The 144,179-nt window shown below is 48.1% G+C and overlaps 1 protein-coding gene across 2 annotated transcripts; it reads left to right on the top strand.

Moving 5' to 3' along the window:
- The first annotated feature begins 50,093 nt into the window (after nt 1–50,093).
- Nucleotides 50,094–117,845, top strand: LOC137345970 (zinc-binding protein A33-like). Of its 2 annotated transcripts, XM_068009231.1 has the most exons (6): nt 50,094–50,518; nt 76,869–76,964; nt 98,398–98,631; nt 110,058–110,080; nt 114,499–114,611; nt 115,699–117,845. In XM_068009231.1, the coding sequence occupies exons 1-6, from the start codon at nt 50,120–50,122 to the stop codon at nt 116,241–116,243; spliced, it is 1,410 nt and encodes a 469-aa protein (XP_067865332.1). In that variant the 5' UTR covers nt 50,094–50,119; the 3' UTR covers nt 116,244–117,845. The 2 variants fall into 2 exon arrangements, with proteins under 2 accessions (XP_067865332.1, XP_067865333.1); XM_068009232.1 differs by lacking the exon at nt 98,398–98,631.
- The last annotated feature ends 26,334 nt before the right edge of the window (nt 117,846–144,179 follow it).

The following is a 144,179-nucleotide window of genomic DNA, read 5'->3' as shown; positions in this document are numbered from 1 at the left end:
CCACGTTAGTTGGTGCCTGTGCTTGAGCACAGGGTTACTGAATCGGTGAATTGGCCGATGTGTGTAGAAACATTGAGTCGTGAGTTACTCTGCTGTCTAAAGCACATTAGTCAGGATATTCCCGGCCTGGGCTGCGGGATGGGAGGTCGTGTGGGGTGGGGTATGTTGGTGGAGGGCAGGGAAATAATGGGAAATCGCGTTGGGATAGTTCCCTGATGCAGTCCCGCCGCCGGTGTAGTTTCCCAGGGGCAGGAGGGAATGTGAATCGGCTGCCGCAGAAAAGAGGCAGGTGGCCGCTTTAAATAATTAAAGGGCCTTAAGGAAGATTTTTCTGACATTTTGCTTCATGGAGGCAGCCTCCCTGCAGCCATCCGGTGGGGGTGGGGGGGGGGGCAATGAAGCTTGAGGCTCCGTGCCCCAAAAAGGAGGCCATGGGCAGGTAAGGCCGCCCCGCGAACCCAGTGGGCCATCCAGAGAGGCCTGCCTGCTTGACCCCTCTGATCTTAAAATTTTTACTTACCTCCCCGAGGGTGCCTCCATCTTGAGGTGCTCCAAGGTCTCTGAGCTGCCTCAGATTGAGACGGCAGCATCGACAACCTGACTGCCATACTTAATAGTACAGTGAGCCTGGAGATGGCCAATTAGTAGGCCGCCTCTGTAAAATCGCTGGCTCGGCCCCACTGCCGGCAAGTGCAGGCTCAAGATCCACATTTGGTCCCGATGTTGGGGATCTGAAGCCTGCGGTAAAGTCCTGGCCATCGTCTCTGAGCATCCACAGAACAGGGATAACCCTGGGAATTATAGACCAGTCAGTCTTACGTCAGTAGTGGGCAAATTATTGGAGAGGATTCTGAGAGACAGGATTTATGATTATTTGGAAAAGCATGGTTTGATTAGAGACAGTCAGCATGGCTTTGTAAGGGGCAGGTCATGCCTCGCAAGCCTTATTGAATTCTTTGAAGATGTGACAAAACACATTGATGAAGGAAGAGCAGTGGATGTGATGTATATGGATTTTAGCAAGGCGTTTGATAAGGTTCCCCGTGGTAGACTCATTCAGAAAGTAAGGAGGCATGGGATTCAGGGAAAGTTGGCTGTCTGGATACAAAATTGGCTGGCTCATCGAAGTCAGAGGGTGGTAGGAAATGAAAGTATTCAGCATGGAGCTCGGTGACCAGTGGGGTTCCGCAAGGATCTGTTCTGGGACCTCTGCTCTTTGTGATTTTTATAAATGACTTGGATGAGGAAGTGGAAGGCTGGGTTAGCAAGTTTGCCGATGACACGAAGGTTGCTGGAGTTGTGGATAGTGTGGAAGGCTGTTGTAGGTTGCAACGGGACATTGACAGGATGCAGAGATGGGCTGAGAAGTGGCAGATGGAGTTCAACCTGGAAAAGTGTGAAGTGATTCATTTTGGAAGGTCGAATTTGAATGCGGAATACAGGCTTAAAGACAGGATTCTTGGTAGTGTGGAGGAACAGAGGGATCTTGGGGTCCATGTCCATAGATCGCTCAAAGTTGCCACCCAAGTTGATAGGGTTGTTAAGAAGGCGTATGGTGTGTTGGCTTTCATTAACAGGGGGATTGAGTTTAAGAGCCGCGAGGTTATGCTGCAGCTCTATAAGGCCCTGGTTCGACCACACTTGGAATATTGTGTTCAGTTCTGGTCGCCTCATTATAGGAAGGATGTGAAAGCTTTAGAGAGGGTGCAAAGGAGATTTACCAGGATGCTGCCTGGACTGGAGGGCATGTCCTACGAAGAAAGATTGAGGGAGCTAGGGCTTTTCTCATTGGAGCGAAGAAGGATGAGAGGTGACTTGATAGAGGGGTACAAGATGATGAGAGGCATAGATAGAGTGGATAGCCAGAGACTTTTTCCCAGGGTGGAAAGGGCTATCACCAGGGGGCTTAATTTTAAGGTGATTGGAGGAAGGTTTCAGGGAGATGTCAGAGGTAGGTTCTTTACACAGAGAGTGGTGGGTGCGTGGAATGCGCTGCCAGAGGTGGTAGTAGAAGCAGATACATTAGGGGCATTTAAGCGACTCTTGGATAGGTACATGGATGATAGTAGAATGAAGGGTAGGTAGTTAGTTTGATTTTAGAGTAGGTTAAAGGTTCGGCACAACATCGTGGGCCGAAGGGCCTGTACTGTGCTGTACTGTTCTATGTACTATGTTCTAAAGCAAACAAAGTAAATGAGGAGGTGACAATACATTCAAGGACTTTGGAGAGGAATGGGAGATTGGAGATGGGGTGGTAGTTTGCAAGGGCGGAGGGGTCAAGAGTTGTTTTTTTTTGAGAAGAGCTTGAGGCCCAGGAACCTGAAGGCACAGCCACCAACAGCGGATGCTCAGTGGGGATGATCAAGAGGCCAGAATTAGAGAAGTGCAGATATCTCGGAAGGTTGTAGGACTGGAGGTGATTACAGAGATAGGGAGGGGCGAGAGCGTGGAGGGATTTGAAAAGAAAGATGAGAATTTTAAAGCGTTGCTTGACCGGGAGCTATTGTAGGTCAGCGAGCACAGTGGTAATAGGTGAACAGGACTTGCTGTGAGTTAAGACAAGGGGAGCAGAGTACTGGATGACCTCAAGTTTACAAGTTTACGGAGGGTAGAATGTGGGAGACCAGACTGGCGTGCATCGGAATAGTCAAGTCTTGAGGTAACAAAGGCATGAATGAGTGTTTCAGCAGCAGATGAACTGAGACAGGGGCGGTCGGGTGATGTCCAGAAGTAGAAATAGGTGGTCTTAGTGTTGGCATGAATATGAGGCCGGAAGCTCATCTCAGGGTCAAATGTGACACCAAGGTTATGAGCAGACTGGCTTAATCTCAGACTGTTGCCAGAGAGAGGGAATCTGAGAGAAATGAGGCTAAAAGAGGGAGGAAAATAATTAAGTGGAAATAGAAGTGATTGATGTTGGGTTATCGCTTTTATGTAGCAATAAGTTACCAAACAATCTTAAATTTCCTAAAATGGAAATACACAAAGATAAACTATGTATATTATAGAATGAAACGACTTTGAAAAATATCTAGACATGCATTGACTCTAATGTTCATTAGTCAAGTGTCCCTAAACCGAACAGGCGGTCTACTGACTCGACCTGGTCTTGTCACAGTGTCGCTCAATGAGAGCTAGATTTATCAGCTTTCTTTGCTTGACTTTTGTGTGTATTCTGGCAGTTATCCTGCGTTGGATTGTTACGCTGTTCATTTTGTCTTGCTTCGTTCTTCAGGTCTCAGTGTGACCCTGTTCTCGATCCAACAGGGTTGTCAGGCACAGTGTTGTTAGCTCGTTCTCTTCGCTGGCTTTGATTTATTCTTAGCACTGCTCCATTGAGGGTGATTACTTCCTGAGCTCTTGGTTTGTTGCAGACTTTGGACACTTCTGCAGGGAAGCACACTTTTTCTTGCTGTTGAACATGCCTGTTGATTTCTTGCCTCTCCATCGTAACCAGCTCTTGCTTTCAGCTTGTTCGTGACATAGACGCGACATTTCCTTGGTGGATCTATAGAAGGAACCATATCATCATTCACACGTAGGACAACTTCTCCTTTGAAACTTCCCCCTCTGTCAAAACGGTCTGAGTACATTCCTTGTAAATCTTGGATTGACTCGATAGGGTTGAAACAATTCTGCTCATGTGTCTTTGGCACGCTGCTGATCCCATGGATCGTTATGATTTGAAGCCCGCTGGCAAGCCTGAAACTGCTCGACCATCTGTGTCGACGATGCATAAAACCTGTTGTGACCAAACAGAGGTTCCATACCTGCACTTCAACCCTGGGGTACCTAGGCAGTTGATCAGTGTGCTATTGTACGCAGTGAGTCTTGTCTTCGGCGGTTGTATCATGGCTGTCCATCTCACCAAGTACATGTTCTTCAGTATGCGCAGCGCTAAAATGTTTGCACTTGCCCCTTTATCAACGTTGAGCTGCAATGTATGTTCACCACTTTTCTCTGGGCACACTATGTCAATGGCCATGAAGGCTTCTCTCTGTGTAACCGCATCCATTTGGTGTATAAGGATCACTGTGTGGGTGGCTTGCTCACCTTCAGTGTCCTGCGTGTTACTTACATCACTGTCAATCTCGTGGACATGCCTGTATTTGGTTTGGTTTTTGGCAAACGTGTCCCCATTTCTTCCACCAGGTGCTGTCTGATTCTTACCAGGTCGTGGTCTGCTGTGATTCCTGGCCAGTTTTCCATTATTGGAGCACCTGCACAGCCTTGCCCAGTGCCCTTTTATAGCCACACACTTTGCAGTTGTCCACGAAGGTGGGACAATTCCTTGGCTGGTCCAGCAGACCACACTTGCCACATAGGAACATAAGAGCAGGATAGGCCATTTAGCCCATTTAGCCCGCTCCGCCATTCAATATGATCATGGCAGATCATTCACTTCAATGCCGTTTTCCCACATTATCCTCATATCCCTTTAGGTCATTTGTATTTAGAAATACCACCTCTGAGAAGTTTGCCTTTCTCCCGGCATCTGCTTATAAATTGGTCAATAGTCTCTCTTGATTGCTGCCTATATGTCATCAGATCCAGGCGGTCAATTCTGAAATTAATCCTGACCTTGAGCTGGCCCTCTACTGTAGACCATAGTCTTGCCGGGTCCTTCCGCTCCACTTCAAAAAGTCCCGAGGTGTTAATCCAGTGTAGTCCATCACTACCGATTGCTATTTTTATCTTGACTGCTTGTTTTTCCAGCCATGTGACAGTCAGATCCAAAAAACACAACTCCACATGTTGTTTAAAAAGTTGAAACTTGTGGAGAAGGTCTTGGGATTTCCAATTCATGGAAGGCTACTGAGTGGATATGGTGCCAAATTCCCAGTGTCACAAATGCAGCTGGACCTTTCCCTTTAAATTGCAGCCTCTTTTTTTTTCTTGGGCCTTTTCTCTGGAGGGAAAAATAAACCTGCAGGTCCACTGTCGAGATCATGCACCTGCAGCGTGAGCTTTCTGCCTGCAGTCAGGCAGGCCCCGCCTACGAAGCACAATGACAAGAAAACACCCAACGCGTAATGGTGATGCCGATCCGCGGCCTCAACGAGAGGCTGTTTCCGAGCACGAGTCCACCATATTTCTGTTGTTTCTTTCTGGTTACCATCGGTCTGAACAACCCCCTTCTTGTACTCACTGTGGCTTGAGCACCTACTTTATTGAAGGCCGTCGAACTTGCCCGTGCCGAATCGCCGCCACCCCCGACAATGGGTTGCGCTGCCCTGTGCGTGTTGCAGAACAACGGGAGAGATTGTTGGTCTCGATGAGTACTGTTCCTTAACTGGTCTGCAGTAGTCTTACCTTGGAGCTATGATCTTCCTTGTGCATCACAATCACCACATTGCGAATGGTATGCCGCTTCAGAGACCAAACACTGCCACGATGCCATTGAGGGTGTGATTCCTCAGAGATCATATGCTGCTATCATGCCAAGGGTGGTGCTCTTGAAAGTCAAAAAATATTCAGAAACCATATGCTGCCACCATATTGTGTTATTGCTTTTATGTTGCAATAAGTTACCAAACAATCTTAGGTTGAGTAGTTCTAAAGCTGTGGGCTCTTTATTTGTAGACTAATACATTTACAAGAGAGCTCTGTCATACACATGTGACTAGAAGTCTTGCTCAACTCCAACCAACTGATCATCTGCTGAATGACATCACTTCCTGTAATGCTGTGCAGAGTACTTATATTGGTAAAGTGATATCACAACAATGAGCTCGGGTCCGGAGTGGCATTCAAAGTGCACATGCCAATGGACATGGGGAAAATTAAGTTACATAGGCTGGTTATGCAGTATTAATTAGGATCTATATATCCTAGTAATGAATGATGACTAGAGAGGAGACAATAGGAGAGAGTACAGAGTTAAAATCATAAGTCCTGTAGTGAGTTAAATTTGCCACAGGTAGGTGGAGTCACTGTGGTGCATTGATGAACTATTGCCCGAGTTCAGAGGCAGGTATGGTGGGCGATTGGAGTCCAGAAGCTATTTGAAGGGTCGAGTATTGGAGGACGCATTAATGGAGGAATTCCCATTGGAATGAAGGTCCAAGACATGTGCAGAATTAGTTGCAGGGCAAAAAGATGACGGCAAAGTTGGAGATCACCATATGATCCAGAGACGGCAGAGAGATGTTCTTCTGCCCTGGCCAGGAACCAGATTGTGGCTGATGCTGACCAATCAGAAGAACCAGTCCAATCGCAAGCTCAGCAGGGGACTGAATCCCACAGATCCTGCATCGCAGCAGCAGTGGGGAAAGGTCTGAAGCTGATCAAAGTTACTTTAAAATATAAGCAACAGATCAGCAGACCAGCGATACAGCAGCTGAGTCTTGCAGTGTAATCCTGTGTCGTCCAGTGCAGAAGCATAATCTTGATGTCCAGCGAAGTTCAGAAATTTGAAGCCAAAAATTCAAGAAAAGGCCCAGGGCGCATTGAGGAAGGCAGTGAGCAGATATGGATGAAGAATTGGGGAAAATCAGTCAGCCAGACAGAGACATGGTGGAAGGAAAGAAAGAGAAATATACCAACAGAGAATAGGAGATGCCAATAGAGGGAGAAATCAGGATAGGACTAGGGTGAGAACGAGAGAGAGGACTGGAGGGAAAGATCCATCCATAGGGAAAAGGACTTAGATAACCTGTGACAGGGAAATAATGGTTACCTGAAGAGAATAGAAGGAAGAAGTTCCACCCTTAGAACTTCAACACCCAGAAATTCCATTCTAAGAACGTCACCACTCGGAGGTTCTACCCTTAGAACTTCCACACTTGAAAATTCCACCCTTAGAACTTCACTGCTCGGAAGTTCCATTCTTCGAACTTTGCTGCTCAGAGGTACCATACTTGTTAGTACTTTGTAACTTGTACGTTTTACCCCTTGGAACTTTGCTGCTCAGAAACCCACAAGGTGAAATCAGCAGATTTCAGGGAGCTGCTTTTGGTAGCTGCAGACCTGGAGAAGTTAATGCAGACGATCGGGAGTAGTTCAGAAGAAATTCCGGCCTTGGAGAGAGAGGGAAAAGGGCAGTAACGGAAGCCTACAGACCCGCACATGCACTGCAGAGGCAAGGGAACTGACTGCAAGGCTTTAGACGTGTCAGGGAATGAATCACCGCAAGGTTGTGAGTGAATTAAAACATTCTACATTTCAAAGGCCAGTAGGTGGGTACAAAAAAAACAATCAAAAAAGTGAATGGAATGTTGGCCTTTAACTCAAGGGGTCTGGAACACAAAGGGAAGGAAGTTACGCGTCAGGTGTAGAGTGCCTCAGTCAGACCACATCAATTCTGTACACAGTACCTCAAGAAGGACATATACAGGGGAGGTGGTGGTATAGTGGTAATGTCACTAAACTAGTAATCTAGAACCCCAGGCTAATGTCCTGGAGACATGGGTTCAAATCCTGCCATGGCAGCTGGTGAAATTTAAATTCAATTAATTAATTAATCGTCATTTGGGAGTACAGAACTTGAGTATTGCTGAAAATAGAGACGTGTTGTTGAAGCTTTTCGTCTTGCACTCATCCGAACAATCCGCAAGCATTCAATTTCCCTTACGTTGGTATTCCCGAGGATTGTCCTGATGAGTGCAAGACGAAAAGCTTTGACAACATGTCTCAGCGATAATTAATAAACCTGGAATTGAAAGCTAGTCTCAGTAATGGCGTCATGAAACAATCATCGATTGTAAAAACCCATTGTGTTTACTAATAGCCTTTAGAGAAGAAAATCTGCTGTCCTTACCTGGCCTGCCCTACATGTGCCTCCAGACCCACAGCAATGTGGTTGACTCTTAACTGCCCTCTGCAATGGCCCAGCAAGCCACTCAGGTGTCAAGGGCAATTAGGGATGGGCAGCAAATGCAGGCCTTGCCAGTGATACCCACATCCGATGAAAGGGTAAAAAAAAATCGTTCTTGGAGGGGGTGCAGTGCAAATTCACCAGACTAATATCAGGGCTTAGAGGGTTTAATTCTGGAAACAGGTTGCATGAATGTTGATCATGAAGGCCCTTGCCCATGAAAGCTGAGGGCTAGTATTAACTGGCTGTAGTTAAAGAAAGACTTGCATTTATATAGCACCTTTCATGACCACTGGGTGTCTCAAAGCACTTTACAGTCAATGAAGTACTTTTGAAGTGTAATCACTGTTGTAATGTGGGAAACCCAGCAGCCAGTTCGCACACAGCAAGCTCCCGCAAACAGTCATGTGATAAGGACCAGATCATCTGTTTTTGTGACGTTGATTGAGGGTTAAATATTGACCAGGACACCAGCGATAACTCATTACTCTTCTTCAAAAATATCACCCTGGGATATTTTACACCCACCAGAGAGGGGAGACAGGGGTCTCAGTTCGACATCCCATCTGAAAGGCAGCAGTCCCTCAGTACTGCATTGGCATATCAGCCTAGGTTTTTTTGCGGTCCTAGACGGTTCGGATTCAGAGGCAAGAGTGCTGCCAACTGAGCCACAGCTGACACGTTCGACTGCATCCCCATTCTCACTCATGAATGCACAGGCAGGCGATGAAGCATGTAAACAGCAGTGACTTAGATCTTGACTTTGTGTGTTAGTGTGAAACGAGTGTTAACAACTTGGCAGCCTGTTTCACATCCCTCCAGTGGAAATAAAAATGGGGAGAGATGTTAAGTGGGCTGATGACTCATTGTCACCAGTTTTACATCATCCCACAAAGTCAAGATCTACTGCCGAGTGCCTTAAAATGTAATGAGTTCTAAGAAATGCTCCACTGTTATTGTAGGCCTGCTAGTGTTGTCGAGGAAGCTGCACCTCACGCCAACAACAGGTCACACTCACATACTGCGAAGTAGCGAACAGGAAGAGAATCCTTGGCACAGTGAGTGCAACAGATCCAGGAGGATCACCACATCAGGCCCATTGGGAAATGGGCCATAAAGCCAGCTTTGCAAACATTGCCCACACTCACAGAACAAATATCTTTGTTTTTATATTTCCTGTGTATAAGTCAGGAGGAACAAATGGTGATGCCAGAGAGAGAGAGAGAGAGAGAGACTCGCATTTATTTTGCCCCTTTCATAACCTCAGATGTCGTAAAGCACTTTCCAGCCGACTGAATACTTTTGAAGTGGAATCACTGTTGCAACGTAGGAAATGCGGCAGCCAGTTTGTGCACGGCAAGATCCCACGAACAGCGGGGTGATAACGACCAGATAATCGGCGGGATACTTTTTACGCCCACCTCAGAGAGCAGTTGGGAGCCTCGATTTAGCTTCTCCTCCAAATGATGGTGCCTCCGACACTGCAGCCCTCTCTCAGTACTGCACTGGAATATCAGTCAGATCTTGTGCCAAAGTCATCTGGAGTGGGACTTGAACCCACAACCATCTAGCTCAGAGGTTCTGCCGCTTAAGAGGGTTAATGGACGGGTGTGGGGAGGTGGGGGACAGGGGGTAAGGGTTTTTTCACTCCAGGTGCAGAGAGGGAGGGGAGAGGCCTCAAGATTCCTGACATCCAGGGCCCCAAGAATTCTTAATGAGGCTCCGTCCACTCATTAAAAATGTGCTTTGTTGAAATGCAGAGTCATCAGCGCATAGCAAGATCCCACAAATGGCAATGAGGAGCATGGGCTCACTTTCCTGATGGACTGAAGGACGACCTCCCCCACCCACTGTACTTTGAGGAAGGCCGCAGGATGGTCAAGCTGGGTCCTGCTCCTGTGGCCTCCGGTGGTCAACGGAAATGAAAGTGCTGACCCTGCTGACCTCTCGGTCACTCGCCTCATATATCTGTGGGCAGCATGTTGGATAATACTGCAGAAGTCTTCAGAGCAACAAGAAAAACAACCTGCATTTATATGGCACAGGGTTGTCTGACCTTTTCGTGTGAGGGGGGGGGGGGTGTTCACATTACAATTTTTGTCTTACATTGGGGGGGCCGGTGAGTCAATTTCGGAAAGATAAAGGCAAAACAGCAACAAATGTGTATTTTTGTGAAGAAGCTATAAATGAGAAAACTAATTTATTAACTTATTTTCTTGATTACTCTCTCTCGGTATTCCCCTCTCTCTCTCTCTCTGCCCCCTCCCTCTCCCTCTCTCTCTGTCCCTGTCTTCCCCTGTGTCTCTGTCTCCCCCTCCCTCTCTGTCCCCCCTCCCTCTCTGTTTGCCTCCCTCTCTCTGTTCCACCCCTCTCTCTGTCCCTCTCTCTCTGTCCCCTCCCTCTCCCTCGCTCTCTGTCCCTGTCTTCCCCTGTGTCTCTGTCTCCCCCTCCCTCTCTGTCCCCCCTCCCTCTCTGTTTGCCTCCCTCTCTCTGTTCCACCCCTCTCTCTGTCCCTCTCTCTCTCTGTCCCCTCCCTCTCCCCCTCTCTGGCCCTGACTCTGCCTCTCTCTCTCTCCCCCTCCCCCTCCCCCTCTGTCCCCTCTCCCTCTCTGTCTCCCCCTCCCTCTCTCTATTCCCTTCTCTCTCTCTGTCCCTCTCTCTCTTTGTCCCCCTTTCTCTCTCTCTTTCTGTCCCTCTCTCTCCCTGTGTCCCCCTTTCTCTCTCTCCCTCCCCCCCTTCTCTCTCTCTCCCCCCCACCCCCGCTTTCTCTCTCTCTCCCCCGCTTTCTCTCTCTCTGACAGTTGCCAACAGCAGGAACAGCCATTCCCCAAATTTGGACAGATTCGGGGTTTTCCAGTGGGCTTTAAAAAACCCCTGTAAAGCTGTGAAACTGACTTGCGATGTTTTCTCAAAAGGCCGGTCTGCAAGAAGCAGACAATCAGAAATTTCCCATCTCCAATCATGGAGCCCTGGCGAGGATGAGGAATGGCCCCAGGTACAGTTTACACCGGCAGGCTGGATGGAAGCCATTCTGGCCCGAGGGCTGTATGTTGGACAACCCTGATATAGTGCCTTAGCGCCTTTAATGTCATTAAACCAACCCAAGGGGCTTCACAGTTGAACAATTTCTGACACTGTGCCACATCTCGAGATATGAGGGCAGATGGCCAAAAGCTTGGTCAAAGGGATCGGTTTTAAAGTATGTCTTCAAGTAGGAGTGGGTGGTAGAGAGGGGGAGAGGTTTAGGGAGGGAATTCCAGAGCTTAGGGCCTTGGAGCTGAAGACACAAATGGTGGAGCGTTAGAAATCTGGGATGAGGCGAGAATTGGAGGAGCGCAGAGATCTCGGAGGGTTGTAGGGCTGGAGGATAGAGATAGGGAGGCAGAGAGGCCATGGAGGGATTTGTAAACAAGGATGAGAATTTGAATATATTCAAGGCATTGCTGGACATGAAGCTAACGCAGGTCAGAGAGCATCGGGGTGATGGTTGAACGGAACTTGGTGCATATTTTTGATGAGCTGAAATTGGCGGAGGGTGGAAGGTAGGAGTTTGGCCAGGAGCACATTAGAATAGGTGAGTCTAGAGGTGGCAAAGGCATGGATGAGGGTTTCAGCAGCAGACGTCCTGAGGCAGGGTGACTCCAGACCCACAGCCATGTGGTTGACTTTTGACCAGCGAGCCATTCAGTTGTATCAAACTACAGACGACTTCAGTGAGAATTGACGGGTGGACCACCAAGCATCAGAAACAACAAAGACACACCCTGACCACTTAACCCTGCAAACTCCTCCTCACTGACATCTGGGGACTTGTGCCAAAATTGGGAAAGCTGCCTCACAGACTACTCAAGCAACAGCCTGACATAGTCATCCTCACTGAATCATACCTTACAGACAATATCCTAGACTCCTTCATCACCATCCCTGGGTATGCCCTGTCCCACTGGCAGGACAGACCCACCAGAGGTGGCAGCACAGTCAGGAGGGAGTGGCCCTGGCGTCCTCAACATTGATGCAGCACCCCATGAAGTCTCAGCTAATTAATTAGCACTCCTCCATGTTGAACACCACTTGGAAGAAGCACTGAGGGTAGAAATTACACTGAAGGTACTCTGGGTGGGAGACTACAATGTCCATAACCAAGAGTTGCTCGGTAGTACCACTATTGACCGAGCTGGCCGAGTCTTGAAGGATATATCTGCCAGACTGGGCATGCAACAGATGGTGGAAGAACCAGCAAGAGGGAAAAACCTAACTGACCTCGGCCTCGCCAGTCTACCTGTTGTCAATGCATCTGTCCAAGATGTCATAAGCGCTTTTGTTTATTTTTAAAAACTAGGAGGTCTGTACGCCTTTAAGACTGAAAAAAACCCTCTGTGGACGATAACTGCAGAGGTTTAATGTGTGTAGAGTCCAGGCTGCAGAGCAATTTGTATCCAAGCGACCTGATGGTTTTATGGCAGTCTATGACTCCGATTGAGAAAGACTTTCAGTTCCAATTTGTCAGTGAAAGAAGAAACCAGGTGGCTGTGAGCAGCTGAAAGAGTTACTGCTGGATACTGGCCAGGAATACAGCCCAGAAAACACTCTCTCTTGAAAAATAATTCCTCAAAGCGGAAGAGACCCAGAGAAAGGAGGAGTCACTACACTCTGTGGAGAGACACTGTTTTGCAGAAAGAAAGCCTGTGTTTCGAGTAGGGCAGATTTCTGTGGCCTCCATTCAAGAATGTAGTGGCTGAGGAGTGAGTTCTGTAATTGCTGTGCTCTGTGGGAGAAGGCTCCATTGCTGAGAATAAGTCTTGTTGACTTTTGTGTTTTTGGAAGTTCCTGAACTCTCAAGAAGGTTTCTACTGTTAGGCTGCTACTTTAGACCTGTTGCTGAAAGATCTGTGTGATGCCTGCTGCAGACGAACTACCTTGAACACCTACTCATCATAGACTGTTCATTAATTTCATCTGGAGAGACATTGAATGGCAACTGACTATTCGGCTCTGGGACACCACACCGAACCAGGAAAATACTACCAAAAGTTACAATCCAGTTATTTATTTATTCCCAAGAAACTCTTGTAAAATAAATATTTCCGTTTTCCCTGGTTTAACCATTGGTGATTGAATGTATGTGTGTGCATGAGGGTTAGGCAGATTAAGGAGTTATAAAATCGCTTCATACATATAAATTCATCTCATTATAGTTTAAAACTTGGTTTATTAATAAATAGTTAATTTTATTGTTGTTTAAAGAAACCTGTTTTTGGCATGCTTTAATCTGGGAAACTTTACTAATAGGCTGTGACCTGTGGAGTAGTGGGACTGAATTAACAGTGCATTACTCCCGCCTTGGACATAACAATGACAGTATTGTAAGGAGTGACCACCGCGCAGTCCTTGTGTAGATGAAGTCCCGTCTTCACACAGAGGATACCATCCATCATGTTTTGTGGCATTACCACAAGGCATACCTAAAAATGAGGTGCCAACCTGGTGAAGCTACAACTCAGGATTACATTCATGCTAGACAGTGCAAGTATCATGTGATAGACAGGGCTAAGTGATCCCACAATAGACAGAGCTAAGCGATCCCACAACAAATGCACCGGATCAAAGCTCTGCGGTCCTGCCACATCCAGTCGTGAATGGTGGCGGACAATTAATAACTAACAGGCGAAGGATGAGGGTCCGGAAACATACCTCTCCTCGATGCAGAAGACAAGGCTAAGGCATTTGCAACCATCTTCAGCCAGAAATGCTGAGTGAATGATCTCCTGAGGTCCCATCCAAGACAGATGCCAGTCTTCAGCCAATTCGATTCACTCCAAGTGATATCAGGAAATGGCAGAAGGCACTGGATACTGCAAAGGCTATGGGCCCTGACAACATCTTGGCTGTAGTACTGAAGACTTATGCTCCAGAACTTGCCACGCTCCTAGCCAAGCTGTTCCAGTACAGCGAAAACACTGGCATCTACCCAACAATGTGGAAAATTGCCCAAGTATGTCCTGTACACAAATAGCAGGACAAATCCAGTCTGGTCAGTTGCCACCCTCAGTCTACTCTTGATCATGAGCAACGTGATAGAAGGTGTCGTCGACCGTGCTATCAAGCGGCTTTTACTCAGCAATAACCTGCTCATTTATGCTTAGTTTGGGTTCCGCCAGGGCCACTCAGCTCCTGACCTCAATACAGCCTTGGTCCAAACATGGACAAAAGAGCTGAACTCAACAGGTGAAGTGAAAGTGGCTGCCCTTGACATCAAGGCAGCATTTGACTGAGTGTGGCATCAAGGAGCCCTAGCAAAACTGGAGCTAATGGGAATCAGGGGGAAGACTCTCCGCTGGTTGGAGTCATACCTAGCACAAAGGAAGATGGTTGTGGTTGTTGGAGGTCAATCATCTCAGTCCCAGGGCATCACTGCAGGAGTTCCTCAGGGTAGTGTCCTAGACCCAACCATCTTCAGCTGCTTCATCAATGAACTTCCTTCAATCATAAGGTCAGAAATGGGGATGTTCGCTGATGATTGCACAATGTTCAGTACCATATGCGACTCCTCAGATATTGAAGCAGTCTGTGTAGAAATGCAGCAAGACCTGGACAATATCCAGGTTGGGCTCTTTAAGTGGCAAATGACATTCATGCCGCACAAGTGCCAGACAATGACCATCTCTAACAAGAGAGAATCTAACCATCTCCCCTTGACATTCAATGGCATTACCATTGCTGAATCCCCCACTATCAACATCCTGGGGTTTACAATCGACCAGAAACTAAACTGGAGTAGCCATATAAATACCATGACTACAAGAGCAGGTCAGAGGTTAGGAATCCTGCAGTGAGTAACTGTCTCCCCAAAGCCTGTCCACCATCTACAAGGCACAGGTCAGGAGTGTGATGGAATACTCTCCACTTGCCTGGATGGGTGCAGCTCCAACAACACTCAAGAAGCTTGACACCGTCCATGACAAAGCAACCAGCTTGATCGGTACCCCATCCACCACCCTAAACATTCACTCCGTCCACTACCGACGCACAGTGGCTACCATCTACAAGATGCACTGCAGCAACACACCAAGGCTCCTTCGATAGCACCTTCCAAACCCGCGACCTCTACCAACTAGGACAAGGACAGCAGATGCATGGGAACACCACCACCTGCAAATTCCCCTCCAAGTCACACACCATCCTGACTTTGAACTTTATCGCTGTTCCTTCACTGTCGCTAGGTTAAAATCCTGGAACTTCCTTCCTAACAGCACTGTGGGTGCACCTACCCAACATGGACTGCAGCCGTTCACGAAGGCAGCTCACCACCCTCTTCTCAAGGGCAATTAGGGAATGGGCAATAAATGCTGGCCTGGCCAGCGATGCCCACATCTGAAGAATGAATACTGAAAAGAAAATAGACCCCAGTCTTCCTTTAACTGGGCCCTTGCTAACAAATGTTTAATGTACATCACTCACTGGGCAGACCTGATGCTAAGTGGGAGTTTCACGGGACACATGGAAGAGCAAAAGTTGCCTCTTGAAGCTTCTGCATGCCTGGGGGCCAATAATGTTGACCTGATACCGTTACTATGTATATCGGATACTGGATGTATTAGAAGGCGAAAAGCTGTTTTCCAATAGTACATGGAATTGTACAGTGCAAAAACAGGCCATTCGGCCCATCTGGTCCATTGCATTGTTTATGCTCCACACGAGCCTCCCCCCACTTTACGTTCTCTCAGACATCTCCTGCTATTCCTTACTCCTTCATGTACTCATTCAGCTTCACCCTAAATGTCTCTATGCTATTTGCCTCAGCTACTCCTTTTGGTAGTGAGTTTCACATTCTAACCACTGGGTAAAGAAGTTTCTCTTGAATCCCCTATTGGATTTATTGGTGACTATCATATTTATGGCCCCTAGTTCTGGTCTCACACCTGCCCCCCACCCCCGCGTCCCCCCAACAAGTGGAAACATCTCGACATCTCCCCTATGAAACTCCTTCACAATTTTAAAAACCTCAATCAGGTCACCTCCTCGGCCTGGCTTTTCTAGGGAAAAGAGCCTCCGCTTCCTCTGGTCCTTCCTGATCGTGATGCCCTCTCTGTTCTGGTGTCATCCAGTGCTTCTATATTCTTATGTAATCGAGGTTACTTTATTTAAATATCTTCCCAATGCTTTAACACAGCATGCCCTCACCAAACAGATTGCATAGATTTGGCTTAACCTCCCTCCACTATCGAAGATTGAAAGGTAATTTAACTGAGGTTTTTTAAAATTATAAAGGGATTTGATAGGGTAGATATGGAGGATCTATTTCCTCTGGTGGAGGAAATCAAAAATGAGGGGACATAATCTTCAAATCGGAGCTGTGCCATTCAGGAGCAATATCAGGGAGCACTTCTTCCCCATAGGGTAGGAGAAAATCTGGAACTCTCTCCCCCAAAAGGCTATGGATGCTGAGGGCCAATTGGATCTTTCAAGGCTGAGATAGATGACCTCACACCCCTTCACGTTGAACCCCATCTGCCACAGTTTTGTCTAGTCACTTAATCGATCAGCATCCCTTTGCAACTTCCTGCTCCCATCTCCGCTAAGTACTGTGCCAGCCAACCCGATAACACCATCCCAACAACACACACACGTGCCAAAGCACCAATGCACCCTCCTCTGCACATTAACAAATGAGTAAATTGCTATTGCTTTTCATTGGGAAGCTGTCTTTAAAATGCAGCCAAGTAACAGAAACAACCCACCCCTTTACTAGAATTAACGCTGTTTCCCTTTTAAGATAAGGCGAGCACTCCTATTAGCTACCAGCCCTTTGATCAACACTATAACCTGTCAGTCTCTTTACTGTTAAATAAGAGTTGACTCGTCCTACCCACTTCACACTGTAAATGTCGACAAGTGGCTGATTAAAACCATTTAGATTTATGTATGGAGAATGACTGCTAGGGAGGCAGTGAGGATGCCCTGCTCTAATTTGACTCCTATGAATATGTAATTAATCTAATTTCCATCTCTATTATCATTTAAAATCCTATAATCACCACACTTTACTGGTGTAATTGCTTTTTAATTAGCTGCTTTAATTGTTGTAATTGCTCTAATTGTCAAGGCTCAGGGCTGCAGACGCTAAGTGGTGGGTAATTCATTTCAGCTTGTTTCTGTCTACTTGTGTTGCCTTGTTTTCTCCCTGCGATCTTCTGGCCCCTTCCTTTCCTTGCTGTTGATCGGATTGGGCTCCGCAGCTTCAGGTGCAGCCCTTGAGTGCCTCACCCCAGTTTGGGCTGTGAGTGTTAGCATGTTTGGCTAGGGTGGGCATCTGATTCTGGCCTCTATTGTTACACACAAAACAAGCATCAAAAACATACATGCACACACAAGCACACACAAGCACATAGACAAGCACACACAAAGCCATGCACATACGCATGCACAGACACACACACAGATACACACACATCGACACACACACACAGGCGCATGTGTAGACACACACACACAGACATGCACATACGCTCACACATATACACAAGGTGATACATGCAAACATGCACATAAATGAATAATCATAGGCATGCACATGCAGATGTAGACACACACACATAAAATAAACACACACAGGCACTCACACACAGAGACACACACATAAATAGACACACATAAAGACACACACAGTGTGATACATGCAAACATGCACAATTGAATAATCAGAGAAACACAGACAGACACACACAGACACGCACAAGCACACACACACAGACAGACACACAGACAGACACACACACACACACACAAACAGACACACAGACACAGACACACATAGACACACACACACACAGACACACACACACACAGACAGACACACACACAAACAGACAGACACACACACACAGACAGACACACACACACACACACACACACAGACACGCACAAGCACACACACACAGACAGACACACACACACGCACACAAACAGACACACAGACACAGACACACATAGACACACACACACAGACACACAGACACACAGACACACACACAGACACACACACAGACACGCACAAGCACACACACACACACACACATACACACAGACAGACACACACACACACAGACACAGACACACATAGACACACACACACAGACACACACACACAGACACGCACACGCACAGACAGACACACACACACAGACACACACACACAGACACGCACACGCACAGACAGACACACACACACACACACAGACACGCACACGCACAGACAGACACACACACACACACAAACAGATACACAGACACACAGACAGACAGACACACACACAGACACACACACAGACACACACACACAGACAGACAGACACACACACAGACACACATAGACACACAGACACAGACACACACACACACACACACATACAGACACGCACAAGCGCACACACACAGACATACACACAGACAGACACACACACACACAAACAGACACACAGACACAGACACAAACAGACACACACAGACACACATAGACACAGACACACACACACAGACAGACAGACACACACACACAAACAGACACACATAGACACACACACACACACACACACACACAGACACGCACAAGCACACACACAGACATACACACACACACACAGACACGCACAAGCACACACACACAGACATACACACAGACGGACACACACACACACACAAACAGACACAGACACACATAGACACAGACACACACACACAGACAGACAGACACACACACACAAACAGACACACATAGACACACACACACAGACACACACACACACACAGACACGCACAAGCACACACACACACAGACATACACACACACACACACACAAACAGACACACACAGACACACACACACAGACACACACACACAGACACACACACAGACACGCACAAGCACACACACACAGACATACACACAGACAGACACACACACACACACACAAACAGACACACAGACACAGACACACATAGACACACACACACACAGACATGCACACGCACAGACAGACACACACACACAAACAGATACACAGACACACACACACACAGACACACACACACAGACACACACACACAGACACGCACAAGCACACACACACAGACATACACACAGACACACAAACACACACACACAGACACACATATAGACACACACACACAGACACACACACACAGACACGCACAAGCACACACACACACACAGACATACACACAGACAGACACACACACACACAAACAGACGCACAGACACACACACACATAGACACACACACACAGACACACACACACAGACACGCACACGCACAGACACACACACAAACAGATACACAGACACAGACACAGACACACACACACACACACATAGACATATACACAAAGAGCAGAATTTTGAGGAGGTGACAGACGTCCTGCTGCCGGGGCCAATAGCAGGAGGTGACACTGCTTTGGCAGGCAGCGGGGCACGGGGCCTCATTCTGCCAATTAACTGACTGACGTCCCTCTAAGTGATGGTGACTCACCCCCAAGAGCTGCCGGCCCATCAGAGGGGGCCAGCACCCTTGAAAAGGGGTAAGTGGGGTTGGGGGTAGCTGGGGCCTGGCAGGCAGGTCCCCATAATCAGGAAGTGGGAGGGGGGGATGTCTTGGTAGTTAGGTGACACCTTGGCTGCGGAGCAGCCATTGCCACTGGGTGGGGGGGCAACGAATGCCCAAAAAGGAGGCCCTACCCCCCAACCCGGAAACCGATGGGAGACTGCCAGGTCAAGTAAAACTTGACGGCCTCCTTGCGGGCTGGTGGAGGGGGGGGGGCCCACCTGATTGGACACGCTCTGCCCCACAGAGGGCCCCTTCCATGGTCCAACTGCCCCCGCTACACAGCACTCCTCCACCCCCACAACCGACCCCGCCCCTTGTCTCACCGGGGCCTGGCCGGTCATCCCCGGCGAGGCCCCAGAAACGTACCGAATTTCCGGGGCCGGAGTCCCTCTTGCTGCTGAAGCTGGGTGCAGTACCAGCAGTGGCCACCGCTCCCGATGGCGCTGCTGGGACTGACAGCTGCCGGTCCGCTGATTGGCTGGCAGCTCTTGGAGGCGGGACTTCCTGCTTCAGAGGGGTGGAAGTCCCGCCCAAGGCCAATTAAGGGCCTGGGGGTGGTAAAATCCTGGCGTGGCTCCCAGGCCTGGCAGAGGCGCGCTCGCTGCCGACTTTTTGGCTGGTGGGCAGGGCCTCCCACCCAACGTAAAATTTTGGCCTCAGACACATTTATACAAAAAGATGCACAAAGACACACACACTCATTCTAACTGTAGGGTGGAGGAGGATCACTGGATAGGAAGCAGGGGTGGTAAACCTGACTTTTCTCCTCCCCACAAGCCTGAGCACGGCCGTGGCTGAGAGCTTTTTTTTTAAGAGAAACAGCACTGAAACAGGCCCTTCGGCCCACCGATTCTGTGCCGACCATCAACCACCCATTTATACTAATCTTACACTAATCCCATATTCCTACCACATCCCCACCTATCCCTATATTTCCCTACCAACTACCTATACTAGGGGCAATTTATAATGGCCAATTTGTCTACCAACCTGCAAGTCTTTTGGCTTGTGGGAGGAAACCGGAGCACCCGGAGAAAACCCACGCAGACACAGGGAGAACTTGCAAACTCCACACAGGCCGTACCCAGAATTGAACCCAGGTCGCTGGAGCTGTGAGGCTGCGGTGCTAACCACTGCGCCACTGTGCCGCATAAAGCAGAGGTGGAATCGTGACTATCCGGGCATCTGTGGCTCAATGACAGACTGCAGGGTGCAGGGCAGAGTGAGGGCTTCGTGGTTCAGGCTCTGAGCTGTGTCTTGCAGTTGATGAGAATTGGTTGTAGTACTTTGTAGCCAATGCCACCATGTCAGTACGTGGAATAAATGGGCATCATTTAATGGGAGAGACTGCTTGATCCTGATTTGGAAATGATGAAAATCCCATGCACAAAAAAAACTTTCGTAGCACCTTTCACAACCCCAGAACATTGCAAAATGCTTCACAGCTGATGGAGTATTTTTGAATGCAAGGAAACTGAGCAGCCAATTTGTGCACAGCAGGATTCCACAGGCAGCAATGACATAAATGACCAGACCATCTGATGTTGATGAAGGATAAATATTAACCAGGACACTGCTCTTCTTTGAAATAGCGCCATGAAATCTTTTATGTCTACCTATCGGGGGTAGAAGAGGTCTCAGTTTGAGCTATCATCTGAAAGATGGCACCTCTGACAATGCAGCACGCCCTGTGTACTGTCCCTTTGAGAGTGCCGTGCACCCTCAGTACTGCCCCTCTGACAGTGCAGCACTCCCTCAGCGATGCTCCTCCTACAATGCAATGCTCCCTCGGTATTGTCCTGGAAGTGCCTACCTAGATTAAGTCTCTGGGGTCGGACTTGTATTTACTGTTTGAGATAGAAATGCAATACTGTACCAATGTGCCTCCTGGCTTGCCGTAGTCATGTGACCTATATATGAGGCATCTCTGACTGGGGGCAGCCATCACAGTCAGTTTCAATAAAGACTCAATATACACCAAACTGGTGTCCTGTGAGTTTGTAACATGGTGTCAGAAATGGCACTGAGGTGAGTGTTGAAGAGCTGTTTAGAAGCACAGCCATGGAACAAAGTCCCCACGAATGGGCAGAGGTGTGAAAAACTGCTAAAAGCCCCATGAAGCCACAGAAAAAAGGAACAAAGAAACAGCTGAAAGCACAGAGCAAGACAATGGCTGCAAAATTTCCTCTGCCTGCACTGGTCCAAATGAAAGGGGATATGAAACTGAACTGGCAGTTTTTCCCACTTGCAATGGCAAGATTACGAAATTGCGACAGATTTAATTAACAAACCAGAGCAGCTGCGAGTAGCTACACTTTTATCACTGTTGGGGAGAGACTGTTACAAAGTAGATTCCATCCTAAATCTCTCGGAAGAACAAAAAAACAGACAGCAAAATTTTGAAAGCCCTGAAGGCACACTTTGAACCCCAAGCGACCGTAAGCTATGAATGGTGTGTGTTCAATATTAGGGCCCAAGATGAAAAAGAGTCCATTGATCAATATGTGACTGCATTATCATAGCTCACAGAATTCTGTGAATTTGCGCAACTAAGAGATGATCTAATTAAAGACAGGGATTGTATTAGGCATAAGAGATCCCGCAGTGAGAGCGCGCTTACTGAGAGAAGACAAGCTGACTCTCAGGAAAGTGATTGACGTGTGCAGAGGTGCAAAGGTTGTAAATCAGCAGCTATACCATATTCATGGCAGGACAGACCAGGCCTTGCATTACGCTGATCGACATTCCAGGCCGAAAAGGGCAGAAAGATCACAGACAAAGGGCAGGATGTAAATACTGCGGAGGACATCACGCACAGGAAAAGAAGACATGTCCAGCGTGGGGTGGGCAGTGTTCTCACGGCACGAAGCTGAATCATTTTGCACACAAGTGTTTGGCTAGAAGGAAGCACAACAAGCAGGTACAGATGGCCACTGGAGAGATGTCAGCTGAAGATTCTGACGAATCACGAGACACCATACAACAGGTTGGTTCAGTCAGGTCGATGGGTGATAAATGGATTGTGACTGTTGGAATGATGACTGCAGAAGGAGAATATCGAGTCAACATAAAGTGCCAGATAGACACCGGTGCGTAATGCAACATCGTGACCTTCACAGACCTCTGCAAAGTGGCTCAACATGGCGATCCAAAAATGAAGCCCTCGAAAGTAAGGTTGAGGTTATACGATGGCATCATACTAGTGCCAAGAGGACAAGTTACCCTGAGAGCCCAATGCAATGGCAAGAACGAAGATATGGAGTTCCAGATCATAGATGGCAAGCAAAAGCCACTCATCTCAGACGAAGCAAGTCTAAAGCTTGGACTGGTAACCCTCAACATGCAGAAAGAGATTTGCAACGTGTCGCAGCACAATAAACCATTGACTGTGGAACAGATCCTAGAGGAGTACAACGATATACAGGTTTAGGATGTCTTCCTAGGGATTATCATCTCGAAGTAGATGAGAGGGTAAGACTAATTCAGTATCTGCTGCGGAAAGTTCCAGATGCCCTCAAGACCAGCCTGAAAGACAAGATAGAAGAGCTGGAAAAGAAAGGAGTAATTAAGAAAGTGACAATCCCTACAGAATGGATTAGCAGCATGTAGCAGTGAAACAATCTGGAAAGCAGAGAGTATACATCGACTCAAAGGATCTAAATAAAGCTCTGAAGAGATCACACTACCCCCATGCCAAGCATTGAAGGAATTTTGCCACAACTTGCAAAGGCAAAAATCTTCACTACCCTAGGTGCGAAGGATGGTTACTGGCAAGTGAAGCTGGATGAAAGCAGCAGCTTTCTAACCACATTCCCGATGCCGTTCGGGAGATACAGATCATTGCACATTCCGTTTGGCATTTCCACTGTTCCAGGGGAGGATCAACGCAGACAGCATGAGATAGTTAGTGATCTTCCCAGAGTGGAAGCTATAGTGGATGGTCTGCTAGTTTATGGATGCGGAGACGCAATGGAAGAAGCCAATTGCTGACTGTGATCAAAATCTACTGCAACTGCTGGACAAAGCTCGCCAGATGAAACTGAAGCTGAAGAAGAAAAAATTGTCATTAAAGATGCCCGAAGTCAAATACCTCAGTCATGTACTGACAGCAAAAGATCTTCGCCCAGATCCCGAAAAGAGGAGAGCAGTCGTAGCGATGCGGCGACCAACAGATGTAAAAGCAGTGCAATGATTTGTTGGATTTGTCAAATATTTAGCAAAATTCTTGCCCAATTTGTTGTCGGGGTGTGAACCATTACGTCAACTCACCGCCAAGGACGCGCAGTGGTACTGCAGCACAGAACAAGAAGTAGCGTTCACTAAAATCAAACAACTAGTGACTGCAACGCCAGTGCTGAAATACTGTGACGTAAAAGATGACGTTACCCTGCAGTGTGGCGCCAGCGAGGTAGGACTTGGAGCAACCCTAATGCAGCAAGAACAACCGGTTGCATTTACATCCAGGGCGTTAACGCAAACGGAACAATGCAATGCTCAGATTGAGAAAGAGTGCCTGGCCATTGTCTTTGCTTGTGAACATTTTCATCAATACCTACTTGGAAGAGATAAAGTGGCAGTCGAGTCCGACCACAAGCCACTTGAAAGCATTTTCCTCGAGCTGCTACTATCTGCTCCAAAGTGTCTGCAAACTCCAGTTGCAGAGATATCATCTGGATGTGTCATACAAGCAAGGGAAACAGATGTACATTGCTGACATACTGTCGGGAGCTCCACTCCCTATAAAGAAATGCTACGACAGAGTGTGAAATCTTCCAGATCCAACGTGAAGCTGCAGCTCGACGTACTCTGGAAGTCATCAGCCCAGCAGAGACATTGAATATGACAGACAACGCCTTGGTCAAATCAAGCGAACTGCCCAACAAGATCCAACTCCACAAGTGTTGCAAGAAGTAATGATGAAAGGATGGCCTGACAGCATCAAGGACACTCCTGTGGCTATAAGAGCGTATTGGGCTTACAGAGATGAATTGGCAGCTCCAAGATGTCCTCTTGTACAAAGGAAATAGAGTCATTATCCTTAAAGAGTTGAGAGGAGAGATGCTAAAGCGCATCCATGCAAGCCACCAAGGAACTGAGTCGAGTCTGAAGAAGGCAAGAGAAGTGATCTACTGGCCAAACATGAGCAATGAAATCAATGACCACATCAGCCAGTGCCGTGTGTGCAACAAGTATCAAGCTAAGCAAGCTAAAGAGCCGCTGATGACACATGACATCCCAGACAGACCTTGGATGAAGCTGGGAGTAGAGCTCTTCACTCTCTCAGGAACTGAATATCTTGTACCGTAGACAACTACACTGACTACTGGGAGATGGACCAGCTGACCTCAATGACTAGCGGTGAGATTGTAGAATGCCTGAAAGCACACTTCAGTCATTATGGCATTCCAGACATTGTGATGACCGACAACGGCCCTCAGTTCACGAGTGAAGAATTCAGCCACTTCATAAAGGATTGGGAAATTCAACACCACACATCATCTCCACACTACCCCCAGTCCAATGGAAAAGCTGAGGCGTGTGTTAAAACTCGTCAAAGGAATCATTAAGAAATTGAGCAAATCTGACACAGATGTATACAAGGCAATCCTCGAGGGGAGAAACACACCTACTGAAGGTATGGAAAGTAGTCTGGTACAAAGACTAATATCATGCCGCATCCAAACTACTCTTTCAATGGAAAAAAAAGCTACTGAAGCCAGAAGTATTAATAGGTGCGAGTGACAAAATCAAGTTGAAACAGCAGAAGCCAAAATTTCACTTTGATAAAACTGTCAAACCATTGCCAGAACTGAGCATTGGAGAGCCAGTCAGGGTGCAAACTTTTAATGCTATCAACAAGAGTCAGCCCAAGTGCCAACTTGGGTCTTGTGTAGAGCAGTTGTTATCTCAATCGTATGCTGTGGAAGTGGTCAACCAGATATACCGTTGTAACAGCAGACACATATGCACAACTGGAGAAGCTGTTCCTTCACAGCAGGCGGCCAATCAGGAAGATGAGAACTCACCAATTGCACCGACCACAGAACAACCATCAGCCCAAGAGATCCACAGCTTCCCTACAACGGAAATGGAACAACAAGTTACCGCGGTAACAAGTGACAAGGGAACGACACTCGCCAGAGAAGGAAAATCAACCAGATGAACAACCAACGACAACGCGCACCATTAAGAGATTGGCACAATTTAATGACTATTTGTGCAATGAATGTGTAGAGACTGTCAAGAATGACGAACTGCTAATGTATGAAACCAGTTGTGTTCATAGTGGGTAACTTGGGCACCTCACAGTGTCAATGATGATGCATGCAAATTTTTTTTGTTTTTTTTGTATGAAAAGGGGGACGTCTGAGATAGAAATGCAATACTGTACCAATTGTGCCTCCTGGCTTGCCGTAGTCATGTGACCTCTACCATGAGGTACTCTGACTGGGGGCAGCCATTACAGTCAGTTTCAGTAAAGACTCAGTATACATCAGACTGGTGTCCTGTGAGCTCGTAACACTCACGGCCTTCTGACTCAGAGGCGAGAGTGCTGAGCCATAGTTGAATGCCTAACACAGCTAAGCTGGTCCCATCTGGATGACAACAGTCTGAGTGTGGACAGTTAGCAAGATGGTGTAAAGCCAGATTTTTGCCTGAAGTTGTATCAGCTCCCTCCCGCAACTTAAACAAATATGGTTGGAAAACCAATCTGGGAGCTGCTCCACCAGATTCCCACACTCCCCCACACTCGTTCCACAACCTCCCATCACTGCGTCTGAATTGTTCCACTGGGAATGATGCCCAGTTGCTGGTGGGCATGACCAAAGGGCATGGAAATGTTAGGAGTGGGCCACTTGCAGCCTAGCATGCTCCAGGCACTAGTGATGTGTGCTGACAAGCTGAGGGAAGTGCATAAAATCTCAAAGGAAGCCCATGTAAAAATCCTGCCCATTAAGTTTAAACCCATGTTGCTATTAACCAGCATTTCTCTCATTTTACTCAAGGGTTGCCAATCCTGGTTCGATGTATTCCTGCAGATTTCACAACATGACCTCCCACCTCTGCTTGCCCCTGCCCTGTCCTTCCTGCTTCTCCAATATATTTAAATGCAGTGGTAGTAGTGGACAGTATAGTAAGGGGGATAGACACAGTTCTCTGTAGCTGACAGAATGAATCTAGAAGGCTGTGTTGCCTGCCTGGTGCCAGGGATCGGGACATCTACTCGGGGCTGGAGAGGAACTTGCAGTGGGAGGGGAAGGATCCAGTTGTCGTGGTCCACGTGGGTACCAATGCCATACATAGGACTAGGAAAGAGGCTCTGCCTAGGGATTATGAGCAGCTAGGGGCTAAATTAAAAAGCAGAACCTCAAAGGTAATACTATCTGGATTACTACCTGGGCCACGAACAAATTGGGTAAATAAGATTAGAGAGTTAAATGTATGCCTCAAAGACTTGTGTGGGAGAAATGGGTTTTGATTCATGGGGCACTGGCACCAATACTGGGGAAAGTGGGAGCTATACTGTTGGGACAGTCTTCACCTGAAGTGTGCTGGCGTGTCGCATAACTAGAACGGTAGAGAGGGCCTTAAACTAAATACTAAAGGGAGGGATCAAGTGCGGGCCGATGTGGTAAATTAAAGGGAAAGGACAAGGCAATAGAACAGGGTAGTGACATGGGTAATGATAACCAGAGTGGGCAGGAAGGGACAGAGCGAAGAAACCTAAGACTGCACCAGCAGATAAGGCTAGAGTTTGCAGAAATGGTAAAAAGATAGAATTGAAGGCTCTGCATTTGAATGCGTGCAGCATTCATAACAAAACAGATGAATAGTTAGCACAAATAGGAATAAATATGTATGACCTGATAGTCATTTTAGAGATGTGGTTGTAAGGTAACCATGGCTGGGACCTGAATATTTGAGGGTATTTGTCATTTTGGAAGGATAGGAAGCTAGGAAAAGGTAGTGGGATAGCTCTGTTAATTAAGGGTGGCACTATTACATTAGTGAGAGATGTCCTTAGTTCAAAAGATCAAGATGTAGAATCAGTTTAGGTAGAGATAAGAAATAGCAAAGGAAAGAAGTCACTTGTGGGAGTGGTTTATAGGTCCCTAACAGTAGCTACACTGTTAGGACAGAGTATACAGGAAGAAATAATGGAGAATTGTAAGAAAGGTACTGCATTAATCATGGGTGATTTTAATCTACAAATAGATTGAACGAATCAGATTGGCAAAGGTAGCCTGGAAGATGAGGCCATCGAGAGTATTCGGGACCATTTCTTAGTGCAGTACATTCTAGTGCCAACCAAGGAGCAGGCCATTCTAGACCTACTAATAATAAAGGAGCTTCTAGGCAACAGTGATCATAACTTGATAGAATTTTACATTCAGATTGAGGGTGAGAAGCAAATATTTGTTCTTATTATTCTTTCACAGGATGTGATGCACCATCTGTGACTAACTAAGGAAGTTAAAGAAAGTATCAAATTGAAAGAAAAAGCATACAATTCTGCGGAGACGAGTGGTAGATCAGAAGATTGGAAAGATTTTAAAAACCAGCAAAGAATGGCTAAAAGAAATAAGAAGGACAAAAGTAGAGTATGAGAGAATGATAGGTGGTAATATAAAAACAGATGGTAAGAGTTTCTGCAAGTATTTAAAAAGGAAAAGAGTAACTCAAGTGAACGTTGGTCCTCTAGAGAGTGAGTCTGGGGAATTAATAATGGGTAACAAGGAAATGGCGGAAGCATTGAACAGGTATTTTGTGTCAGTCTTCACAATGAAGACATAAAAAACATTCCAAAAATACTTGAAAAACAAGAAGTAAAAGGGAGGGAAAAACTTAAAACAGTCAAAATCACCAAGGAAAAGGTACTGGGAAATCTATTGGAGCTAAAGGTAGACAAGTCCCCAAGACCTGATGAACTCATGCTAGGGTCTTAAAAGAAGTGGCGACATAGTAAATGCATTAGCTGTGATCCTGCAAAATTCCCTAGATCCTGGAAAGGTCTCAGAGGTTTGAAAAATAACTAATGTAACACCTCTATTCAAGAAAGGAGAGAGACAGAAAGCAAGAAACTATAGGCCAGTTACCCTACATCTGTCATAGGGAAAATGCTAGAATCCATTATTAAGGAGGTTATAGCAGGTCATTTAGAAAATATTAATGCAATCAGGCAGAGTTAACATGGTTTTGTGGAAGGGAAATTGTGTTTGACAAATTTGTTAGAGTTCGTTGAGAAAGTAGCAAGCCAGGTAATAAAGGGGAGCCTGTAGATGTGGTGTACTTGGATTTCCAAAAGGCATTTGATAAGGTGCCACATCATAGGTTACTACACAAAATAAGAGCTCATGGTGTACGGGGTAGCATATTAACATGGATAGAGGAGTGGTTAACAAACAGGAAGCAGACAGTAGGGATAAATGGGTCATTTTGGGGTTGACAGGATGTGAGTAGTGAAGTGGTACAGGGATCAATGCTGGGGCGTTAACTATTTACAATCTATATCAATGAAGGGATTGAATGTATGGTAGCTAAATTTGCAGATGACACAAAGTTAGGTAGGAAAGTAATTTGTCAAGAGGACATAAAGAGTCTACAAAAAGATATAGATAGGTTAATTGAGTGGGCAAAAATTTGGCAGATGAAGTATAATGTGGGAAAATATGAACATGTCCACTTTGGCAGGAAGAATTGAAAAGCAGAATACCATTTGAATGCAAAACTCAACAATACAGAGGGATCTTGGTGTCCTGGTACATGCATCACAAAAAGTTAGCTTTCAGGTACAGCAAGTGATTAGGAAGCAATCAAGACAGCATTTGACCGACTATGGCATCAAGGAGCCCTAACAAAACAATGGGAATCAGGGTGAAACTCTCCACTGGTTGGAGTCATACCTTGCACAAAGGAAGATGGTTGTGGTTGTTGGAGGTCAATCATCTCAGTCCCAGGACATCACTGCAGGAGTTCTTCAGGCTAGTGTCCTAGGCCCAACACTCTTCAGCTGCTTCATCAATGACCTTCCCTCCATCATAAGGTCAGAAGTGAGGATGTTCACTGATGATTGCACAATGTTCAGCACCATAAGCAACTCTTCAGATACTGAAGCAGCCCGTGTTCACAGGCAAGTCCTGGACAACATCCAGGCGTGGGCTGATAAATGGCAAGTAGCATTTGTGCCACACAAGTGCCAGGCAATGACCATCTCAAACAAGAGAAAATCTAACCTTCTCCCCATAAGGTTCAATGGCATTACCATTGTTGAATAACCCACTGTCAACATCCTGGTCATTGCCATTGTCCAGAAACTGAACTGGACCAGCCATATAAATGCTGTGACTACAAGAGTAGGTCAGAGACTAGGAATTCTGCAGTGAGTAACTCACCTCTTGTCTCCCTAAAGCCTGCCCACCATCTACAAGGCACAAGTCAGGAGTGTTATGGAACAGTCTCCACTTGCCTGAATGGGTGCAGTTCCAACAACACTCAAGAAGCTTGACATCATCCAGGACAAAGTTACCCATTTGATTGGCACCCCATCCACCACCTTCAACATTCACTCCCTCCACCACCGATGCATAGTGGTACCATCTACAAGATGCACTGCAGCAATGCACCAAGTCTCCTTCGACAGTACCTTCCAAACCCGCGAGCTCTACCAACTAGAAGGACAAGGGCAGCAAATGCATGGGAACACCACCACCTGCAAGTTCCCCTCCAAGCCACACACCATCCTGACTTGAAACTATATCACCGTTCCTTCACTGTCACTGGGTCAAAATCCTGGAACTCCCTAACAGCACTGCGGGTGTACCTACATCCCAAGGACTGCAACAGTTGATGAAGGCAACTCACCACCAACTTCTCAAGGGCAATTAGGGATCGGCAATAAATGCTGGCCTAGCCAGCGATGCCCACATCCCACGCACGAATAAAAGAAAGGCAAATGGAATGTTGTCATTTATTGCAAGGGAAATGGAATATAAAAGTAGGGAAGTTTTGCTACAGTTGTACAGGGCTTTAGTAAGACCACATCTGGAGGACTGTGTACAGTTTTGGTCTCCTCACTCAAGAAAGGATAAAACTGCATTAGAAGCAATTCAGAGAAGGTTCACGCAACTGATTCCTGGGATGAAGGGGTTATCTTATGAGGAAAAGTTGAACAGGTTGGGCCTATACCCATTGGAGTTTATAAGAATGAGAATCCTATTGAAACACAAAAGATCCCGAGGGGACTTTACAGGGTGGATTCTGGAAGGATATGGGTGAGACTAGAACTAGGGGACACAGTTTAAAAATTAGGCGTCTCCCATTTAAGACGGAGACGAGAAGAAATTGTTTCTCTCAGACGGTCGTTAGTCTGTGGAATTCACTTCCTCAGAAAGCAGTGCAAGACTGAGTCATTGAATATATTCAAGGCTGAGTTAGATACTTGATAGACAAGGGAGTCAAAGGTTATGGGGATAGACAGGAAATTAGAGTTGAGACCACAGCCAGATCAGCCACAATCTTATCAAATGACAGAGTAGGCTCGAGGGGCTGAATGGCCTACTCCTGTTCCTAATTCACATGTTTGCATAGTTAATAAACAAATGTATTCAAAGAAAATGAAAAAACACACAATTTTTTTAAGTAACCCCATGAATTATCCCCCAACAACACCCTCCCCCCCACCCCCCCACCCCCACTCCCCACTGCCACGCTGGCTTGCTTGCAGCAGTGTCGAGGAAAGTTACCTTCAAGTATTTGACACACCAAGCCAGTACTGGAGGGTTGGCAAACTGAACGTCTCCACTTAACCAGCACATCTCACATGTTTATATCTGTGTTCATTAACCAGCACATCTCACATGTTTAAATACATGTTCCTATTAACCAGCACATCTCACATGTTTATATCTGAGTTCCTATTGAACAGCGCATCTCACAATTTAAAATTGTGTTCCCATTAACGAGCATGTCTCCCATGTTTAAATCTGTTCCCATTCACCCTCATGTCTCATACGATCATACGAATTAGGAGCAGGAGTAGACCACTCGGCCCCTCGAGCCTTCTCCGCCATTCAATAAGTTCATGGCTGAACTGATTACTCCACATTTCCACCTACCCCCGATAACCTTTCACCCCCCCTTGCTTATTAAGAATCTATCTACCTCTGCCTTAAACATATTCAAAGACTCTGCTTCTACTGCCTTTTGAGGAAGAGAATTCCAATGACTCACGACCCTCAGAGAAAAAAATTCTCCTCTGTCTTAAATGGGTGACCCCTTATTTTTAAACTGTGACACCTAGTTCTAGATTCTCCCACAAGGGGAAACATCCTTTCCACATCCACCCTGTCAAGACCCCTCAGAATAATATATGTTTCAATCAAGCCACCTCTTACTCTTCTAAACTCCAACGGATACAAGCCTAACCTGTCCAATCTTTTCTCATAAGATAGCCCGCCCTTTCCAGGTATTAGTCTAGTAAATCTTCTCTGAACTGCTTCAAATGTAGTTACATCCTTCCTGAAATAAAGAGACCAGTACTGTACACAGTATTCCAGCTGTGATCTCACCAATGCCCTGTATAGCTGAAGCATAACCTCCCTACTTTTGTATTCAATTCCTCTACTAATAAATGATAACATTCTATTAGCTTTCCTAATTACCTGCTGTACCAGCATACTAACCTTTTGCAATTCATGCTCTAGGACACCCAGATCCCTCTGTATCTCAGAGCTCCGCAATCTCTCACCATTTAGATAATATGCTTCTTTGTTATCCTTCCTGCCAAAATGGACAGCTCGCATTTTCCCACATTATACTCCATCTGCTAGATTTTTGCCCACTCATTTAACCGATCTATATCCCTTTGTAGCCTCCTTATGCCCTCTGCACAACCTACTTTCCTACCTATCTTTGTGTCATCAGCAAATTTAGCAACCATACCTTCGATCTCTTCATCTAAGTCATTTATATAAATTGCAAAAAGTTGAGGCCCCAGCACAGATCCCTGTGGCACACCACTTGTTACATCTTGCCAACGAGAAAATGACCCATTTATGCCTACTCTCTATTTCCTGTTAGCTCGCCAATCTTCTATCCATGCCAATATGTTACCGCCTACACAATGAGCTTTTATTTTTTGCAATAACCTCACATGTTTAACTCCATGTTCCCATTCACCCTCATGCCTCACATGTTTAAATCCATGTTCCCATTCACCCTCATGCCTCACATGTTTAAATCCGTGTTCCCATTAACCAGCATATTTCACATGTTTAAATCTGTTCCCATTCACCTTCATGTCTCACATATTTAAGTTCATGTTCCCATTAACCAGAACATCTCACATGTTTAATCTGTGTTCCTATTAACCAGCATATCTCACATGTTTAAATCCATGTTCCTATTTACCATGTCACGCCAACTTGCTTCGTTGAATCATAATTTTCTTTAATCCACTGACTGGAGATCTGAATTTCTATTTTTTGAAGAAAGTTAAGAGAGAACAGATAGAGGATGACTTTGCTGGCAGCTTCGGATGGCCACCTAATTTGCAACACTGTATTCTACATTGCAAGGCCAGTGAGGAGGGAGATGAAATGTCTGCTCATTCCCCAGCAAGAACCAAGACCCCAGAAGTTTAAGGGAACTGCTTGTTCTTTTTCTTTTAGCAAGGAGAGAAGCATGCTACCATATTTGAATAATTGGGTGACTGTCATGTGACAAGCACCTCCCCACCTGTGGTTTTAAGCTTGTGTCTCTCTACAGCAGCAAGAAGAAGCTTCTGCATTCTGACACAGGCAGACCCAAGTGGAGGGCCCCCTCTCTCTCTCCATTTCAGCTTACAAACATCAAACTCTGCCTGTTGACTGACCACTGGCTACACTCAGAAACCCCATTGGAGGAAATCATCCACATCGCTGTCTCCAAGAGACCCACCAAACCAGTCATCTACCTCTTTAAACTAATAAGCCTTAGGACCACTGGATTCAGTTAGAAGCCAGCTGAGTCACCAAACCCCACAGACTGTATACCCCTTTTTTCTGGACTCTAACTCAACCAATCTACATTTCCCCACTCTGTAGCCTATTTGTGAGTGTGTATAAACCTTTAGTGTCTGTACATGAATGAAAGTTGAAAGTTACGATCACAGCAAGTAAGTAATCAAACACCAAGTGCATCCACTTTAAGAAAGAATTAAACCTTTTGTGGTCAAACAAAGGAGAGGGAAAAGAGGGAAGCACTTTGACCCCTCCTCACTTGACCGCAACAACCAGCATTTCTCACATGTTGTGACAACACTAAGAACAGCCCTTTCCACATCTCCAGACTCCACAAAATTTGACCAGAACAACCTAGTGAATAAGAATGAAGTGCGGTGCAGACACAGTGTATAATTCCCAGCATTGTCATGTAATTAAGAAAATTCTATCGAAATTTCAATGTGTAAACAGATCATTTGGCCCATCCAGCCCGTGTTGTCCTTCATTCTGCAGTAGTAGCCCTAGTCCAATGGGCCTGCTTGTATTCATGTATCTCTTTATCCCTGTTTCCTTCAACCACCTATCCAAGCTATTCTTAAATGTTCACATGGTCTCTGTTTTAATCACTAATTCAAGAAGTCTACAACCTCACCACCCTCTGTGTAGAAACCTTTTCTCCTGCTTTCTGCCTGAAATTTCTTACATGCAATCTTTTATCTATGCCTCTCATCATTTTATATCCCTCATTCACTGAAAACAATCTGCTTCTGTCTACTTTATCCTGTTCCTTTATATCTTTAATCACCTCTACCAAATCATCCGATAATCTTCACTGTTCTAATGATCACAGCCTCTGCCGCACCAACCACTCTCTGCAGAATTGTTCGGGGTTTTGCTATTTGCCTGGGGATGACAGGATTTATCTCACGGGGGTCCTGACAGCACTTTTTACGCAGAATTTACAGCGGAGAAACAGGCCATTTGGCGCAACAGGTCCATGTTGGTGTTGAAATGAGCCATTAGCTTAACTAACTTCCCAAAACACACCTAGATATTAGGGTACATGAGGTCTAATTCAAGAGATTTTTCAGTAGATCGACCGGGCTCGAGCAACCCTGTCCTTCGCTTGCCACCCTATTTCTCAAATGCTTCTGCAGTCAAACTGGCATCACTTACGGTCTGTGGGCTCTGGGAGCCAGGCTGACCTTGCTTTTTCAGCTCTGGGTGTTAACCCGTCAACAGGCGAGATCCCACCACTGAATAAGGGCCAGCACTGCCAGTTCCTGAACTACACCTCTTCAGAGAATGCTCTGTTTTTGCAAACGTGCAGTGCGACATCTAAAACAATTGGGATGTAAAAGATCTTATTGCACTGTTTGAAATCAAGAGTTCTCCCTGGTGTTCCAGTTATACCTCAAACAACACTATACAGGGGCGATTTGGACATTCATGTCATTGCTATTTGTGGGGCCTTCCATCAGTTGGATGCCACGTTTCGGTACATTTGAACAGTGACTACATTTCAAAAGCACTTGGTTGGCTGTTGAGAGCTTTAGTAAGGACAGATGGGGCACTGGGGCAGGTCATTGTCGATAGTAACCCACAGGATGTTGATAGTGGGGGATTCACTTGCCATTGAATATCAAGGGGAGATGGTTACATTCTCTCTTGTTGGAGATGGTCATTGCCTGGCACTTGTGTGGTGCGAATGTTACTTGCCACTTATCAGCCTAAGCCTAGATATTGTCCAGGTCTTGCTGCATTTCTACACGGACTGCTTCAGTATCTGAGCAGTCGCGAAAAATGCTGAACATTGTGCAATCATCAGCGAATATTCACACCTCTAACCTTATGATTGAAGGAAGGTCATTGATGAAGCAGCTGAAGATGGTTGGGACTAGGACACTACTCAGAGGAACTCCTGCAGTGATGTCCTGGAGCTCAGATGATTGATCTCCAACAACCACAACCATCTTCCTTTGCGCTAGGTATGACTCCAACCAGTGGAGAGTTTTCCCCCGATTCCCATTCACTCCTGCTTTGCTCGGGCTCCTTGATTCATACTCGGTCAAATGCTGCCTTGATGTCAAGGGCAGTCACTCTCACCTCACCTCTTGAGTTCAGCTCTTTTGTCCATGTTTGAACCAAGGCTGTAATGGGGTTAGGAGCTGAGTGGCCTTGGCGGAACCCAAACTGAGCGTCATTGAGCAGGTTATTGCTAAGCAAGTGCCGCTTGATGGCACTGTTGATGACACCTTCCATCACTTTACTGATGATTGAGAGTAGACTGATGGGGCGGTAGTTGGCTGGGTTGGATTTGTCCTGCTTTTTGTGTACAGGACATATCTAGGCAATTTTCCACATTGCTGGGTAGATGCCAGTGTCGTAGCTGTACTGGAACAGCTTGGCTAGGGGTGTGGCTAGTTCTGGAGCACAGGCCTTCAGTACTATTGCCGGAATGTTGTCAGGGCCCATAGCCTTTGTAGTATCCAGTGCCTTCAGTCGTTTCTTGATATCATGTGGAGTGAATCGAACTGGCTGAAGACTGGCATCTGTGATGCTGGGGACTTCAGGAGGAGGCTGAGATGGATCATCCACTTGGCACTTCTGGCTGAAGATTGTTGCAAATGCTTCAGCCTTATCTTTTGCACTCATGTGCTGGGCTCCCCCAACATTGAGGATGGGGATATTTGTGGAGCCACCTCCTCCAGTTAGTTGTTTAATTGTCCACCAGCATTCACGGCTGGATGTAGCAGGACTGCAGAGCTTAGATCTGATCCGTTGGTTATGGAATCACTTAGCTCTGTCTGTCAAATGCCGCTTATGCAGTTTGGCACGCAGATAGTCCTGTGTTGTAGCTTCACCAGGTTGACACCTCATTTTGAGGTATGCCTGGTGCTGTTCCTGGCATGCCCTCCTGCACTCTTCATTGAACCAGGGTTGACCCCCCAGCTTGATGGAGTGGGGGATATGCCGGGCCATGAAGTTGCAGATTGTGGTTGAGTACACTTCTTCTGCTGCTGATGGCCCACAGCGCCTCATGGATGCCCAGTTTTACATTGCTAGATCTGTTTGAAATCTATCCCATTTAGCACAGTGATAGTGCCAGACAACACGATGGACGGTATCCTCAATGTGAAGGCGGGACTTCGTCTCCACAAGGACAGTGCGGTGGTCACTCCTACCAATACAGTCATGGACAGATGCATCTGCGGCAGGCAGATTAGTGAGGAGGAGGTCAAGTATGTTTTTCACTCTTGTTAGCTCCCTCACCACCTGCCTAGTCTACCAGCTGTGTCCTTCAGGACTCGGCCAGCTCGGTCAGTAGTGGTACTACCGAGCCACTCTTGGTGATGACATTGAAGTCCCCCACCCAGAGTACGTTCTGTGCCCTTGTCATCCTCAGTGCTTCCTCCAAGTGGTGTTCAACATGAAAGAGTACAGATTCATCAGCTGAGGGAGTGCAGTAGGTGGTAATCAGCAGGAGGTTTCCTTGTCCATGTTTGACCTGATGCCATGAGTCTTCATGGGGTCCGGAGTCAATGTTGAGGACTCCCAGCACAACTCCCACCCGACTGCATACCACTGTGCCGCCACCTCTGGTGGGGCCTGTCCTGCCGGTGGGACAGGACATGCCCGGGAATGGTGATGGTGGTATCTGGGACATTGTCTGCAAGGTATGATTCAGTGATATGACTATGTCCAGCTGTTGCTTGACTAGTCTGTGGGACAGCTCTCCCAACTCTGCTCACAGTGCTCCAGGTGTGGTCTAACCAGGGCTTCGTATAGCTGAAGCATGACCTCGACCCCTTTGTATTCTACTTTTTGTTGTTCGCAGAGACTGTTTTTAATTAGACTCTGCAGACTGTTTGCTTTTGCCTGCTGTTTAAACTGAACCTCTTTGCTGAGTAAACAGCCTTTGCTTGCTGTAAAATGAGCTGTTTGCTGTGATTCCTGCTATAAGTGCCTCCATCTCATTGGCTGGAACAATGATGCCAGTCGGCACTCTGTCAACAGCTCGCAAAATAGCAGGGCAGGCTCAATGGGCTGAAGAGCCTACTCTTGTCCCCATTATTCTGTGCTGCACACAGAATATGTAATTACATTTATTTTTAGAAATTAATAAAGTTACTGCTCCTGGAGGTTATTGACTTCACATCAGCACTGATGACAACTTGTCCTTCTCTGTGAAATAAAGACCACATTGCACTGCTTCACAGTGATGCTGACCCTTTAAATTTAAGCCAATAACAAGCCCCGATCTTTAATAGTTAATCAGCCAAGCAACCCCACCCCCTCTTTGCTCACTGCTGCCCTCTGGTGGAACGCAAGTCACAGCAACGACCAAGGGTAAAAGCACTTGCTGTACTACAAAAGAAAGGCTTGGAGTCAAATATTGTTGTATCATGTTTCTCAGAGACGTCTCAAAGCACGTTGCATACCATGAATTCATTTGAGGTGCACTCACTGAGAGATAACCAGATATTTTGCACACACGCAGTGAGCTGCATGTCAGCCTGAGCTCAGTGGCACACTCACCGTTGAGGCTGAAGGCTGCGGGTTCAAGTTGCACTCTTGAAACTTGACCACATAATCTAGGCTGCCACCCCGGTGCTGCAATCTTGGAGACGTGCTGTCTTTCAAGTTAAACGTCAAACCGAGGACCCCCTCTCTCTGGTGGGCATAAAAGATACCACAACATTATTTCAAAGGAGAGCAGGACGGTTCTGCTCAGAGCCCTGGGCCGATATTTACCCCACAGCCAACTTTACTATAAAGCAGGTTATTTGGCCATTATCACATTGCTGTTTGCGGAACCTTGTTGCACACAAATTGGTTGCTGTGCTTCCTACATGACAGCAGTGACTGCACATCAGAAGTACTTCATTGGCTGTGAAGCACTTTGGGACAGGCTGAAATTGTGAAAGCACTTTAATATAAATGCAAGTCTTGCCTTTAATTATTTTTTTAACCTCTGTGGTCCTTGCGGTGAAGGTCATCCCAGCATGTCACTCCTATTGTTCCTTCTAGCTAAGGAAAGTGCAGGGTTGGCAGGTACTGCAGAAGTCTGATGTACAATGCAATGTACTCAGTTGACTGTACATACTGCAGCCACGATGTGTTGGCGATCGGGGCACCAACACCACTAATATGTTATACCGTCACTGGACTAGCAATCCAGAAATCCAGGCGAATGCTGTGGGGACATGGGTTCGAATCCCACCACGGCAGATGGTGAAGTTTGAATTCAATTAATAAATCTGGAATTTAAAAAGTTAGTCTAATGGTGACCATGAAACCATTGCCGATTGTTGTAAAAAACCCGTCTGGTTCACTAATGCCCTTTAGGGAAGGAAATCTGCCGTCCTTACCTGGTCTGACCTACATGTGAGTCCAGACCCACAGCAGTGTGGTGGACTCTTAAATGCCCCCCTGAAATGACCTAGCAAACCATTCAGTTCAAGGGCAATTAGGGATGGGCAACAAATGCTGGCCTAGACAGCGACACCCATATCTCACAAACGAATAACAAAAAATTTGATCTTGAGACCAGTGGTACCGGTACTGATCAAAAGGGCTGCCCTGTCTTGGATGTTGTTGCAGTTGCACCCATCCAGACCAGTGGTGGTTATACCATCGGACTCCTGACTCAAGCCTTATAGATTGTGGAGAGGCTTTGAGGGGTTAGGAGGTGCGCTGCTCATATGGCTGGTTCAGTCTGGCCAGCGGTGACAACAACAATGAGGACTTACATTTATATAGCACATTTAGCATAGTAAAATGTCCCAAGGTGCTTCACAGGAGTGTTATCAAACAAGATTTGGCACCAAGTCGTTCGAGATATTAGGACAGGTGACCAAAAGCTTGGTCAGAGGTAGGTTTCAAGGAGTGTCTTAAAGGAGGAAAGGGAAATAGAAAGGCGGAGAGGTTTAGGGAATTCCAGAGCTTCGGGCCTCGGCAACCGGCACAGGAAAATCGGGATACATAAGGGGGCGGAACTGGAGGAGCGCAGAGGTCTCGGAAGTTTGTAGGGTTGGAGGAGATTACAGAGATAGCGAGAGGTGTGGTCATGGATGGATTTGAAAAACTTGGATGAGAATTTTAAAATCAAGACTATGCTGGACCGAGAGCCAATGCAGGTTGACGAGCGTGGCGGGGGGGAGGGGGAAGGGCAGGAGGGGTGGTGGTGGGGGGGACAGTGGGGCTGACGAGTGAACAGGACTTGGTGCAAATTAGCATATGGGCAGCAGAGTTTTGCATGAACTCAAGTTTATCTCCCCAGTTTTGATGGTGGGGGAGTCACCATGGTCCCATGGTGTTACGACCGAGGCTGAAGGAGTGCACTGTCTTTCTCTAGTTCCACTTCTCCACGGATCACAGCATATATTTAAATGTTTTACCCAGTTACCAATACAGGACAATTATATACTTTATCTATTTCAACTTCAGAATAAGATCCGCCAACCAGTTTGTTTAATAAACAACAAAATTAATAATTTAGTATAAAACAAGACTTATTCAATAAAGATGTAAAGCTTTAACACACAGTTTGAAATATGAAAGTATAAATATAAATATCCATCTAAAATAACCCAACACGCGCACACACACCAGTTAAAGAAAAAATAAAGACAAATTCTCTGAAGAGTTCAACTTTACAAAAACAAAAATAGTTTGACAAATACTTGTTAATTCTTGAAGAAAAGGGATACGATATGGAATGTTCCAGAGGGCCCTTTAGTCCGATGTCGAGGTAAACGTAGAATGCTGTCACTGGGATTTTTCTGGAGCAGTTCTCTTCAGGTGACTTCGAGGATTAGCCTAGCAGGCTTTTCAGGAGAAATGCTTCATCAGTTTCTCTAGTTCGCACGCTGGATTCTCAGGGTTTCTCAAAGAGGTGGAACAGGAGGAGCTGATCGCCTCTCTCTCTTAGCAGGCTTACACCCCAACTAAACTCCAAACAATATCCAAAAACAAAACCAACTCTCCTGAGCCATAAACCCAGACATGTGACTTCTCTGTAAACAACTCCAGCAGCCAGCAAGGCTCCTTATGTTGATTTAACTTCATTGCCACTTCCATGAAGTGTTTGTTTTTAACCAAAGTCCCAAGTGCCCTTCCAGTGACCCTTTCAAAAACAATGTCTGGCATCTCCTCGAGGCCTTTTAAACACAGGCCCTCAAAAATATTAATAATGGAAGCACAACAATCAGCACTGCATTACTGTAACGGGTACAAAGGTGAGTTATAGAGGATGTTGCCTGGAATGGAGAATTTTAGCTATCAGGAAAGAGTGGAAAAGAGGAGGCTCAATGGAGATTTCATTTAGGTGTCTATGAGGGTCTGAGATAAAGTGGATAGGAAGGTCCTATTTCCTTAGCAGAGAGGTCAATAATCAAGAGGTATAGATTTAAAGAAATTGGAGAAGGATTAGGGGGCAATTTGAGGAGTAATCTTTTTTCACCCAGAGGGTGGTGGGGGTCTGGAACTCACTGCCTGAAACTCATTGCCTGAAAGGGTGGTAGAGGCAAAAACCATCACTGAATTAAAGAAAAAACTCTTGGCAATGCACTTGAACTGCCATAACCTACAGGGCTATGGACCAAGAGCTGGAAAGTGAGATTAAATTGTTTGGTCATTTTTAGCTGGCATGGATATGATGGACTGAATAGCCTCATTCTGTGCTATAAACCTTTTTATGTTTCTATGTTTCCTGGTGCGCCTCGATCAATTCTTAACATATTACGTTTAGTTCTGGGTACAGCACCTCAAGAAGGATATATCGATCTTGATTCCCCTTGTCCTCACCTTCCACTCCACCAGCCTCCGTATTCAATGGATCATCCTCCGCCATTTCTGCCACCTCCAGCATGATGCCACCACCAAAAACATTTTCCCATCCCCTTTCAGCATTCTGAAGGGGCCGTTCCCTCCGCGACACCCTGCTCCAGTCTTCGGCCACCCCCGATACCTTTCCCCTTTGCTACAAAACCTTTCCATTCAAGCGCAGGACATGCAACACCTGCTCTTTTATGTCCTCCTTTCTCATCGTCCAGGGCCCCAAACACTGCGTCCAGGTGAAACAGCAATTTACTTGCACTTCTTTCAATTTAGTATACCATATTTGTTTCTCACAAAGTGGTCTCCTCTACATTGGCAAGACTAAATGCCAATGGGTGACCGCTTTGCGGAACACCTCCATGCAGTCCGCAAGCATGACCTCGAGCTTCCAGTCGCTTGTCATTTCAATTCTCCATTTTGCTCCCACTCCGACCTTTCTCTCCTTGACCTGCTACAGTGTTCCAATGAAGCTCAAGGAACAGTACCTCATCTTTCGCCTGGGCACCTTACAGTCTTCTGGACTCAACACTGAATACAAAAATTTTAGAACATAACCTCTGCCCCCATTCCTTTCATTTTTTTTTGCTGGTTTGTTTTCTCCCCTCCCCCTTGTTTCTTTCTTAATCCCTTTACTTTGCGTTCCATCCTGCCATTCACACCTCATCTAGACATATCTTTTGTTTCTTTCTTTGTCCCATTACCACTCCCTTTAGCTTTGCACCATGAAACCTTTTGCCATTTAATACGTCCAGCCCTCGACCCTATCTTCTCTTTTGCTTTTTCTTTCTCCCTCCCCTCTTTCACTTGCTCCAAACCTTAACTTCACACTTAACTTCAGGCAGTTTTGATGAAAGGTCACAGACCTGAAACATTAAGTCTGTTTCTCTCTCCACAGAGGCTGCCTGACCTGCTGAGTACTTCCAGCATTTTCTGTTTTTATTTCAGATTTCCAGCATCTGCGGTACATCGATCTTGGACTTGGAACAGCGAAGATTCAACAGAATAATACCAGATGTTATGGACAGGTGGGAAGGGGTGCCAGGGGTTTCCACTGCTTACGTCCCAACTGACTGCAATCGTGTTTTTTAAAAAATGGTGAGTTAGTCCCTGAATGTTTTTTTTCGGGTAGTGGAAACAGACAAATGATACGTTTTCTCTTGGTTAAAAATGACTATTTTTATGCAATTCTCTAAATGGTCATAACCTTACCCACACACACATTCACTCTCACACACATATACACAAGAATAAATAGATCAAGATAAAAGGGTAGAATGTAGCTTAAAGTCGAAAGTGAGGTGCTGTGGTTTACAGTGAACCTGTTGAAGCTTCCGAAGAGGAACGTCTCTTAAAGGTGCCAGCCTGGGTGTTTGTAGTCTTGATCTTGTTGTGGGGTTACAGGGCTCTCTTGGTTACAACTCAGCACAAAGCTGGTGGTGTGGCTTTTAAAAAATTTGTTCATGGGATGTGGGCGTCATTGGCCGGGCCAACATTTATTGCCCATCCCTATTTGCCCTTGAGAAGATGGTGGTGAGCTGTCTTCTTGAACCCCTGCAGTCCTTGGGGTGTAGGTACACCAACAGTGCTGTTAGGAAGGGAGTTCCAGGGTTTTGACCCAGCGACGGTGAAGGAATGGCGATATAGTTCCAAATCAGGATGGTGTGTGGCTTGGATGGCAACTTGCAGGTGGTGGTGTTCCCATGTTTTTGCTGCCCTTGTCCTTCTAGGTGGTAGAGGTCGCAGGTTTGGAAGGCGCTGTCTAAGGAGCCTTGGTGAGTTGCTGCAGCTGCATCTTGTAGATGGTACACACTGCTGCCACTGTGTGTCGGTGGTGAAGGGAGTGAATGTTTGTAGATGGGGTGTCAATCAAGCGGGCTGCTTTGTCCTGGATGGTGTCGAGCTTCTTGAGTGTTGTTGGAGCTGCACCTATCCAGGCAAGTGGAGAGTATTCCATCACACTCCTGACTTGTGCCTTGTAGATGGTGGACAGGCTTTGGGGAGTCAGGAGGTGAGCTACATGTCACAGAATTCCCAGCCTCTGACCTGCTCTTGTAGCCACAGTATTTATGTGGCTCCTAAAGGACAGTATGGCGGCGATCGAAGGCGGTGTTAAATTTGAATGGCAGTGAATGGGAAATGATCTTGTCTTTAATTTGGAGAGTGTCTGCCCTCACAGCCGGTACCAGGGATACAGGACAGAAGATCCACAAGCTACTGCTGGCACTGAACTGATACCCGGGCAGCATCTTGATCTGGAACAAGCGCAGCAGCCTACAGTCTACTGGGAGCTCGACGGGGAGGAGCAGGTGCCCTGAGTGCCCATGAGGAGGCCGTCGAGGCTCAGGGCCTCAATCCAACCTCGGGCGACATCGAGGAGGCCATGCAGTCTGTGGGCTGGCCCGCTCGCCATGGTCGCGACCCCCGCCGGACGCTTCCCCCCCTCGCACCACCTTCGCACCAGCCCCTCCTCCCTTGCACCCCTTCCCCCTCCCCCTTGCATTCCTTCCCCTCTCGCACCCCCACCCCCTCGCACCCCCTTCCCCCACCCCTTCCTCCCTTGCACCCCCTTCCCTCTCCCCCTTCCCCCCTGCACCACTTCCCCCCTCGCTCCCCCTTCCCCTGCACCCCCTTCCCCCACCCTCTCCCCTGCTCCCTTTCCCCCCACCCCCTCCCCCCGCAACCGCTTCCCTCACTCCCCTTCCGCAGTCCCTCTCCCCTTGCACCCCCTCCCCCTCACAGCCCCTTCCCCCCACCCCTCCCCCCTTGCACCCCCTCCTCCTCGCACCCCCTCCTCCTCGCACCCCCTCCTCCTTGCACCCCCTCCCTCTCCCTCCATGAAATCGCACAGTTTACTTGTTAGGGCCTTTGCTCAGGGATAGGAGCTCACAGCCCCACTGCTTTGTGGGTGTCTCGGGTGAGGCCAAGGCTAAGGGAGTAAACCTTAACAGAAAATCCGGACCGGAACCCCGAAGGCGGTCATGTGTCACCTTTGGCATGTTTCCGGCAGTTCCTGCAGCCATACCAGTGCCAAATGTCATGCTCTACACTCCTTTGGACCCCACCAGGAAGGCCGAGAGGGGGGTTTTGACGCTTGGGCAACTCACAACCTCCATACATCCGCCCAGGCATGCGCCATGGAAAGGTCACTCCATAGTCGCCTCACAGCGCCCAAAACAACACGGAAGGTTATAAGTCCAGCTCAATTGGCGTAGAGATTGGGCGCCACGGGTTGCCTTTGTCGGTGGGAGAGGTCATTGCATCTCACTGGACAGCTACCGCCCGCCTCAAACCGGGCAGCCCCCAGTCAGTGAGGTTCTGTCCCGCCACAGTCCACCTGCTTCAATGGGTGCTTGGAGCTCAGGGTCATTGCCCGACAAGTGAACTGTAACACCGCACCAAACAGCATGACAAAAAAAGGAAAGAAGGTACCAGCCCTTCGTTTTGCAAGCTGGAACGTCAGAACTATGTGTCCTGGCTGTCGGAAGACCTTACACAAATCAACGATTCTTGGAAGATCACCATCATTAACAACGAGCTCAGTAGACTCAATGTAGACATTGCAGCACTTCAGGAGACACGCCTCCCTGCGAGCGGATCTCAAAGAGAGCAAGACTACACCTTCTACTGGCAGGGTAGGGATCCTGAAAAACCAAGACAGCGTGGAGTGGGCTTCACCATCAGAAACTGTTTGTTCAGAATGATAGAGCCACCTTCAAATGGCTAGGAACGCATACTGTCCATCTGACTGCTCACCGCCTCTGGTCCAGTACACCTACTCAGCATCTATGCTCCCCACCTGAAGTTAAAGACCAGTTCTACAAGGAACTCCATAATATGATTAACAAATAATGAACATTTGTTCCTGTTGGGGGACTTTAATGCCAGGGTTGAGGCCGACCATGACTCATGGCCCTCCTGTCTTGGGCGCTATGGCGTTGGAAGGATGAATGAGAATGAACAAAGACTGCTGGAGTTGTGTACCTATCATAACCTCTGAATCACCAACTCATTCTTCCATACTAAACCCTGTCACCAGGTTTCATGGAGGCACCCAAGATCACGTCGTTGGCACCAGCTGGACCTCATCGTCACAAGTCGAGCCTCTCTAAACAGCGTTCAAATCACACGCAGCTTCCACAGTGCGGACTGCGACATCGACCACTCCCTGGTGTGCAGCAAGGTTAGACTCAAACCAAAGAAACTGCATCACTCCAAGCAGACGGGCCTCCCGCGCATCAACACGAACAGAATTTCTTATCCATGGCTGTTAGATAAGTTTCTAAATTCACTTGAAAAAGCCCTCCAAAACACTCCTGCAGGGGATGCAGAGACCAAGGGGGCCCACATCAGAGACGCCATCTATGAGTCAGCAATAACTGCCTTTGGCAAATGTGTGAAGCAGAATGTAGGCTGGTTTCAATCTCACTTTGAAGAGCTAGAACCTGTCAGAGCCGCTAAGTGCATTGTACTGTTTAACTACAAGAAAGCCCCCAGTGAGTTAACATCTGTAGCACTTAAAATAGCCAGGTGCGCTGCACAAAGAACAGCCAGGCGCTATATAATTGACTACTGGCAACACCTATGCAGTCGTATTCAGCTGGCCTCTGAGAGTGGAAACATTAGAGGAATGTATGATGGCACTAAGAGAGCTTTTGGGCCAACCATCAAGAAGATCGCCCCCTCAAGTCTATATCAAGGGACACGATCACTGACCAACGGAAGCAAATGGACCGCTGGGTGGAGCACTACCTAGAACTGTACACCAAGGAAAATGTTGTCACTGAGACTGCCCTCAATGCAGCCCAGTCTCTGCCAGTCATGGATGAGCTGGACGAACAGCCAACAAAATCGGAACTCAGTGATGCCATTGATTCTCTAGCCAGTGGAAAAGCCCCTGGAAAGGACGGCATTACCCCTGAAATAATCAAGAGTGCCAAGCCTGCTATACTCTCAGCACTCCATGACCTGCTTTGCCTGTGCTGGGATGAGGGAGCAGTACCACAGGACATGCGCGATGTCAATATCATCACCCTCTATCAGAACAAAGGTGACCGCGGTGACTGCAACAACTACCGTGGAATCTCCCTGCTCAGCATAGTGAGGAAAGTCTTTGCTCGAGTCATTTTAAACAGACTCCAGAAGCTGGCTGAGCATGTCTATCCTGAGGCACAGTGTGGCTTTCAAGCAGAGAGATCGACCATTGACATGCTGTTCTCCCTTCGTCAGATACAGGAGAAATGCCACGAACAGCAGATGTCCCTCTACTTTGGTTTCATTGATCTCACCAAAGCCTTTGACCTCGTCAGCAGACGTGGTCTCTTCAGACTACTAGAAAAGATCAGATGTCCACCAAAGCTACTAAGTATCATCACCTCATTCCATGACAATATGAAAGGCACAATTCAGCACAGCGGTGCCTCATCAGACCCCTTTCCTATCCTGAGTGGTGTGAAACAGGGCTGTGTTCTCGCACCTACACTGTTTGGGATCTTCTTCTCCCTGCTGCTCTCACATGTGTTCAAGTCTTCAGAAGAAGGAATTTTCCTCCAAACAAGATCAGGGGGCAGGTTGTTCAACCTTGCCCGTCTAAGAGCGAAGACCAAAGTATGGAAAGTCTTCATCAGGGAACTCCTCTTTGCTGACAATGCTGCATTAACATCTCACACAGAAGAGTGTCTGCAGAGACTCAGCGACAGGATTGCGGCTGCCTGCAATGAATTTGGCCTAACCATCAGCCTCAAGAAAACAAACATCATGGGGCAGGACGTCAGAAATGCTCCATCCATCAATATCGGCGACCATGCTCTGGAAGTGGTTCAAGAGTTCACCTACCAAGGCTCAACTATCACCAGTAACCTGTCTCTCGATGCAGAAGTCAACAAGCGCATGGGAAAGGCTTCCACTGCTATGTCCAGACTGGCCAAGAGGGTGTGGGAAAATGGTGCACTGACGCAGAACACAAAGGTCCGAGTGTATCAAGCCTGTGTCCTCAGTACCTTGCTCTAGGGCAGCGAGGCCTGGACAACGTATGTCAGCCAAGAGCGACGTCTCAACTCATTCCATCTTCGCTGCCTCGGGAGAATCCTTGGCATCAGGTGGCAGGACCGTATCTACAACACAGAAGTCCCCGAGGCGGCCAACATCACCAGCATATACACCCTACTGAGCCAGCGATGCTTGAGATGGCTTGGCCATGTGAGCTGCATGGAAGGTGGTAGGATCCCCAAGGACACTTTGTACAGCGAGCTCATCACTGGTATCAGACCCACCAGCCGTCCATGTCTCCGCTTTAAAGACATCTGCAAACGCGACATGAGATCCTGTAACATTGACCACAATTGTGGGAGTCAGTTGCCAGCGATCGCCAGAGCTGGCAGACATCCATAAAGTCAGGGCTAAAGAGCGACGAGTCGAAGAGACTTAGCAGTTGGCAGGAAAAAAGACAGAAGCGCAAGGAGAGAGCCAACTGTGTAACAGCTCCGACAACCAATTTTAACAGCAGCGCCTGTGGAAGAGTCTGTCACTCTAGAATTGGCCTTTATAGCCACTCCAGGCGCTGCTTCACAAACCACTGACCACCTCCAGGCGCTTACCCATTGTCTCTCGAGACAAGGAGGCCAAAGAAGAAGAAGATTTATGTGGCTGATCTATTTCAGTTTCTGGTCAATGGTAATCCCCAGGATGTTGATAGTGGGGGATTCAGCAATGGTAATGCTATTGATTTTGATTTTGTTACCTTCACATATAGAGTCTTAAAGTCACTTTGTAATGTCTTTGCTGTAATTCAGTTACTGTTCAGAAGGGTTCTTCTTGCTTTAGCTGGATCTCTCACACAGCCTCTGACTCGGCTGGCTTTTTTGAAGCGTCGGCTTGAACTTCCTTCTTTCTCGAGAGGGCTACCGTTTTAAGTTAAAAATTCATCACATTGGAGTTTCTGATAGAAGACACATGGCCCTCTCCCCTGTTGTGACTATAGAATGGGCCAGGCTATGATAACCATGGCTATTGATTGATGGCTGGATGGGGACCATTCTGTTAGCATGGTGCTACTTCACACCTATTCACGTTGGTATGGGCTATGAGACAGTCTGTCTCCAGAATCCTTTGTTAGTTCATTCATGTCGATAACAGTCATTAAAATGCAATAGTGCTTGTCAATTTCAAAAGGGGTTCACCCCAGAGCTATTTCAGATAAGGTTAACCAGTTCAGTCTTTGTAGACAGGTTTGTTGATTTCCAGTACATGAGGGATCACGTGACCCCCTACTCCATTCTGACTGTGGCAAAGGGTCCATGTTCTCGTGATTTTGTTGAAAAAGTTGACTTTTTAACTTCATAATTCTTCCATTTCATTGCTAGTTTCATCATGGCTCCTTCTGCAAATGGCACAGGGCTAAACGAGTTAAGTGACATGGGACAAAACCAGGGCTGTTCAGGGGCGATGTCAGGAAGCATTTCTTCACACAAAGGGTAGTGGAAATCTGGAACTCTCTGGAACCTGCAAAAAGTAGCTGAGTCTGGAGGTCAATTGAAAATTTCAAAACTGAGACTGATAGATTTTTGTCAGGCAAGGCTACTGAGGGTTATAGAAGCAAGACAGGTAAAAAGAGGTAAGGTACAGGTCAACCACAATTCAACTGAATAGCAGGAATGACTTGAGGGGCTGAATGGCCTACTCCTTGTCCTGTGTTCATACAATGTCTCTGTGTGGTCATTGTTAGACAATAGTGTTTTAATGGTGCTCATCTTGATAAAGTGGCATTTGCTCACCCCTGTTATCCTGAGTTTGGGTCTGGAGACTGTATGTCTACAAAAGTCATTGTTCGACCAACTGGTTGAAAAAGGTAGCCATTTACATTGACTGGGGCCATGGACATTTGTAGTGCTTTCTCAAAGGCTGGTCCAGACATGATGGTTTTATTCTCCAGCAGTCACGATGTATATTTCCAATACAGGAGAGGTCACCTGACCTCTAACTCCATTTGTCTTTCAACAAATGTGTGTCAGTTCATGGTTCATAATCGCTCCTTTTGTGTGCAAAACAAAGAGAACGCCTTTTCTACTCAATTCCAATGAGTTGCAACGACCCCCAAACTCAGAGTAATATTCTGGATTATTGATTCACACCATGTATCAGAAGCTCACTCAGCACATTCAGAAAAATCTATTTTCACGCTTGTGCCACCTGCAAGGATCCTCAGCCAATGGCCAGGAAATGTGGAGGGAGCATTATTCTGTATCTAACCTGGGAGTGTGTGATGGGACAGTGTAGAGGGAGCTTTACTCTGTATCTAACCCGTGCTGTATTTCCCCTGGGAGTGTGTGATGGGACAATGTAGAGGGAGCTTTACTCTGTATCTAACCCGTGCTGTATTTCCCCTGGGAGTGTGTGATGGGACAATGTAGAGGGAGCTTTACTCTGTATCTAACCCGTGCTGTATTTCCCCTGGGAGTGTGTGATGGGACAGTGTAGAGGGAGCTTTACTCTGTATCTAACCCGTGCTGTATTTCCCCTGGGAGTGTGTGATGGGACAGTGTAGAGGGAGCTTTACTCTGTATCTAACCCGTGCTGTATTTCCCCTGGGAGTGTTTGATGGGACAGTGTAGAAGGAGTTTGCTCTGTAGCTGATAATTACAGTAAGTCTGTAAAATGGTATTATGTCCCTCGCACGATCAGTAGGAAATTGAAAAATAAGATGAAGGGCAGTGAGCTAAGAAAGAGCAGGTGGTTTCAGCCTTTGTGTCACTGGCCATTGCGAGTGTAGTGATAACGAAAGCAGGAAGTACAATGTCTAAAAATACAAATAGTGGCTTCGCACAGAGCCTCACACAGAGGCTGAGGCTGCAGAGGGAGGACAAATGGCTGACAGTCTGAACAGGGATCTGAGCTGCACCATCTGTGCCGAGATGTACACTGACCCTGTCACCCTGGACTGTGGGCATAACTTCTGCAAGGCTTGCATCTTGGAGCTGTGGGGCGCAGCGCAGGGCACTGTTTCCTGCCCCCAGTGCGGGCAGCAGTTCCCCCGGAGGGAGCTGATGACCAACCAGCTGCTGGTGACCATCGTGGCCAGCCTGCGGCGTCTGAACCTGGAGGCAGGAGCCGGGGACAGTGGTCTGAGGTGCCCGGTCCACAGTGAGCAGGCAAAGCTCTTCTGCTCCAAGGATCTCAAGCTGGTCTGTTCCACCTGCTTGGCACTGGGCGAGGAGGGGAGCCCTACCTTGATACCTGTAGAGGAGGCCTACACGTTCTGCAAGGTAGGGCTACTTGAAGCCGGCGTTTCCGTAGACGGCACCTTTGTTGGGGGATGGGGCAGAGGTGGGGCTGGTCGGGTGGGGATTGTAATTTTCCGCTTCACTGCCTTGGCAGTGAGCTCGCGGATCACCTGCAATCCGCAGAACCCGAATCATAAGTAATTCAGGAGAAACCTCTTTAGCCAGAGAGTGGTGAGAATGTGGGCACTTGCTATCACATGGAGTGGTTGAGATGAATGAGATAGATACATTTAAGGGGAAGCTAGATAAACACATGAGGGAAAGAATAGCATAAGTAATATGTTGATAGGGTTAGATGATAAGGAACAGGAGGTGGCTCGTGTGAATTAGAAACGCTGGCATAGACTAGTTGGGCCAAATGGCTTGTTTCTGTACGGTGCACTTGATATAACTCTATGATGTTTGTCCCACTGATTTAAACCAGGGTTGTCCAACAAACGGCCTGAGGGCCAGGATCCAGCCCGCCAAAGGTTTCTATCCGGCCCCCGCGTGTAAACTGTACCCGGGGCCGTTCCTTATCCTCACCAGGGCTCCGTGACTGGAGATGGGAAATTTCCCATTGTCTCCTTCTTGCAGACCGACCTATTTAAAAACATTGCACTGTCAGTTTCACTGCTGACAGTTGCTGACGGTGGGAACGGCCGTCCCCCAGCCTCGGACAGATTCGGGGTTTTCTAAAAGCCCATCGGAAAACCCTGAATCTGTGCGACTGTGGGGAAACGGCTGTTCCTGCTCTCTGCAACTGTCAGAGAGAGAGAGAGAAAGGGGGGGGGGGGAAGAGTGAGTGGGAGAGACAGAGGGACAGAGAGAGAGGGGGCTGCAGAGAGAGAGGGGCAGAGAGAGGGGGCAGAGAGAGGGGGGAGAAAGAGAAAGGGGGACAGAAAGAGGGAGAGAGAAAGGGGACAGAGAGAGAGAGGGCGACAGAGAGAGAGCGGGAGGGACAGTGGGAGAGGGGGGATAGAGAGGGAGGGGAACAGAGAGGGAAGGGAACAGAGAGGGTGGGGGGAGACAGGGATCGACAGAGAGAGGGAGATGGAGGGGCAGAGAGAGAGAGAGTGATCAAGAAAGTAAGTCAATAAATTAGTCTTCTCATTTCAAGCTTCTTCACCAAAATGTACATTTGTTACTGTTTTGATTAAGAGCAAGATCAATTTTAATGCCTTTATCTTTCTGAAATTGTCTCACTGCTCCGCCCCCCCCCCCCCCCATGTAAGACAATTTTGTAATGTAGCCCCCCCACACGAAAAGGTTGGACAACCCTGATTTAAACAGAAACAAAAATTGGGTAGCGTATGTCATGAGCAACTGCAGTTTTACAGCTGGGCTACATGTTTAAAATCTTAGCCCCAGTGTCTCTTTCTGTTTTTGCCCATTGCCCTTTAAAATCCGAGATGAAAGTAATGTTCTCGCCTGCTGACATATCAAACCAAGGAAGCGAGTGAGTTCTCCCAGCTTTTGCTAGCGAGGTTTTAGCTGTGGGTCAGTGGGTAGCACTCTCACTCCGAGTCAGAAAGTGGGATTCAAGTCCCACTCCAGAGACTTAACCACGTAATCCAGGCTGGCAGTACAGAGGGAGCGCTGCACTGTCAGAGGCACAGTCTTTCAAATGCAACATAAAACCAAGGCCTTGTCTGCTCTCTCAGGTTGATGTAAAAGATTCCCTGACACTATTTTGAAGAAGAGTAAGGGGTCCTGAATAACTTCTTTCCCTCGACCAATATCATAAGAATATAAGAAATAGGAGCAGGAGTAGGCCATTCGGCCCCTCAAGCCTGCCCCACCATTCAATAGGCTCATGGCTAATCTGCACCAGACCTCAACTCCCCGATATTTCAAAAATCTATCTACCTCCTCTTTAAATATTTTCAGTGATCTAGCCTCCACAACTCTTTGGGGTAGAGAATTCCAGACATTCAGCACCCTCTGAGAGAAGAAATTCCTTCACATCTCAATTTGAAATGAGTGTCCCCTTATTCTGTAACTATGTCCCCTAGTTCGAGATTCCCCGACTAGTGGAAACATCTTCTCAACATCTACCCTGAAAGCCCCCCCCCAGAATCTTCTATGTTTCAATAAGATCACCCCCTCATTCTTCTAAACTCGAATGAATAAACGCCTAACCGGTTTAGCCGTTCTTGATAAGTCAACCCCTTCATCCCAGGAATCAGCCTAGTGAATCTCTTTCGTACTGCCTCCAATGCCAGTATATCCTTTCTTAAATACGGGGACCAAAACTGTACACGGTACTCCAGGTGCAGCCTTACCAACATCCTGTACAGTTGTAATAAGACTTCCCTATTTTTAAACTCCAACCCCCTAGCAATAAAGGCCAAAATTCCATTTGCCTTCTTAATTACTTGCTGCACCTGCATGTTAACTTTTTGTGTTTCATGCACAAGAACACCCAGATCCCTCTGTGCTGTACATTTTTGGAGTCTCTCTCCATTTAAATAATAGTCTGCATTTTGATTCTTCCTACCAAAGTGCCTGGCCTCTCGCTTTCCTACATTAAACTCCATCTGTTGTGCCTAATACGCACTCTACTCTTAAAGAATCTGAGGAATCTGATTGGTGAAAGGTATATCAATATTTTATTCACACATTAAATCATCAAATACAAGCTCTCACTACTTGTACAGTATACTACCCGTCAAGACACGAGGTGATCAGTCTCGGACTTGCGGCTGCTCTTCTGTTCCCTGAGCCCCTGGCTCAGGGTATCTTCTTGAGTGTTCTTCCCCGGGGTTCTCGTACCCTCCTCAGTTTCAGTCAGGGGTTAAGTCTTGTTTCCAAGACCCTCCCCTCTTACTTACTCATAGGGGTCTGGTATAATGAAATAATGATAATTCCTTATTTGGCTCAGTGAGAACCTGTTCAAAAAAAAAACTTCACAGTTTCCCATTATCTGCTATGAATCAGATCTTATCTGGTATCCATGACAGCCCCCTTTATCTGCTACATGAAAGACAGGGTCTGGTATCATCAATATGTCTTATCTATACTGTTTACAATTCCTCGGCTATCTGTGTGTTTGTGGCCCGTTTGTTTTAACTAAGTTTTTATGTGTTTTTACTGGGTCTACACCATCTGCCAAGTTTTTTCCCACTCACTCAACCTATCTATATCCCCTTGCAGATTCCTTATGTCCTCATCACAACATGCCCTCCCACCTATTTTTGTATTGTCAGCAAATTTGGATAGATTACACTCTGCCCCCTCCTCCAAGTCATTGATATAGATACTAAATAATTGAGGCCCTAGGACTGATCCTTGTGGCACTCCACTAGTCACATCTTTCCAACCTGAAAAAGATCCATTAATCCCGACTTTCTGTCTTCTGTGTGTTAACCAATCCTCAATCCATGCTAATACATTACCCCCAATACTGTGAACTCCTATCTTGTGCAATAATCTTTTATGTGGCATCTTATTGAATGCCCTCTGGAAATCTAAATACACTACATCTACCGGTTCCCCTTTATCAACTCTGCTTGTTATATCCTCAAAGAACTCTAGCAAATTTGTCAAACATGATTTCCCTTTCACAAAACCATGTTGACTCTGTTTGATTGTGTTAAGCTTTTCTAAATGTCTTGCTATTTCTTCCTTGGTAATGGACTCGAGCATTTTCCCAACGACCGATGATAGGCTGACTGGCCTATAGTTTCCTGCTTTTTGTCTCCCTCCCTTCATGAACAGGGACGTCACATTAACGGTTTTCCAATCCACTGTGACCCTCCCGGAATCTAGTCAGTTCTGGAATTTTTCGACCGATGCCTCCACTATCTCTGCAGCCACTTCCTTTAAAACCCTTGGATGTAGGCCATCAGGTCCTGGCGACTTGTCTGCTTTTAATCCCATTAGTTTGTCAAATACTTTGTCCCTCGAGATAGAGACTATTAAAAGACCTTTTCTCCCATTAGCTCCTTGCTTATCTGATATCTGTGAGATGTTTATAGTGTCCTCCACCGTGAAGACCAATGTAAAACATTGGTTTAAATTATCTGCCATTTCCCTGTTCCCTGTTATCAATTCTCCAGTCACATCCTCCAAGGGTCCCACACTCACTTCAGCTACTCTTTCTTTTTATATACCTGTAGAAGTTCTTGCTGTTTGTTTTTATATTTCTTGCCAATTTACTTTCATAATCAATTTTCTCCCTCTTTATTAGCTTTTTAGTAATCTGCTGCTGGTTCCTAAAACATTCCCAATCCTCTGGCCTGCCACTAGTTTTTGCTGCTTTGTATGCCTTAGTTTTAGATTGGATAATTTCCTTGACTGCCTTTATTAACCACGGGTGGTTCATCCTTCTCATCGAGTCCTTCTTTTTGACCAGGATTAATTTTTGCTGAGCGTTATGAAATATCTGCTTAAATATCTGACACTGCTCATCCACTGACTTTCCCTTTAGTCTATTTTCCCAGCCGCTTTAGACAACTCTTTCTTCATACCTCTGTAATTGCCCTTGTTTAGGTTGAGGACACTGGTTTGAGACCCGAGTTGCTCGCCCTCAAACTGAATTTGAAATTCTACCATGTTGTGCTCATTACCCCCTTGAGGATCCTTAACTACGATATCTCTTATTAATCCTACCTCATTACACATTACTAGATCTAAAACAACCTGTTCCCGGGTAGGTTCTGCAACATATTGCTCTATGTAACAATCCCTGATGCACTCTACAAATTCGTCTTCCATGTTACCTCTGCCAATCTGATTTCTCCAATCAATATGCAGATTATAATCACCCATGACAGTTGTAGCGCCCTTCTTACATGCTTCCATTATTTCCCGATTTATACTTTATCCTACAGTGAGGCAGCTCTTCGGGGGCCTATAGACAACTCCCACCTGTGACTCCTTCCCCTTGCTATTCCTTATTTCCACCCAAACTGATTCCACATCACGATCTATTGCACTTGTGTCCCTACTCACCACCGCACTGATACCTTCCTTTATTAACAAAGCTACCCCACCTCCTTTTCCTTTTTGCCTATTTTTCCAGAACGCTGACTACCTTTGAATATTGAGTTCCCAGTCTTGGTCACCCTGCAACCACATCTCTGTAATAGCTATCAAGTCATATTCATTTATTTCTGTTTGTGCCATCAACTCATCTATCTTGTTACAAATGCTGCATGCATTCAGATAAAGAGCCTTAAGCTTTGACTTTTTACCATTATTAACTCATTCTGGTTCTAATTTCTGCTGCACTCTTCTGCTTAAATTTTCAGCCCCTTCCTGTCGCACTTTGGTAACCGTTCACCTCTTCACTACCCTGCACCTCTGTTCTCTCGTTTCTTTTTGATTTTTTAAACTTCCCTTCAATTGAAACCTCCCTCCCACTAATTAGTTTAAAGTCCTATCTACAACCCTAGTTACACGATTCGCCAGGACACTGGTCCCAGCATGGTTCAAATGGAGCCCGTCCCAACGGAACAGTTCTCTCCTTCCCCAGTACTGGTGTCAGTGCCCCATGAATCTGAACCTATGTCTCCCACACCAATCTTTGAGCCACGCGTTTACCTCTCTAATCTTATTTACCCTACGCCAATTTGCACGTGGCTCAGGGAGGAATCCGGAGATTATTACCTTTGTAGTTCTGCTTTTTAATTTAGCCAGATTGTGTTATTGTTGTTTTTGGGACCTTGCTGTCAGAAAAATGGCAGTCGCATGTCCTGCATTACACTGCATAACTGCACTTCAAAAGGTGCTAATTGGAGGCAAAGTGCCTTGGGACATTCTGAACTGCTGCTCTTTTTTTTCCTTGACTTTGTACCTAGATGCAGAGGCCCCTGAAATACTGCAAAGGAATTCTCCTGGTCAACCACAATAACATGGATGGGAGACCTGGCAGAGACTTCTCCCTCCACACCTCCTGAGAAATGGCATTACTTTCTCCATCTTCAGTTATCCACCGTTTCTACCTGCTGAGATCACAGTGGGATAACTGGAAGACACATCCACCACACCACCACCACCCCTCCCCGCCCTCCCCCACACACCCCCCGCGACTTCCCGAACTCCCCCCAGCTGATATGGATTTTCAGGTCTTGAGGGGGCACAGAATCGGGTTTGCGTGCAATGCCCTTCGCAGTTGAATAGCCTGCCAACACTCGGTATGTGGGGTCACAGGGGAAGATAGACCAGTTGGGTGAGGTACTAGGGAGTTTGCTGTGGAGGCACAATTTATTTATTTTTAAAAAAAAATTTATTTAGAGATATAGCACTGAAACAGGCCCTTCGGCCCACCAAGTCTGTGCCGACCAACAACCACACATTTATACTAACCCTACAATAATCCCATATTCCCTACCACCTACCTACACTAGGGGCAATTTACAATGGCCAATTACCTATCACCTGCAAGTCTTTGGCTGTGGGAGGAAACCGGAGCACCCGGCGAAAACCCACGCGGTCACAGGGAGAACTTGCAAACTCCACACAGGCAGTACCCAGAATTGAACCCAGGTCCCTGGAGCTGTGAGGCTGCGGTGCTAACCACTGCGCCACTGTGCCGCCCGCCAGAGAGGAGTGAGGTCTTTCAGAAAATGAGTTGGGGAGAGGGGAGAAAGGGGGATAGGTGTTTTGCACTTAACTCCATGCAGTTGGTGTGGTAGTGAACAATTCTGCAGGACGCCCGAGGTCTGTCATCATGAAGCAGGTTTTGATGAGGCAATTGGACATACATACCTGCTGCTCATTGAGCTGTTTAACCTTTGTTTCTAATAAATATTCAGCACCATTCATGACTCCTCAGATAATGAAGCAGCCTCTGGACAACTCCAGGCTTGGGCTGATAAGTTCCAAGTAACTTTCTTGCCACACAAGTGCCAGGCAATGACCATCTTAAACAAGAGAGAATCTAACCATGTCCCCTTAATGTTCAATGGCATTACCATCGCTGAATCCCCCACTATCAACATCCTGGGGGTTACCATTGACCAGAAACTGAACTGGACCAACCACATAAATACTGTGGCTACAAGAGCAAGTCAGAGGCTGGGAATTCTGTGGCAAATAGCACACTTCCTGACTCCCCAAAACCTGTCCACCATCTACAAGGCACAAGTCAGGAGTGTGATGAAATACTCTCCACTTGCCTGGATGGGTCCAACAGAAGGGATTGGAACACCAGAGCCGGATGGATTGTATCCCAGGCTGTTAAAGGAAGCCAGGGAGGAAATAGCAGATGCTCTGAGGATCATCTTCAAATCCTCACTAGTTACAGGAAAGGTACCAGAGGATTGGAGGTCTGCAACTGTTGTATCATTGTTTAAAAAGGTTGCGAGAGATAGGCCAAATAATTATAGGCCGGTCAGTCTGACCTCGGTGGTGGGTAAATTATTAGAATCAATTCTGAGAGATAGGATAAACTGCCACTTAGAAAGGCATGGCTTAATCAAAGATGGTCAGCATGGATTTGTTAAGGGAAGGTTGTGTGTTACTAACTTGACTGAATTTTTTTGAGGAAGTAACAAGGAGGATTGATGAGGGTAGTGCAGTGGATGTGGTCCACATGGATTGTGGTAAGGCATTTGACAAGGTCCCACATGGTAGACTGATCAATAAAATAAAAACCCATGGGATACAGGGGAATGTGGCAGGTTGGATCCAAAATTGGCTCAGTGACAGGAAACAGAGGGTAATGGTCGATGGAAGTTTTTGCGAATGGAAAGCAGTTACTAGTGGCATTCCACAGGGCTCAGTATTGGGTACCTTGCTATTTATGGTATATATTATTGATTTGGACTTAAATGTGGGAGGCATGATCGTGAAATTTGCAGATGACACAAAAGTTGGCAATGTCGTTGATAGTGAAGAGGATAGCTGTAGACTCCAGAATTATATCAATGATTTGGTTGAGTGGCTGGAAAAGTGGCAAATGGAATTCAATCCAGACTGTGAGGTAATGCATTTGGGAAGGGCAAACAAAGTGAGGGAATACACAATAAAAGGGAGGATATTGAGAGGGGTAGAAGAAGTGACAGACCTTGGAGTGCATGCCCACAGGTCCCTGACGGTGGCAGGACAGGTAGATAGAGTGATGAAGGAGGCATATGGAAGGTTGAGGTATTATTTATTGGATGAGGTATAGAATACAAAAGCAGGGATGTAATGCTGGAACTGTATAAAATACTGGTTAAGCTGGAGTATTGCGTACAGTTCTGGTCATCACATTACAGGAAGGACATAATTGCTCTGGAGAGAGTACAGAGGAGATTTACAAGAGTGTTGCCAGGACTTGAAAGTTGCAGCTATGAGGAAAGATTGGATCAGCTTGGGTTGTTTTCCTTAGAACAGAGGAGGCTGAGGGTCAACTTGATTGAAGTGTATAAAATTATGAGGGGCCTAGATAGAGTAGACAGGAAGGACCTGTTTACCCCAGCGGAGAGGTCAATTACCAGGGGGCACAGATTTAAGGTGATTGGTAGAACAATTAGAGGTGACATGAGGAAAAACTTTTTCATCCAGAGGGTGGTGGGTGTCTGGAATTCACAGCCAGGAATGGTGGTGGAGACAGAAACCCTCAACTCATTTAAAAGGTACCTGGACATGCACCTGAAGTGCTGTAACCTGCAAGGCTATGGACCAGGTGCCGGAAGGTGGGATTGGATTGTTTTTTCAGCTGGCGCAGACACGATGGGCTGAATGGCCTCCTTCTGTGCCGTAAGTTTTCACTGGCTCTATGGTTCTGACACCCTAGTTGTAACACCACAGCACATGATAGCACCAACAACCTGTGCTTCTGGTCTGCTGGATTCCAATTGTAGGGAGGATCTTACTGGAATATTATTCTGTACAACAGTGGCGAATGAGAAAGGATAATTTTGCGAGTGATGTGAAGGTGTTTGGTCCATTTTGATTCTGTACATTGGGAGCGAATACGACATAGGTAAGCACTGTATTCGTCTTTTCCTTATCTCTATTGTTAGGTCACAAAGCAGACAAGAAGTGGTAGCTATTCTCAACACTTTAATGAAAGCTCCTCCCAGCACCAAACAATGAATGGCAAGTGTCAATCTTATTTTCCCTCCGACAGAAAAAAATTCCTCTCCTGAGTTTTGGCTCCATGCACTGATGCCACGGCAATGCGGGCAGAGGGCATTCGGGGGTCAGAGCTGAGTCTCGACCTGTCCTTGCCTGACCTACGCTGACAGACTGAAGGAGGCCATTTGGCCCTTTGTGCCTGTGCTGGCTCTTTGAAAGAGCTGTCCAGTTTAATCCCACACACCTCGGCTTTTTTCCATAACCCTGCAAATTAGTACCCTGCAAGTATGTGCCTAATTTCCTTCTGAAATTTCCCATGGAATCTGATTCCACCTCCCTTTCAGACAGTGTGTTCCACATCTAGTAACACTCTGTGTGAAGAAATTTCACGTCATATTCCCCCTCGATTTTGCGTGAATTATTCTAAATCTATGACCTCTTTCGCCAATCAACTTGCCGGAGGAGATGGCTTCTCCACACCAGCTCCATCAAACTTCCTCACAATTTTGAATCCCTCCATTCAGCACCCCCCCCTCCCTTAACCTTCCCTGCTCTAACATTCCAGCGGGAAGCTCCGGATGACGAGGAGGATCCCCGGGTCATTACTCCTCCAGCTAGCCGGGAAGAAAGCATCAAAGAGAGAAGAGCTCTGGTCGCTGGGCACTGGGTTCGCAGCTTGGGGGAGGGGGGGGGTGGGGGTGGTTTGCTCAGGTCAGACGGAAGCAGAGTGGTGACCCACCCGCTCAACTCCACCTGCCTAAAGCCAGTCATCCTAGTCACCTGGATTGTGAGTCAGGCTTCCAACTTGTCCGTATAAAATAGGTTTAACCTTACAGAAGAACCCATCTTCAGGATGTAAAGTGGTGGACAAAATAAGGGGTGGTGGTGATTTGGTGAAGGGGGTGAAATTAGTCATTGGCAGGAGTGCAAATCAGGTGTCAATAGGAGAGTAAATCCGGTGGGGCTTAAAACAGCCTGGTGGTTTGCTATCGAACAAAACTAATTTCTCCCGTCCCAGGATGTTTCACATACCACCAGGCATGGAAGGAAGATAAAGAAGCAAAGTAGAAACTGAGCTCAACTGTAACACTTCAATTGGTAACGTGGCACAACGAGGGCATAGCAGCTGGGATCCTCCCACTCTACGTGGTTCTGTATCACAACTGTGAGCTGCCTGCATTTAGCTGAGGCATTGCACGCCGTCCCTCACTTCCTGCTCGAGTGAATCAGATGGATCTTAAAGTTACTATTTCTCTTTTCTTTGTTTTTCTCTTTCTTCTATTCTGCACTGAGCTATCAGAAAAGTAACATAGCAAGTCATGAACTAACTTATTCAGCACAATTGACAACAACTTGTATTTCTATGTAACGCTCCCAAAACACTTCGCAGGAGCGTTACCAGACAAATTTTGACACCGAGCCACATAAGCAGATACCAGAACAGGTGACCAGCAGCTTGATCAAAGAGATAGGTTTTAAACGAGGGAAAGAAAAGCAGAGAGGGGAGAAAGGTTTAGGGAGGGAATTCGAGAGCTTAGAGCCGAGGTAGCTAAAGGCACTGCCAGCAATGCGGGAGCGATTAAAAATGGGAATGCGCTCGGGACCAGAATTGGAGGAATGCAGAATTCTGAGAGGGTTGTAGAGCTGGAGGAGGATATGGAGGTGAGGAGGGTCTGACCACGGAGGGATTTGAACATGAGGATCAGAAGCATAGGGAGACCAGGAGTCAATGTCGGCCAATGTGCACAGGGGACGATGGAGGAGATTGTGGGGAACTGTCGAATTATCCATTTTTGGTGGGAAGAATAGAACAGCAGAACATTTTTTAAAAGGCGAGCGACCAGTAAGTATTGGTAATCAGAGGGATCTGGGTGTTCTTGTACACAAATTGCAGAAAGTTAACATGCAGATACAGCTAGCAATTAGGAAGGCAGATTGTTTGTTAACCTGTGCTACGAGGGTTTTGGAGCACAAGTAAGGAAGTCTTGCTGCAATTATACAGGGCTTTGGTGAGACGACACTTGGAGTATTGTGTACAGTTTTTGTCTCCTTACCTCAGGAAGGATATACTTGCCTTAGAGGAGTTACAATGAAGGTTCATTAGATTGATTCTTGGGGTGAGATGGTTATCCTAAGAGAAGAGATTGAATAGAACGGGCCTACATTGTCTGGAGTTTAGAAGAATAAGAGAGGATCTCATTGAAATGTACAAACTTTTTGGAGGGCTTGATAGGGTAGATGTGGAGAAGCTGGGGAGTATAGAACTATGGTCCATTGGCTCAGGATAAGGAGATGGCCATTTAGAACTGAGATGAGGAGAAATTTCTGCCCACAGAGGGTTGTGAATCTTTGGAATTCTCTACCCCAGAGAGCTCTGCATCCTCAGTTGTTCAGTATATTTAAGACTGAAGGTCGATACACTTTTTTTTAGCTACCAAGGCTATCAAGAGATATGGGGATAGGGCAGGAAAGTGATCAGCCATGATGTTATTGAATGGCGAAGCAGGCTCGAGGGGTCGTACAGCAAAGTACCGCAAACAGAAATGGGATAATAATAGCAGTGTTTTTGTGATGTTGGCTGAGGGATAAATATTGGCCAGGACCCTGGGATAACCCCCCTGTTCTTTCTTCAAAGTAGAGCCATGGGGCTGTTTACCTTCACCTGAGGGGGCAGACAGGGCCTCATTTTAACTCCTCATCTAAAAGATGTTGTTAAATTGAAAAGTCACGTGGAGGTTGTCAACCCTCCAGAGTCTCCAGGATTTGAAAATTAATTTCCAGGACACTGCTGGGAGAAAATCCAGGAGAAAAATTAAAATAATCAGAGGTCGGAAAACGACAAAAAACCTTGTTTGCATGCTGAGTTTTTGTGTTGCGATCTGGAATGTGCTTCTGAAAGGGTGACAGAAGCAGTTTCAATAGAAACTTTCAAAAGGGAGTCGGATAAATACTTGAAGAAAAGAAAATGCTGGGACATGGCAAGGGGGCAGGGGAGTGGACTAACTGGGTCGCTCTTTCGAAGAATGCTGGTGTGAGGGGCCGAATGGCCTCCTCCTGTGTGATCTCATTCTATGATTCTAAGTGCTACCCTATTTTATCAGTGCAAGTGGTAGCTGTTGAGTGCAAACTTTCCACTTTAAGTGTGTTTTTAAAAAAAATTACAATCTCGTGTAGTTGGTTCTGAGGTTCCGGCCCAGCTACTCGGAGATGTAATCTCTACAGCCGTTTGGATGAAGCCACTGCATTGCAGGAAGTGACAGTTAGTGACTGTGTGAGACAATGCAACTCTTGGGGCTTGAATCTGTTCCAGGGGATGTGCTCTGTAGCGCTGCGGCAGGCACTATTTGTGATCCACTGAACTTTGTCCCCGGTCTGGCCAAGTCACTGGGCCCTAAATAGAGTCGTTGATACAGTTTGGTATGAAGTGGATGCTCTCAGACCATCCTCACACGACCCAGCAAGATGTAACCGCTGCAGGTCCTATTCTCTCTTCACCGACTCCACTTTACAAGACCAGAATAAAGCTAACTAAAAAAGCATTACTATTATGGGTTGTGATTTCACTCAGCGATTAAATGTTACGCAAACACAAATAGGGGCTGCTCTTCTGAGGGCGGGAGTGCCTATACTCTGTATCTAACCCGTGCTGTACCGGACCCGAGGGTGGTTAATGCGACATTGTAGTGGGAGCTTTAACATAGAAACATAGAAAACTTAGGGCACAGTAGGAGGCCATTCAACCCATCATATCTGTGCCAGCCTGAAAAGAGCTATCCAACCTAATGTCACTTTCCAGCTCTTGGTCCATAGCCCTGTAGGTTACAGCACTTCAAGTGCACATCCAAGTGTTTTTTAAATGTGATTCGGGTTTCTGTCTTTACCATCCTTTCAGACAGTGAGTTTCAGACCCACAGCACCCTTTGGGTGAAAAGCTTACTCCTTAAGTCTGATTGCTGCTGGAGGGCACAGACTGTGAAGAAGGGAGTTTGGTAAGTGAGTGGGGTTTAAGGGTTAATCCATTTAAGTCTCGTTTTTGTCTTTGTTTTACATTTAGCAATTAACTGAAATTACTGTTTAAGTTCAGAGGCAAGTTAGGTTTCTTACAGTTTTAAATAGGGGTATACGCGTTCTCTGAGAGTAACTGTAGCTAATTAATTAGGTAGCTAGCTTAAACTGACACATCATTGTTTTCAGAGAGTATAAATTCAGGGGACTCAGTGCTGCTTGTCTGCATTTAGTGCAGCAGCAGGGCACAGAGTGTGAAGGAGGGAGTTTGGGAAGTGAGGGAGTTCGGTAAGGAGAGGAACTATAAATTAATTAAGATAAAATAAATGTACTTAAATTAACACATGAAAGATAGCAGGACAGGTGATGTGTCACGGCTGCAGTATGTGGGAGCTCCTGGATGACACGGCAATCCATGACAACCTTGTCTGTAATAAGTGTCTGTGGCTTGAGGAGCTTCGGCTCAGAGTCATTGAGCTGGAGGCTGAGCTGCAGACACTGCGATGCATCAGGGAGGGGGAATGTTACCTGGACACTTTGTTCCAGAAGGTAGTCATACCCCTTAGGATGGGGTCATCTGATTTGTTCAGTGGTCAGGGACAGGAGGGTGTGACTGCAAGTCAGGCAGGTAAGGGGATTGAGAAGGTGGGAGTGGAGGAGCTTCAGCCCTTGCAATTGAGCAACAAGTTCGAGGTTCTTGCAGCTTTTATGGACAGGAGCGAGGGCTGTAGTGTGGATGAGCAGACTGATCATGGCACCATGGTACAGGAAAACGTTCAAGTGGGGGGAGCAAAAAAGGAAAGTATTGGTAGTAGGGGGATTGACACTGTTCTCTGTAGCAACGAGCGAGAGTACAGAAGGCTATGTTGCCTGCCCAGTGCCAGGGTTCGGGACATCTGCTCAGGGCTGGAGAGGAACCTGCAGTGGGAAGGGGAGGATCTAGTCCATGTAGGTACTAACAACATAGGCAGGACAAGGAAAGAGGTTCTGCATGGTCAGTATGAGGAGCTTGGCACCAAATTTGGAAGCAGAACCTCAAAGGTAATAATCTCTGGATTATTACCTGAGCCACCTGCAAATTGGAGTAGGGCAAATAAGATTAGAGAAATGAATGCATGGCTCAAAGACTGGTGTGGTAGAAGTGGGTTCCGGTTCGTGGGGTACTAGGGAAAGTGGGGGCTGTACCATTGGGACAGTCTGCACCTGAACCATGCTGGGAGCAGTGTTCCAGCGAGCTGCATAAGTAGGGAAGTAGAGAGGGTTTTAAACTAAATAGTGGGGGCAAGGGATCACATTTGGGAAGATGTGGTAAATCAAAGAGTAGAGACAAGACAAGAGAGAAAGGTATTAATTTGGGAAAAGACAAACAAACTGTGACAGGAAGGGACAGAGTGAACAAATCTAAGAGTAAATCAGCCGACAAGGCTAGAGGTTCCAAAAATAATAAAAGGACAAAGCTCTGTATCTGAATGCAGGTAGCATTTGAAACAAAGCAGATGAACTGATAGTGCAAATAGAAATAAATAAGTACGATCTGATAGCCATTGCAGAGACATGGCTGCAGGACGACATAGATTGGGACCTGAATATTGAAGGGTACATGGCATTTAGGAAGGACAGGAAGCTAGGAAAAGGGTGGAGGGGTGACTCTGTTAATTAATGATACTATTAGCACAATAGAGAGGGATGACCTAAGTTCAGGAAACCAGGATGTCGAAGCGAATTGGGTCGAGATGAGAAATGATAACGGCAAGAAGTCACTTGTGCGAGTGGTATACAGGCCCTCTAACAGTAACCACATGGTAGGACGGGGTATAAAAGAAGAAATAATGGGTGCTTGTCAGAAGGGTATGGTGATAATCATGAGGGATTTTAATCACATATAGATTGGAAAAATCAGATGGGCAAAGGTAGCCTAGATGAGGAGTTCATGGAATGTTTTCAGGATAGTTTCTTAGAACAGCATATTCTGGAGCCAACCAGAGAGCAGGCTACACTAGACCTGGTATTGTGCAATGAGCTAAGATTAATTAATAACCTCATAGTGAAGGCTCCCCTAGGTAGCAGCAATCATATCATGATTGAATTTTACATTCTGTTTGAGGGAAAGGAGAGTGGGTCTAAGACTAGTATTTTAAACTTAAATAACAGCAATTATAAAGGCATGAAAGCAGAGCTAGCAAAAGTGAACTGGCAAAGTAGGTTAAGGGATAAGTCAATAGAGATGCAGTGGCAGACATTTAAGGGGATATTTCAGAATACATAGAATAGATACATTCCAACGAGAAAGAAAAATTCCAAGTGGAAGACCCACCATCCATGGTTAACTAAAAGAGTAAAAGATAGTATCAAACTTAAAGAAAAAGCGTATAATTGTGCAAAGGTGGGTGGCAGGTCAGAATATTGGACAGAATATAAAAAGCAGCAAAGACCGACTAAAAGATTAATAAGGAGGGAAAAATTACAGTACGAGAGAAAGCTGGCTCGAAATATATAAACAGATAGTAAGAGTTTCTATAGATATTTTAAAAAAGAAAGGACTTAACAAAGTGAGCGTGGTCCTATAGAAAGTGAGTCTGGGGAATTAATAATGGAAAATAAGGAGATGGCAGATGAATTGAACAAATATTTTGCATCGATCTTCACCATAGCAGATACAAGTAACATCCCAGAAATAGCTGTAAATCAGGAAATGGAAGGGAGGGAGGAACTCAAGAAAATTACAACACCAGGGAAATGGTACCGAGCGAATTGTTGAAGCTATGGGCTGACAAGTCCTCGGGTCCTGATGGACTTCATCCTAGGGTCTTAAAAGAAGTGGCGAGTGAGAAAGTTGATGCGTTGGTTTTAATTTTCCGAAATTCCCAAGATTCGGGGAAGGTTCCATTAGATTGGAAAATAGTGGCTGTAACTCGTTTATTCAAAAAGGGAGGGAGACAGAAAGCAGGAAACTACAGGCCAGTTAGTTTAACATCTGTCATTGGGAAAATGTTAGGAGGTATTATTAAAGACATTATAGCAGGGCACTTAGAAAAATTCATGGTCATCAGGCAGAGTCAACATGGTTTTGTGAAAGGGAAATCATGTATAACCAATTTATTGGAGTTCTTTGAAGAAGTAACATGTGTTGTGGACAAAGAGGAACTGGTGAATGTACTGTACTTAGATTTCCAGAAAGCATTTGATAAGGTGCCACATCAAAGGTTACTGAAGAAAATAAAAGCTCATAATGTAGGGGGTAACATTTTGGCCTGGATAGAAGATTGGCTAGCTAACAGGAAAAAGACAGTAGGCGTAAATGGGTCATTTTCTGGTTGGCAAGATGTAACAAGTGGTGTGCCACAGGGATCAGTGCTGGGGCTTCAACTTTTTACAATTTATATAAATGACTTGGATGAAGGGATGGAAGGTATGCTAAATTTGTTGATGACACAAAGATAGGTAGGAAAGGACGTTGTGAAGAGGACATGAGGGGGCTCCAAAGGGATATAGATAGGTTAGGTGAAACACAAACAAGAAATTCTGGAAATACTCAGCAGGTCTGACAGCATCTGTGGAGAGAGAAGCACAGTTAACATTTCAGGTAAGTGACCCTTCTTCAGAACTGGCAGATATTAGAAATGTAAAAGGTTATAAGCAAGTAAAGCAGGGGTGGGGCAAGAGATAATGAAAGAGAAGGTGTAGATCGGACAATGTCACAGAGAATAACTGACCAGAAGGTCATGGAACAAAGGCAAATGGTATGTTAATGGTGTGCTGAAAGACAAAGAGTTAGTACAGGGAGGGTGTTAATGGACCGAAAACTGAGCTGCCCTGGCCACAAGTACAAACATGAAAAAAGCAGTGGGTAGGCACAGTAGAAACAAACTAAACAAACTAAAATAAAATAAACACATAAAAGAGAAAAAAGAAAAAAGAACTAAAAATAAAAAGGGGGGCCCGTCATGCTCTGAAATGATTGAACTCAATGTTCCGTCTGGCAGGCTGTAGCGTGCCTAATCGGTAAATGAGATGCTGTTCCTCGAGCTTGCGTTGATGTTCACTGGAACACTGCAGCAATCCCAGGACAGAGATGTGAGCATGAGAGCAGGGGTGTGTTGAAATGGCAAGTAACTGGAAGCTTGGGGTCATGTTTTCAGACTGAGCAGAGGTGTTCTGCAAAATGGTCACCCCAGTCTGTGTTTGGTCTCCCCACTGTAGAGGCAACCACATTGTGAGCAGCAAATACAGTATACTACATTGATAGAAGTACAAGTAAATCACTGCTTCACCTGAAAGGATTGTTTGGGCCTGGGATAGTGAAGCAGCAATTTACTTTGCGGAACACCTCCGCTCAGTCCGAAACATTAACTCTGCTTCTCTCTCCACAGATGCTGCCAGACCTGCTGACCATTTCCAGCATTTCTTGTTTGTGTTTCAGATTTCCAGCATCTGCAGTGCTTTGCTTTTATTATAGATAGGTTAGGTGAGTGGGCAAAGATCGGGAAAATGGAGTATAATGTGGGAAAACGTGAAATTGCCCATTTTGGCAGGAAAAATAAAAAAGAAGCTTATTATCTAAATGGTGTGAGATTGCAGAGCTCTGAGATGCAGAGGGATCTGGGTGTCCCAGTGCATGAATCGCAAAAGGTTAGTGTGCAGGTACAGCAAGTAATTATAAAAGCTAATGGAATGTTATCATATATTGTGAGGGAAATTGAATACAAAAGGAGGGAAGTTATGCTTCAGCTATACAGGGCATTTCTGAGATCACATCTGGAGTACTGTGTACAGTATTGGTCTTCTTATTTAAGGAATAATGTAAATGCGTTGGAAGCAGTTCAGAGAAGGTTTATTAGACTAATACCTGGAATGGGTGGGTTGTCTTATGAGGAAAAGTTGGACAGGCTAGGCTTGTATCTGCTGGAGTTTACAAAAGTAAGAGGCGACTTGATTGAAGCATATAAGATTCTGAAGGGTCTTGACAGGGTGGATGTGGAAAGGATGTTTCCATTTGTGGGAGAATCTAGAAGTCGGGGTCACTGTTTAAAAATAAGGGGTCGCCCACTTAAGACAGAGATGAGGAGAAATTTTTTCTCTCAGAGGGTCATGAGTCTTTGGAATTCTCTTCCTCAGAAGGCAGTGGAAGCAGAGTCTTTGAATATTTTTATGGCAGATGAAGGTAGGTTCTTGATAAGCAAGGGGGTGAAAGGTTATCAGGGATAGGCGAGAATGTGGAGTTGAAGTTCCAATCAGGTCAGCCACGATCCTATTGAATGCCGGAGCAGGCTCGAGGGGCCGAGTGGCCTACTACTGTTCCTAATTCGTTTGTTCGTACGTTCAACTCCCCTTTGATCTTTCTAAAAATTACATTAAAACAAAACCTCCCTCCCCGCCCCCCAGCCCCAGTTATTGACCCCTCTGCTAAAGGAAATAGGTCCTTCCTATTCACTCTATCTAGGCCCCTCATAACTTTGTACACCTGAATTAAATTTCCCCTCAGCCTCCTCTGTTTCAAACAAGCCCAGCCTATCTAATCTTTCCTCAAAATACTCCAGTCCTGGCAACATCCTCGTGAAGCTCCTCTGTATCCTTTCTAATGCGATCACATATTTCCTATAATTTGGTGACCAGAACTGTACGCAGAACTCAAGCTGCAGTGTAACTAACAATTCTAGCATAACCTTCCTGCTTTTATGCCCTATGCCTTGGCCAATAAAGGAAAGTATCCTGTATGTCTTAATCACCTTATCTACCTGCCCTGCTCCCTTCTGGGATCTGTGAACATGCACTCCAAGGTCCCTTTGTTCTGATACACCTCTCAGTATCCTACCATTTACTGTGTATTTACTTGCCAAGTTTCCCCCCTCTAAATGCTCACACTTCTCCAGACTGATCTTTTTTTTGCCACTTTTCTGCCCACCTGACCAGTCCATCAATATCTTCCTCAGTCTGCAGCTTTCTTCCTCACTTACAACCACATGGCCAATTTTCTTAGTCATGCCCCTGCATTTAAGTCTAAATCATTGATATATACCACAAACAGCAGGGGTCCCAGTTCTAAAGCCCTACAGAATCCCACAGGAAACATCCTTCTACTGACAAAAACACCCATCGACCATTACCCTTTGCATTCTGCCACTGAGGCAATTTTGGATCCAACTATTTTTTTTTTAATTCATCCATGGGACGTGGGCGTCGCTGGCCAGGCCAGCGTTTACTGCCCATCCTTAATTTCCCTTGAGAAGATGGTGGTGAGCTGTCTTGCCACTTTCCCTTGGATTCCATGGACTTTTATCTCTGTAAGAAATCTGCCACGTGGGACCTCGTCAAAAAACCTTGCAAACATCTAGTAGACGACAATAAAGGCGCAACCTTCATTGACCCTCCATGTTACTTCCTCAAACGATTCAATCAAGTTAATCAGATGTGACCATCCCTTAACAAATCCATGTTGATTGTCTTTGATTAATCTGTGCCCTTCTAAATGATGATTTATACAGTCCCTCAGAATTTTTACCAAAGATTTGCCCATCACACGTTAGGCTGACTGGCCTATAATTACTTGGACTATCACTTCCTCCCTATCTAAACAACGATACATTAGCAGTCCTCCAGGTCTCTGGCACCACAGTTGTTACCAGAGAGGATTGGAAAATGATGGTCAGAGCCTCCACTATTTCCTCCCTTGCTTATCCTAGCAGCCTGGGAGTTTGATCCTGGCTTGGTTATTTATCTACTTTCAAATATGTTAAACCCTTAACATTTCCTCCCTCATTATGTTTATCCCATCTAATATTTCACACTCATTCCCCTTAACTAAAATGTCCGCATTTCTCCCCTCTTTTGTGAAAAGAGATACAAAATACTAATTAAGAGCCATGCTGATGTCTTCCCGCTCCACAGCCAGGTTACTTTCTTGGTCTCTAACTGGCCCTACTCTTAGTTATCCTCTTGATCTTTATGCATTTATAAAACACCTTTGGGTTTTCATTGATTTTATTTGGCAATATTTTTTCATGCCCTCTCTTTGCTTTCAGAATTCCCTTTTTAATTTCACCCAAGTATTTTCGGCACTCCTATAGGGCTTTCTGCAGTATCGAACTCTCAGTACCTGACATAAGCTTCCTTTTTTTTGCCTTATCCTATTCTGTATGCTCTTTGACATCTGGTAGAGGGGTCTAGATTTGGGAGTCCCATGCTTTTTCTTTAGTGAACATATTTCTTCTGAACCCTCTCTATCTTCTCCTTGAATGCCTTCCACTGGTCTGATACTGATTTATCTTCAAGTAGCTGCTTTCAGTCCACTTTCGCCAACTCACACCTCAGCTGAGTAAAATTGGCTTTTCCACAATTTAAAACTTAAACTCTTGGTCTATCTTTGTCCTTTTCCATAACTCTCCCACTGAGCCCTCTTCCACCTGTCCAGCTTCATTTCCTAAAACTAAGTCCGGAATTGCCCCTTCTCTTCTTGGACTTGCTAGGTAATGGCTAAAAAAGTTCTCCTGAACGCATTTTAAGAATTCTGCACCCTCTATATCTTTTACTCTGATTTTATCCCAGTTAATATTAGACTAGTTGAAGGCCCTTTCGTTTCTACACTTCTCCTCAATTTGCCTACACATATTCTCTTCTATCTCCCTCTGACTGTTTAGGGGTCTAATCTTCCTCCTCCCACCCTAAACAACACAGTCAGCCATGGTGAATGGGCTTGGCTCTGGCTTTATTCCCCAGTGGAATCATTGTCTTCGCCACTATTCAGAACTGATTATCAATTTGCTTATGTTTATTTGGACTCACTCAATATATCTGCTGCTGAGGTTTAGTCACTGTCCTGAGTCTTCTCTCCTGCTCTATTTATGCTCCTGCCGCTTCCGCTCAGGTCCAAGCTCTGTACACTCTATCTAATCCGTGCTACACTTGACCTAGGAGTGTTTGATGGGACAGTGTAGAGCGAGTTTTACCCTCTGTATCTAACCCATTTGTTTAATCTAATCATGCTTTACCTGCCCTAGGAGTGTTTGATGGGACAGTGTAGTGCCAGTTTTACCCTCTGTATCTAACCTTTTTTAAAATCTAATCATGCTTTACCTGCCCTGGGAGTGTCTGATGGGACAGTGTAGTGCCAGTTTTACCCTCTGTATCTAACCCATTTGTTTAATCTAATCATGCTTTACCTGCCCTGGGAGTGTCTGATGGGACAGTGTAGTGCCAGTTTTACCCTCTGTATCTAACCCATTTGTTTAATCTAATCATGCTTTACCTGCCCTGGGAGTGTTTGATGGGACAGTGTCGAGCGAGTTTTACTCTGTATCTAATCCTGTGCTGTACCTGCCCTGGGAGTGTCTGATGGGACAGTGTAGTGCCAGTTTTACCCTCTGTATCTAACCCATTTGTTTAATCTAATCATGCTTTACCTGCCCTGGGAGTGTTTGATGGGACAGTGTCGAGCGAGTTTTACTCTGTATCTAATCCTGTGCTGTACCTGCCCTGGGAGTGTCTGATGGGACAGTGTAGTGCCAGTTTTACCCTCTGTATCTAACCCATTTGTTTAATCTAATCATGCTTTACCTGCCCTGGGAGTGTTTGATGGAACAGTGTAGAGCCAGTTTTACCCTCTGTATCTAACCCATTTGTTTAATCTAATCATGCTTTACCTGCCCTGGGAGTGTTTGATGGGACAGTGTAGAGCGAGTTTTACTCTGTATCTAATCCTGTTTTTTTGTTTTTTTGCAAATTTCCATAGTTTAATTGGAACAGGTCACTGAAAAGTTCAAATCATTTTTTGCATTGATCCTTTTTAAATTCTTTTTATGTCCACAAAACACTGAAATATGTAATGCCATGAATTTGCTCGTATTATGGGAGATCATGGAGTACCTGCCCTGGGAGTGTCTGATGGGACAGTGTAGAGCGAGTTTTATTCTGTATCTAACCCCGTTTTTGTTTTTTTCTCTTTTTTTTTCTTTTTTTCTTTTTTTTTCTTTTTTCTTTTTGTATCTAACCCCGTTTTTCTTTTTTTTTCTTTTTTTTTTATAAGGTTGCCTTTATACCCCAGGCCCCTTGTAAATTTTTCATGTCGAGGGGGCCTTTATTGCTCAGGCCCCCTTTATATACATACTTATATTTTTAAAATAACTTTATTAAAAACAGAAATAAACAAAAACTCCAATTAAAATGCCATTTTTGGCGTCGACAATGCACTCCAGTCCCTGCGATACCCACCGGTCGCGGAAGGCCTCAAGCGTACCGGCGGACACCGCATGTGTATCTAACCCCGTTTTTTTTTTTTTCTTTTTTTTTCTTTTTTTTCTGTATCTAACCCCATGCTATACCTGTCCTGGGAGTGTTTGATGGGGACAGTGTAGAGGGTTCTTTACTCTGTATCTAACCCCCGTGCTGTACCTGTCCTGGGAGAGTTTGATGGGGACAGGGTAGAGGGTTCTTTACTCTGTATCTAACCCCCGTGCTGTACCTGTCCTGGGAGAGTTTGATGGGGACAGTGTAGAGGGTTCTTTACTCTGTATCTAACCCCCGTGCTGTACCTGTCCTGGGAGTGTTTGATGGGGACAGTGTAGAGGGTTCTTTACTCTGTATCTAACCCCCGTGCTGTACCTGTCCTGGGAGAGTTTGATGGGGACAGGGTAGAGGGTTCTTTACTCTGTATCTAACCCCCGTGCTGTACCTGTCCTGGGAGAGTTTGATGGGGACAGTGTAGAGGGTTCTTTACTCTGTATCTAACCCCCGTGCTGTACCTGTCCTGGGAGAGTTTGATGGGGACAGTGTAGAGGGTTCTTTACTCTGTATCTAACCCCCGTGCTGTACCTGTCCTGGGAGAGTTTGATGGGGACAGTGTAGAGGGTTCTTTACTCTGTATCTAACCCCTGTGCTGTACCTGTCCTGGGAGAGTTTGATGGGGACAGGGTAGAGGGTTCTTTACTCTGTATCTAACCCCCGTGCTGTACCTGTCCTGGGAGAGTTTGATGGGGACAGTGTAGAGGGTTCTTTACTCTGTATCTAACCCCCGTGCTGTACCTGTCCTGGGAGAGTTTGATGGGGACAGTGTAGAGGGTTCTTTACTCTGTATCTAACCCCTTCCTGTACCTGACCTGGGCATGTCTGATGGGACAGTGTAGAGCGAGTTTTACTCTATATCTAACCTGTGTTGTACCTGCCCTTGATGGAGAAGTGTAGAGGCAGCTTTACCTTCTATCTAACCCATGCAGTATCTGACTGGGAGTTTTTGATGGGACATTATAGAGGACACTTTACTCTGTATCTAACCCAGGCCTTATATTCCTGTAAAAATAACAAAGTCTATCCAAAGCGTGGGACAGATGAAACAGGTGGGAAAGTTTTACATAAATAGGGGAAAATAGAGTGAAAAACAGATGGGGAGAGCAACTGAGACATCGAGAAAAATAACTTAGGAAAGGGAAAGGGAGATGGAAGGAATGAAGGATTAGGAGAAACTAACAGAGACAATTACAGGAAGTGAAACTATTCTATCTTTAGATTGTGGACAAAAGCACAGTATTAGAAAAATGTCTTCCTGCTAAATCCTGGCTACCCGACCTAAACCCGACTAGGCCCGATTACATAATTCATGCTGCACCTTTAACAATCTTAGGATGTGCCCCAAAGCCCCAAAGTGCTTTACATCCAATGAAATATTTTTGAAGTGTAGCCACTGTTGTAATGTAGAAAAAACAGCAGTTGATTTGTGCAAATCCAGGTCCTGGAAACAACAATGTGACAAGGACCAAATGATTTGTTTTTGCTGATGCTAATTGGGAGATAAGTGTTGGCCAGGAAATGGTTCAGAACTCCCCTCCTCTTCTTTGAAATTTTATGAGCCTTGAGCTGAAAGACAGCACCCCTAGCAGTGTGGCTTTCCCTCAGCACTGCACTGGGATTGTCAGCCTGGATGAGGTGCTCCAGTATCGAGAGTGGGATTTGACCCCACAACCTTCTGGTTCATTGAGTGTGTGACCCGCCGATTCGGGGGTGACAGCAGTCCAGCTAAGTTACGAAGCCGCTGTTTGCGATATTTGAAAGATTATTATACTTGTGCAAAATGTCTTCAGCTGATGCTTGAATGCAGAATGTCACTCAGCTATTTGAGATAACGCCTCCACTGAGTTACAAAATTTAATTTGAAAACAATGAAATGTTCGTCCACGAGCATCACACACCAGGGGATAATGTTTCTTCTGAAGTCAATGGGAAGGAATAACCAGGGGAGTGTGGTATAATGGGCGGCCGTTCGCCTATTGCCCGTTTGACAATTTTGCCTGAGGTTTAAGTTAGTTGCCAAAGTCATTTCTGGACTATTGGCTCTGCAATAGGGAAATCTGTGTGCAAAGTGCAATGTCGCTACCTGCTGGTGTGGAAGGAGTATGACATGACAGCAAACAAAATTGGGCAAATTGGCTCTTGTTGGCTTTGTGAGCCAATTCATGTCATGATGCAGAGGTAACGGGCACCGAAGAGTGGTTTATGAATGGCTGCTGTATTCAGACACTCAATGGCATCGCAATATTGGGGGAAACTGAGGGCACATCAGACACAGGAAGACAGACCTGACTAGGCTAATCAGGCTGGGCACTTCTGTGATTGGGGTGGACAACTCTAGTTGGATCTATCCCTGGAGTGTAATGACATGGCCTTTCACCTCCAACTGCCCCACCTGGTCAAACAATCATCTATTGCTCCCCCGCCCCATCTCCAGTTTTTTTTATAACTGGTAGAATCACAAGCCGGAATTTTACGTTGGGCGGGAAGCCCCGCCCACCGGCCGAAAAGTCGGTGCCGAGCCTGCCTCCGCTGTGCCTGGGGAGCTAGGCCGGGAGTTTTCGCTCCTCAGGCCCTTAATTGGTCTTGGGCGGGACTTCCACCTCCTTGAGGCAGGAAGTCCCGCCTAATGGAGCTGCCGGCCAATCAGTGGGCCAGCAGCTCTTGGTCCCAGCAGCTCCACCAGGAGCACAGTGGCCATTGCTGGGACTGCAACCCAGCCCTCGGAGGCAAGAGGATGGATGGCCCCGGAACTCAGGTAATTTTTTAGGGCCTCGCCGGGGACAATCGGCAAGGATACTGTCAGCTGGATACTGAAGCTTGGCAACTGAGATTGGAGCAATTGTGGTCTTGAATTGAAGGCGGTGTAGGTTGAACAGTTTCCTGTCCGTTCCGTAGGTTATCTCCACGGCTGGGTAATTTGCTGGAGGTGAGGTGTAGCATTGCAGCAAGGAAAATGGAGAAGGAGGCTCCACAGCCCTTCGCAGTTGACAGAGTCAAAGGCTCTCGCGAGGTTGAAAAATGCCATGTACAGCGGTTGGCATTGTTCCCTGCATTTTTCCTGGGTTGGCCGAGCATTAAAGATCTTGTCTGTGGTGATTCCCGATGGGCCAAAACCACACCGTGATTCTGGAAGCAGCTCTTTAGCCACTCAGCATTTACCACATGGCTAGGACCCAAGCCACATTGTCAGCTGTGGCTCAGTTGGTAGCTGTGGGTTCAAGACTTGCCGCAGGGCACGAAATGTAGGCTGACAATCCAGTATTGCATTGTTGGAGGTGCAGTCTTTTGGATGAGACATTAAAACGGGGGCCCTGCCTACTCTCTAAGGTGGACCAAAATGATCCCGTGGTATTATTTCAATGAAGAGCAGGGGAATTCTCCACCATGTCTTGGCCAATATTTATGCCTCAACCAACATCACTGAAATGGGTTAGCTGGTCGTTATCTCACAGTTGTTTGCGGGATCTTGCTGTGCAATTGTTTATTGTTTACCGCAGTAACTGAACTCTAAAAGTACTGAATTGATGTAAATGGCTTCAGGACATCGTAGGGTCACAAAAGGTGCTACATAAATGCAATCTTTGTTTCTTAAAAATAGATTAATGGGTGATCTGATCAGTGTCTAAACCGTTAAAAAGATTCAATTTGGTAGATATCGAGAAACTAATTCCTTTGGAGACAAGAGTCAAAATCAAGGGGACATAATCTTAAACTTACAAGTGGGCTGTTCAGGAACAAAGCAGGAACAATTGTTCACATAGAGGGTAGTGGAAATCTGGTATCTTCTCTCCCCCAAAAAACTATAGGTGTTGGGGATCAATTGAAGCTTTCAAGAGCGAGATGGTTAGATTTTTGTTGGTTAAGTATCAAGGGATATGGAGCAAAGACAGGTAAATGGAGGTATGGTACAGATCATAATTTAACTGAATAGCAGAGCAGGTCCGGGGGATTGAATAGCCTCCTCCTTTTCCTAGTGTTATCATGGAGGTTGGGTCGTATTGATGTTACTTGATAATGGATGAACTTCCTTGTGGCTGATCTTCTGTGTGTTTTCCTGCAGGGAAAATTGGAGAATTTGGTTGAATTCCTTGAGAAGAGGTTGGAGGAGTATTGCGAAGCACAGTCAGCCCGAGGGTCCGACATCACTGAGACTCTGGTAAGCCATTCCTCTGGTAATACGTATTAGAATCTGTGCTCACTGACCTACACTGTCTCTCATTCTCCATCACCCCTGTGCTCACTGACCGACACTGTCCCTCATTCTCCATCACCCCTGTGCTCACTGACCGACACTGTCTCTCATTCCCCATCACCCCTGTGCTCACTGACCGACACTGTCTCTCATTCTCCATCACCCCTGTGCTCATTGACTCACACTTGCTCTCATTCTCCATCATCCCTGTGCTCACTGACCAACACTGTCCCTCATTCTCCATCACCCCTGTGCTCATTGACGGACACTGTCTCTCATTCCCCATCACCCCTGTGCTCACTGACTCACACTTGCTCTCATTCTCCATCATCCCTGTGCTCACTGACCAACACTGTCCCTCATTCTCCATCACCCCTGTGCTCACTGACCAACACTGTCCCTCATTCTCCATCACCCCTGTGCTCATTGACGGACACTGTCTCTCATTCCCCATCACCCCTGTGCTCACTGACCAACACTGTCCCTCATTCTCCATCACCCCTGTGCTCAATGACCGACACTGTCTCTCACTCTCCATCACCCCTGTGCTCACTGACCCACACTGTCTCTCATTCTCCATCACCCCTGTGCTCACTGACCCACACTGTCCCTCATTCTCCATCACCTCTGTGCTCACTGACCCACACTGTCTCTCATCCTGCATCACCCCTGTGCTCACTGACCCACACTGTCTCTCACTCTCCATCACCCCTGTGCTCACTGACCCACACTGTCTCTCATTCTCCATCACCCCTGTGCTCACTGACCCACACTGTCCCTCATTCTCCATCACCTATGTGCTCACTGACCCACACTGTCTCTCATTCTCCATCACCCCTGTGCTCACTGACCTACACTGTCTCTCATTCCCCATCACCCCTGTGCTCACTGACCTACACTGTCTCTCATTCCCCATCACCCCTGTGCTCACTGACCCACACTGTCTCTCATTCCCCATTACCCCTGTGCTTACTGACCTGCACTGGCTCCCATTCACCCATCACCCCTGTGCTCACTGACCTACACTGGCTCTCATTCACCCAACACCCCTGTGCTCACTGACCTACACTGGCTCTCATTCCCCATCACCCCTGTGCTCACTGACCTACACTGTCTCTCATTCCCCATCACCCCTGTGCTCACTGACCTACACTGTCTCTCATTCTCCATCACCCCATTACTTACTGACCTACACTGTCTCTCATTCCCCATTACCCCTGTGCTTACTGACCTGCACTGGCTCCCATTCACCCATCACCCCTGTGCTCACTGACCCACACTGGATCTCATTCACCCATCACTCTGTGCTCACTGACCTACACTGGCTCCCATTCACCCATCACCCCTGTGCTCACTGACCTACACTGGCTCTCATTCACCCAACACCCCTGTGCTCACTGACCTACACTGGCTCTCATTCACCCATCACCCCTGTGCTCACTGACCTACACTGGCTCTCATTCACCCATCACCCCTGTGCTCACTGACCCAAACTGGCTCCCATTCACCCATCACCCCTGTGCTCACTGACCCACACTGGATCTCATTCACCCATCACTCTGCGCTCACTGACCTACACTGGCTCTCATTCACCCATCACCCCTGTGCTCACTGACCCACACTGGCTCCCATTCACCCATCACCCCTGTGCTCACTGATCTACGCTGTCTCCCATTCACCCATCACCCCATGCTCACTGACCCACACTGGATCTCATTCACCCATCACTCTGTGCTCACTGGCCTACACTGGCTCTCATTCACCCATCACCCCTGTGCTCACTGACCCACACTGGCTCCCATTCACCCATCACCCCATGCTCACTGACCCACACTGGATCTCATTCACCCATCACTCTGTGCTCACTGACCCACACTGGCTCCCATTCACCCATCACCCCTGTGCTCACTGACCCACACTGGCTCCCATTCACCCATCACCCCTGTGCTCACTGACCCACACTGGCTCCCATTCGCCCATCACCCCTGTGCTCACTGACCCACACTGGCTCCCATTCACCCATCACCCCATTACTCACTGACCTACACTGGCTCCCATTCACCCATCACCCCTGTGCTCACTGACCCACACTGGCTCCCATTCACCCATCACCCCTGTGCTCACTGACCCACACTGGCTCCCATTCACCCATCACCCCATTACTCTCTGACCTACACTGTCTCTCATTCTCCATCACCCTTGTGCTCACTGAACGGCACTGTCCCTCATTCCCCATCGCCCCTGTGCTCACTGACCCACACTGTCTCTCATTCCCCATCACCCCTGTGCTCACTGACCTACCCTGTCTCTCATTCCCCATCACCCCTGTGCTCACTGACCTACACTGTCTCTCATTCCCCATTACCCCTGTGCTTACTGACCTGCACTGGCTACCATTCACCCATCACCCCTGTGCTCACTGACCCACACTGGATCTCATTCACCCATCACTCTGTGCTCACTGACCTACACTGACTCTCATTCACCCATCACCCCTGTGCTCACTGACCCACTCTGGCTACCATTCACCCATCACCCCTGTGCTCACTGACCCACACTGGATCTCATTCACCCATCTCTCTGCGCTCACTGACCTACACTGGCTCTCATTCACCCATCACCCCTGTGCTCACTGACCCACACTGTCTCCCATTCACCCATCACCCCATGCTCACTGACCCACACTGGATCTCATTCACCCATCACTCTGTGCTCACTGACCCACACTGGCTCCCATTCACCCATCACCGCTGTGCTCACTGACCCACACTGGCTCCCATTCACCCATCACCGCTGTGCTCACTGACCTACACTGTCTCTCATTCCCCATCACCGCTGTGCTCACTGACCTACACTGTCTCTCATTCCCCATTACCCCATTACTCACTGACCTACACTGTCTCTCATTCTCCATCACCACTGTGCTCACTGACCGACACTGTCTCTTATTCCCCATTACCCCTGTGCTCACTGACCTACACTGTCTCTCATTCTCCATCACCCCATTAGTAACTGACCTACACTGTCTCTCATTCTCCATCACGCCTGTGCTCACTGACCTACACTGTCTCTCATTCTCCATCACCCCATTAGTAACTGACCTACACTGTCTCTCATTCTCCATCACGCCTGTGCTCACTGACCTACACTGTCTCTCATTCTCCATCACCCCATTAGTAACTGACCTACACTGTCTCTCATTCTCCATCACCACTGTGCTCACTGACCGACACTGTCTCTTATTCCCCATTACCCCTGTGCTCACTGACCTACACTGTCTCTCATTCTCCATCACCCCATTAGTAACTGACCTACACTGTCTCTCATTCCCCATCACCCCTGTGCTCACTGACCTACACTGTCTCTCATTCCCCATTACCCCTGTGCTCACTGACCTACACTGTCTCTCATTCTCCATCACGCCTGTGCTCACTGACCGACACTGTCCCTCATTCCCCATCACCCCTGTGCTCACTGACCTACACTGTCCCTCATTCCCCATCACCCCTGTGCTCACTGACCCACACTGTCTCTCATTCTCCATCACCCCTGTGCTCACTGACCCACACTGTCCCTCATTCTCCATCACCTCTGTGCTCACTGACCCACACTGTCTCTCATCCTGCATCACCCCTGTGCTCACTGACCCACACTGTCTCTCACTCTCCATCACCCCTGTGCTCACTGACCCACACTGTCTCTCATTCTCCATCACCCCTGTGCTCACTGACCCACACTGTCCCTCATTCTCCATCACCTATGTGCTCACTGACCCACACTGTCTCTCATTCTCCATCACCCCTGTGCTCACTGACCTACACTGTCTCTCATTCCCCATCACCCCTGTGCTCACTGACCTACACTGTCTCTCATTCCCCATCACCCCTGTGCTCACTGACCCACACTGTCTCTCATTCCCCATTACCCCTGTGCTTACTGACCTGCACTGGCTCCCATTCACCCATCACCCCTGTGCTCACTGACCTACACTGGCTCTCATTCACCCAACACCCCTGTGCTCACTGACCTACACTGGCTCTCATTCCCCATCACCCCTGTGCTCACTGACCTACACTGTCTCTCATTCCCCATCACCCCTGTGCTCACTGACCTACACTGTCTCTCATTCTCCATCACCCCATTACTTACTGACCTACACTGTCTCTCATTCCCCATTACCCCTGTGCTTACTGACCTGCACTGGCTCCCATTCACCCATCACCCCTGTGCTCACTGACCCACACTGGATCTCATTCACCCATCACTCTGTGCTCACTGACCTACACTGGCTCCCATTCACCCATCACCCCTGTGCTCACTGACCTACACTGGCTCTCATTCACCCAACACCCCTGTGCTCACTGACCTACACTGGCTCTCATTCACCCATCACCCCTGTGCTCACTGACCTACACTGGCTCTCATTCACCCATCACCCCTGTGCTCACTGACCCAAACTGGCTCCCATTCACCCATCACCCCTGTGCTCACTGACCCACACTGGCTCCCATTCACCCATCACCCCTGTGCTCACTGACCCACACTGGATCTCATTCACCCATCACTCTGCGCTCACTGACCTACACTGGCTCTCATTCACCCATCACCCCTGTGCTCACTGACCCACACTGGCTCCCATTCACCCATCACCCCTGTGCTCACTGATCTACGCTGTCTCCCATTCACCCATCACCCCATGCTCACTGACCCACACTGGATCTCATTCACCCATCACTCTGTGCTCACTGGCCTACACTGGCTCTCATTCACCCATCACCCCTGTGCTCACTGACGCACACTGGCTCCCATTCACCCATCACCCCATGCTCACTGACCCACACTGGATCTCATTCACCCATCACTCTGTGCTCACTGACCCACACTGGCTCCCATTCACCCATCACCCCTGTGCTCACTGACCCACACTGGCTCCCATTCACCCATCACCCCTGTGGTCACTGACCCACACTGGCTCCCATTCGCCCATCACCCCTGTGCTCACTGACCCACACTGGCTCCCATTCACCCATCACCCCATTACTCACTGACCTACACTGGCTCCCATTCACCCATCACCCCTGTGCTCACTGACCCACACTGGCTCCCATTCACCCATCACCCCTGTGCTCACTGACCCACACTGGCTCCCATTCACCCATCACCCCATTACTCTCTGACCTACACTGTCTCTCATTCTCCATCACCCTTGTGCTCACTGAACGGCACTGTCCCTCATTCCCCATCGCCCCTGTGCTCACTGACCCACACTGTCTCTCATTCCCCATCACCCCTGTGCTCACTGACCTACCCTGTCTCTCATTCCCCATCACCCCTGTGCTCACTGACCTACACTGTCTCTCATTCCCCATTACCCCTGTGCTTACTGACCTGCACTGGCTACCATTCACCCATCACCCCTGTGCTCACTGACCCACACTGGATCTCATTCACCCATCACTCTGTGCTCACTGACCTACACTGACTCTCATTCACCCATCACCCCTGTGCTCACTGACCCACTCTGGCTACCATTCACCCATCACCCCTGTGCTCACTGACCCACACTGGATCTCATTCACCCATCACTCTGCGCTCACTGACCTACACTGGCTCTCATTCACCCATCACCCCTGTGCTCACTGACCCACACTGTCTCCCATTCACCCATCACCCCATGCTCACTGACCCACACTGGATCTCATTCACCCATCACTCTGTGCTCACTGACCCACACTGGCTCCCATTCACCCATCACCGCTGTGCTCACTGACCCACACTGGCTCCCATTCACCCATCACCGCTGTGCTCACTGACCTACACTGTCTCTCATTCCCCATCACCGCTGTGCTCACTGACCTACACTGTCTCTCATTCCCCATTACCCCATTACTCACTGACCTACACTGTCTCTCATTCTCCATCACCACTGTGCTCACTGACCGACACTGTCTCTTATTCCCCATTACCCCTGTGCTCACTGACCTACACTGTCTCTCATTCTCCATCACCCCATTAGTAACTGACCTACACTGTCTCTCATTCTCCATCACGCCTGTGCTCACTGACCTACACTGTCTCTCATTCTCCATCACCCCATTAGTAACTGACCTACACTGTCTCTCATTCTCCATCACGCCTGTGCTCACTGACCTACACTGTCTCTCATTCTCCATCACCCCATTAGTAACTGACCTACACTGTCTCTCATTCTCCATCACCACTGTGCTCACTGACCGACACTGTCTCTTATTCCCCATTACCCCTGTGCTCACTGACCTACACTGTCTCTCATTCTCCATCACCCCATTAGTAACTGACCTACACTGTCTCTCATTCCCCATCACCCCTGTGCTCACTGACCTACACTGTCTCTCATTCCCCATTACCCCTGTGCTCACTGACCTACACTGTCTCTCATTCTCCATCACGCCTGTGCTCACTGACCGACACTGTCCCTCATTCCCCATCACCCCTGTGCTCACTGACCTACACTGTCCCTCAATCCCCATCACCCCTGTGCTCACTGACCGACACTGTCCCTCATTCCCCATCACCCCTGTGCTCACTGACCTACCCTGTCTCTCATTCCCCATCACCCCTGTGCTCACTGACCTACACTGTCTCTCATTCTCCATCACGCCTGTGCTCACTGACCGACACTGTCCCTCATTCCCCATCACCCCTGTGCTCACTGACCTACACTGTCCCTCATTCCCCATCACCCCTGTGCTCACTGACCGACACTGTCCCTCATTCCCCATCACCCCTGTGCTCACTGACCTACCCTGTCTCCCATTCACCCATCACCCCATGTTCACTGACCCACAGTGGATCTCATTCACCCATCACCCCTGAGCTCACTGACCTACCCTGTCTCTCATTCCCCATTACCCCTGTGCTCACTGACCTACACTGTCTCTCATTCCCCATTACCCCTGTGCTCACTGACCTACACTGTCTCTCATTCTCCATCACGCCTGTGCTCACTGACCGACACTGTCCCTCATTCCCCATCACCCCTGTGCTCACTGACCTACACTGTCCCTCATTCCCCATCACCCCTGTGCTCACTGACCGACACTGTCCCTCATTCCCCATCACCCCTGTGCTCACTGACCTACCCTGTCTCCCATTCACCCATCACCCCATGTTCACTGACCCACACTGGATCTCATTCACCCATCACTCTGTGCTCACTGACCTACACTGTCTCTCATTCCCCATCACCCCTGTGCTCACTGACCTACCCTGTCTCTCATTCCCCATTACCCCATTACTCACTGACCTACACTATCTCTCATTCTCCATCACCCCTGTGCTCACTGACCTACACTGTCTCTCATTCTCCATCACCCCTGTGCTCACTGACCTACCCTGTCTCTCATTCCCCATCACCCCTGTGCTCACTGACCTACACTGTCTCTCATTCTCCATCACCCCATTACTCACTGACCTACACTGTCTCTCATTCCCCATTACCCCTGTGCTTACTGACCTGCACTGGCTCCCATTCACCCATCACCCCTGTGCTCACTGACCCACACTGGATCTCATTCACCCATCACCCCTGTGCTCACTGACCTACACTGGCTCCCATTCACCCATCACCCCTGTGCTCACTGACTCACACTGGCTCCCATTCACCCATCACCGCTGTGCTCACTGACCCACACTGTCTCCCATTCACCCATCACCCCTGTGCTCACTGACCCACACTGGATCTCATTCACCCATCACTCTGCGCTCACTGACCCACACTGGCTCCCATTCACCCATCACCGCTGTGCTCACTGACCCACACTGGCTCCCATTCACCCATCACCGCTGTGCTCACTGACCTACACTGTCTCCCATTCACCCATCACCCCATGCTCACTGACCCACACTGGATCTCATTCACCCATCACTCTGTGCTCACTGACCCACACTGGCTCCCATTCACCCATCACCCCTGTGCTCACTGACTCACACTGGCTCCCATTCACCCATCACCGCTGTGCTCACTTACCTACACTGTCTCTCATTCCCCATCACCCCTTTGCTCACTGACCTACACTGGCTCCCATTCACCCATCACCCCTGTGCTCACTGACCCACACTGTCTCCCATTCACCCATCACCCCTGTGCTCACTGACCCGCACTGGATCTCATTCACCCATCACCCCTGTGCTCACTGACCTACACTGGCTCCCATTCACCCATCACCCCTGTGCTCACTGACCCACACTGGCTCCCATTCACCCATCACCGCTGTGCTCACTGACCTACCCTGTCTCCCGTTCATCCATCACCCCTGTGCTCACTGACCCACACTGGATCTCATTCCCCATCAACCCTGTGCTCACTGACCTAAACTGGCTCCCATTCACCCATCACCCCTGTGCTCACTGACCCACACTGGCTCCCATTCACCCATCACCCCTCTGCTCACTGACCCACACTGGCTGCCATTCACCCATCACCCCTGTGCTCACTGACCCACACTGGCTCCCATTCACCCATCACCCATCTGCTCACTGACCCACACTGGATCTCATTCACCCATCACCCCTGTGCTCACTGACCTACACTGGCTCCCATTCACCCATCACCCCTCTGCTCACTGACCCACACTGGATCTCATTCACCCATCACCCCTGTGCTCACTGACCTAAACTGGCTCCCATTCACCCATCACCCCTCTGCTCACTGACCCACACTGGCTCCCATTCACCCATTACCCCTGTGCTCACTGACCTACACTGGCTCCCATTCACCCATCACCCCTCTGCTCACTGACCCACACTGGCTCCCATTCACCCATCACCCCTCTGCTCACTGACCCACACTGGCTCCCATTCACCCATTACCCCTGTGCTCACTGACCCACACTGGCTCCCATTCACCCATCACCCCTCTGCTCACTGACCCACACTGGATCTCATTCACCCATCACCCCTGTGCTCACTGACCTACACTGGCTCCCATTCACCCATCACCCCTCTGCTCACTGACCCACACTGGCTCCCATTCACCCATTACCCCTGTGCTCACTGACCCACACTGGCTCCCATTCACCCATTACCCCTGTGCTCACTGACCCACACTGGCTCCCATTCACCCATCACCCCTGTGCTCACTGACCCACACTGGCTCCCATTCACCCATCACCCCTATGCTCACTGACCCACACTGGCACCCATTCACCCATCACCGCTGTGCTCACTGACCTACACTGGCTCCCATTCACCCATTACCCCTGTGCTCACTAACCCACACTGGCTCCCATTCACCCATCACCCCTCTGCTCACTGACCCACACTGGCTCCCATTCACCCATCACCCCTGTGCTCACTGACCCACACTGGCTCCCATTCACCCATCACCCCTCTGCTCACTGACCCACAATGGATCTCATTCACCCATCACCCCTGTGCTCATTGACCTACACTGGCTCCTATTCACCCATCACCCCTCTGCTCACTGACCCACACTGGCTCCCATTCACCCATCACCCCTGTGCTCACTGACCCACACTGGCTCCCATTCACCCATCACCCCTGTGCTCACTGACTCACACTGGCTCCCATTCACCCATCACCCCTGTGCTCACTGACTCACACTGGCTCCCATTCACCCATCACCCCTGTGCTCACTGACCCACACTGGCTCCCATTCACCCATCACCCCTGTGCTCACTGACCTATACTGTCTTGCGTTTCCCATTACTTCTGTGCTCACTGACCTACACTGTCTCACATTCTCCTTCAGCCCCTGTGCTCACTGACCCACACTGGCCCCCATTCACCCATTACCCCTGTGCTCACTGACCCACACTGGCTCCCATTCACCCATCACCCCTGTGCTCACTGACCCACACTGGCTCCCATTCACCCATCACCCCTGTGCTCACTGACCCACACTAGCTCCCATTCACCCATCACCACTGTGCTCACTGACCCACACTGGCTCCCATTCACCCATCACCCCTGTGCTGACTGACCCACACTGGCTCCCATTCACCCATCACCCCTGTGCTCACTGACCCACACTGGCACCCATTCACCCATCACCGCTGTGCTCACTGACCTACACTGGCTCCCATTCACCCATTACCCCTGTGCTCACTGACCCACACTGGCTCCCATTCACCCATCACCCCTCTGCTCACTGACCCACACTGGCTCCCATTCACCCATCACCCCTGTGCTCACTGACCCACACTGGCTCCCATTCACCCATCACCCCTCTGCTCACTGACCCACACTGGATCTCATTCACCCATCACCCCTGTGCTCACTGACCTACACTGGCTCCTATTCACCCATCACCCCTCTGCTCGCTGACCCACACTGGCTCCCATTCACCCATCACCCCTGTGCTCACTGACCCACACTAGCTCCCATTCACCCATCACCCCTGTGCTCACTGACTCACACTGGCTCCCATTCACCCATTACCCCTGTGCTCACTGACCCACACTGGCTCCCATTCACCCATCACCCCTGTGCTCACTGACCCACACTGGCTCCCATTCACCCATCACCCCTGTGCTCACTGACCCACACTGGCTCCCATTCACCCATCACCCCTATGCTCACTGACCCACACTGGCACCCATTCACCCATCACCGCTGTGCTCACTGACCTACACTGGCTCCCATTCACCCATTACCCCTGTGCTCACTAACCCACACTGGCTCCCATTCACCCATCACCCCTCTGCTCACTGACCCACACTGGCTCCCATTCACCCATCACCCCTGTGCTCACTGACCCACACTGGCTCCCATTCACCCATCACCCCTCTGCTCACTGACCCACAATGGATCTCATTCACCCATCACCCCTGTGCTCATTGACCTACACTGGCTCCTATTCACCCATCACCCCTCTGCTCACTGACCCACACTGGCTCCCATTCACCCATCACCCCTGTGCTCACTGACCCACACTGGCTCCCATTCACCCATCACCCCTGTGCTCACTGACTCACACTGGCTCCCATTCACCCATCACCCCTGTGCTCACTGACTCACACTGGCTCCCATTCACCCATCACCCCTGTGCTCACTGACCCACACTGGCTCCCATTCACCCATCACCCCTGTGCTCACTGACCTATACTGTCTTGCGTTTCCCATTACTTCTGTGCTCACTGACCTACACTGTCTCACATTCTCCTTCAGCCCCTGTGCTCACTGACCCACACTGGCCCCCATTCACCCATTACCCCTGTGCTCACTGACCCACACTGGCTCCCATTCACCCATCACCCCTGTGCTCACTGACCCACACTGGCTCCCATTCACCCATCACCCCTGTGCTCACTGACCCACACTAGCTCCCATTCACCCATCACCACTGTGCTCACTGACCCACACTGGCTCCCATTCACCCATCACCCCTGTGCTGACTGACCCACACTGGCTCCCATTCACCCATCACCCCTGTGCTCACTGACCCACACTGGCACCCATTCACCCATCACCGCTGTGCTCACTGACCTACACTGGCTCCCATTCACCCATTACCCCTGTGCTCACTGACCCACACTGGCTCCCATTCACCCATCACCCCTCTGCTCACTGACCCACACTGGCTCCCATTCACCCATCACCCCTGTGCTCACTGACCCACACTGGCTCCCATTCACCCATCACCCCTCTGCTCACTGACCCACACTGGATCTCATTCACCCATCACCCCTGTGCTCACTGACCTACACTGGCTCCTATTCACCCATCACCCCTCTGCTCGCTGACCCACACTGGCTCCCATTCACCCATCACCCCTGTGCTCACTGACCCACACTAGCTCCCATTCACCCATCACCCCTGTGCTCACTGACTCACACTGGCTCCCATTCACCCATCACCCCTGTGCTCACTGACTCACACTGGCTCCCATTCACCCATCACCCCTGTGCTGACTGACCCACACTGGCTCCCATTCACCCATCACCCCTGTGCTCACTGACCTATTCTGTCTTGCGTTTCCCATTACTTCTGTGCTCACTGACCTACACTGTCTCTCATTCACCCATCACCCCTGTGCTCACTGACCCACACTGGCTCCCATTCACCCATCACCCCTGTGCTCACTGACCCACACTGGCTCCCATTCACCCATCACCGCTCTGCTCACTGACCCACACTGGCTCCCATTCACCCATCACCCCTGTGCTCACTGACCCACACTGGCTCCCATTCACCCCTCACCCCTGTGCTCACTGACTCACACTGGCTCCCATTCACCCATCACCCCTGTGCTCACTGACTCACACTGGCTCCCATTCACCCATCACCCCTGTGCTCACTGACCCACACTGGCTCCCATTCACCCATCACCCCTGTGCTCACTGACCTATACTGTCTTGCGTTTCCCATTACTTCTGTGCTCACTGACCCACACTGGCTCCCATTCACCCATCACCCCTGTGCTCACTGACCCACACTGGCTCCCATTCATCCATCACCCCTGTGCTCACTGACCCACACTGGCTCCCATTCACCCATCACCGCTGTGCTCACTGACCTTCACTGGCTCCTATTCACCCATCACCCCTGTGCTCACTGACTCACACTGGCTCCCATTCACCCATCACCCCTGTGCTCACTGACCCACACTGGCTCCCATTCACCCATCACCGCTGTGCTCACTGACCTATACTGTCTTGCGTTTCCCATTACTCCTGTGCTCACTGACCCACACTGGCTCCCATTCACCCATCACCCCTGTGCTCACTGACCTACACTGTCTCTCTTTCTCCATCACCCCTGTGCTCACTGACCCACACTGGCTCCCATTCACCCATCACCGCTGTGCTCACTGACCTATACTGTCTTGCGTTTCCCATTACTCCTGTGCTCACTGACCTACACTGTCTCTCATTCTCCATCACCCCTGTGCTCACTGACCCACACTGGCTCCCATTCACCCATCACCGCTGTGCTCACTGACCGATACTGTCCTGCGTTTCCCATCACCCCTGTGCTAACTGACCCACACTGGCTCCCATTCACCCATCACCCCTGTGCTCACTGACCTACACTGTCTCTCATTCTCCATCAGCCCCTGTGCTCACTGACTTACAAAATTTATGGGTTTCCCAGCTGGGCAGCTGGGGTTTTCAAATCTTAAGTACTTACTTGATTTAATTATCATGGGATATGTCTCCCCGCTCTGCAAACTCTTTAGAATTAAATGTGGCCATGTCTTTTGTTTTTGGCACTGTAAGGAAGTAAAGAATGAGACGAGAAAACCTGTTTGTTCAATTTCCGACAGTTGTGGAGGTCAATTTTCCTCCCTTTTCTAAATCTCTCATTTAATCTGATGTTTCAAAAAAAACTCCTGGCTTCGAGCCCCCAATTTGTTACTGACAGGTGGAAAGGGCTTTAGGTGGTTCCCACTGTTCACCTCCCAATTGATAGCAATCGTGTTTTGTTATAAATGATGTGTTAACCCCTGAGTGTCTTTCGGGTCAAATAAGCAGACAAATGACAGGTTTTCTCATAGGTTTGAAAAAAAACTATTTATTTTTCAACAGTTCCCAAATTGGTTGCAACCATACTGAGACAAGCATTCACTCAACACACGCACACACAAGAATTGATAGAGAGAAAAGGCTGGGATGTAGTTTAAAGTCCAAAGTGAGGCAAGTGTTCATGATTTACAGTAAACCTGTTGAATCTTCTCAGGAGGAAAGTCTTTTTAAAGGTGCAGGACTAGGTGTCTATAGTCTTGAACTTGGGTTCCAGTGATTACAACTCAGCACAAAGCTGGTGGTGTGGACTTTTGTTACCTTGATTGATAGAGCATCTCTGTGCCATGTGTTCAGCAGGGTTTTTCTTGCTTGGCTGAATCTCTTGCACAGCCTCTGGCTGGACTGGCTTCCTGATATGTTTGCTTAATCTGCCCTCTCTCTCTCCAGAGGTAAAGATCCATCACTTTAGAGTTTCTGTTAGGAGACACATGGCCCTCTCCCCTGGTGTGACCACACAATGGACAAGGATATGGAAACCATGGCTATTGATTGATGTCTGAATGGGGACTATTCCATCAACACGGTGCTACTTTACACCTATTCATGTTAGTTTGGACTGTGAGTCAGTCTGTCTCCAAAATTCTTTGTTAGTTCAATCATGCCGACAGGGGACATCAATATGCAATAGTCCTCCTTTCAATTTCGAAGGGGTTCTCCCCACAGCTATTTCAGATGAGCATAACAATGTCTCGTCTTTGTCGACAGGTTTGTTGATTTCCAGTACAGGATGGGGTCACACGACCGCTACTCCATTTCAACTGTGGTGCAAGTGCCCATGTTCTTGCAGTTTTGTTGAACAGTGGACATTTTTTAAAATTCAATGTTTATTTCATCACAGCTCCTTGTGGGCATGACAAACTGCTTTGCTGCCAGCAGGGGTTGCTACTGGCTACCTAAGGCAATTTGCAAAATGTTGTATGGAAAGAAAAAAGACTTGCACTCATATAGCACCTCAGGACATCCCAAAATCTTTTAACAGCCAATTACTTTTGAAGTAATTGTATTTTTTGAAATGTTGAAATCTAGGAAACACAACAACCAATTTGCGCACAGCTAGATCCCACCAACAGCAATGTGATAACCACCAGATAACCTGTTTTTAGTGATGTTGATTGAGGGATAAATATTGACCAGGGCACTGCTCTTCTTAAGAATAGTGGCATGGGATGTTTTACTTTCACCTGGGAGAGCAAACGGGGGCTCTGGTTTAATGTCTCATCTGAAAGATGGCACCTCTGACAGTGCAGCACTCCCTCAGTACTGAACCCGAGCATCAAACCTCTGGAGTGGGATTGAAACTTCTGACTGAGAGGCGTATGTGCCACCTGGTGGGTAGGATATAATAGTACATCAATACACACAGAGCAGACCAATTGTTCACTCTGTAATGTGTCAGCTCTGGTCAATTTGCTTGATGGGTCTGTTCAGAGAGGATGGGGTGGGGGAGAAATGGAGACGAGATCAGCACTGTCTAAATCATCATTGTACAACCCCATGCTTCTGCCCAGCTGATTTCAGTGAGTGTAGAGCGGTGGGTAAGACACAGATACAGTCACTTCAGCGACAACAGTGGAAAGCAAAAAGCGAATGACGGCATGAAAAGGGGGTCAACTGACGCTTGGGAAATGAGTTCCCATTAGCCCACAGTGCAAAGCTGCTACTGGTTTTGCACTAAATTGAGTGTTTGATGGGGACAGCGTAGAGGGAGCGTCACTCTGTATCGAACTTGTTTTCTTTTTTTCTGGTGGCCTTCATACCCCAGGACACTTTTATATATTTTTGTTGATGGGGCCTTTATTCCTCAGGCCTCCTTTATTATTTTATAAAATAGCTTCATTAAAATCGCATAAATAAAACAAAGCACAAATTAAGATGCCATTTTCGGCATCTGTGATGCACTCCAGCCCCTGCGGTGCCCATCGGTTGCGGAAGGCCGCAAGCGAACCGGCGGACACCACATGCTCCTTCTCCAGGGATACCCGGCAACGAACATAACCTCAGAAGAGGGGCAGGCAACCAGGGCGGATGGGCCCCCCGACGGCCCGCAGCCTGGACCTGTGAATTGCCACCTTGGCCAGGCCCAGGAGCAGACCAATGGGGAGATCCTCCCCCCGGCCCACGCCCCTCCGCACTGGGTGCCCAAAGATCAGGAGCGTGGGGCTGAAGTGCAGCCAAAGTCTGAGGAGCAGCCCCTTCAAATACTCAAAGAGGGGCTGCAACCTCACACACTCCATTTCTACGTGGAACACAGTCTCGTCCAGGCCGCAGAAATTACAGGCGGCCGGGGAGTCCGTGAACCTACTTAAAAGTCTATTGCACGGGACTGCCCTCTGTAATACCCTCCACCGCAGGTACCTGTTGTAAAGGGGGAGGAGTCCCGTGTAGATAGACCTCCAACGGGGTTTCCCCTGACCGCCAGATGGCAACACGGACTGCCACAGCCTGACTGGGCGGCTGACCAGAGCGAGGAAGTGGAGCGTGTGCAGGAGCAGCCCGTACCCGGAAACCCCTCTGCGCCATGTGGAATGGCACAGAGGGCATTTCCGAGAGGCGGCTTGGGTTTTGCGGGACCAGCTCCCGAGGAGGGTTTCGAGGCCTGGGTCTGATGAGCAGTTCCGGCTGAGTGGGGGTCAGCTTGGCTGCACTCCCAAGCCCCTTTGTTACCTGCAGTGAAGGGCATCCTGGGGGCTTCGGTTACTCCTCTGTCTGTCGGTCCATCCCCGGAGCCGGCCGCCCGGACAGCCAAGGCGCTCTCCTTCACCGGCAGGGCAGCGCCCTGCCTGGAAGCTACCATGTTCCAGACTCTGACTAGATCCCGATAAAAGTCACGCAATTCCCTCAGAGAGACGTGGCTTCCTCCCCCGGAAGCTGCATGTCTTCTTGAAGGCAGTGCCCTGGCGGAAAAAATATGTTGCCAGCGCACATCATCTGGGAGGATGCTCGACGTACAGGTATCTCTGCAGGGTCCGAAAGCGGAGAGTTGCAGCCTGGGTGCGGACACACAACAGCGACTGGCTGCCCTCCTCAATCGGGAGACTCAGGACTGTGGCAGAGACCTAGTGTTTCCTCTTGCCCCAGAAGAAATAGACGAGCTTCTTCTGGATCTTGGTGGTGAATGCAGGGGGCGCGGCCAAAGTAACCAATCGGTACCACAGCATCGAGGCCACGAGTTGGTTTATGACCAGCGCTCGGCCCCTGTAGGAAAGCACTCGGAGCAGTCCTGTCCAGTGCCCCAGTCGAGTGGTGACTTTCGCCTCCAACTCCTGCCAGTTTGCCGGCCAGGCTTCCTCAGCGGGGCTAAGCTGGACTCCCAGATAGAGGAGTTGCGTGGTGCTCCACGCAAAAGGTATTAACTCCTCCGGTAAGGAGTCCACCCTCCACTGACCTACCAGGAGACCGGAACATTTCTCCCAATTGATCCTCGCGGAGGACACAGCAGAAAAGGTCTGCTGGCAGTCGCGCATCCTCCGCAAGTCAACGGGATCTGTGACCGTGAGGAGCACGTCGTCGGCGTAAGCCGAGAGGATGACCCGCATGGCCGGCCCGCACAGAGCCAATCCCGTCAACCTCCTGCGAAGCAGGCACAGGAACGGCTCCACGCAGATGGTAATTGGCCGGACATGGGGCATCCCTGGCACACTCCTCTCCCAAATTGGAGGGACCCCTTCAAGGACCCGTTAATTTTGACCAGACACTCTGCGGCTTCCCGGGCCACAAAATGTGACCCGAGTTCGAATGCGTGCAGAGTCCCGAAAAGGTATTCATGATCCACCCTGTCGAACGCCTTCTCCTGATCGAGGGAGAGAAAGGCGACTGACAGACCAGTCCTCTGGGAAAGATGGATCAGGTTCCGGACCAGGTGAATATTGTCCTGGATGGACCAGCCCGGGACCTTGTAGGACTGGTCGGGGTGGATCATGTGGGTCAGCATGGAACCCAGGTGGGCAGACATAGCCCGGGCAAAGATCGTTTAATCCGTGCTGAAGAGGGAGACTGGTTGTCAGTTCTTAAGCAGGAGGAGATCACCCCTCTTCAGCAGCAGGACGATGACTACCCTGCGCAACGAGAGGGGCATCTCTCCGGTCACCAGGCTTTCTCCTAGGACCCGCGCGTAATTGCCCACCAGATCATCCAAGAATGCCCTGAGGAACTCCACAATCAGCCCGTCAAGCCCAGAGGATTTGCCCCTCGAGAGTTGGTGGAGGACGCCAGTCAGCTCCGCCAAAGTGAACAGAGCCGCCAATCCTTCGGTGCCCTCTGGGCTGACCTACGGCAGGTCCTCCCACCAAAATCTACGCGCATCCTCGCTGGACGGATCTGGAGAGAACAACGCACTGTAATAAGTACGGAACAGGAGGCCCATTCCCTCTGGGTCCATGACGGAGGATCCGTCGTCGGCCAGCAGCTCAACGAGCTGTTTACGGATTGCCTGGCATTTTTCCAGCCAGTAGCAGAAGGGTGCGGCGCGGTCCAAATCTTCCAGAATCTGGATCCACAACCTCACATACACACCTCGAGACCCGACGAGCTGCAGGTCCCTCAGTACGCCCTTCTTGTCTTTGTGCGCCTGCCACAGGGACGGGTCTGTTGTAGCATGACTGTGATGGGACTCCAAGTCTCCCTCTCAAGGTGCACAATCTCTGCTTCCCGTTTCTTGGTCGACCCCTTCGCGTACTCCTGACAGAAGGCGCGGATGTGAGTCTTGCCACATCCCACCATAGCTTCCTTCTCCAGTCAGCCCAGAATCAATGGAACGAGTCCTGGAGTCGCTCGTCCTCCATGTTAAAGTTGTTAAAGTGCCAGTACGTGGACCCCGCCCGTGTGTGGAGCAGAGTGAACTCTGCCCACACCAGGTGGGGGTCCCAGCATGGCACCAGCCGCATGGAGGCCCCTGAGACGCGGGAGACGTACGCCTGCGAAATGTAGAGGCGGTGGATTCGGAACCCTCCTCCTCCAGACCTCCACGTGAAGACACTGGAGTCGGGATGGAGATTCCACCAGATGTCCACCAAGTCGAGGGAGCGGATCAGTTCCCTCAACTTCTCCACTGACACCTGGCTGCGCTGCGGACCGGAGCGATCCCCCATCTCGAGGGTGCAGTTAAAATCCCCTCTGAGGATGATGCACTCGCTGCTATCGATAGAACTCAAGAGAGTGGACACTTGTTTAAAGAAGCGCGCTTGCAACGCGCCGGGCCTGGGCATGTGCACATTCACAAAGTGGAGTGGCACGCTACCCAGGCGAACGGCGAGGTGGAGCAAGCGGCCCGGCACTAGCTCCTTGACCCCCAAGATCTCGGCCGAAAAATCAGGGCCAACAAGTTAGCCACCCCACTAGAAATAGGGGTGAGGTGACTCATGCAGACCCCACCCTGCCACTCCAGGAGCCAGGTGGCTTCGTCTCCCGGAACGGTGTGGGTTTCCTGCAGAAAGCTCACCGCGTATCTCCCTTCCCTGAGGACTGAGAGATTGTGAAATCTGCAGTGAGGCCCCCTGCTGCCGTTGATGTTGAGGCTGGCTGTGGTTATCTTCATGTCAAAAGAACTTAGAGACCCGTCACCAACACCTTATTTTGAGAAGGGAGCGGAAGTGCACCTCGCCTTCCACTCCCCCAGCAACCCTTCAAGGAACAATTTAAACTGGCGCATCTCAACCAGTTTCATGCCTGCACCCTTCCCTCCCTTCTTGAGGGTAGCAAGGATGGACTGGATGATCAGCGCCAAACTTGACCACCAGCCGAGGGCCAGCTGAACTTTATTGTGCCAACCGCTGCAGGTCGCGAGAAAGTCCCGGAGTTCCATGGTGGGGATGAGAGGAGACTTGGTAGGAGGCATGAGAAAGTCCACTGCTTCACTGGCCATGGATTCAAGAGCATCCTCTGTGCCCCACACCGAGTCCCCATCCTCCTTCGGGTCGTCACCGCCAGCAGCCGACACACCCATCACATGCTTTGGGGTGGATGTCCCAGCCCTCTGTGACCTCCTCTTGCATCAGCTGCATAAATAACTGGTGGCGGAAGGAGTACACATGCCGGAGGTTGCTCTCCCGAAGACCGAGCAGGACTGGGGTGGTCCCCAACCTCACCTCCCGCTGATGGTATAGCTGGGTGAAGAGGAGCTCACTGGGAATGATGGGCGGGACGTTGGGTAACGTTACTCGCTGTGCAGTGGCCCCCAGAGGGTCCATTGGCAGGAAAGTCCCACCCACTGTGAACCCTTTACTCAGGGCCATGGACAACACCCGCTCGGTCTTCAGGGAAAACACCGCCTTCCCGTGCATTTTTGAGGCTGCAACAATGGCCGAGGGGCTGACAACCTTGGACATTGCCTTCATGCATGTCTCAATTGTCATATTTGGGTGGGTGTAACTCTTCGCCCCATGCTTTGTTGTCAAAAGCTGGAAAGGTGACGGGGCAACAGGAATGGCCACAGCAGCTGCTGCAGCATAGGACGGCCCCACCACCGGAGAGGACTAGGAAGCCATGGGGCAGAAGAGTTACACCCACCGTATGTTGAGCGAGAGAGGGGAAAAACAATTATCAAATATAACAACAACTTGACAGTGCAAAGAGTCAGAGGCAAAGGGGAAGAAGCTGAGGGGGAGGAAGGCCAGGAGGAAATAGTCTTTTGCAGCTGCAAAATTACAGAGCAGTCTTATCGCTGGTCTTCTGGTTGGAGGGAGGTGATGTCTTCACCTGGGACAGCTGAAGCTGCCCAGGAACACACTACTCCGTATGTTATCAAACAACAGTACAGTCTCTTCACCCAGGCAGCTCCCGCTGTCCCAGGCCAAGTGTTTGGGCTGGAAAGGGAGCTCCCGATTCGATGGTAACAACACAGGAGGCCCCTATTGAAACAAGCAGCTCCACCCTAGGTCTTCGTCCTTCCTCTTCTTTCCCCCTCCAATAATCAAATACAAAAACTCTGCAATGTTAAACCAAACTCACAGAAGAGCTTTCAGTTCCTTTGTCTACCTGTTCCTTTTCCTTGTTGACAGAATAAGTGGAAAGATCTTCCTCTCGGTCTCTGTCTCTCTCTCCCTGCAGCAGTTGCACAGCCTCCAGCCTCCAGTCTCCAGCCTCCAGCTTCAGCACACAGCCTACAGTAAAGCTGAACCTCGGAGCAATCCTCAATCAGGCAGCAGAAAGTCCCGTGCGGTCCCTGTCCTGGGAGTGTTTGAGGGGGACAGGGTACAGGGAGCTTTACTCTGTATCTAACCCCGTGCTGTACCTGCCCTGGGAGTGTTTGATGGGACAATGTAGAGGGAGTTTTACTCTGTATCTAACTGATGCTGTCCTTACCCGGAGTGTGTTTGATGGGACTGTGTAGAGGAGGCTTTACTCTGTATCTAACCACATGCTGTTCCTGTCCTGGGAGTGTTTGATGGGACAGTGTAGAGGAGGCTTTACTCAATATATAATCCAGTGCTGTACTTACCTGGAGTGTGTTTGATGGGACAGTGTAGAGGGAGTATTACTCTGTATCTGACCCCATGCTGTTCCCGTTCTGGGAGTGTTTGATAGGACAGTGTAGAGGGAGCTTTACTCGGTATCTAACCCAGTGCTGTACCTACCCGGAGTGTGTTTGATGGCACATTGTAGATGGAGCTTTACTCTGTGTTTAACCCATGCTGTACCTGCCCTGGGAATGTTTGATGGGACAGTGTAGAGGGAGCTTTACTCTGCGTTTAACCCATGCTGTGAATGCTGTCAATAAGCCAAAATACGCCAAAATAAGCTTCCATATTGCCACGGAAAGATGGCTTGGCTTGGTAATGAGGAAGGGTGACATGGAATGGGCTGAAATGCTATCACCCTTTCACATCTTGTGACTGTCAACACGTCATTTCCCTCCTGCCCCCTTCATGTTCTAGGAGCTGGTGAAGAGCCTCCAGGAAAATATTGAAGCTGAATTTGCTAAATTGCACCAGTTTCTGCTGGAGCAGGAGAACACCCTGAGTGACAAGCTGAGGAGAGAATCAGAGACTCTGGTGCAGTCACTGGAGGGAAACCTCAAACACATCTCCAAGAAGAGCAGCTCCATTGAGAAGTTCATCGCTGAGATACACTCGCTGATACACACGGAGGATCAAAGCAGGCTTCTGACAGTGAGAAGATCTCCACTATAAATACAGACAGGATTAAAAAAAAAATCATTCCTGGGATGTGGGCATCACCAGCAAAAACAGGCATTTATTGCCCATCCCTGCACACCCTTGAGAACCTGCTCGTGAACTGACGACATTCACCACTGCAGTCCGGGTGGCAAAGGTGCTCCTACAGTGCAGTTAGGGGGTAATCCCACAGTGCAGTTAGAGGCTAATCCCACAGTGCAGTTAGAGGGGAATCCCACAGTGCAGTTAGAGGCTAATCCCACAGTGCAGTTAGTGGGTAATCCCACAGTGCAGTTAGAGGCTAATCCCACAGTGCAGTTAGTGGCTAATCCCACAGTGCAGTTGGAGGCTAATCCCACAGTGCAGTTAGTGGGTAATCCCACAGTGCAGTTAGAGGCTAATCCAACAGTGCAGTTAGTGGCTAATCCCACAGTGTAGTTAGAGGCTAATCCCACAGTGCAGTTAGTGGTTAATCCCACAGTGCAGTTAGTGGCTAATCCCACAGTGCAGTTAGTGGGTAATCCCACAGTGCAGTTAGTGGGTAATCCCACAGTGCAGTTAGGGGGTAATTCCACAGTGCAGTTAGAGGCTAATCCCACAGTGCAGTTAGTGGCTAATCCCACAGTGCAGTTAGTGGGTAATCCCACAGTGCAGTTAGTGGGTAATCCCACAATGCAGTTAGGGGGTAATTCCACAGTGCAGTTAGAGGCTAATCCCACAGTGCAGTTAGTGGCTAATCCCACAGTGCAGTTAGAGGCTAATCCCACAGTGCAGTTAGTGGCTAATCCCACAGTGCAGTTAGAGGCTAATCCCACAGTGCAGTTAGTGGGTAATCCCACAGTGCAGATGGTGGGTAATCCCACAGTGCAGTTAGAGGCTAATCCCACAGTGCAGTTAGTGGCTAATCCCACAGTGTAGTTAGAGGCTAATCCCACAGTGCAGTTAATGGCTAATCCCACAGTGCAGTTAGAGGCTAATCCCACAGTGCAGTTAGTGGCTAATCCCACAGTGCAGTTAGTGGGTAATCCCACAGTGCAGTTAGGGGGTAATTCCACAGTGCAGTTAGAGGCTAATCCCACAGTGCAGTTAGAGGCTAATCCCACAGTGCAGTTAGTGGGTAATCCCACAGTGCAGTTAGAGGCTAATCCCACAGTGCAGTTCGAGGGTAATCCCACAGTGTTGTTAGAGGGTAATCCCACAGTGCAGTTAGAGGCTAATCCCACAGTGCAGTTCGAGGGTAATCCCACAGTGTTGTTAGAGGGTAATCCCACAGTGCTGTTAGAGGCTAATCACACAGTGCAGTTAGGGGCTAATCCCACAGTGCAGTTAGAGGGTAATCCCACAGTGCAGTTAGGGGGTAATCCCACAGTGCAGTTAGAGGCTAATCACACAGTGCAGTTAGGGGCTAATCCCACAGTGCAGTTAGAGGCTAATCACACAGTGCAGTTAGGGGCTAATCCCACAGTTCAGTTAGGGAGGGTAATCCCACAGTGCAGTTAGAGGCTAATCCCACAGTGCAGTTAGGGGGGGGTAATCCCACAGTGCAGTTAGAGGCTAATCCCACAGTGCAGTTAGGGGGGGTAATCCCACAGTGCAGTTAGAGGCTAATCCCACAGTGCAGTTAGGGTGGGGGGTAATCCCACAGTGCAGTTAGAGGCTAATCCCACAGTGCAGTTAGGGGGGGTAATCCCACAGTGCAGTTAGAGGCTAATCCCACAGTGCAGTTAGGGGGTAATCCCACAGTGCAGTTAGGGGGTAATCCCACAGTGCAGTTAGAGGCTAATCCCACAGTGCAGTTAGGGGGTAATCCCACAGTGCAGTTAGAGGCTAATCCCACAGTGCAGTTAGGGGGTAATCCCACAGTGCTGTTAGAGGGTAATCCCACAGTGCTGTTAGAGGGTAATCCCACAGTGTTGTTAGAGGGTAATCCCACAGTGTTGTTAGGGGGCATTCCCACAGTGCTGTTAGAGGGTGATCCCACAGTGTTGTTGGAGGGTAGTCCCACAGTGTTGTTAGGGGGTAATCCCACAGTGCAGTTAGAGGGGTAAACCCACAGTGTTGTTAGGGGGTAATCCCACAGTGTTGTTAGGGGGTAATCCAACAGTGCAGTTAGGGGCTAATCCCACAGTGCAGTTAGAGGCTAATCCCACAGTGCAGTTAGGGGCTAATCCCACAGTGCAGTTAGGGGGGGTAATCCCACAGTGCAGTTAGAGGCTAATCCCACAGTGCAGTTAGGGGGTAATCCCACAGTGCAGTTAGAGGCTAATCCCACAGTGCAGTTAGGGGCTAATCCCACAGCGCAGTTAGAGGCTAATCCCACAGTGCAGTTAGAGGCTAATCCCACAGTGCAGTTAGGGGATAATCCCACAGTGCAGTTAGAGGCTAATCCCACAGTGCAGTTAGGGGCTAATCCCACAGTGCAGTTAGAGGCTAATCCCACAGTGCAGTTAGAGGCTAATTCCACAGTGCAGTTAGAGGCTAATCCCACAGTGCAGTTAGAGGCTAATCCCACAGTGCAGTTAGTGGCTAATCCCACAGTGCAGTTAGAGGCTAATCCCACAGTGCAGTTAGAGGCTAATCCCACAGTGCAGTTAGTGGCTAATCCCACAGTGCAGTTAGGGGATAATCCCACAGTGCAGTTAGAGGCTAATCCCACAGTGCAGTTAGGGGATAATCCCACAGTGCAGTTAGAGGCTAATCCCACAGTGCAGTTAGAGGCTAATCCCACAGTGCAGTTAGGGGATAATCCCACAGTGCAGTTAGAGGCTAATCCCACAGTGCAGTTCGGGGATAATCCCACAGTGCAGTTAGAGGCTAATCCCACAGTGCAGTTAGGGGATAATCCCACAGTGCAGTTAGAGGCTAATCCCACAGTGCAGTTAGGGGATAATCCCACAGTGCAGTTAGAGGCTAATCCCACAGTGCAGTTAGGGGATAATCCCACAGTGCAGTTAGAGGCTAATCCCACAGTGCAGTTAGGGGATAATCCCACAGTGCAGTTAGAGGCTAATCCCACAGTGCAGTTAGGGGATAATCCCACAGTGCAGTTAGAGGCTAATCCCACAGTGCAGTTAGGGGATAATCCCACAGTGCAGTTAGAGGCTAATCCCACAGTGCAGTTAGAGGCTAATCCCACAGTGCAGTTAGGGGATAATCCCACAGTGCAGTTAGGGGATAATCCCACAGTGCAGTTAGAGGCTAATCCCACAGTGCAGTTAGAGGCTAATCCCACAGTGCAGTTAGTGGCTAATCCCACAGTGCAGTTAGGGGATAATCCCACAGTGCAGTTAGAGGCTAATCCCACAGTGCAGTTAGGGGATAATCCCACAGTGCAGTTAGAGGCTAATCCCACAGTGCAGTTAGGGGCTAATCCCACAGTGCAGTTAGAGGCTAATCCCACAGTGCAGTTAGAGGCTAATCCCACAGTGCAGTTAGGGGCTAATCCCACAGTGCAGTTAGAGGGTAATCCCACAGTGCAGTTAGTGGCTAATCCCACAGTGCAGTTAGGGGATAATCCCACAGTGCAGTTAGGGGCTAATCCCACAGTGCAGTCAGGGGGAAAAATCCCACAGTGCAGTTAGAGGCTAATACCACAGTGCAGTTAGGGGCTAATCCCACAGTGCAGTTAGAGGGTAATCCCACAGTGCAGTTAGTGGCTAATCCCACAGTGCAGTTAGGGGATAATCCCACAGTGCAGTTAGGGGCTAATCCCACAGTGCAGTTAGGGGGAAAAATCCCACAGTGCAGTTACAGGCTAATACCACAGTGCAGTTAGGGGCTAATCCCACAGTGCAGTTAGGGGGTAATCCCACAGTGCAGTTAGAGGCTAATCCCACAGTGCAGTTAGGGGCTAATCCCACAGTGTAGTTAGAGGGTAATCCCACAGTGCAGTTAGAGGGTAATCCCACAGTGCAGTTAGGGGCTAATCCCACAGTGCAGTTAGGGGAGTAATCCCACAGTGTTGTTAGGGGGTAATCCCACAGTGCTGTTAGAGGGTAATCCCACAGTGCTGTTAGAGGGTAATCCCACAGTGTTGTTAGAGGGTAATCCCACAGTGTTGTTAGGGGGTATTCCCACAGTGCTGTTAGAGGGTGATCCCACAGTGTTGTTAGAGGGTAATCCCACAGTGTTGTTAGGGGGTATTCCCAGAGAGCTGTTTGGGGTTAATCCCACAGTGTTGTTAGAGGGTAATCCCACAGTGCTCTTAGAGGGTAATCCCACAGTGCTGTTTGGGGGTAATCCCACAGTGCTGTTTGGGGGTAATCCCACAGTGCTGTTAGAGGGTAATCCCACGGTGTTGTTAGAGGGTAATCCCACAGTGTTGTTAGAGGGTAATCCCACAGTGTTGTTCGAGGGTAATCCCACAGTGTTGTTAGGGGGTAATCCCACAGTGTTGTTAGAGGGGAGTCCCACAGCGCTGTTAGGGGTAATCCCACAGTGTTGTTAGAGGCTAATCCCACAGTGCAGTTAGGGGATAATCCCACAGTGCAGTTAGAGGCTAATCCCACAGTGCAGTTAGGGGATAATCCCACAGTGCAGTTAGAGGCTAATCCCACAGTGCAGTTAGGGGATAATCCCACAGTGCAGTTAGAGGCTAATCCCACAGTGCAGTTAGGGGATAATCCCACAGTGCAGTTAGAGGCTAATCCCACAGTGCAGTTAGGGGATAATCCCACAGTGCAGTTAGAGGCTAATCCCACAGTGCAGTTAGGGGATAATCCCACAGTGCAGTTAGAGGCTAATCCCACAGTGCAGTTAGAGGCTAATCCCACAGTGCAGTTAGGGGATAATCCCACAGTGCAGTTAGGGGATAATCCCACAGTGCAGTTAGAGGCTAATCCCACAGTGCAGTTAGAGGCTAATCCCACAGTGCAGTTAGAGGCTAATCCCACAGTGCAGTTAGTGGCTAATCCCACAGTGCAGTTAGGGGATAATCCCACAGTGCAGTTAGAGGCTAATCCCACAGTGCAGTTAGGGGATAATCCCACAGTGCAGTTAGAGGCTAATCCCACAGTGCAGTTAGGGGCTAATCCCACAGTGCAGTTAGAGGCTAATCCCACAGTGCAGTTAGAGGCTAATCCCACAGTGCAGTTAGGGGCTAATCCCACAGTGCAGTTAGAGGGTAATCCCACAGTGCAGTTAGTGGCTAATCCCACAGTGCAGTTAGGGGATAATCCCACAGTGCAGTTAGGGGCTAATCCCACAGTGCAGTCAGGGGGAAAAATCCCACAGTGCAGTTAGAGGCTAATACCACAGTGCAGTTAGGGGCTAATCCCACAGTGCAGTTAGAGGGTAATCCCACAGTGCAGTTAGTGGCTAATCCCACAGTGCAGTTAGGGGATAATCCCACAGTGCAGTTAGGGGCTAATCCCACAGTGCAGTTAGGGGGAAAAATCCCACAGTGCAGTTACAGGCTAATACCACAGTGCAGTTAGGGGCTAATCCCACAGTGCAGTTAGGGGGTAATCCCACAGTGCAGTTAGAGGCTAATCCCACAGTGCAGTTAGGGGCTAATCCCACAGTGTAGTTAGAGGGTAATCCCACAGTGCAGTTAGAGGGTAATCCCACAGTGCAGTTAGGGGCTAATCCCACAGTGCAGTTAGGGGAGTAATCCCACAGTGTTGTTAGGGGGTAATCCCACAGTGCTGTTAGAGGGTAATCCCACAGTGCTGTTAGAGGGTAATCCCACAGTGTTGTTAGAGGGTAATCCCACAGTGTTGTTAGGGGGTATTCCCACAGTGCTGTTAGAGGGTGATCCCACAGTGTTGTTAGAGGGTAATCCCACAGTGTTGTTAGGGGGTATTCCCAGAGAGCTGTTTGGGGTTAATCCCACAGTGTTGTTAGAGGGTAATCCCACAGTGCTCTTAGAGGGTAATCCCACAGTGCTGTTTGGGGGTAATCCCACAGTGCTGTTTGGGGGTAATCCCACAGTGCTGTTAGAGGGTAATCCCACGGTGTTGTTAGAGGGTAATCCCACAGTGTTGTTAGAGGGTAATCCCACAGTGTTGTTCGAGGGTAATCCCACAGTGTTGTTAGGGGGTAATCCCACAGTGTTGTTAGAGGGGAGTCCCACAGCGCTGTTAGGGGTAATCCCACAGTGTTGTTAGAGGGTAATACCACAGTGTTGTTAGAGGGGAGTCCCACAGCGCTGTTAGGGGTAATCCCACAGTGTTGTTAGAGGGTAATACCACAGTGTTGTTAGAGGGTAATCCCACAGTGCTGTTTGGGGCTAATCCCACAGTGTTGCTTGAGGGTAATCCCGCAGTGTTGTTAGAGGGTAATCCCACAGTGCTGTTAGAGGGTAATCCCACAGTGCTGTTAGAGTGTAATCCCACAGTGTTGTTAGAGGGTAATCCCACAGTGTTGTTAGAGGGTAATCCCACAGTGCTGTTAGAGTGTAATTCCACAGTGTTGTTAGAGGGTAATCCCACAGTGTTGTTAGAGGGTAATCCCACAGTGTTGTTAGAGGGGAGTCCCACAGTGCTGTTAGGGGTAATCCCACAGTGTTGTTAGAGGGTAATACCACAGAGTTGTTAGAGGGTAATCCCCACAGTGCTGTTTGGGGGTAATCCCACAGTGTTGCTTGAGGGTAATCCCGCAGTGTTGTTAGAGGGTAATCCCACAGTGCTGTTAGAGGGTAATCCCACAGTGCTGTTAGAGTGTAATCCCACAGTGTTGTTAGAGGGTAATCCCACAGTGTTGTTAGAGGGTAATCCCACAGTGCTGTTAGAGTGTAATTCCACAGTGTTGTTAGAGGGTAATCCCACAGTGTTGTTAGAGGGTAATCCCACAGTGCTGTTAGAGGGTAATCCCACAGTGTTGTTGGAGGGTAATCCCACAGTGTTGTTAGAGGGTAATCCCACAGTGTTGTCAGAGGGTAATCCCACAGTGTTGTTAGAGGGTAATCCCACAGTGCTGTTTGCGGGTAATCCCACAGTGTTGTTAGAGGGTAATCCCACAGTGCTTTTAGAGGGTCATACCACAGTGCTGTTTGGGGGTTATCCCACTGTTGTTAGGGGATAATCCCGCAGTGTTTTTGGGAGTAATCCCACAGTGTTGTTAGGGGTAATCCCACAGTGTTGTTAGAGGGTAATCCCACAGTGCTTTTGGAGGGTAATACCACAGTGCTGTTTGGGGGTAATCCCACAGTGTTGTTAGAGGGTAATCCCACAGTGCTTTTAGAGGGTAATACCACAGTGCTGTTTGGGGGTAATCCCACATTGTTGTTAGAGGGTAATCCCGCAGTGTTGTTAGAGGGTAATCCCACAGTGTTGTTAGGGGGTAATCCCACAGTGCAGTTAGAGGGGTAAACCCACAGTGTTGTTAGGGGGTAATCCCACAGTGTTGTTAGGGGGTAATCCAACAGTGCAGTTAGGGGGGTAATCCCACAGTGCTGTTAGAGGGTGATCCCACAGTGTTGTAGGTGGGTAATCCCACAGTGCAGTTAGGGGGGTAATCCCACAGTGCTGTTAGAGGGTGATCCCACATTGTTGTTAGAGGGTAATCCCACAGTGCTGTTAGAGGGTGATCCCACAGTGTTGTTAGAGGGTAATCCCACAGTGTTGTTAGGGGGTAATCCCACAGTGTTGTTAGAGGGTAATCCCACAGTGCTGTTAGAGGTTAATCCCACAGTGTTGTTAGAGGGTAATCCCACAGTGTTGTTTAAGGGTAATCCCACAGTGTTGTTAGAGGGTAATCCCACAGTGCTGTTAGAGGGTAATCCCACAGTGTTGATAGAGGGTAATCTCACAGTGTTGTTAGAGGGTAATCCCACAGTGCTTTTCGAGGGTAATACCACAGTGCTGTTTGGGGGTAATCCCACAGTGTTGTTAGAGTGTAATCCCACTGTGCTGTTTGGGGGTAATCCCACAGTGTTGTTAGAGGGTAATCCCACAGTGCTGTTTGGGGGTAATCCCACAGTGTTGTTAGAGGGTAATCCCACAGTGCTGTTTGGGGGTAATCCCACAGTGTTGTTAGAGGCCAATCCCACAGTGCTGTTAGAGGGTAATCCCACAGTGTTTTTTGGGAGTAATCCCACAGTGTTGTTAGGGGCAATACCATTGTTGTTAGAGGGTAATACCACAGTGCTTTTAGAGGGTAATCCCACAGTGCTGTTTGGGGGTAATCCCACAGTGCTGTTAGAGGCCAATCCCACAGTGCTGTTAGAGGGTAATCCCACAGTGTTGTTAGAGGGTAATCCCACAGTGTTGTTAGAGGGTAATCCCACAGTGTTGTTTGGGGGTAATCCCGCAGTGTTGTTAGAGGGTAATCCCACAGTGCTGTTAGAGGGTAATCCCACAGTGTTGTTGGAGGGTAATCCCACAGTGTTGTTAGAGGGTAATCCCACAGTGTTGTTAGAGGGTAATCCCACAGTGCTGTTAGAGGGTAATCCCACAGTGTTGTTAGAGGGTAATCCCACAGTGTTGTTAGAGGGTAATCCCACAGTGCTGTTTGGGGGTAATCCCACAGTGTTGTTAGAGGGTAATCCCACAGTGTTGTTAGAGGGTAATCCCACAGTGCTGTTTGGGGGTAATCCCACAGTGTTGTTAGAGGGTAATCCCACAGTGTTGTTAGAGGGTAATCCCACAGTGCTGTTTGGGGGTAATCCCACAGTGTTGTTAGAGGGTAATCCCACAGTGCTTTTAGAGGGTCATACCACAGTGCTGTTTGGGGGTTATCCCACTGTTGTTAGGGGATAATCCCACAGTGTTTTTGGGAGTAATCCCACAGTGTTGTTAGGGGTAATCCCACGGTGTTGTTAGGGGGTAATCCCACAGTGCTTTTAGAGGGTAATACCACAGTGCTGTTTGGGGGTAATCCCACATTGTTGTTAGAGGGTAATCCCGCAGTGTTGTTAGAGGGTAATCCCACAGTGTTGTTAGAGGGTAATCCCACAGTGTTGTTAGGGGGTAATCCCACAGTGCAGTTAGAGGGCTAAACCCACAGTGTTGTTAGGGGGTAATCCCACAGTGTTGTTAGGGGGTAATCCAACAGTGCAGTCAGGGGGGTAATCCCACAGTGCTGTTAGAGGGTGATCCCACAGTGTTGTTAGTGGGTAATCCCACAGTGCCGTTAGGGTGGTAATCCCACAGTGCTGTTAGAGGGTGATCCCACATTGTTGTTAGAGGGTAATCCCACAGTGCTGTACGAGGGTGATCCCACAGTGTTGTTAGAGGGTAATCCCACAGTGTTGTTAGGGGGTAATCCCACAGTGCTGTTAGAGGGTAATCCCACAGTGCTGTTAGAGGGTAATCCCACAGTGTTGTTAGAGGGTAATCCCACAGTGTTGTTAGAGGGTAATCCCACAATGCTGTTAGAGGGTAATCCCACAGTGCTGTTTGGGGGTAATCTCACAGTGTTGTTGGAGGGTAATCCCACAGTGCTTTTAGAGGGTAATACCACAGTGCTGTTTGGGGGTAATCCCACAGTGTTGTTAGAGGGTAATCCCACTGTGCTGTTTGGAGGTAATCCCACAGTGTTGTTAGAGGGTAATCCCACTGTGCTGTTTGGAGGTAATCCCACAGTGTTGTTAGAGGGTAATCCCGCAGTGCTGTTTGGGGGTAATCCCACTGTTGTTAGGGGATAATCCCACAGTGTTTTTTGGGAGTAATCCCACAGTGTTGTTAGGGGTAATCCCACAGTGTTGTTAGGGGTAATACCACAGTGTTGTTAGAGGGTAATCCCACTGTTGTTAGAGGGTAATCCCACTGTTGTTAGGGGGTAATACCACAGTGCTTTTAGAGGGTAATCCCACAGTGCTGTTTGGGGGTAATCCCACAGTGATGTTAGAGGGTAATCCCACAGAGCTGTTAGAGGGTAATCCCACAGTGCTGCTTGGGGGTAATCCCACTGTTGTTAGGGGATGATCCCACAGTGTTTTTGGGAGTACTCCCACACTGTTGTTAGGGGTAATCCCACAGTGTTGTTAGAGGGTAATCCCACTGTTGTTAGGGGGTAATCCCACAGTGCTGTTTGGGGGTAATCCCACAGTATTGTTAGGGGTAATCCCACAGTGCTGTTTGGGGGTAATCCCACAGTGTTGTTAGGGATAATCCCACAGTGTTGTTAGGGGTAATACCACAGTGTTGTTAGAGGGTAATCCCACTGTTGTTAGAGGGTACTCCCACTGTTGTTAGGGGGTAATCCCACAGTGCTGTTAGTGGGTAATCCCACAGTGTTGTTAGGGATAATCCCACAGTGCTGTTAGAGGGTAATCCCACAGTGCTGTTTGAGGGTAATCCCACAGTGCTGTTTGGGGGTAAACCCACAGTGTTGTTAGGGATAATCCCACAGTGTTGTTAGGGGTAATACCACAGTGTTGTTAGAGGGTAATCCCACTGTTGTTAGAGGGTAATCCCACTGTTGTTAGGGGGTAATCCCACAGTGCTGTTAGTGGGTAATCCCACAGTGTTGTTAGGGATAATCCCACAGTGTTGTTAGGGGGTAATCCCACTGTTGTTAGGGGGTAATCCCACAGTGCTGTTTGGGGGTAATCCCACAGTGTTGTTAGAGGGTAATACCACAGTGCTGTTTGGGGGTAATCCCACAGTGTTGTTAGAGGGTAATCCCGCAGTGCTGCTTGGGGGTAATCCCACAGTGCTTTTAGAGGGTCATACCACTGTTGTTAGAGGGTAATCCCACAGTGTTGTTAGAGGGTAATCCCACAGTGTTGTTAGAGGGTAATCCCGCAGTGCTGCTTGGGGGTAATCCCACTGTTGTTAGGGGAGTAATCCCACAGTGTTTTTGGGAGTAATCCCACAGTGTTGTTAGGGGGTAATCCCACAGTGTTGTTGGAGGGTAATCCCACTGTTGTTAGAGGGTAATCCCACAGTGTTGTTAGAGGGTAATCCCGCAGTGCTGTTTGGGGGTAATCCCACAGTGTTGTATGAGGGTAATCCCACAGTGTTGTTATAGGGTAATACCACAGTGCTGTTTGAGGGTAATCCCACAGTGTTGTTAGAGGGTAATACCACAGTGCTGTTTGGGGGTAATCCCACAGTGTTGTTAGAGGGTAATCCCGCAGCGCTGTTTGGGGGTAATCCCACTGTTGTTAGGGGATAATCCCACAGTGTTTTTTGGGAGTAATCCCACAGTTTTGTTAGGGGTTATCCCACAGTGTTGTTAGAGGGTAATCCCACTGTTGTTAGGGGGTAATCCCACAGTGCTTTTAGAGGGTAATCCCACTGTTGTTAGGGGGTAATCCCACAGTGCTTTTAGAGGCTAATCCCACTGTTGTTAGGGGGTAATCCCACGGTGCTTTTAGAGGGTAATCCCACAGTGCTGTTAGGGGGTAATCCCACAGTGTTATTGTGGGAGGACGGTGTGTAATTCCACGGCGCTGTTAATAAGGAAGTACTTACCTGCAGCGGAAAGAAATTCATTTGGTTTATTAATTGTTTATTTTCATTTTTTTTATATAGGATATCAAGAGATTCCTTCAAAGGTAGGTAGCTCCTTACAATTTCTGTCCATTTAAACCACAAGTGCATCTTTCATTCTGAATGCCGCCTCATTGTGTGTATATGAATGTATGTATATCCATATATGTATTTGTGTCATTGTATTTAAGTGTGAGTGTGAATGTGTTGTGTCAGTGTGTTTATATGTGTGTTGTATCCGTGTGTATGTATGCGTGAATGTGTAATTGAATGTATGTGAGTGTGTATAAGCGAGTGTATGTGTATACGTGTGTGCTGTATCAGTGTGTCTGTGTGAATGTATGTCTCAGTGTATAATTGAATGTATCTATCTGTGAGTGTGTGTAAATGTGTGAGTGCATGTATTTTTTTATTTGTTCATGGGATGTGGGCATCGCTGGCTAGGCCAGCATTTATTGCCCATCCATAATTGCCCTTGAGAAGATCATGGTGAGCTGCCTTATTGAACCGCTGCAGTCCCTGGGGTGTAAGTACACCCACAGTTAAGGAATGGCAATATAGTTCCAAGTCAGGATGATGTGTGGCTTGGAAGGGAACTTGCAGGTGGTGGTGTTCCCATGCATCTGCTGCCCTTGTCCTTCTAGGTGGTAGAAGTAGCGGGCTTGCTAGGCTGAAGGAGCTGTGGTGAGTTGCTGCAGTGTATCTTGTAGATAGTATACACTGCTGGCACTGTGTGCCGACGGTGGAGGGAGTGAATGTTTAATGTTGTGGATGGGGTGCCAATCAAGCGGGATACTTTGTCCTGGATGATGTTGAGCTTCTTGAGCGTTGTTGGAGCTGCACCCATCCAGGCAAGGGGAGAGTATTCCATCACACTCCTGACTTGTGACATGTAGATGGTGGGCAGGCACTGGGGAGAACATAAGAACATAAGAAATAAGAGCAAGAGCAGACCATATGGCCCGTCGAGCCTGCTCCGCCATTCAATACGATCATGGGCTTCACCTCCACTTTCCCGCCTGCTCCCCTTATCCCTGGATTCCCTGAGAGACTAAAAATCTCTCCATGTCAGCCTTAAATATATTCAATGATGGAGCATCCACAAAGCTCTGGGGTAGAGAATTCCCAAGATTCACAACCCTGAGTGAAGAAATTTCTCATCTCAGTCCTAAATGACTGACCCCTTATCCTGAGAATGTGCCCCCGTGTTCTAGATTTCCCATCCAGGGAAACAATCTCTCAGTACCTACCCTGTCAAATCCCTTCATAAACTTGAATGTTTCATTGAGATCATCTCCCAGTCTTCTAAACTCCAGAGAATATAGATCCAATTTACTCAGCCTCCATTATACGACAACCCTCTCATCCCAGGGACCAGCTAGTGATCTTTCATTGTACTGCCTCCAATGCAAGTATATCCTTCCTTCAATATGGACACCAAAACTGCACACCGTATTCCAGGTGTGGTCTCACCAAAGACCCGTGCAGTTGTAGCAAGACTTCTTTATTCTTGTACTCCAATCCTCTTAAAATAAAGGCCAACGTGCCATTTGCCTTCCTAATTGCTTGCTGTACCTGCAAGCTAACTTTTTGTGTTCCTTGTACGAGTACACCCAAGTCTCTTTGAACATCAACACTTACAAGTGTCACACCTTTTAAGTATTCTGCTTTTCTATTCTTATATTCACCAAAGTGAATAAATTCACACTTCCCCCACAGCCTGACCTAGACATACTCACGGAAACATCCAATGTGCCAGACACTACCATCACCATTTCTCGGTATGTCCTGTCCCACCGGCAGGACAGATGCAGCAAGGTGGCGGCACAGTGGTATACAGTCGGGAGGGAGTTGCCCCGGAAGTCCTCAACATTGACTGCAGACCCGATGAAGTCTCATGGCATCAGGTTAAACATGGGCAAGGAAACCTCCTGCTGATTACCACCTACAGCACCTCCCCACCACCACCCCCCCACCCCTCAGCTGATGAATCAGTACTCCATGTTGAACACCACTTGGAGGAAGCATTGAGGGTGGCAAGGGCACAGAATGTACTCTGGGTGGGGCACTTCAATGTCATTGGTGTCATCAACAGTGCCATCAAGCAACACTTGCTGAGCAATAACCTGCTCAGTGATGCTCAGTTTGGGTTCCGCCAGGGCCACTCAGCTCCTGACCTCATTACAGCCTCGGTTCCAACATGGACAAAAGAGCTGGACTCAAGAGGTGACTGCCCTTGACATCAAGGTATGGCATCAAAGAGCCAGAGCAAAACTGGAATCAGAATAAAAACTCTCCACTAGTTGGAGTTATACCGAGCTCAAAGGAAGATGGTTGTGGTTGTTGGAGGTCAATCATCTCAGTCCCAGGACATCACTGCAGAAGTTCCTTAGGGTAGTGTCCTAGGCCCAACCATCTTCAGCTGCTTCATCTTCCCTCCATCATAAAGTCAGAATTGAGGATGTTCGCTGATGATTTACGATCTTTAGTACCATTTGCAGCTCCTCAGATACTGAAGAGGTCTGTGCAGCAAGACCTGGACAACATTCAGGGTTGGCCTGATATATAGAAACACACTCAAATATACATACATGCATACATACACACACTTACAGGCTCAGACATACAGAAACGCACTCATAGACACACACACAGAAATGCACTCACAGGCTCACGTGTACAGAAACACACTCACAGACTCACATACATAGAAACACACTCACAGACTAACACATACATGTAGAAACACACTCACACACAGACTCACACATACAGAAAACACTCACAGAAACACACTCACAGACACACACTCACAGACTAACACATACAGAAACACACTCAGGCTCACATGTACAGAAAAAAACTCACAGACACACGCACACACACGCACACACACGCACACACACACTCACAGACACACATACAGAAACACACTCACAGGCTCACGTGTACAGAAACACACTCACAGACACACAGACACACACGCACACACACACACACACACACTCACAGACACACATACAGAAATACATTCAGGCTCACGTGTACAGAAACACACTCACAGACACACGCGCACACACACACACACACACACACACTCACAGACACACATACAGAAATACATTCAGGCTCACGTGTACAGAAACACACTCACAGACACACACACACTCACACACACACACACACACTCACAGACACACATACAGAAACACATTCAGGCTCATGTGTACAGAAACACACTCACAGACACACACGCACACACACACGCACACACTCACAGACACACATACAGAAACACACTCACAGGCTCACGTGTACAGAAACACACTCACAGACACACACACACACACACTCACAGACACACATACAGAAACACATTCAGGCTCACGTGTACAGAAACACACTCACAGACACACGCACACACACACACACACACACACTCACAGACACACATACAGAAACACACTCACAGGCTCACGTGTACAGAAACACACTCACAGACACACACGCACACACACGCACACACTCAGATACACATACAGAAACACACTCACAGGCTCACGTGTACAGAAACACACTCACAGACACACACACACACACACACTCACAGACACACATACGGAAACACATTCAGGCTCACGAGTACAGAAACACACTCACAGACACACGCGCACACACACACACACACACACGCACACACACACTCACAGACACACATACAGAAACACACTCACAGGCTCACGTGTACAGAAACACACTCACAGACACACACACACACACACACACACACACTCACAGACACACATACAGAAACACATTCAGGCTCACGTGTACAGAAACACACTCACAGACACACACGCACACACACACTCACAGACACACATACAGAAACACATTCAGGCTCACGTGTACAGAAACACACTCACAGACACACACACACTCACACACACACACACACTCACAGACACACATACAGAAACACATTCAGGCTCACGTGTACAGAAACACACTCACAGACACACACGCACACACACACTCACAGACACACATACAGAAATACATTCAGGCTCACGTGTACAGAAACACACTCACAGACACACACGCACACACTCACAGACACACATACAGAAACACACTCACAGGCTCACATGTACAGAAACGCACACACACACACACACACACACGCACACACGCACACACTCACAGACACACATACAGAAACACATTCAGGCTCACTTGTACAGAAACACACTCACAGACACACGCACACACACGCACACACTCACAGACACACATACAGAACCACATTCAGGCTCACGTGTACAGAAACACACACAGACACACGCACACACACACACACGCACACACTCACAGACACACATACAGAAACACATTCAGGCTCATGTGTACAGAAACACACACACACACACTCACAGACACACATACAGAAACACACTTGCTAATCATGTTCCTGTGTTTTCAGAAGTGACTTGCACAATGAGCCTATCCTACAGTCACCTGGCATGTGTGTTGGGGAGTTTAATGGGCCTCTGCAGTATGCAGCATGGAAACAGATGCTGAGCATCATCCGTCCAGGTAACATCCCAATGTCCCCTCTCTTTCTGTTGTGGATTTACAGACTAACAGCTACACAACGGCCCAGCTAACACACCCTGTCCAACTGAACTATGTTGAAAATAAGCTTGAGTCAAACAGCTGCAGTTTGAAATACTGTCACTGAGTTTCATTCTCAACTGAGGTTAACATCATCACGCAGGCACTTTTCTACTTAAAACTGAATGTTATAACCCAGTCTGTGGTGTTCGCTCAAGTCATGTGGAACTCACAATAGGGCCTTCGGCTCACATGAGATCTAACTCCCAAAGAGATTTTAGATACAGCTCACAGACTCATTAAGATCATCTTTTTCCTTGGCAGCAGCCCTACCACATTCTCACTATATCCCCAAATCTTTTTAATTTTTCGGAAACACACGCAATCGGCCCTTGAACCTACTTCAACTGCCTTCTGCATATAACTTCCCTTGTAGGTGTCAGCTGTGGTTCAGTGGGTAAGACTCTCACCTCTGAGTCCGATGGCTGTGGGTTCAAGTCCCACTCCAGGACTTGAGTGCAAAAATCAAAGCCGATACTTCGGTTCGGTGCCGAGGAAGTGCTGCGCTGTTGGAGGTGCTGTCTTTCAGATGCAACGTTAAACCGAGGCCCTGCCTGCCCTCTCAGCTGGATGTAAAAGATCCCATAGCACTATATTGAATAGAGCAGGAGTAGGCCATTCAGCCCGTCAAGCCTGATCCGTCATTCAATACGATCGTGGCTGAGCATCTACCTCAATGCCTTGTCTGGACTTATATTTATCCCACAATCAACATCACAAAAACAGGTTATCTGGTCTTTACCACATTGCTGTTTGTGGGATCTTACCGTGCACAAATTAGCTGCCAGCTTCCCACATTACAACGGTGACTAACTTCACAAAGTATTTAATTGATTTTGAAGCGCTTTGAGACATCGGGTGTTTGTGAAAGGTGCTATATAAATGCAAGTCTTTCTTTCCTTGATTGCACTTGCCGTTGTTAGCTTGCTCCTTTTTAACACTTGCTGTCTGACAGTTGAACACTTAGACCACAGTGAGTGTCTTGACCTGACTGATGTCTGTCTTCCAGCCCCAGCTCCTTTAACCCTGGATTCGGAGACAGCAAATCCCTGTCTTATCCTGTCCAAGGACCACACCATGGTCAAACATCGCACCAAGTTCAAGCAGCTACCAGACACCCCCAAGAGGTTCACCTTCTGTGCTTCAGTGCTGGCGACGGAAGGATTCACCTCCGGGAGGCACTACTGGGAGGTGGACGTAGAGAACATGTCCGGCTGGATTGTCGGCGCGGCTAAGGAGTCAGTCAGCAGGAGCGATGACGTGCCGCTAACGCCTGCCAACGGCTTTTGGACTGTGAGACTGTGGAACGGGAAAGTGCACTTCTCCCATGGAAGCTCTGGCGCTTTGTGCTGTGCTGACGTCCAGCCCGAGAGGATCGGGGTCTACCTGGACTACGAGGGGGGTCAGCTGTCATTTTACAATGCTGCTGACATGTCCCATCTCTACACCTTCTCTGATCACTTTGTGGAGAAACTCTATCCCTTCCTTTTCCCTCTGCCTAACCTGGAAAGGGCGGAGGCAGAAATTCTGAAGCTTTTCCATTTGTATTTATGATATTTGAAAAGAGGGAGAAGGAAGGGGCCGAAGGGCCGGAAGTCCACGGAGTAAAGATGATCTAGTGAAACACCTTACCCAGTGGATAATGGAATTCGGTTATAAATTCACGGCCAACATTTTTGAACACTGTTGTCTTTTTGAGGAGGCTTTGAGTAGGGGATTAGTTGGTCTGTTGACCCAGTGATATTTCCCAGGAGCTAGATTCTGATGAAGAAGGTCCTCTGCTTCTTTGGGTACCAGCTGTAGCACTCTCCCTAAAGCGGAATGTTGTAGATCCAGATTCCAGAGACATGAGCACAAATTCTGGGCGACACTCCCAGTGCCCGTACTGAGGGAGTGCTGCACTGTCGGAGGTGCCACCTTTCAGGATGCGACGTTAAACCGAAGCCCCCCCTTTCCCCTCTCAGGTCGGTGTAAAAGGCTCCATAGTCACTATTTCGAAGAAGAGTAGGGGTGTTCACCCCCGTGCCCCGGCCAATATTTATCCCTCAGCCAAGATCATTAAAGAATACAGATTGGTTGTTGTCACATTGTTGTTTGTGGGAGCTTGCTATGCACAAATTGGCTGCTAAGTTTCCTACATTACAGCAGTGACTACGTTTCAAAAAAGTGCTTCATTGGCTGTAAGGCACTTTGGGACTTCCTGAGGACATGAAAGGTGCTATATAAATGCAGTTCTTTTTTTTTCTTTCCAAAATGCCAACCCTCCAGTTTTCACATTAGAGTTTCAGTATCCTGGCATCGACAATGTTTCCTGGCATCCATTGCTATCTGTTGATCATCCTGTCAGCTAAACAGAAGGACCAGCTGCCCATATATTACTGGTATCAAATCATCCATCATCGCTGATCTACACTGGCTGCCAGTCTAGCAATGCCTCGATTTTAAAATTCTCATCCTTGTTTTCAAATCCCTCCATGGCCTTGCCTCTTCCCTTTATCTGTAACCTCCTCCAGCCCCATAACCCTCCGAGACCTTTGTGCTCCTCCAATTGCGGATTCTTGCGCATCTCTGATTTTAATCACTCCACCATTAGTGACCATGCTTTCAGCTGCCTCGACCCGAAGTTCTGGAATTCCCTCCCAAAAACCTCTCCGCTTCTCTCCCCCTTCCTCTAAGTTGCTCCTTCAAACCGACCTCTTTGACCAAAATTCTGGCTACCTGACCCATTATCTCCTTATCTCGGTGTTAGATTTTGTCTGACGACAGTCCCGTGAAATGCCTTGGGATGTTTTTACTAGGTTAAAGGCGCGATGTAAATGCATATAAAAGTTGTTGTTGCTATATAGCATCCATAGCGAGTGGTGACGGGAGAAGAGTGAGGGGAGGTGGTTCAAGGTGAGGCCAAGGCTTTTCACGGATAGATCGAGGTTACAAAGTGGACGGCTTCAGTGGGACGCTGCAGGACGCAAAGTGACTGATGACTTTTTGCCTCGAGCTGGAGTGCAAGGAGGGAGAGATACAAATTTGGCCAGAGTTGGATGTGTGCAGGATAGATGCTTGCAAGTAGGACTGGAGGAGGTTGGGGTTTTAAAGGAGTGGGACTATGGAAGGATTTGTAGATGAGAAAGCATTTTGAATTTTATATGTTTTGGAGCCGGTGGGGAGTGGGGTGGGGTGGGGGGGGGGGTGGGTGACGAAGGGGAGGTGGGCAGGGAAGGTGCGGGGGCGGGGGTGTTGACATGGGATATCGAGAGGAGCTTGGGAGACTGGCATGAACATTCTAGGGGTGAGGCAATGAGAGTTTCAGCGATGTTGGGTGGAGGCAAAAGGGGAGGTGGGATGGGGCAGGTGTGGAGCTGGAAGTAGGCAAGCATTACTTCCTGGTGTCTGCCCCTAATTGGGATGTTTATGCAAAACAACCCCAAATTGCCCCATTTCACCGGATATCCCCCTAAATGATGTTAATGAGCAGATTAGCGTTCTAAATAGATCTGTAACTTTTTATCTCAGGAACCATCTTGATGCGAGGTTGATTTGCTATGTCTGCTGGATGGTTGCTAAGCAAGCTGCATTCTGTGATGGTTAGAATGCCCTGGTAATGTTTCCAAATGGTCTCCCTCCAAAAATACAAGCAGACTTGAACTGGAGGACTGGGTGGCTCAGACATTGGCTCTACATCTGGGGCACCTAAACTCTAACTCCATCCCAGACAGGCAATATAAATGTCTGCTGATTGCTGGAGAGAGCTTTATTAGTCTTAGCTCCCTTATAAGCATGGATTTGCAGCACACAAATGACCCGAAGTTCACCCTAGTTTACATTAAATCGCAAAGGAGACAGCATGGTATACGCAAAGGTCTATCACTAGAAAGTGCACTAAATGGCGCTGTTCTGTGCATTGTTGCGATAGCGTAGAGGGAGATTTACTCTGTATCTAACCCCAGTACCGTACCTGTCCTGGGAGTGTTTGATGGGGACGGTGTAGAGGGAGATTTACTCTGTATCTAACCCCAGTGCTGTACCTGTCCTGGGAGTGTTTGATGGGGACGGTGTAGAGGGAGATTTACTCTGTATCTAACCCCAGTGCTGTACCTGTCCTGGGAGTGTTTGATGGGGACAGTGTAGAGGGAGCTTTACTCTGTATCTAACCTGCTGCTGCTGGGAGTGTCTGGGCAGACTATAACAGAACGTGAAAAGTAGTGATTAGTTTGGAGGTTGAAAAGTGTTCGGTGTTTCTGATTCAATCTTTTCAATGTGGGAGAAATGCAATATTATGGAGTGCTAGAGTTTGGAAAGCGTTAATAGTTAAGGATCTACAAGAAGGAATCTTGCAGAATGCAATGTTGTAAACAAGTTATCTGATCGGATGTGGCTCATTTGCATCGGGTGACATAACTGTGTCAATCTTCATACTCCTTGGCTATGGGTGGATTCTGAAAAAAAAGAATCAATGGCTTGTTTTGTCCAATCAGAGGACAGCCTTGTGAAATTAGATATACAAAATTACCAGGGGCATTGATAGGGTAGATAGGAAAAAACTTTTTCCCTTAGCGGAGGTGTCAATAACCAGGCGGCATAGATTTAAGGTAAGGGGCAGGAGGTTTAGAGGGGATTTGAGGAAAAAAATTTTCACCCAGAGGGTGGTTGGAATCTGGAATGTACTGCCTGAAGAGGTGGTAGAGGCAGGAACCCTCACAACATTTAAGAAGTATTTAGATGAGCACTTGAAACGACATAGCATACAAGGCCACGAGCCAAGTGCAGGCAAATGGGATGAGAATAGATAGGTGCTTGATGGCCGGCACAGACACGATGGGCCTCGATGACTATGACCTTCAAAATGAGTTGTGGACGCTAGTTTTAATTTTAAAAAATGACTTAAGCTGGTAACAGCATTGCTGAATATGGGTTTGAGCCATCCAGAGCAGAAGATCACAAGTTTAACTCTCTGGGATCCCTGGGACAGGAGCAACCAGCCAAAGTTGCTGCTTGAACCGTGCAGTTTAGACATTTCACACAAGAACAAGCCTGAGTTCTGTCAGTAGTGGCTCAATTGGTTTCACTTTCATCCCTGAGCCAGAAGGTGGTGGGTTCGAGTTCTATTTCACAGTCTTGAGCATGTAATCGAGGCTGACAGTACTGAGGGAGTGTTGCACTCAGAGGAGCTGACTTTCAGGTGAGATGTTAAAACAAGGAAAGTTGGCCTTTATTGTAAGGGGGGGATGGAGTGTTAAAGTCGGGATGTCTTGCTACAACTGTACAGGGCATTGGTGAGACGGCACCTAGAGTACTGCGTACAGTTTTAGTCACCTTATTTAAGGAGGGGCATACTTGTAATGGAAGCGGTTCGGAGAAAGTTCACTAGGCTGATTCCTGGGATGAGGAGTTTGTCTTACGAGGAACGATTCTGCAAGTTGGGTCTATATTCATTAGAGTTTAGACGATAGAGATCTTATTGAAACATATAAGATTCTGAGGGGGCTTGACAGGGTAGATGCTGAGAGGATGTTTCCCCTCGTGGGGGAATCTAGAACGAGGGGGGCACAGTTTCAAATCAAGGGGTCTCCCATTTAAGACGGAGATGAGGAGGAATTTCTTCTCTCAGAGGGTAGTTAGTGTCTGGAATTCTCTTCCCCAGAGAGCAGTAGAGGTCGGGTCGTTGAATGTATTCAAGGCTGAGTTAGAGAGATTTTTGATTGTGAAGGGAGTCAAGGGTTATGGGGGGCAGACAGGAAAGTGGAGTTAAGGCCACAATCAGATCAGCCACGATCTTATTGTACAGTGGAGCAGGCTCGAGGGGCTGAATGACCGACTCCTGCTCCTATTTCTTATGTTCTTGAAGATGGATGTAATAGCCCCCATGGCATTATTTCATAGAAGAGCAGGAGAGTTCTTCCCCAGTGTCCTGGACAATGTTTATCTCTCAACCAGCAGCACTAAATAGAGATTATCTGTTTTCTTTTTTTAGCTCATTGTAGTTTGTGGGAGCTTGCTGTGCACAAATTACTGCCATGTTAGCCTTCATTACAACAGCAATGAGCTATTTTAGCGTCTTTTTCCTTTTACTTCAATTGTAGTTTATTTCTTTGCACAACTAACTATCAGTATCGAACTATCAAAGTAATCTTGGAGGGTGGGTTGTGGGAGGTGGGATCGGGGGCGATGTTGTGCAACTGTTTAAAGATTAACTGGGCTTAGGAAGCCTGGAGATGCCCCTGACATTGCGAGAGGATTTTCAGGAGTTGAATATCCATTTACTAGTCCAGCTGGTGTGGAATTGCTGCATGTGAGTCCACCAAAAATGCCAGACCGATAAAGACCAACTAGTCAACCCAGATCATCCCATAAAGTCCTGATCCTTTATCTTTCATGACAAGATATTCTCACCCACCCAGGTCCTGGTAGAGGTGACAAAACAGATAAGAACCAAGGGCCAATGAGGGAAAAATGTCTAATAAATTCCTCACTGACCTCCCAAGTGCTCTTCGGAATTTCCTAGTATATATCTCTCACTCTCTTTGTTTCTCTTTCCTTTTCCCTCTCTGTCAAACTCATCCTCTTTTTCTCTCTGTCTCTTCCTCTCTCTTTTTCTCTCTCTTTTACTCTCTCTGTTTCTCGTTCTCACCCCCTCTACCTATCTCTCTTTCTCCCTGCCTCTTTCCCTCTGTCTCTCTTTTTGTTTCTTCCCCTCCCTCTCTCTTTGTCTGCCTGGCGCTCTTTGTCTCAGTCTGTTTGTCTATGTCTCTATTTCTACCTCATTCTCTCTGCCTGTGTCTCTCTATGGCTCACTCTTCTCATTCTCTCTCTCTCTCTCTGACTGAGTCTCTGTCTATATCTCATTTTCTCTGTCTTTGTCTCTGTTTCTTTCACTCTCTTGCTTTCTCTCTCTGTGTCTCTGTCTCTCACTTTCCCTTTGATACTCTGTCTCTCTCACTCTGTGTCTGTCTCTCTCTGTATCTCTGTCTCTCTCCATTCTCTGTGTGTCTGTCTCGCTCTCTGTCTCTCTGTCTTTCTCACTCTTCTCTCTCTCTATCTCTCTCTATGTGTCTCTGTCTCTTTCTCGCTCTCGGTGCCTTTTTCTCTAGCTCGCTCTCTCTCTGACTCTCTCTCTCTTGCTCACTCTGTCCCTTTCCCTCTGTCTTTTGCTCTTTCTTATCTCTGCCACTATCTCTCATTCTGTTTTCTCTCTGTCTACCTCTCTCTCTATCTCTCTCTCTCACTCTCTGTGTCTGTCTCTCTCTGTCTCTGTTTCTTTTCTGTCTGTTTGGCTCACTGTGTGTCTCCCTTACTCTTTCTCTACTTCTCTCTCCTTTTTTCTCTCTCTCTCTTTCTGACTCTGTCTCTCTCAATCTGTCTTTCTCTGTTTTTCTCTTTGTCTGTCTCGCTGTATGTGTCTCTCACACTCTGTCTTTGAGTCTCTCTCTGCCCCTCTCTCTGTCATTCCCTCTCTTTGTCTCGCCTTCACTCTGTCTGTCTTTGTCTCTTTCCCTGTGTGTGTTTCTCTCACTCTGCTCTCTGAGACTCAGTCTCTCATCTCTCGCTGTCTCTTTCTATTTGTCTCCCTCTCTGTCTCTCTCCTGCTCTCTGTATTTCTCTTACTGTGCGTGCCTCTCTCTTTCTGTGTTTTTCGCTCTCTCTCTCTCTGTCTCCCTCCATGCCTCTCTCTCTGTCTGTTTCTCTCTCTGTCTGTTTCTCTCTATCTCTGTATTTCTCTATCTCTGTGTTTCTCTCCCCTTGTCTTTCTCTCTATCTCTCTGTCTGTATCTGTCTCTCGGTCTCTCTCTCTCTCTGTCTCTTTCTTTCTCTCTCTCTGTCTCTCTCTCTCTCTCTCTGTCTCTCTCTCTCTCTGTGTCTCTCTATCTGTGTTTCTCTCTCTCTGTGTCTCTCTCTCTGTTCCTCTCTATCTCTGTGTCTCTCTCCCTCTGTCTCTCTCTCTCTCTATATATATATCTCCCTGTTTCTCTCTCTGTCTGTCTGTCTCTCTGTCTGTCTGTCTCTCTGTCTGTCTGTCTCTCTCTCTTTATCTCTGTCTATATATCTCTCAGTTTCTCTCTCTCTCTCTGTGTCTCTCTCTATCTCTCTGTCTCTCTCTATCTCTCTCTCTCTATCTATCTCTCTCTCTCTCTATCTCTCTATCTCTCTCTCGCTCTCTCTCTATCTCTCGCTCTCTCTCTATCTCTCTCTCTCTATCTATCTCTCTCTCTCTCTCTCTCTCTATCTCTCGCTCTCTCTCTCTCTCTCTATCTCTCTCTCTCTATCTCTCTCTATCTCTCTCTCTTTATCTCATGCTCGCTGGTCACTGCTTCCATTTCTCTGTCAATATTTCCTTTACACACCGCACTATGATAAAACCACCTGTGTTATTACCAACTCAGTGGTGCAGAGCTCTGTAAAAATGGCTTGTTTTGCCGGTACTGTGAACTATCACCCTATACAAAACATGTCACTTCTTGGACTGAAGCTGCTTGCTGAGCGAAGGAAGCTGCCTCAACCAGGCCTCATTAAAGGTTCGGTCAAGTGTAAACCTGCCATCACGTGCGTGCTGGTCTGTGCTGCCGGTATTGCTGTTTTTTTTCTGCCTTAATAAACTGCTTCAGTTCCATCCCACTGTGTCCAAAATTCCTTCTGAACTCATTCTGACAAAGGATTACCAGAGCATTCAGTTACAGTCGATTTTCCTCCATCATTGTTAATACAATAGCAACCTGCCCATTGTGATAGGGTGAGGAGACAATCTGCAGATTATTTTTCCATGTAATAAAATGAGTACATTTGATAAATAAAAAGTCATATGGACCCAAAAAATGAATTTGTGAAAGAAAGATCTGAATGACCAGTTAAGGGAGAGGTGGTGGCCTAGTGGTGTTGTCTCTGGACGAGCAACCAGGAGACCCAGGGTATTGTTGTGGGGACATGGGTCTGAATCCCACCATGGCAGAAGGTGGAATTTGAATTCAATTAATAAATCTGGAATTAAAAAGCTAGTCTAATGATGGCCATGAAACCATTGTTGATTGTTGTAAAAACCCATCTGGTTCACTAATGTCCTTTAGGGAAGAAAAACTGCTGTTCTTACCTGGTCTGGCCTACATGTGACTCCAGACCCACAGCAATGTGGTTGACTCTTAAATGCTCGCTGAAATGGCCAAGAAAGATACTCAGTTGCATCTAACTGCTCCAAAGTCAATAAGGAATGAAACCGGACGGACCACCCAGCATCGACCTAGGCACCGGAAACAACAACGGCAAACCCAGCCCTGTCGATCCTGCAAAGTCCTCCTTACTAACATCTGGGGGCTTGTGCCAAAGTTGGGAGAGCTGTCCCACAGACTAGACAAGCAGCAGCCTGACATAGTCATACTCACAGTATCATACCTTACAGACAATATCCCAGACACCGCCATCACCATCCCCGGGTATGTCCAGGCACAGTGGTATACAGTCGGGAGGGAGTTGCCTGGGGAGTTCTCAACATCAACTCCGGACCCCATGAACTCTCATGGCATCAGGTCAAACATGGGCAAGGAAACCTCCTGCTGATTACCATCTATTGCTCGCACCCCCCTCCCCCCCTCAGCTGATGAATCAGTACTCCTCCATGTTGAACAGCACTTGGAGGAAGCAGCGAGGGTGGCAAAGGTGTAGAATGTACTCTGGGTGGGGGACTTCAATGTCCATCACCAAGAGTTGCTCGGTAGCACCACTACTGAATGAGCTGGCCGAGTCCTAAAGGACATATCTGCTAGACTGGGTCTGCAGCAGGTGGTGAGGGAACCACCCTCGTCCTCACCAATCTGCCTGTCGCAGATGTATCTGTCCATGACAGTATTGGTAGGAGTGATCACCGCACAGTCCTTGTGGAGATGAAGTCCCGCCTTCACATTGGGGATACCCTCCATCGTGTTGTGTGGCACTATCACCATGCTAAATGGGATAGATTTCGAACAGATCTAGCAATGCAAAGCTGGGCATCCATGAGGCGCTGTGGGCCATCAGCAGCAGCAGAATTGTACTCAACCATAACCTATAACCTCCTGGCCCGGCATATCCCCCATTCTACCATTACCATCAAGCAAGGAGACCAACCCTGGTTCAATGAACAGAGCAGGCCAGGAGCAGCACCAGGTATACCTCAAAATGAGTTGTCAACCTGGTGAAGCTACAACTCAGGACTATCTGTGTGCCAAACTGCGTAAGCAGCATGCGATAGACAGAGCTAAGTGATCCCATAACTAACAAATCAGATCTAAGCTCGACAGTCCTGCCACATCCAGTCATGAATGGTGGTGAACAATTAAAGAACTAACTGGAGGAGGTGGCTCCACATATATCCCCATCCTCAATGATGGGGGAGCCCAGCACATCAGTGCGAAAGATAAGGTTGAAGCATTTGCAACAATCTTCAGCCAGAAGAGCGGTGTTGATGATCCATCTCAGCTTCCTCCTGAAGTCCCCAGCAAAACGTCATAAAAAGCAGGAACAGGCAATTCAGCCCCTCGAGCCTGCTCCGCCATTCAATACGATCATGGCTGATCTCATCTCGGCCTCAACTCCACTTTCCTGCCCGTTCTCCATAACCCTTCAACCCATTACTGATAAAAAATCTGTCTATCTCCTCCTTAAATTTACTCAATGTCCCGGCATCCACCGCACTCTGGGGTAGTGAATTCCACGGACTCACGACCCTTTGAGAGAAGTAATTTCTCCTCATCTCTGTTTTAAATCTGCTCCCCCTTATCCTAAAACTATGACCTCTCGTTCTAGATTGCCCCATAAGAGGAAACATCCTCTCTACGTCTACTTTGTCAATCCCCTTAATCATCTTATATACCTCAATTAGATCTCCTCTCATTCTTCTAAACTCTAGAGAGTAAAGGCCTAAACTGCTCAATCTCTCTTTATAAGACAAACCCCTCATCTCTGGAATCAGTCTAGTGAACCTCCTCTGAACTGCCTCCAATGCAACTACATCCCTCCTCAAGTAAGGGGACCAAAACTATACACAATTCTCCAGGTGCGGTCTCACTAATGCCTTGTCAGTTGCAGCAACACTTCCCTACTTTTATACTCTATTCCTTTAGCAATAAATGCCAAAATTCCATTTGCCTTCCTTATTATCTGCTGTACCTGCAAACTAGCTTTCTGTGATTCATTCACGAGGACACCCAGATCCCTCTGCACCGAAGCATTCCAAAGTCTCTCTCCATTTAGATAATAATTTTGTCCTCTCTAGTCTTCCGGCCAAAAAGGATAACCTCACACTAATCCACGTTAAACTCCATCTGCCAAATTTTGGCCCATTCACCTAACCTATCCATATCCATTTGTAAATTTCTTATTTCTTTATTGCAAATTACTATCCCACCTATTTTAGTGTCATCTGCAAATTTGGCTACAGTACCTTCTATCTCTGCATCCAAGTCATTAATATAGATTGTAAATAGTTGGGGCCTGAGGACCGAACCCTGTGACACCCCACTAGTTACATCTTACCAGCCAGAAAAAGACCCATTTATCCCGACTCTCTGTTTTCTGTTGGTTAGCCAATCCCCTATCCAAGCTAATAAATTGCCCCTAACCCTTGTGATCTTACCTCGTGTATTAACCTTTTCTGTGGTACCTTATCAAATGCTGTCTGGAAATCCAGATATACTACATCTACCGGATTACCCATTATCCTCTTTGCTTGTTACAGCTTCGAAGAACTCTAGCAAATTAGTCAAACATGATTTACCCTTCATAAAACATAAAACATAAATACCCTTCACAGATGCCAGTCTTCAGCTAATTCAATTCACTCCGTGTGATATCAAGAAATGACTGAAGGCACTGGATACTGCAAAGTCTATGGGCCCTGACAATATTCCAGCAATAGAACCGAAGACCTGTGCTCCAGAACTTGCCAACCCCTTAGCCTAGCTGTTCCAGTAGAGCTACAACACTGGCATCTGCCCTGCAATGTTGAAAATTGCCCAGGTGGTTCCTGAGCACAAAAAGCAGGACAAGTCCAACGGGGCCAATTACTGCCCCATCAGCCTACTCTCAATCATCAGTAAAGTGATGGAAGGTAGCGTTGACAGTGCTATCAAGCGGCACTTGCTTAGCAATAACCTGCTCAGTGACGCTCAGTTTGGGTTCCACCAGGGCCACTCAGCTCCTGGCCTCATTACAGCCTTGGTTCAAACATGGACAAAAGAGCTGAACTCCAGAGGTGAGGTGAGAGTGACTGCCCTTGACATCAAGGCAGCATTTGACCGAGTATGGCATCAAGGAGCCCGAGCAAAACTGAAGTCAATAGGAATTGCGGGAAAACTCTCCGCTGGTTGGAGTCATACCTAGCGCAAAGGAAGATGATTGAGGTTGTTGGAGGTCAATCATCTGAGCTCCAGGACATCACTGCAGGAGTTCCTCAGGGTAGTGTCCTAGGCCCAACCATCTTCAGCTGCTTCATCAATGACCTTCCTTCAATCAAAAGATCAGAAGTGGGGATGTTCACTGATGATTTCTGAATCCTCCACTATCAACATCCTGAGGTTACCATTAACCAGAAACTGAACAGGAGTAGCCATATAAATACTGTGGCTACAAGAGCAGGACAGAGGCTAGGAATCCTGCGGCGAGTAACTCACCTCCTGACTCCCCAAAGCTTGTCCTCCATCTACAAGGCACAAGTCAAGGGTGTGATGGAATACTCTCCACTTGCCTGGATGTGTGCAGCTCCAACAACACTCAAGAAGCTCGACACCATCCAGGACAAAGCAGCCCGCTTGATTGGCACCCCATTCACATTCACTCACTTCACCACCAACGCACAGTGGCAGCAGTGTGTACCATCTACAAGATGCACTGCAGCAATGCACCAAGGCTCCTTAGACAGCACCTTCCAAACCCGCGACCTCTACCGCCTAGAAGGACAAGGGCAGCAGATGCATGGGAACGCCACCACCTGCAAGTTGCCCTCCAAGCCACACAGTGAATCCGTTCCTTCACTGTCGCTGGGCCAAAATCCTGGAACTCCCTTCCTAACAGCACTGTGGGTGTACCTACCCCAAATGGACTGCAGCGGTTCAAGAAGGCAGCCACCTTCTCAAGGGCAATTAAGAATGGGCAATAAATGCTGGCCTGGCCAGCGACGCCCACATCCAACGAATGAATAAAAAAATATTCTTAAGGTATGGAAAAGTTGCTGCTCTACCTGCCCTGGGAGTGTTTGATGGGGACAGTGTAGAGGGAGCTTTACCCTGTATCTAATCCCGCGCTGTACCTGTCCTGGGAGTGTTTGATGGGGACAGTGTGGAGGGAGCTTTACTCTGTATCTAGCCCAATTTCCCCCCCTTTTTTCTTCAGCTCCCAGCAATCTGCACAGTTGCAGTTGTTTTGCCTGATTGCACACAGGAAATGCTCCAAACTCTCCAGCTGATTCCATGCGGTACCTACACTGGGAGTGTTTGATGGGACAGTGTAAAGTCCTACTCAAGTGACAAAACAAAACCCGATCCGAACCCGACGGAATCACATGGGACCCGAGCCCGACCCGACCCGACCCCCACAATGTTCACTTTACTTACCTTCCGACTCCCAATCTGCCGGAAGCTGCAGCATGAGCGCGATGACGTCATAGAGACGCTGACACACTCACTGCGCAGACCCAGGGTTTCCCTCCTTGACGTCCCGGACTCCCAGCTCAGTTAAGTTTTTAACTTTGAACACTTACCTTGCTGTGTGTGACCGATCCGGACTCGACCTGACCCCGAAGGCCGGATCCGGAAGAGCGGCCCGACCCGACCCAAACCGAACCAAACCCGACACGTGTCATCGGGTCCCATCGGATTCGGATCGGGTAGCAGGCCTTTATTTTTTTAATTTTTATTTGGAGATACAGCACTGAAACAGGCCCTTCGGCCCACCGTGTCTGTGCCGACCAACAACCACCCATTTATACTAACCCTACGTTAATCCCATATTCCCTATTACCTACCAACACTAGGGGCAATTTACAACGGCCAATTTACCTATCACCTGCAAGTCTTTGGCTGTGGGAGGAAACTGGAGCATCCGGCGAAAACCCACGCAGTCCCAGGGAGAACTTGCAAAGTCCGCACAGGCAGTACCCAGAATCGAACCCGGGTCCCCGGAGCTGTGAGGCTGCGGTGCTAACCACTGCACCACTGTGCCGCAGCGGGAGCTTTACTCTGTATCTAACCTGTTTCAATATTTGAATACAAATCTCTCCCCATCTCCCCCTGGTAGATTAACGGTTTTCTATAGGTTTATCAAAACACACCCAGCTCTGATTTGAAGCAGGTAACGTTTGGATTAGTTACATCGCCTTGACAACTTTTATCCGTCATCTTCTTTGGGAGGGAAACGTGTGCTTTCCTTCCTTCATTCTCTCATTCAGCTCACTACTGATCGTTTCCACATTTTTCATCTCTCCTCATTCGGCAGTGACTTTTTCCTTTGTTTTAAGAATCTGAATGTCGTCTCAGAATTTACCTTCACGAGGTAAGAAAGCTCAACACTGGGCCCAGGCTCCCCTGCCTCCAGCATCAGTTTCAAGGGAAAAATAAAGTCAATGAAAATAAAGTGCGAAGCCAGGATGATCTTTGACCCATGACCTTAACGTCTTGCCAAAATTGTTGCTCAGCATCAGCCACATGTTACACATTAACTAAATAAAGTAATAATAATAAATGTACCTGTTTAATGGCATGACTAAATTTATCAAGGAAAGTACCTGTTAAAGGGATCCATGGAATTTATGTTGTAACGTCAAAGTGGAAGCAAAAAGGTTTAAAACACCTAATTTTTGGCATCTAGGCAGGAACCCCCATCCCTACTTTTGTGAGCTCCAGAGCCCAGAATTACCAATGCTTTCCTTGCCGGACACCCATTGTACATCCTGCAGAAATTTGAGCTCGGCCAAAACTCTGCTGCCTGTATTTTAACTCGCACCAAGTCCCATTCACCCAAGCTCTGTGTTTGCTGACCTCTATTGGCTCCATTTTGGCAGTGCCTCAATTTTAAAATTCACCTCCTTGATTACAAATCCCTCCATGGCCTCGCCCCTTCCCTATCTCTGGAATCTCCTCGAGCCCCACGACCCGTCGAGATATCTGCACTTGTCCTCTGGCCTCATGTGCATCCCCGATTTTAATGGCTCCACCATTGGCCGTGCCTTCAGCTTGCCTGGGCCCCAAGTTCTGGAATTCCATCCAGCCTGTATTTTACTCTGCTTGCATGCGACACACTTGAGTCTGTGTTTTATTCCGGCTGGGATTTATAGACACCACCCCCCCAACCCCCTCCCGCCCCCCGAGGCGGGGTATGAGACGGGGGAGTATGGAGTATTGCGATGGGTAGCTGGGGGTGGGGCGCGGAGGGCCAATCACCTCCCCGTCGCCAAGCGATCTTCCCGGGGGGCAGGACAGGCTGACGGCGGTGTTCCCACCCAGAGGTCAACTGCATCCCTTATGCGGCCCATCAATGGCCAATTGAGGGCCTCTTCTCTCTGCTGGTGGGAGCTTACCAGTGGCGGGGCATGTCTCAGCCATGTGGGGAGGACACCTTGCAAGTTGAGTCCCACAGAGGACCCCCAACCAGGAACAACTTGACCCCTCAGGAGTCCCCACTTCCCCTCGAACATCACAACCACAAACCCTCCCACCCTCTCTGAGGCCTTCTGGAATGGCCCCGGTGACCCTGCCTCATTGTCTCAGAGGATCGGAGGAAATAGGAGCAGGAATCGGCCATTCGGCCCGTCGAGCCTGCCCCACCATTCAAACTGATCATCTACCTCCACCCTATTTTCCTGCACTATCCCCATATCCCTTAATGTAATTAGTATTGAGAAATCTATCAGTTTCAGTCTTGAACAGGCTCAACAGTTGAGATTCCACAGCCCTGTGGGGTAGAGAATTCCACAGATTCACCACCCTCTGAGTGGAGAAATTCCTCCTCATCTCAGTCTGGAATGGCCTTCCCCTTATTCTGAGACTGTGTCTCCTCGTTCTAGACTCACAAGCCAGAGGAAACAGCCTATCCATATCCATCCTGTCACCCCATAAGAATTTTGTAAGTTTCAATGAGATCACCCCTCATTCCCCAAAACTCTGGAGAATACAGGCCCAGTTTCGGCAACATCTCCCCATAAGACAATCCCGCCATCCCAGGGATTAGTCTGGTGAACCTCTGTAGCACTCCCTCTATGGCAAGTATATCCTTCCTTAGATAAGGTGTTTTAAACTGTACACACCTCACCTACCACTTGTCCGGGTTTCTAGCGCTGGGCCTGATTCCGAGGCCTCGATGCCGCTGCCGATACTGCTGAACTGCTGGCCCACTGATTAGCCAGCAGCTCGGAGAGGTGGGATTCCCATCTTTAAAGGGATGGGGATCCTGGATTGTGAATCTTTAATTGAAAGACGCCAAATGATCACTCCGGGGTCTGTGAAAACGGAACCCCGCCTTTTCAGCGTGGCGCTGGGAGTCCTGCCTCCTGCACAAAATCCAGTCCTGTGTGTGTGTGACACACTCCAGCCAGTGTGTTACTCTGTGTGTGTGACACACTCCAGCCAGTGTGTTACTCTGTGTGTGTATGACACACTCCAGCCAGTGTGTTACTCTGTGTGTATGACACACTCCAGCCAGTGTGTTACTCTGTGTGTGTGACACACTCCAGCCGGTGTGTTACTCTGTGTGTGTGACACACTCCAGCCGGTGTGTTACTCTGTGTGTGTGACACACTCCAGCCGGTGTGTTACTCTGTGTGTGTGACACACTCCAGCCGGTGTGTTACTCTGTGTGTGTGACACACTCCAGCCGGTGTGTTACTCTGTGTGTGTGACACACTCCAGCCAGTGTGTTACTCTGTGTGTGTGACACACTCCAGCCAGTGTGTTACTCTGTGTGTGTGACACACTCCAGCCAGTGTGTTACTCTGTGCGTGTGACATACTCCAGCTAGTGTGTTACTCTGTGTGTATGACACACTCCAGCCAGTGTGTTACTCTGTGTGTGTGACACACTCCAGCCAGTGTGTTACTCTGTGTGTGTGACACACTCCAGCCAGTGTGTTACTCTGTGTGTGTGACACATTCCAGCTAGTGTGTTACTCTGTGTGTGTGACACACTCCAGCCAGTGTGTTACTCTGTGTGTGTGACACACTCCAGCCAGTGTGTTACTCTGTGTGTGTGACACATTCCAGCTAGTGTGTTAATCTGTGTGTGTTTTTTTTATTCATTCATGGGATGTGGGCATTGCTGGCCAGGCCAGCATTTGTTGCCCATCCCTAATTACCCTTGAGAAGGTGCTGGTGAGCTGCCTTCTTGAACCGCGACAGTCCATGTGGGGTAGGTGTTGCAGGATTTTGACCCAGCGACCGTGAAGGAACGGCGAGAAAGTTTCAAGTCAGGATAGTTTGTGACTTGGAGGGGAACTTGCAGATGGTGGGGCTTCCAACCATTTTCTGCCCTTGTCTAAGGAGCCATGGTGCATTGCTGCAGTGCGTCTTGTAGATGGTACACACTGCTGCCACTGTGTGTTGGTGATGGAGGGAGTGAATGTTTGTGGATGGGGTGCCAATCAAGCAGGCTGCTTTGTCCTGGATGCGGTCGAGCTTCTTGAGTGTTGTTGGAGCTGCACCCATCCAGGCAAGTGGAGAGAATTCCATCACACTCCTGACTAGTGCCCTGAAGATGGTGGACAGGCTTTGGGGAGTCAGGAGGTGAGTTACTCATCTCAGGCTTCCTAGCCTCTGACCTGCTCTTGTAGCCAGGGTATTTATCTGGCTACTCCAGTTCAGTTTCTGGTCAATGGTAGCCCCTAGGATGTTGATAGTGGGGGATTCAGCGATGGTAATGCTGTTGATGTCAAGGGGAGATGGTTAGATTCTCTCTTGTTGGAGATGGTCATTGCCTGACACTTGTGTGGCACAAATGTTATTCGCCACTCATCAGCCCAAGCCTGGAGATTGTCCAGGTCTTGCTGCATTTCTACACGGACTGCTTCAGTATCTGAGGAGTCACGAATGGTGCTGAACATTGTGCAATCATCAGCGAACATCCCCACTTCTGACCTTACGACTGAAGGTAGGTCATTGATGAAGCAGCTGAAGATGGTTGGGCCTAGGACACTACCCTGAGGAACTCCTGCAGTGATGTCCTGGAGCTCAGATGATTCTCCAACAATCACAACCATCTTCCTATGCGCTAGGTATGACTCCTGATTCCCATTGACCTCAGTTTTGCCAAGGCTCCTTGATGCCATACTCGGTCAAATGCTGCCCTGATGTCAAGGGCAGTCACTCTCACATCACCTCTGGAGTTCAGCTCTTTAGTCCATGTTGGAAGTGAGGCTGTAATGAGGTCAGGAGCTGAGTAGCCCTGGCGGAACCCAAACTGAGCGTCACTGAGCAGGTCATTGCTAAGCAAGTGCTGCCTGATGGCGCTATCAGTGACACCTTCCATCACTTTACTGATGATCGAGAGTAGACTGATGGGGCTGTAGTTGGCTGGATTGGACCTGTCCTGCTTTTTGATAACAGGACATACCCGGTCAATTTTCCACATTGCAGGGTAGATGCCAGTGTTGTAGCTGTACTGGAACAGCTTGGCAAGGGGCGTGGCAGGTTCAGGAGCACAGGTGTTCAGTACTATTGCCGGAATATTGTCAGGGCCCATAGCTTTTGCAGCATCCAGTGTCTTCAGTTGTTTCCTGGTATCACATTTATATTCTTAACGTACACCAGCCTGTGTGTTACTGTGTGTGTGTGTGTGACACACTGCAGTCAGTGTTTTACTCTGCGTGTGTAGACACACCAGCCAGTGTGTTACTCTGTGTATGTGTGTGACACACTCCAGCCAGTGTGTTACTCTGTGTGTGTGTGTGACACACTCCAGCCAGTGTGTTACTCTGTGTGTGTGACACACCAGCCAGTGTGTTAATCTGTGTGTGTGACAAACTCCAGACAGTGTGTTACTCTGTGTGTGTGACATACTCCAGCCAGTGTGTTACTCTGTGTATGTGTGTGACACACTCCAGCCAGTGTGTTACTCTGTGTGTGTGTGTGACACACTCCAGCCAGTGTGTTACTCTGTGTATGTGACACACTCCAGCCAGTGTGTTACTCTGTGTGTGACACACTCCAGCCAGTGTGTTACTCTGTGTGTGTGACACACTGCAGCCAGTGTTTTACTCTGCGTGTGTAGACACACCAGCCAGTGTGTTAATCTGTGTGTGTGACACACTGCAGCCAGTGTGTTACTCTGTGTATGTGTGTGACACACTCCAGCCAGTGTGTTACTCTGTGTGTGTGTGTGACACAATCCAGCCAGTGTGTTACTCTGTGTGTGTGACACACTCCAGCCAGTGTGTTACTCTGTGTGTGACACACTCCAGCCAGTGTGTTATTCTGTGTGTGTGACAAACTCCAGACAGCGTGTTACTCTGTGTGTGTGACATACTCCAGCCAGTGTGTTACTCTGTGTGTGTGACACACTCCAGCCAGCATGTTACTCTGTGTGTGACACACTCCAGCCAGTGTGTTATTCTGTGTGAGTGACACACTCCAGCCAGTGTGTTACTCTGTGTGTGACACCCTCCAGCCAGTGTGTTATTCTGTGTGTGTGACAAACTCCAGACAGTGTGTTACTCTGTGTGAGTGACATACTCCAGCCAGTGTGTTACTCTGTGTATGTGTGTGACACACTCCAGCCAGTGTGTTACTCTGTGTGTGTGAAAAAATCCAGACTGTGTGTTACACTGTGTGTGTATGGAACACACTCCAGCCAGTGTGTTACTCTGTGTGTGTGTGTGACACACTCCAGCCTGTGTGTTACTCTCTGTGTATGTGACACACTACAGCCAGTGTGTTACTCTCTGTGTATGTGAAACACAGCAGCCAGTGTGTTACCTGTGTGTATGTGACACACTGCAGCCTGTGTGTTACTCTCTGTGTATGTGACACACTGCAGTCCGTGTGTTACTCTCTGTGTATGTGACACACTGCAGCCAGTGTGTTACTCTGTGTATGTGACACGCTGCAGCCTGTGTGTTACTCTGTGTGTATGTGAAACACTGCAGCCAGTTTGTTACTCTGTGTGTGACACACTCCAGCCTGTGTGTTATTCTGCGTGTGCGTGTCACACTCGAGCCAGTGTGTTACTCTGTGTGTGACACCCTCCAGCCAGTGTGTCATTCTGCGTGTGCGTGACACACTGCAGCCAGTGTGTTATTCTGTGTGTGTGTGTGACACACTCCAGCTTGTCTGTTACTCTGTGTGTGACACACTGCAGCCAGTGTGTTCCTCTGTGTGTGACACCCTCCAGCCAGTGTGTTATTCTGCGTGTGCGTGACACATTCCAGCCAGTGTTATTCCATGTGTGCGTATGACACACTGCAGCCAGTGTGTTCCTCTGTGTATGATACACTCCAGCCAGTGTGTTATTCTGCGTGTGTGTGTCACACTCGAGCCAGTTTGTTACTCTGTGTGTGACACACTCCAGCCAGTGTGTTATTCTGCGTGTGCGTGACACACTCCAGCCAGTGTGTTATTCTGTGTGTGCGTGTGACACACTCCAGCCTGTATGTTACTGTGTGTGTGTGTGTGACACACTGCAGCCTGTGTGTTACTCTCTGTGTATGTGACACACTGCAGCCTGTGTGTTACTCTCTGTGTATGTGACACACTGCAGCCAGTGTGTTACTCTGTGTATGTGACACAATGCAGCCTGTGTGTTACTCTGTGTGTGTGACAAACTCCAGACAGTGTGTTACTCTGTGTGTGTGTGTGACACACTCCAGCCAGTGTGTTACTCTGTGTGTGTGACACACCAGCCAGTGTGTTAATCTGTGTGTGTGACAAACTCCAGACAGTGTGTTACTCTGTGTATGTGTGTGACACACTCCAGTCAGTGTGTTACTCTGTGTGTGTGTGTGACACACTCCAGCCAGTGTGTTACTCTGTGTGTGACACACTCCAGCCAGTGTGTTACTCTGTATGTGTGACACACTGCAGCCAGTGTTTTACTCTGCGTGTGTAGACACACCAGCCAGTGTGTTAATCTGTGTATGTGACAAACTCCAGACAGTGTTTTACTCTGCGTGTGTAGACACACCAGCCAGTGTGTTACTCTGTGTATGTGTGTGACACACTCCAGACAGTGTGTTACTCTGTGTATGTGTGTGACACACTCCAGCCAGTGTGTTACTCTGTGTGTGTGTGTGACACAATCCAGCCAGTGTGTTACTCTGTGTGTGACACACTCCAGCCAGTGTGTTACTCTGTGTGTGACACACTCCAGCCAGTGTGTTATTCTGTGTGTGTGACAAACTCCAGACAGCGTGTTACTCTGTGTGTGTGACATACTCCAGCCAGTGTGTTACTCTGTGTGTGTGACACACTCCAGCCAGTGTGTTATTCTGCGTGTGCGTGACACATTCCAGCCAGTGTTATTCCATGTGTGCGTGTGACACACTGCAGCCAGTGTGTTCCTCTGTGTATGATACACTCCAGCCAGTGTGTTATTCTGCGTGTGTGTGTCACACTCGAGCCAGTTTGTTACTCTGTGTGTGACGCACTCCAGCCAGTGTGTTATTCTGCGTGTGCGTGACACACTCCAGCCAGTGTGTTATTCTGTGTGTGCGTGTGACACACTCCAGCCTGTATGTTACTCTGTGTGTGTGTGTGACACACTGCAGCCTGTGTGTTACTCTCTGTGTATGTGACACACTGCAGCCAGTGTGTTACTCTGTGTATGTGACACAATGCAGCCTGTGTGTTACTCTGTGTGTGTGACAAACTCCAGACAGTGTGTTACTCTGTGTATGTGTGTGACACACTCCAGCCAGTGTGTTACTCTGTGTGTGTGTGTGACACACTCCAGCCAGTGTGTTACTCTGTGTGTGTGACAAACTCCAGACAGTGTGTTACTCTGTGTGTGTGTGTGACACACTCCAGCCAGTGTGTTACTCTGTGTGTGTGACACACCAGCCAGTGTGTTAATCTGTGTGTGTGACAAACTCCAGACAGTGTGTTACTCTGTGTATGTGTGTGACACACTCCAGTCAGTGTGTTACTCTGTGTGTGTGTGTGACACACTCCAGCCAGTGTGTTACTCTGTGTGTGACACACTCCAGCCAGTGTGTTACTCTGTATGTGTGACACACTGCAGCCAGTGTTTTACTCTGCGTGTGTAGACACACCAGCCAGTGTGTTAATCTGTGTATGTGACAAACTCCAGACAGTGTTTTACTCTGCGTGTGTAGACACACCAGCCAGTGTGTTACTCTGTGTATGTGTGTGACACACTCCAGACAGTGTGTTACTCTGTGTATGTGTGTGACACACTCCAGCCAGTGTGTTACTCTGTGTGTGTGTGTGACACAATCCAGCCAGTGTGTTACTCTGTGTGTGACACACTCCAGCCAGTGTGTTACTCTGTGTGTGACACACTCCAGCCAGTGTGTTATTCTGTGTGTGTGACAAACTCCAGACAGCGTGTTACTCTGTGTGTGTGACATACTCCAGCCAGTGTGTTACTCTGTGTGTGTGACACACTCCAGCCAGTGTGTTATTCTGCGTGTGCGTGACACATTCCAGCCAGTGTTATTCCATGTGTGCGTGTGACACACTGCAGCCAGTGTGTTCCTCTGTGTATGATACACTCCAGCCAGTGTGTTATTCTGCGTGTGTGTGTCACACTCGAGCCAGTTTGTTACTCTGTGTGTGACGCACTCCAGCCAGTGTGTTATTCTGCGTGTGCGTGACACACTCCAGCCAGTGTGTTATTCTGTGTGTGCGTGTGACACACTCCAGCCTGTATGTTACTCTGTGTGTGTGTGTGACACACTGCAGCCTGTGTGTTACTCTCTGTGTATGTGACACACTGCAGCCAGTGTGTTACTCTGTGTATGTGACACAATGCAGCCTGTGTGTTACTCTGTGTGTGTGACAAACTCCAGACAGTGTGTTACTCTGTGTATGTGTGTGACACACTCCAGCCAGTGTGTTACTCTGTGTGTGTGTGTGACACACTCCAGCCAGTGTGTTACTCTGTGTGTGTGACACACTCCAGCCAGTGTGTTACACTGTGTGTGACACACTCCAGCCAGTGTGTTACTCTGTGTGTGTGACACACTGCAGCCAGTGTTTTACTCTGCGTGTGTAGACACACCAGCCAGTGTGTTACTCTGTGTATGTGTGTGACACACTCCAGACAGTGTGTTACTCTGTGTATGTGTGTGACACACTCCAGCCAGTGTGTTACTCTGTGTGTGTGTGTGACACAATCCAGCCAGTGTGTTACTCTGTGTGTGACACACTCCAGCCAGTGTGTTACTCTGTGTGTGACACACTCCAGCCAGTGTGTTATTCTGTGTGTGTGACAAACTCCAGACAGCGTGTTACTCTGTGTGTGTGACATACTCCAGCCAGTGTGTTACTCTGTGTGTGACACACTCCAGCCAGTGTGTTATTCTGCATGTGCGTGACACATTCCAGCCAGTGTTATTCCATGTGTGCGTGTGACACACTGCAGCCAGTGTGTTCCTCTGTGTATGATACACTCCAGCCAGTGTGTTATTCTGCGTGTGTGTGTCACACTCGAGCCAGTTTGTTACTCTGTGTGTGACGCACTCCAGCCAGTGTGTTATTCTGCGTGTGCGTGACACACTCCAGCCAGTGTGTTATTCTGTGTGTGCGTGTGACACACTCCAGCCTGTATGTTACTCTGTGTGTGTGTGTGACACACTGCAGCCTGTGTATTACTCTCTGTGTATGTGACACACTGCAGCCAGTGTGTTACTCTGTGTATGTGACACAATGCAGCCTGTGTGTTACTCTGTGTGTGTGACAAACTCCAGACAGTGTGTTACTCTGTGTATGTGTGTGACACACTCCAGCCAGTGTGTTACTCTGTGTGTGTGTGTGACACACTCCAGCCAGTGTGTTACTCTGTGTGTGTGACACACTCCAGCCAGTGTGTTACTCTGTGTGTGACACACTCCAGCCAGTGTGTTACTCTGTGTGTGTGACACACTGCAGCCAGTGTTTTACTCTGCGTGTGTAGACACACCAGCCAGTGTGTTAATCTGTGTGTGTGACAAACTCCAGACAGTGTTTTACTCTGCGTGTGTAGACACACCAGCCAGTGTGTTACTCTGTGTATGTGTGTGACACACTCCAGACAGTGTGTTACTCTGTGTATGTGTGTGACACAATCCAGCCAGTGTGTTACTCTGTGTGTGACACACTCCAGCCAGTGTGTTACTCTGTGAGTGACACACTCCAGCCAGTGTGTTATTCTGTGTGTGTGACAAACTCCAGACAGCGTGTTACTCTGTGTGTGTGACATACTCCAGCCAGTGTGTTACTCTGTGTGTGTGAAACACTCCAGCCAGCGTGTTACTCTGTGTGTGACACACTCCAGCCAGTGTGTTACTCTGTGTGTGACACCCTCCAGCCAGTGTGTTATTCTGTGTGTGTGACAAACTCGAGACAGTGTGTTACTCTGTGTGTGTGACATACTCCAGCCAGCGTGTTACTCTGTGTATGTGTGCGACACACTCCAGCCAGTGTGTTACTCTGTGTGTGTGACAAACTCCAGACTGCATGTTACACTGTGTGTGTGTGTGACACACTCCAGCCAGTGTGTTATTCTGTGTGTGTGTGTGACACACTCCAGCCTGTGTGTTACTCTCTGTGTATGTGACACACTGCAGCCTGTGTGTTACTCTCTGTGTATGTGACACACTGCAGCCAGTGTGTTACTCTCTGTGTATGTGAAACACAGCAGCCAGTGTGTTACCTGTGTGTATGTGACACACTGCAGCCTGTGTGTTACTCTCTGTGTATGTGACACACTGCAGTCCGTGTGTTACTCTCTGTGTATGTGACACACAGCAGCCAGTGTGTTACTCTGTGTATGTGACACACTGCAGCCAGTGTGTTACTCTGTGTGTGACACACTCCAGCCTGTGTGTTATTCTGCGTGTGCGTGTCACACTCGAGCCAGTGTGTTACTCTGTGTGTGACACCCTCCAGCCAGTGTGTCATTCTGCGTGTGCATGACACACTGCAGCCAGTGTGTTATTCTGTGTGTGCGTGTGATACACTCCAGCTTGTCTGTTACTCTGTGTGTGACACACTGCAGCCAGTGTGTTCCTCTGTGTGTGACACCCTCCAGCCAGTGTGTTATTCTGCGTGTGCGTGACACATTCCAGCCAGTGTTATTCTGTGTGTGCGTGTGACACACTGCAGCCAGTGTGTTCCTCTGTGTGTGGCACACTCCAGCCAGAGTGCTACTCTGTGTGTGACACCCTCCAGCCAGGGTGTTATTCTGCATGTGCATGACACACTCCAGCCAGTGTGTTATTCTGCGTGTGTGTGTCACACTCGAGCCAGTTTGTCACTCTGTGTGTGACACACTCCAGCCAGTGTGTCACTCTGCGTGTGCGTGACACACTCCAGCCAGTGTGTTATTCTGTGTGTGCGTGTGACACACTCCAGCCTGTATGTTACTCTGTGGGTATGTGACACACTGCAGCCTGTGTGTTACTCTCTGTGTATGTGACACACTGCAGCCAGTGTGTTACTCTGTGTATGTGACACAATGCAGCCTGTGTGTTACTCTGTGTGTATGCGACACACTGCAGCCAGTGTGTTACTCTCTGTGTATGTGACACACTGCAGCCTGTGAGTTACTCTCTGTGTATGTGACACACTGCAGCCAGTGTGTTACTCTCTGTGTATGTGACACACTCCAGCCTGTGTGTTACTCTGTGTGTATGTGACACACTGCAGCCAGTGTGTTACTCTGTGTGTATGTGACAAACTCCAGCCAGTGTGTTACTCTGTGTGTGTGTGACACACTCCAGCCAGTGTGTTCTTCTGTGTGTGTGTGTGACACATCCAGCCAGTTTGTTACACTGTGTGTGTGTGTGACACACTCCAGCCTGTCTGTTACTCTGTGTGTGACACACTCCAGCCAGTGTGTTATTCTGTGTGTGCGTGTGACACTCTCCAGCCTGTGTGTTACTCTGTGTGTATGTGACACACAGCAGCCTGTGTGTTACTCTGTGTGTATGTGACACACTGCAGCCTGTGTGTTACTCCCTGTGTATGTGACACACTGCAGCCAGAGTGTTACTCTGTGTGTATGTGTAACACAGCAGCCAGTGTGTAACCTTGTGTGTATGTGACAGACTGCAGCCTGTGTGTTACTCTCTGTGTATGTGACACATTGCAGTCTGTGTGTTACTCTCTGTGTATGTGACACACAGCAGCCAGTGTGTTACTCTGTGTGTGTGTGTGACACACTCCAGCCTGTCTGTTACTCTGTGTGTGACACACTCCAGCCAGTGTGTTCTTCTGTGTGTGTGTGTGACACATCCAGCCAGTTTGTTACTCTGTGTGTGTGTGTGACACACTCCAGCCTGTCTGTTACTCTGTGTGTGACACACTCCAGCCAGTGTGTTCTTCTGTGTGTGTGTGTGACACTCTCCAGCCTGTCTGTTACTCTGTGTGTGACAAACTCCAGCCACTGTGTTACTCTGTGTGTGACACCCTTCAGCCAGTGTGTTACTCTGTGTGTGCGTGTGACACACTCCAGCCTGTCTGTTACTCTGTGTGTGACACACTCCAGCGTGTGTGTTTCTCTGTGTGTGACACACTCCAGCCAGTGTGTTACTCTGTGTGTGGGTGTGAAAATCTCTAGCCTGTCTGTTACACTGTGTGTGACACACTCCAGCCAGTGTGTTACTCTGAGTGTGCTTGTGACACTCTCCAGCATGTCTGTTACTCTGTGTGTGACACACTCCAGCCAGTGTGTTATTCTGTGTGTGTGTATGACACACTCCAGCCTGTGTGTTACTCTGTGTGTTTGTGACACACTGCAGCCTGTGTGTTACTCTCTGTGTATGTGACACACTGCAGCCTGTGTGTTACTCTCTGTGTATGTGACACACTGCAGCCAGAATGTTACTCTGTGTGTATGTGTAACACAGCAGCCAGTGTGTTACCCTGTGTGTATGTGACAGACTGCAGCCTGTGTGTTACTCTCTGTGTATGTGACACATTGCAGTCTGTGTGTTACTCTCTGTGTATGTGACACACAGCAGCCAGTGTGTTCCTCTGTGTATGTGACACACTGCAGCCAGTGTGTTACTCTCTGTGTATGTGACACACTGCAGCCAGTGTGTTACTGTGTGTATGTGACACGCTGCAGCCTGTGTGTTATTCTCTGTGATGTGACACACTGCAGCATGTGTGTTACTCTGTGTGTATGTGACACACTGCAGCCTGTGTGTTACTCTCTGTGTATGTGACACACTGCAGCCTGTGTGTTACTCTGTGTGTATGTGACACACTGCAGCCTGTGTTTTACTCTGTGTGTATGTGACACACTGCAGCCTGTGTGTTACTCTGTGTGTATGTGACACACTGCAGCCAGTGCGTTACTCTGTGTGTATGTGACACACTGCAGCCTGTGTTTTACTCTGGGTGTATGTGACAGACTGCAGCCTGTGTGTTACTCTGTGTATGTGACACAATGCAGCCTGTGTGTTACTCTGTGTGTATGTGACAGACTGCAGCCTGTGTGTTACTCTGTGTATGTGACACAATGCAGCCTGTGTGTTACTCTGTGTGTATGTGACACACTCCAGCCAGTGTGTTACTCTCTGTGTATGTGACACACTGCAGCCTGTGAGTTACTCCCTGTCTATGTGACACACAGCAGCCAGTGTGTTACTCTGTGTATGTGACACACTGCAGCCAGTGTGTTACTCTCTGTGTATGTGACACACTGCAGCCAGTATGTTACTCTGTGTATGTGACACGCTGCAGGCTGTGTGTTACTCTGTGTGTATGTGAAACACTGCAGCCAGTTTGTTACTCTGTGTGTGACACACTCCAGCCTGTGTGTTATTCTGCCTGTGCGTGTCACATTCGAGCCAGTGTGTTACTCTGTGTGTGACACCCTCCAGCCAGTGTGTCATTCTGCATGTGCGTGACACACTGCAGCCAGTGTGTTATTCTGAGTGTGCGTGTGATACACTCCAGCTTGTCTGTTACTCTGTGTGTGACACACTGCAGCCAGTGTGTTCCTCTGTGTGTGACACCCTCCAGCCAGTGTGTTATTCTGCGTGTGCGTGACACATTCCAGCCAGTGTTATTCCATGTGTGCGTGTGACACACTGCAGCCAGTGTGTTCCTCTGTGTGTGACACACTCCAGCCAGAGTGTTACTCTGTGTGTGACACCCTCCAGCCAGTGTGTTATTCTGCATGTGCGTGACACACTCCAGCCAGTGTGTTACTCTGTGTGTATGTGAAACACTGCAGCCAGTTTGTTACTCTTTGTGTGACACACTCCAGCCAGTGTGTTATTCTGCGTGTGTGTGTCACACTCCAGCCAGTTTGTCACTCTGTGTGTGACACACTCCAGCCAGTGTGTTACTCTGCGTGTGCGTGACACACTCCAGCCAGTGTGTTATTCTGTGTGTGCGTGTGACACACTCCAGCCTGTATGTTACTCTGTGTGTATGTGACACACTGCAGCCTGTGTGTTACTCTCTGTGTATGTGACACACTGCAGCCTGTGTGTTACTCTCTGTGTATGTGACACACTGCAGCCAGTGTGTTACTCTGTGTATGTGACACAATGCAGCCTGTGTGTTACTCTGTGTGTATGCGACACACTGCAGCCAGTGTGTTACTCTCTGTGTATGTGACACACTGCAGCCTGTGAGTTACTCTCTGTGTATGTGACACACTGCAGCCAGTGTGTTACTCTCTGTGTATGTGACACTCTGCAGCCAGTGTGTTACTCGCCATGTATGTGACACACTCCAGCCTGTGTGTTACTCTGTGTGTGTGTGTGACACACTGCAGCCAGTGTGTTACTCTGTGTGTGTGTGACACACTCCAGCCAGTGTGTTCTTCTGTGTGTGTGTGTGACACATCCAGCCAGTTTGTTACTCAGTGTGTGTGTGACACACTCCAGCCAGTCTGTTACTCTGTGTGTGACACACTCCAGCCAGTGTGTTATTCTGTGTGTGCGTGTGACACTCTCCAGCCTGTGTGTTATTCTGTGTGTATGTGACACACAGCAGCCTGTGTGTTACTCTCTGTGTGTGTGACACACTGCAGCCTGTGTGTTCCTCTCTGTGTATGTGACACACTGCAGCCAGAGTGTTACTCTGTGTGTATGTGTAACACAGCAGCCAGTGTGTTACCCTGTGTGTATGTGACAGACTGCAGCCTGTGTGTTACTCTCTGTGTATGTGACACATTGCAGTCTGTGTGTTACTCTCTGTGTATGTGACACACAGCAGCCAGTGTGTTACTCTGTGTGTGTGTGTGACACACTCCAGCCTGTCTGTTACTCTGTGTGTGACACACTCCAGCCAGTGTGTTCTTCTGTGTGTGTGTGTGACACATCCAGCCAATTTGTTACTCTGTGTGTGACACACTCCAGCCTGTCTGTTACTCT

This window comes from Heterodontus francisci, chromosome 29 (assembly GCF_036365525.1).
Source record: "Heterodontus francisci isolate sHetFra1 chromosome 29, sHetFra1.hap1, whole genome shotgun sequence".
Lineage (NCBI taxonomy): Eukaryota > Metazoa > Chordata > Chondrichthyes > Heterodontiformes > Heterodontidae > Heterodontus > Heterodontus francisci.
The sequence above is the reverse complement of the archived record's forward strand: the minus strand, read 5'-3'. Positions and strand labels throughout refer to the sequence as shown.

What these genes read in the sequence shown, in the direction of transcription:
- LOC137345970 (XM_068009231.1), top strand. Translation starts at nt 50,120, where the DNA reads ATGGCTGACAGTCTGAACAGGGATCTGAGCTGCACCATCTGTGCCGAG. An exon ending in CCGACATCACTGAGACTCTG is followed by an intron (nt 76,965 to 98,397) that starts GTAAGCCATTCC and finishes TTCATGTTCTAG; the next exon opens with GAGCTGGTGAAGAGCCTCCA. An exon ending in GCTGAGCATCATCCGTCCAG is followed by an intron (nt 114,612 to 115,698) that starts GTAACATCCCAA and finishes TCTGTCTTCCAG; the next exon opens with CCCCAGCTCCTTTAACCCTG.